Here is a 133,500-nt window from a genome sequence, read left to right as displayed (position 1 = left end):
GAAAATGGTACCTGTGATTATTTTGTATGATTTTGCGGATGTACCAATACAAAAATAACACGATTGCTACCCAAACGTCCACATTTTCTTAAATTCAAGTGAATGACTTTTATGTCAACAGACTTTGTAAAATAATGCGTGTTCTTGAATCGTAGTAAAGGGAAAGTTGTGTGAATGGTTTTAAAGCATGGCTAAGAGACACTGAACACAGTTTTGAACATTTTTGAACATAAATTGTTTGTACAAAATTGTAGATATGTGTTTACTCCTCCCTATTTTCCAACAATGTCTCTTCCTAACAAAGACGAACATCCATGTACATGTGCACTAGTGTGAAAAATAGAACACTCTTTTTCTTGAGGTTTGCCAAATGACTACACCCCTAGCTTTTGCAGTTTATTCTGCAGTTAAACATGTATACAATTTTGATAAACCTAACTAACGGTTACTTAGGATAGCGTCTCTAATTTAACCTTTGAATGAAAAATATGCTGAAAGATATCCACAATTCAGACTGATACTGCCAGAAAACTAGCTGTTGGCCCATGGCTCTTCTTGTGTCTGTCTTCAGTCTTTGTGGTGGTATTTTAGTAATTTATGATAAATTTTGATTCATTAAATTTGTTATCTCAGATATCAGGATTGTTATCGAATCAGAAGAGCTATGGTGTCTCCCATAACGTGCGACACCAAATGGTATCGCAAATAAAAGTCGATTAAAAGTACACTATTTCCATATATCACGCAACCGAAAATATCCCCCAATTGATAGTATTATATTAAACATTTACCAGCGCGAAAACTGTGACAAAAATGATTAGTTTGAAGTTGGTTTGCCTTAGTTCGCTAAACCGTGCGTAATTTGTTGACAGCCATTTTCTTGAGGTCGAAGGAGGACAAAATAACTTGGTTAAATGACTTCAATGTATTAGAACGACCCTCGGCTAAAACTTCAGGAAATGATCGTCTGCCGCATAATTTCTTTATTTCGTAGCTCACATTGACCACGCGATGTTTGACGCCACTACGACTCTATGACCTTTGTTTGTCCTGTTTTTACGTTCGATTTCACGTATGACGCGTGATTCTCGCAGTGAACGGAAAATGGTCAATTAGACGGCATGTTCGCTTTTAAATTATGAATGTATCCAACAAGTTATTAGGAATTCCCCCACCAGTCGAACTGAAGTTACGTGTGACCCGAAGCACTAAATCTCTGGAAAAAGAAAATCAAACTAATGTTTTTTTGTCAGGGATTTTGCTTTGGGATAGTTTAACAATCATACTATCTATCGGCAATAGCTTCGATGGTGTGAAAATGTTCTGCTTTTGTCGGTAGCCTTTCTGTGTAAATAAAATCCTAATATCTGAAAATAGCAAATTTAATGACACAAAATATATCAGAAATGACTAAAATGCAATCACAATGACTAAGGACCGACACATGAAGAGCTGTGGACATCTACCAGAAAACTAGGTATACCCAAAAACAGTACACTACTTACCACATGTGCCGTGAGGATCACAAGTCCAAAATAAAAAAGAAACACACTAAGTTGGATTAGAAGAAACTGTCTGTTCTTCCACAAATCGAAACAATAAATGATATTGAGAAATCTATAAACATATTTTGATATCTGAATACATTTCCGATTTATTGTTTTGTTTGCACATTCGTTTCGCTGAGACTGTGCCTCGGTATTGGAAGGTACGCTGCGGGCACTCTCCGTTTGACTCTCTGAATGTATGTTTTCCAAAGGCGATCCCTCCGGCATAAATTCATGCTTTTCATTTGTTGCTTTTAAGGGACGAAATAATGTACCAGAAACGCAAATATTTAATGTTAATCCGCTAAGTATCATTATAGTGCCCCTCCATCCATATCTATTCAGCAAGCTCTGTGTCACTAGAGAGAAAACAAACATGCCAACACCATTGCCAGCACTGCCAATCCCAACAACAGTTGGTAGCCTCTTCTTGAAATATATGCTAACCATGACAACTGACGTCAGATGAGCGAACCCGTATCCAATGCCTGCAAATTAGTCGCCAATAACAGAATAATTAATAACAATCAGGCGTCATTGACTGGGTTGAGTTTTTTGAGGTTGCAGTTTCGGTATGTCATCGAACACATAAATATGGCCAGGTATGATTCACCTTTTTCCATATTACATACACACTCGAATTTATATAAACTATTTTGATTTAATACTTGCCTGTCATGATGCCGAACGTGACGTACATCTGGGACAAGCTGGTGGAGAAAGAACTCAACAGAAGTGACAAGGATGAAAAGACACCACCACAAATAACGACGGGTCGATGACCAAAACGAGAAGTGAGCGGAACACTATAAAGATTCGTAGACACCATCACTATATATGTTATACTACCAACAAGAGCTGAAAAAGATGGATGTTTTTTTTTCTAATGAACATACAATTATGCACCGACTGTATAACTGATCGGTGTGGCTATTTCTATTAACTGACTTCTTCCACAGCATACATTTTGTAAAAATATAACGTTTTAGAGAAATGTACTATACTCTGAACAAATAACTATAGAACCAAGTACAGTTGTCGTTTTGAACAAAATTGACTTGGAAGCTGGAAGCCGTCTAAAGTGGTCTATCTGTGATTTCTCCAAGTGTGTATATTTTTGTTTCTACAGTCACTGTGTTATTGTTATTTGCCAAGGGAGTAGATTGAAGGTCCCCACACTCTACGTTTCATATCCATTATTATTATACATCTGTCACCGTAACGCCATTTACAGCTTGCCGTAATTTTGCGGCATTTTACGGGGTGTTTTCATCCTACCATATTAGGAAACGTGAATTCCAAATATGGAATGATTACGCCCGTAAGCGTCCTCTAATAATAAAAACAAACATGGCTGCCACCAGCGTTTGACCGGACTCTACACAAATAAGTTCGCTGATTCTGTTCTAAACATTTTGGATTTCGACATTCCCATGGTATATCATTGGAAGGAAAAGATAACGTTTTTTAACAATGGGTGGCACCACCATAGGCGTTAACACATTCACTGTTATGTTTGCTACATTAAGTTGAGAAGCACCAGGAAGAAAGACATAATAATGATGTAATGATGAAATAATTATAAAAAATAATGACATAACTTACATTGGTGAAATGATATATAGATATTCATATAATGAAAAAAAATGTAATTTTGGCACCAATCACACCCGATAGGATGGAAATACAAAAGCTAATGTTTTCGTTTTTAATATAACAATTGGACGTACGTGGAGACATGTCACCTTTAAAACATGTTCTCAATCACGTGAGTCATCATATACCATTGCTATGCTATCAAGATCACCTGTTTTGGCACCCGATTCTCCAAATGCGTCCAGTAATGCTACGTATATCACCCCAAACGCCATGGTAACACCAGCAGTAAGAGAATGCACTATAAAAGTGCCAGCTACAACCATCCATCCCCATCCACAATCTGGTGGAGAGGGGGAGTTGTCTGTTTCCGACATGTGCACGCGTTTGCTGTAGAACAAGATGAGAGAAAACAAAGAGATACAATAACATCTGATTCATAGATATTACTAGTTATCTGTCATTGAGAATCAAGACTTAGAAACTACGTAGTTCGTCAATGGCGTGCAGCTACAACACATAACATACTTTCCGTGCATACGCACGTTTAAATATTTCTGAGGTGTAAGCAATTGTAATTGGAGTTAGGGAATTGGAGTTGAATTGGAAGCTGGAAGCCGGGAACCTTGGTCTATCTGTGATTTCTCCGAATGTGTATTATTTTGTTTCTACAGTGTTAATGTTATCTGCCAAGGGAGTAGAAGGTCCTCCACTATACGTTTCACAACCATTATTCTATCACGGCTGGGAGAGACGGAGGTTATTGTTAACGTCCTTTAACAATGGTTGGCACCTCCATAGGTGTTAAAACATTTACCAGGAAGATGGGAGGATAAAGCGATTGTATGAAATTGCCTGGTTATATAAGTCTCTACTATAAAACAGACAATTCGATTTCCAAACGATGAAAAACGCAAGACTGCTAATCTTCGAAATAGATTAGTGCCAGTCCATGACAGTACCATAATACACTTGATATATTCAGTGCATTATTCATTACATTCATAATCTCTTGTATATGTATTTGACCTGATTTTTTTCAAACAACAACCACTTTTAAAGCGGAAGGGTTGTCACCTGCGCACGCGCGGGAATTGAGTCCCAAGCGACGATAACAGCGCACGTTAAAGACGCAAAGGCTCATGGGTAGACGCGTGTTTGTATACAACGATACGCTATGGCCGTCTGCCGCATGCGACGACCTCCCCCCGCTTTAAATTAATAGATCTATCTATCTATCTATAACATTCTAAAATTATTTAACAATCGTTGTATCTGGCCACAATTGTGCATTTTAAACCAATATCCGAAATGACTTAATCGTTGATGTTCAGTATACATGGCTGCAACAGTACACTAGAATATAACATAGTTTAATTAATATGCACTTTCAGAGGTAATCCATATTTTAAAATCCTCTCTATGACGAGTTTTAAATATAACATTAGCTACCCTTATATTTGCAAATTCTGTTTTGCGCAGCTCGATTCCGCAAAACTACTGACAGTGTGAACACAAGGCAACAATATAGATCAATGTAGAATAGTTGAAATAGGGAGTTAATGTGAGTATAAGTTACTTTATTGTAGGTGTTGTGATCTAACACCACCTGTTTAATACACCTGTCGTATGCCCATTGCTGGAGTGGTCGGACTGTTGAGTGAATAGCATCTGTATCGGTCATTGAAATTAGTCTTCTCATTCGTGCATAAATCTCTGTATTTTTGTAGACAGAATAGCTTACATAATCATTCGACGAAGCGATTCTTGACAATTCAATCTACATGTACTCAAAACAAAATGACGGATTGGTTTCACTCAATGACGAGTGTGATTGACATGGTAGTATAAAATCACATAACAATATTATTAAATATATATTATAAAAATGTAGCATGTGCACAATAATGTGAATGTGCACATAATATCTCTCTGTAATATATATGCACCACATAACGGCGTGCATGCACCACGAAATTGCATTTTTGCATCACATCACAAAGTATAGTGGCGTGCCAGCACTACATATTTGCACATGTGTATGCCAATCGAAGGATTAATATATAGAACAGCCAACGCCCAAAATGGAATTTGGTTTAATATAACACAGTGACAAGTGATTATTTCACCAAACGACAATCAACTAGTCAACTGTTGGCATGTTGAAGGTGACTTGTGTGTTCTAGTATATATCAAACAAATACTGTGCATTCTATGCATGCAGCTAGCTACAAAACTCTTGGTATAACAGTTTCGACAATGTATTTTTTTAAAGCCTGTGTGCTACAGACCTAGCGAATGAGCTGGTAAATATATACCTAAATAAGTAGGAAGGGGTGAGATATTGCTGTGAAAGTGTGGAAAACGTGTGGATAGTAACATTCAAATATTCTCTCTCTTGTCATAGTGTGAGTATGACATTTCGCTGCCTAGTAACCACGATAAAAGAGCAGCCTTAAATCACTTGACCACCGTGACTATTATATTATATTCAGTTAGTTAGTCTGATTTTACTTGTCTGATTTGTGTTACTTATATATTTCACATTTCTTCCTTGTGGGACCTGTTTGTTTTTCGTTTGACAATATACAATGTACAATTCTGTTTTAAGTATGTTTTCACTGTCGCACATGAAATGAACCAATCGTCTGAAAGCTGGCCATGTATACTATCATCCCTCCCTCAAATGGAAGTCATCATAAATTACGTCAATGTGTTAAATCCATGCACATTAACATGTTTTCTGTCCATTCAGGCACTACAAACGGCCAACATACCCATTTACAATCGACAACAGCCGCGCCGTTAAAAGCAAGAATAAGTAAAATGACCGACACTGATATGGTGGTTGCTGAAAAGGTAGCAGAACTAGCGAGTCCATTTGCAGAGGCACGTATACAACATATTGAGGCCTGGATTTCTAACAGAAAGAAGGTAATTGAAAAATTAAAGGCACTTGCAGATGAGTTAGACGCTGTGCAAAAACGAGTAAATATTTCCAAAACAGCTGGTTATGGGGTTGCAATTGGCGGCGGTCTTCTTGCGTTTGGAGGATTAATAGCAACAATTCTAACTGCTGGTGTTGGAACCCCATTACTTATCGCGGGAGTTGCTATCGGAGCTTCTGGTTCAATTACTACAGTTGGGTCAGAAATCGCCAAAAAAATTATCAATTCAAAAACTGCCAAAGAAGCCGATGCACTGGTGAAACAAGACAAGGCAATTATGGATGAAATTGTCAAAAATGGCGAACGATTGGAAGAAATCATTTCTCAGTTAATGTCAACATATAAGCTTAGTTCAGATACCAAAGGCATATTGACTCTTATGGCATATACCGCAAGTCCAATTGCTACTGGCATAACAGCCAAAGGTGTCGTGAAGGCTGGATCTTCTACATTAACGGTAGCAGAGGGTTTCGTCAAAATAAATATCAATGTCGCACGCCTATTTACTCAAATGGCGATTGTGTTAAATGCAGCGTTTATTGGGTGGGATGTGTTTCAACTGGTGAAGACCGCAACACACCTGGCTAAGGGAAGTAACTCAGACATGGGAGATAGTATCAGAAATGTCATTGCCGAGCTGCAGAACCAACTCAATGATATCGAAGGTGTAATTGATGTATTACAGTTCGACCCACAGTCGGACTCGGAAACTGACTCAGATGAAAAACATCTTTGTGCACCATACCGAAGGAAGAAATTTCAAATAAACACTAAATTATAAGTTGGCAAAGTGTAGAATTCGTTGTGTGGCAACATTTAATTTTTTTCTACTATTTTCCCTTATATATCTACCAATCATAATTATGTGAACAGGTCGTTATCAGTAAAGTCCACCTTATAGGATATGCTGTCTATAAAGTTATTGCTAATTAGAGTTCTTGCAGAATAGCCGCTATGTTTCACACTGCAGATTTAATATATTTATATTGACTGTGTTCAAGTCTGTAAATTAAAACCATGGACGTAAAATATTACCTTTGGGTGCAATCTTTTGTTTTAAAAAAAAATGGTCACCGATAGAAGTCGCTTCATTAAATTCATGTTTTAGACGTCCATTGTCTCTTACTGTGTTTTCTTTTAGATCTTATCATCTACAAATTTGACAGATTCGTCATTTTTGCGACTCGTTGCTTTTAACTGAAAATTGCGTCTACTGTAAAATCTCTAATACAACATTTTCATGTTGCTGTATTCCCATATTGAAATACTGACCAATCAAAACGTGCAATTTGAGTCACGTGAAACGTCGTTTGATTGTGTTTATAAAAAGCTTGTTTCAGGAAGACATGAGAGGTATATACTGATACGAGACTCATAGCAGGCACATAACGACACTAGACTGATAGAGAGGCTTTCTGTGGTTGGCCGTTTTAGCCAAGCCTAGACACAATCATCGTCCACTATACCTCGTATATCAGGTATATCGGTATTCACTCCGAGTCGAGTTGAAATCTACCCTTAATTAGTAATAGTGGTTTGCAATACGGAAAAATCGTGTAGCGCGCCCTACTGTAGGAGCTGGAAATAGTTACATTATAATCACAGCGGTGTATTTATACCGCACTCTGAGGGTGCATCCACGCGACTCAATGGCGTATATGCGCCGACTGGAGTTGTATCTTTGCGATACCACAGAATGTTATTTCAGGCCGAATAGGAAAACTGATTGCAAATCGAATTTCATCCCTGTAAATGTCACAATGTTTGTTGTAAATATATTAATCACATATAGTTTCACAAATTCTCAGACAAAACACGTGACCTCAGAAGTATATGTTATCAATGTTTATATTTTAAAATCTGCATCTAAAAATAATTATCCCATTTTAAATCTATGTCCTATGAATTATGTGAATTATATTTTAATACATATTCTGTATCAAGTATACAGAGAAATCAATCATGAACTCCATGTTTGGAAGTTCGCCGAGAAAACCATGGATTACGATTAATTACGTGGGAAAAAAACCTATTATTTCTAGTTATTAAACTTGATGGGTATATTAAACAATCAACTGGTTGTATGATAAGATGAAAATATCATATTAATCGACGGGTAAAACAGCAAGGCTTGTAGCGCCCATAATAAATCACTGGGTTCGGGGTAAATGTAATTCAGTTCAAAATGCATTGAGCATCTTAATGTTTATTCATGAATAATAATAGAATGCTGCGGTGAATTTCTTAATACTACAGTGAAGCTTAGATGTCGATTTACATTTTGTTAAAACTGTATAACCTATTTCCAAATGTGAAAAATGAAATATTAAATCTGCATTGAAAGAGAGGCCATCGCGTACGTATTTAATACGCGCATGCGTGTTAATGAGTATGTCGAAATGTAGGTGATCCGCTCGACTGTCGGGTCACATAAAACTCACAATTAGGTCCATTCGGAGAATTTGTTCGAAAATAAAGTTGGGAACGTATGTAACATTGAACAGCGGAATACGGAAGGAAACTATTAGATGGTCCACTCATAAGAAAGCGACCATCATCGCAAGCTAAATTCAAAATTGCCATAAATAATCACACATAGTGGATATCGTACTATATATGTAAATTCTGTTCATCAGAAATCGAAGACCAGATATACTTTTTTTTGTTCAAATGTAATAATTGTTTTAATGAAATGCTTCTCCGTCATGTATTGACAGAAGACGGAAGAAGCGTATAAGAAGGTAACTTTGTATGTTGCCATTTTGTTGTGTATTCATTTGAATCTTTGAGAGTCTTGTAAAACCAAATGAATAGGTGTAATTACAATGATGAATTAAACAAACAAACAAACAAACAAACAGAAACTAACTAGTGTACTATATACAAACTACTGAAAAGGTATTTGCCGAAAACACATCCGCCATAGACTCCGAAAGAAACATAGAAAAGATTTGGCTGGAAATGCTACAAAATAATAAAAGTCAGATATTCAATATTCCATGTTTTTTATTAAAATTGCCAGTTATTTGTTTTTGCAATGTATTCTTTATGTGTCACGTTGATCTTGACAGTGTTGATTGTTGGGAGATCATTTTCAAGTTTACTATATAATAGTTTCTTCCGCAAAGACTGTACTGTACTAATCGGGGTGTTGTCATGTGATATAGTGTGAAATTAGTATCTAATATGTTATGGGAGAGTTTCCACTGAAATTCTTAACATATGCTATCTAGACATGCAGCAAAGGGGAGATTAACGAAAAAATCCATTCCAACTCATTAATTTTAAATAGCTGATGAAAATAGATTTTACTGACCGGTGGAACAGAGTTGAGTTTTGAGATTAATTTTGGAATTATTACAGACATCTAGATTTCGGGCGTGCAATTAAGGGCTGCTCACGTTACCATTTTGGCGAAATAACTTCTCTCCATTCAGGAATGCTCTTTAAAGAATATCCACGACAGATAGACACAATCTCTGCAGTAATTTAAGTCAAAGCTGTATCATAAATTATCACGTAATCTTATACTTACTGTGGCAGTTCAGCTGATTGTCTAGTGCGTGTACCTCATCAGTTCACATCCTACTTGAACCCCATGATGTTGTTAGGATCATAGAAGGTTAGCGTTCGACGAAGTAATATTGAACACTGGTTGAATATTTCGTGCTCATGTTAGTGAAAGCAGCGGATGTACATCATGTAATGTAATTCAAATATAATTATATAAACAGTCAATAAACTGATATGATTATGACAGATATGGCTATATCTGGCATATGGAATTTATGCAGATATCACAATGGAATGTGCAACGCGAACAATATTTTAATACAAACGCCATAACAATAATTATTATTAGCCCAATGTTTTAAAGTGTGGGAGTCGTCACCTGTGCATGCGGCAGGCGGCCATAGCGTGTTATTGTTTACAAACAAGCGTCTACCTATGAACCTTTGCGTTTTTAGCGTGTGTTGTTATCGTCGCTTGGGACTCGATTCCCGCGCGTGCGCAGGTGACGACCCTTCCGATTTAAGTATACGTTTGCTAGACTTCTGTCGCAGATTATGCTTATGCATACATGTATAGTATGCAACTGTCACGATTTTTTTTGAAATTATCATTCAACATAGACGCTTTAAGTATACACGCAACATAGAGACAACTCAATTCGAAAATTTTGTGTTCACCTTTTTTCGTAGACGTCGCGCCTTGAATAATAATGAGTGTCAACATTGATACCACATATTACGTCAACGTTCAGACAGACGAATCGGAGCGGAAAAGCCTATTGTTTATGCAAATACTGCCAGTGAGGTCTAGCACAACACTGTCTATAGTATGTAGTGAATGAACAAACACTGATATGGTAGAAAAACGTTTCAGCGGTGAACCACGTCAACCCAGTAAAAGAAATATTTAAAAAAGAGACAATGAGAAAAAACAAAATCGAAATCTGAATATTATAGTGAGAATGTCTGTGCTTGGAATGCGATCACTTAACGGTCAGATTACAAAGGACATTGTAAAGCTGAATGGTCATCACAATAGTATGCAAATTAAATCCTTTTGTTTTCAGTCTGTCACTCAAACTGGTACGTAAATGTATGGAGGACGTGTTTACCATAGCTGGGTTCATGAAATTACACCGAAATTACGCATCAAAAGTAACAGTACAGTAAATGTTGACAAACGATTTAGAAAGTGTACAATATAATGTTTAATATTTTGAATTTTTTCGGAATTTTTTTTCTCCGTCTCTCGCTAGCCCTTGCATAAATTTGCGGCTTTCTAGTATCAGGCCTTCCACAGCACATGCCTGATTTATTGCAAAAATATGCAAAACTGCATAACAAAGTAAGCGTCATGTTGTATTATTTCTTGCCAAAGTTTGGGTACCTCCCGTTTAAAAGGAGAACTTTGAAACTAAAGTTGGTAGATAAATAAGACAACAAAAAGAAGTCAATATCAGTGGCGGCGGTACTGGGGTTGGCAGAGGGGGCGGCCCAAAAAATGTTAGGGGGAGCTGAAACCCTTTGTGTCAGCAAAATTTGCCCGCAAAATGCAGGAAATAGAGTTTCAGAGGGTCTAGATTTCAAAATGTGTCCGGGGGCATGCCTTACTGTCGTCATCTAAGCTAGCGTTGTGTGTTTGTCCTAAAATAAGAAAAAGTGTAAAATACAGAAGTAAGCTACCACAACAACAACAACGAGCTGAAGAAAATCTCCACCAATGCCGAAACAACCATTCTGAGAATGCTTCATACTGTTGTGCGTTACATACCGGCCGATAGAGGGCACAATTATACATCAAACTGGCCTGCCTTCGCGTTCTCTATGGCAAAACAAGTCGTCACGTACGCAAACTCTTCGAGTTTGGAAGATTGTTTACAGTGAATCAATGACATTTATGTAAACCAAATGAAACGCATGTTATGCTGTATTTGTCATTAATTTAGGTAAATCTCTCAATTATTAGAAAAATGGGAAAGTGTTGTATTGGAATTAATCTTGGGAAGGTATTAGCTTCTATGAACTTCATTGCAAATCGGATTTTGTCAAGACGGAATTGACTTACTAGTATGATTGGATGTGATCAGATTTTAATCTATAAAGTTAAACGTTGGTGATCATTTATAATTTGGGAAGACGAGAGTAAGTAAGTCTCTTGATTGCAACGATCCTAAATGTGAGTACGGAGAAAACCTTCAAAATCGGTTGATAATCATTTTTAGAGCTAAAAAGTATCTATCTATCCATCTTGAATTTTCAAGGTGAAGGTTCCGGCAAAGCACTCCACTATCACCTTGAAGTATTTCATTAGGAATATGTGTATATGACAATGCCCTCACAGTTTAGAATCAGTTTACCAACAGCCAATCATATTGCTTCTTTCATCAACGCGCTTGGCCAAGCTATCAACATTGTCGGGGCGGAGCTAAATCACAAGACGCTATTAAAGACGCGCACCACTCTACCATGTATTTCTATAGGCTCTGCGCGAGCTGCTGTGGAACGCCGGTCGTAAAGCCGTTGAAAATAGCTAAAATCGAACAAACAGCACAAACTTAACTTTAAAGAAATCCTAGACAACCAAATTTAAATATGTTGCATATGCAGGGTAATCTTGTTACACGGTTCAGGGGGTGTCAACAACCATCCTAAAGTACAGTTTTCTGAGAGTTTTTGACCTTTGTTTTCACCATGATGTTTGCAAGGCGGTGAAAATGCTCGCACAGTGGAAGCTGTGTTGGATTGGATGTCGAGGCAATACAATATTCGGACAAAAGCCGTTATGGGTACTTAGTTCCGAGTCTGATGTGTTCGTTTTTAGTCGCACTGGAAATGGTAAATCATTATGTTATTATGCTTTACCAGCCTTGCGACCATCGAGCGTGGTAATAGTGTTGAGCCACTGTTGATGAGTATTATAGAAGAGTAGGTGTTATACCTCAAAGCTCATGGTGTCACTGCAACATATATTGGCAGAAATGAAGCCGAAGATGAAGACATCAGCCCTAAGCGCTTTTTGGTAGTCATTGTAACAAAGCTTTCTATTGGTCGGTAAACTTTCTATCGCGCAACCACGTGACGTACACGGTTATGAATAAAATTACCGCACGGTGTTGTGGAGGGAGGAATGTTCGAACGGAGCAACACCGTGCAGGCGGACGATGCTATCTACCTTAAGTCTCATATTTTATAAAATCGTAGAGTTGTTTACACTACACATAGTGGTTAAAAACTAAAATACCAAGAATATGTCTACATGTTACGTAGCTGTGATCATTTTTATAATGATATGCAATACGCCGTTTGAAATGTACAAATGAAATACTAGTACATATCAGGTGACTGATGTTTGCACCCGGCGACTGCACTGAATATATACACATTTACGCACATGTGAATTGTTTGGATTGGTAGTCGAAGTTTGAGTCTAGCAGAGGCTATTGTCGGTAAGTATATTTACTTTTGACATTGTGCAATGCCATCATATTTTATTGCGTGGACATTATCATGTATAATAGGTATTTCAGTTGGTTGTGAACTAGGCTCTAATTCACATACTTCAAATGGTTCACGAGTTTACCTCGATTCGAAAAAAAAATCTTCGGGGTATTTAACCTTCTTTGAAATCACAGTGGAATAAAACTACTCTGACCGGTAGATATTTTCATTATGAAATTAATAATTTCCTGGTTTAAGCATGTATATTGAGGTTGAAATATGAGTTACGGTGGGAGTATGTAATTTGTGTTGATTGAGCTAACCGCCGACAATCCCGGGTTACGATGACTCTTGGGTGAAATCTTATTTCTCGTAATTCTGTTTTGATGAATCGGATGGGAATCCTCATGTTTTCAGTACGTAGCATCATTCAGCGGTTACGCGTCAGAAGCAAAACTGGAATGAGGGATGCCAAAAACGTGAGCATTTTTATTCTTATGTATTGAAAAAAAATTTACCCATATTTACATCATCACATTCTCGTTAAAGGTGTTGCGCCCTCTATCGTACTGTATATATACTGCTTGGACTACATGCAAGTCGCGGCTGGGGGGTGATAGAAACAATTTAACAATATCGACGCGGTATTTCAACTCTTGCATATTTAAATCCATATTTATTCAAAAACAGCTACCCCTGGCAGCTACAGACTGCCAAATATAGTTATATCCTGAATTTATACATATTAAAGTGAATAAGACTCGTATTTATACATAGAATCTTGAAAAACAGAACGACCCTAATGGTAATTTCCATATACTAGTAGTCAGAATGTACACACATCAAACTTAATGCCCGGACTGTTGTATGATCGAGTAGTATGACACAATGTCACTAGAAAAACTATGGCCTCTACGAACTCTGTCTCTCCACATTACTCTGTTTATTGTTAACTATTGATCCCTTTTGAAATAACTACCGATCAATCTGATCTGACTGATTAGATAGAACGTCTTTTATAGTTCTCGTTGTCATTTTAATTTGTCTGGCGTTTTTTTAAAGATGTTGTTATACTAAGTAATTTTACAGAAGCTATGTAGAAACTTTATATTTAAATAATAACACATGTTTGTGAGAGCAATATTACCATTTGTTGTATGCCTGACGGACGGTGATCATAAAATTGATGATGTCAGAGTCGAAGGCGAAACCGTTTGTTATTTATTTTATCACATCGAACAGACATGTTACACATAACATACACCTTTCATACCCGCTCTGCCACAAAATAACAATACTTATATTTGCAATATTTTATTTCATGTATTATAACAATATGGTACATACATACGTTGTACATACACTGTTTGTTGAAGATACATAGTGAACGTTACTTTCAGTATTTTGAATCAATCAATTTATCGAGCAAAACATTATTAGAATGAATTGAAAAACTCTCAAACGCAAGTTATTTCACCACGTGGAAGTGACTGCTATGACTTTCTCATGTTCGTACCACACCTTCTATCTGCATTCAGAGTTTAGAGCATTCTCGGTGAGCATTAGGCTGGCATGCATACAACCCCCACACAGCGTAGAACGCGCCGCAGCGATCTTGGATACGACGTTTTAGTGGCGGCGTCGCTGTACATATTTGCTTCAAATAGAGAATATCATGAAAAAACATAGTATCTAACTTAATATCCATTCTGATACGGTCGCGGAATAGTCAAAGGGTTAATATAATAATAAAGCTACCTCAAGGGTCAACCAGAAACGTGCGTGGAATCACGTATGTACCGTACACCTTAAATAAGTATAACAGATAATAATTACGGATAGCAAAATAAAATCAGACCAAGACATAACAACACATTTATTATTCGACCGCTGTGCTGATTGTGACGTAGAAACATGTATCTCACGTGTGTTGACACAGGACGAAAGGTTGAACTTACAATACAAATACGCGACACTGACTTTTGTACCCATCGATTTCAATGCATATGTACGCCATTAAACACGCACCAAGGTCAGTAGGGCTTAGTACAGTGTACATCATGAAAGCATATATTGTGAAATATATTGTATACAAACCAATGTAACTACGAAGTCGCACTACACGATCGCAGTTTACCAGAGGCCGTTGCCGGTATGTATATTCACTGAATGATGCACGTACAAAGATAATTTGAGCAGTATTGCAGATAATCATACATATGTTTACAATATCTGTCTTCAGTACAAGTTCTACGTAAGTAGCACAATATGAATAGTTTTCACTCTCCCAATTCAATGACTTGTTCGGAGGGAGCTTCGCAACCTTGCGAACCCCTGGGGACCACACCCTCTTAGCCCACATGCTCCCTTTTACTCTGACCAGCCAAGTAATATACGATACGAAATGCATACATATATAGAAATATAACATGCTGGAGACTCAGTGGGTGGGTTTAATTACTCGTATTACAGTGGTGTGCATTAAATATCCCTTATATAATAAGCAGTTTTTGCATCTGATAATCACTAAAATTAAAATTCGTTATTAGTAAATTTGTGTCAGCCAAGTTTTGAAAAAGTGGAAATAACATATCCAACCGTATATCTATGTAGAAAAGTCACCGGCACTGTACACTGTTTCACTGTTCAATGTAATCACGGTATTTAAACCAGTGGACGTATCTGTCTCGCTAGCTATAAACGAGATATCGGCGCCCATTTGCGTCGATTGTATATTCTTTGTTCTATACCTTTTGTTCTCCGATTATATTGGAATGTACGATGGCACACCATACTATTTCCATATAATAACGCAACTAATGTTAATTCTAAGAGTGGCCGCATCACCTTAACAAAATATTTCAGCACTCTGTCTTTTCAACAATGATTTTCCTCTTGCTAAATGAGTACTAGTAATTTTTGGATGAAAACACAAATTTTACAACGAATTATAGAGAAATCAAGTACTTACGCGCATTAATGACGAAACCATTCTATTTGGACAATGAACTAAAGAAAGTGAACTAAACAATGTATTTGCAGTGTAGACATTTACGTAAACCATCATCCAAGGTTATAATATTAGGTATATATTGTTTCATTAGCTATCTAGTTGTATATAACACCATAACATAGGCGTAATAAATATCGTGTAGAATGCTTACATGTCAGTGCTGTTAAGATATGGCGGATTATCTTCATGACAACATGATGAATTGTCAAATTATTTTCACTGTGTCCACGTATAACCAGAAAATACATTTGTCCCGTGCCTCCAGTCGTATTTTTATGGGACATTGGCTAGATGGTTTCTTTGTAACATCGGTTGCGTTCATGTTTCAGTCGTCGTGTTGACCAGAAAACACAAAACCGGGAATACTGCCTGATAAATTCAAACTATTCTGATGTATACTACTAGTATATATACATTGAATAACAACCCCCTTTTCCATTAGTTTGATCTCCAGATACGGAGTTTTGTACGTACGGGAAGGGTATGTACACGTCTGCAAAACCCCCAGACGGAGGATGGGGATGGCTAGTAGTAGCAGGAACATTCATTGTATACACACTAGTCTCTGGTTTCATAATGTCATTTGGTGTCATTTATGTGGCGTTATTGGACGCTTTCGGAGAATCTAGGGCTAAAACAGGTGAGTGAGTTCTCGTTATGCAAGTTGTATTATTCTATTGTCAGAATTACCAAAATTTATAAATTTATAAACTAAGTCATACAAAGTTAATACATTGTCAACATTATTTGTAGTTTTAAAGTTATACTGATTTATTTCATGTTGCGAGGCAGTTCTTTGATGCGGGTCAACTTATCAATGCACCTTTCAATCAATTGCGCCCTCTGGTGACGTAATGCACAGCAACGTTTTTGTTTTTATAGTCAATCGTTATATAAAATAACGCAGTATAGCTCTGTAAATCAGTATTCGGTAATATCGATGGAAGAGCACGGTTCAAAACGATAACCACACTGTAAACAAGCTTTTTTTCACATAATGGATTCTTTGCAAAAGAGAATGTGTAATGCGAATCGGGGAATCAACTTACATTCCAAATATATTGTACTTTCAAATTAGCTCTAGTTGGATCATTGACGTATATTGTATTGGTTCTTGTGAATCCCTATACTGGTGCACTCTCAGATCGTGTTGGTCATCGCCCTGTAGTTGTATGTGGTGGCGTCTTTGCGTCAATATCGTTGATATTAAGTTCGTTTTCTACAAGTCTAAATCAGATGTATATTACTTTCGGCGTAATGGCTGGTAAGATCAAATTTCAATACATAAACCAATCACATTTGTAATATGTTTACATAAATTATGTTGTGTGTTCATTACTGCTGTTCATTACTGCTGTAACACGGTACTGCTGTCATGACACAACATAGCTGTGACAATTCCAAAAAGTGTTAACTGCTGGTATTTCCTATGTTGTAGATAAAAGAAAAATTTTATCTAAATTTAATTATAATTATAAATGTAATTATTTTGTGTTGTGTGTTCCAGCACGGTCACGAGACAAATATTAAAAGTGTGATATTTGATAGGTTGTATATTTCTTGGTGCTCCAATTTGCTGTAGTTTAATCAGTAGTCAGGACTAGGAACAGTACTATTTTACTACTATAGTATTAATAAAATATTCATAATTAAAATTCATTGCTGTCACATGTCAGGTGTATTCTATATATATATTTATGGTTTCATTTATTTAGGACTTGGTTATGGCTGCGCCCATTTACCTTCAATGCACATGGTCAGTAAATATTTCAACAAGAAATTACCCATAGCCACTGGTATAGCTTTATCTGGCAGTGGCTTTGGAATGTTTTTATTTTCTGTTGTGACACAATCACTGTTAGACACGTACGGATGGAGGGGTACGTTGATAGTACTGAGTGGGATGGCGCTGAACCTCTGTGTTGCGGGAGTGACGTTTAGACCGTTGAATGGATGCAAAACCGCGGAGAATATTACAATGCTAGGAGAACGGCAACAATGCAGAAATAGTGAGGACAAGCTAAATTGCAATACAGACACATCATCGCCGTCAAGTGAGCGGACAACCGAGGTTGTATCAAAGCGGTGTACGGCAAATAAAATCTACACTTTCTTCGACGGAATATATTGTTTTTCACTGTGGAAATTATACCAATTCTGTTTACTTCAACTAAGTATTTTTCTATCGTGGGTTGGGTTCATGATTATGAAAGGTCACGTGGTAGGTAGATTGTTTTTATAAAATCTAAATCAAGTTGTAATATAGTTTGTTTTCTAAGAATATAATAGTAGAATATTTTTTTTTTAACCAATGTGTTGAATGATTTGAAATTGAAATATATTTTCAGGTAAAACGAGCAAGGGAGTTTGGGATTGCTCCCATGCCGGCTGCGTCATTAATTGCTGTAATGGGTATCAGTCAGACTATTGGCCGCCTACTCGCTGGAGTTATTGCCAATCAGAAAGGAGTAAACCGACTATTGTTTTATCAGAGTTCCATTGCTTTAAGTGGTGTGTGTATGATAGCGAGCATATATGCCGATAACTACCCCGGTATGTGCAATATAATACACATTATTATACATCTGTCACCGTAACGCCATAAGTTACAGCGTGCCGTAATTTTGCGGTATTTTACGGGGTATTTTCATCCTATCATATTAGAATATGCGAATTCCAAATATAAAATGATTACGCGCGTAAACGTCCTCTAATAATAAAAACAAACATCATGGCTGCAACCAGAGCTTGCCCGGACTCCACACAAAGCGGTTAGCTGATTCTGTTCTAAACATTTTGAATTTCGGCATTCCCAAGGTGTATCCTTGGAGAGAAAAATGTATAATTAATAATAAGGTTATTACGAGAATACCTCAAAGTATGCACTCAGACAGTATACCGCGCATCGGCCTCCGCTGAGCGTCGGTCGATTCTCCAGCTGTACTGTCTTCGTGCATACTTTGAGGTATTCTCGTAATAACCTCATATTATACACCTGCTAAATAATTAACAGTGCGAGTAGCCAATGAGCTGTCGCGTTTCAGCCAAACATTTCCTGATTTAATAAGAGACAAACCCTTGTGTTACTGGCCATAATTGATGGAGGAATAATGTCAGACTTGCCCATAGTACTTAAAATTAAAAAGAGCAACCAGTATATAAGTAGCGAACATCACGACAGTTCCTCTGTCTCTTTCTGTCCTTTGACGTTCCCTGCACTTAACTCTTGTTTAAATTTTTTACTTAACTTTTGTTTTCAACCTGCATTCACATTATATCCTAACATTATATTACGATTAATTAATTAATGAATATTATTATGTAATTTTGAATTTGTTATTCGATGACGCAAATGTTATTTTATTTACATGTTCCAAGATGTAGACGTGGATGGTCAACAAGAATGAAATGGTGCTGAATGCACTCGCAATGACATATTAAAATTAACACGCAATATCCGAAGTGGTACACACGAAATTTTTTCAGTCACCAACCATACAGTATATATGCAAAACAACTCTACAACGCATAAAATGCGTACACATGATATGCTGTTTTAACTAACCAAATATTTAGGATATATTAAATGTGGATATCCTTCCCTAAAACCTAAAGAAAATATTTTGAGATAACTGGTGGGACGTGTCTCTAGCACAAACAATGCAAATGTCTCTCAAGGACAAACAAGGCCACTTAACTCGGTGCATGTTGTTTCGAAATCGCTTGATTTAGAAGAATCTCGTAAATATATATCCAGAATTAAGCTCTGCTTGTTTTCAGGTCAATTTGCTCTCGTTGCTGCTACCATGGAACTATAATAGTTCCATGCTGCTACTGATATATGCAATGGTGTTATGGTAATTACAATGAACGTGCTCTGCATACAGTATTTTAGTGTTGAGAAATTTAAGTACACCTTCACTGTATCACATGTTACAATTGGAATGGCAATGCTAGTTGGTCCGTCCACGGGAGGTGAGTCACATCTTTAGTACTTTTGTTTTGACTTTGATCATTTCCACAGATTCATCAACGCATATTTTGAAATGAAATGTGGCAAAGTGAAAGTGTCGATCCGTTAGGCGAATTGAGAGGAATGTGTCATTTTTTCTCACGTTACACAAACATGTTGGCCAAGCTTGCTTGGAAACTTTATTTTAATGGACCTTACTTGCGACCTATAATTATAACATTAAATGTGTGTAAAATCAACGCGCGACATTTTGTTGACAGTCCGATTCTTTTGAATAATTATTTCGCTAAATAAGTCTGCATTAAGTTATCCAAATATCTTCGAGACAACACGAAAGACATTATGTTTTATCGTCTCTTCTAATATAAGGTATTTCTGAAAGAAGGAAATTACAACGTTTAACAGGACGTTAATCACACCTACTTACATAATTACGTCTGAAATTTTGTTTTTGTCAAAATGCTATGATGATCTTAAATGTTGACTGCTTTCCAAATTTAGTAGAACCAATAAGATTTAAGTAACGATACATTCGACGAATGACGATTCAACGATAGGGATGTTCGTGTCGTGGACGGAAATTCAAACTTGTGGTCTTCAGTTTACAGAGTAAACCTTATTGTGTAGGTGGCAAAGTAAACAATTAGGCGTATTCTGCCAGAGTCAATGTTCACGGGACGAATGTATTAAAATAATACATTAATAAAGCATTGTATTCTTACCAATTTAAGGTATGATACGAAATTCGACTGGTGCGTATGTGTGGACTTTCTACTATGGCGGCTTTTGTTGTTTATTTGCGGCATCTATCATGTGTTTGATGCCGTTAGCCGGCAGATGTCAATCAGTTAACAAAGACAATGATGTCATCCGAAAAACTACTTCAGACGACCAAAGACCATCTACTGTTATTGTTGGAAATGAGACATCCGTGTAACTCAACACAGATACTGTTTCCATCCAGTCAGTATAACACAGTGTGCGTGTATTGTTCCCCATTGATTGGTGTTTATTCTGGTTAAACTGACGTTTGAAGAACATATTTAAGAACAAATGTATTGTAATAAGATGCTGCTGTTCTGTGGGTATTTTTTACCAGGGAGGGGATGATATGCATTATAATCAGATGTAATCGAAGTACTAGTTAACGCGTTTGACTAATGATGATGATATAGAACATTATTAAGTAAGTTGTAAAGGAATAAATTTCCATGTAAGGGGAGACAACTAATGTATATTGCTGTAAAAACATTCGCAGTGAACAGTATATGGTTGATAAATTTAGTCTTTATTCGATGACTTGGTATTCCCATTGTGAGAAGCAGTCTGCTTCGTGACATTTTCGTGGTCCGCAAATTAACCAAATTCACCTTCAGTGATTGTTCCAAGTAGTTGCCATAGACAGCAAAATAACCTACAACAAAAGTTAGTTTATTTTGAGAAAATAAAACAAACATATGAGATTATCGTTTTTTTTTAATGACAGAAACATGCACCACACGTAACATTGACACAGCGCGAACAGTTAAACATATAATACAAATATAAGAAACTGACCTTTGTACCCAGCGACGTTAGGGCATGCATGCGCCATTATAACTCGCACCAGCGATAATTGGTATGTTGGGCTCGACAGAGAACTGTCAAGTTAACCAGAAATGCGAGACGTGGGAAATACATAAAACGTGTAACTCGTTTAGAAGTTGTTGTTACGGTATGTATAATTAATTATGTATGTATGTATTATAGAATTAAGGACACAGTGCTCTATTTTGCGTGATATGGGACTGGACGTTAATTACTAGGGGATAGGACCGGGCGATTAGAGGGAAGGGTCATTTCTATTCCGGCGCAAGTTTGGGTGCATCGCACTTGCATGTCTTCCCCCTTACTACCATTCGGTGGCACAGTTTCACTTCGGGAGAAGTTGAAAATCCGGAAACAGTCGACTGCAGCAGGAAGGGGCATAGCTACAATTCGGAACCTTTTTTTTTCAATTTTACTCGAAAAAGATTTAGCATATGTTTTTTTTACAAAAATATATTTCAGGGCAGCAGAAACCAATCGGTATATTGGGCTCGACACAGAAATGTCAAGTTAACCCGAAATTCACATTTTGTGCAAGTTATCGATCATGATGGCAAATATAAAAAAAAAACTTGTAACTAATTGTTGTTACGGTATGTATATTTATAGAATTAAGAACGACGCAATGCTCATTATTGCCGCGTGATAAGGAACTGGATTAGGGGGAAGGTCACTTCTTTTCTGGTGCAAGTTTGGGATGGGTAACATGTTTTACAACAGTCATTGCGGGGGGGGGTCATGTATTTTCGGTCCACTAACTGTAACGTATTGTTTATGTATGTTGCTTGTAGTTACACTGTGTTCATGAACTTCTATTTTCCCTATGGGATTTTGGTTGAATGATCTACAGATATGTATTTTATTGTATTTATACCAATTTAAGTGCATCTAAACCTCACATAAACGCATTGGGGATTACTACAGATTATTAGCCTATATATAGGTACATTTCGAGATGAAAATTACCATGATTTACCAACCTGAATACATAATGGCGAGATTGTTGTTTATACTATTCAATGTGGGCGAAGATATCGAATATTAATGTTGACAAGTCGCCTACAATGTATTGACTTCAAGCACTGCCCCGTTATTGTCTGACAACATGGCTGAACGTGGTACTGATCGACTGATTAGAATGTGATGGTTCAATAACCGCCACCACACGGCAATTTAATCACTTTTGACGTTGTGAGTTGAGCTAAGAATTAATCCATAACAACTTTAGTTTACTTTGTTCCCGCCCCGTGAAGGCAAAGCTTTATTCATGTGTATACGAGCATCCTGGACAAATGTAATCACACTAGGCATACACCAAATGCACAGAAAATATACGCGCTATACTGTTTAAGTTTTATAGAAACTGCTTGTTTCATAAAAATAAAACATATTCACTGCGTCAAAACTACAGCGGAAACTTAGAATTTGCATAACACAAGATAACATGCATGACCTTCACATGTAGGTCGGCGCCATTCTAAACACGGAACCATGTTCGCCGCGTGAATTTAGATCTAAACATTGAATTTGCGTGTTATTGTATAATTTGTAATTGTTCAATGGAAATCACAGCTATGGGATAAACCTGTCTGACGTGTCATATATGTAACTGTGGGCACTTGGCGTTTTTGAATCGATATTTGAGTTGACCGCACTTTGAGTCATCATGATGGCCAGCCACAGTGGTGTACACCATGAACGACATCCAACACAATGATCTCAGGGATCCGACACATGGAGGTATTATAATTACTATACCCTAGGATTTCTCGAGGTTGTTCTAAGGTAAGTCTGTTGGTATGAGATCGGACAGTCGTCTCGCTTGAGTAACAGGAAACGCAATATATGAGCGAATAGTCTGAACTCCCAACCACCGTCCCAACGAAGGACTGCCGTTATCGCATCTCTCTGAATTTATTTGCCCTGACTGAGAATTGTAATACCACATGTTAACGTCAAATTATCGCATGGGTTTTAAAACGCGTAGGAATATGGCAAAGTTTCCAAGCTGTTTACCTGTAGTTACCATGAACGCAAAAGGAGGTCATTTGTGACCTTCATTCACTTCCGGTGCAGTTTCAATCAGATATTTTATTATGATCAGCGTCCGTGTTGTACTTATCATGTTGATTCTGTGTTACTGGTTACCTTTGAAAGTTTACCAAATTTCGTAAAATGTCTTTCATTCATACTTGCATAATGATGTTGGGCATAGCTATTATCCGTACTTATCTGTGCGTAGTGTGAATACTCTGTGAAATAAACTGACAAACGGGGTCACATGAAAGACTGTTGACTCCGGCGGGCGCTTAGTATAACGAGCAACCACGTTCCCTCAGCCAAGATATCCAATTTGAGGTTTGGAAATTTATTATTATACGGAAATACATTAGTCCTTGTATAAGTAACAATATATTTGAATATTTTGCTTTTTGATAGTGGATCACATGATTTTCAAAATCCTGAAAATGAACGATTAACACATTATTTCATATTGACCACTAGCTATCGTTCAACGTTTAGCAAACCGCATATGTTATAATGCATTTTAAGTATGTAGACGCCAAGCGTCGTTTGCTATGAGGACCTATCGGGGCTATACAGCGTATGAAACATCGTTTGTTTACCGCGCGACGATCTCCAACCTCTGAAGTAACCGTACCTATTATATTGCCTATTCTATTATGTTATAGCATTTATCAATGCCAGTACATTTTATGACGTCATTGCTGCAGAGCACCTAGGTCCCGTATTATGGATATAAATATAATGTTGTTTTCGGTAACGAATAAAGAATAATGTGTTTAAAAAAAATACGAGGTAACAAGTATGTAACACTAAACTCGGCATCAAATAAAATGGTCCGTTGCCAATAACAACGGATTTCAATATTGAAACGTAGAACGCGCGCTTCTAGATTCCGTAAAAAATGCCGCTGACATGGTGGCCGCCTGATTGGGTTGCCCGATCGTGTCGATGAATGAAGGTTTGTACAAGCAAATACGACAAGTGAAGTGAAATTATGTCTACCTGTATTACCTGAATCCACGGTAAATGTCACAGTCCGAGGTCACAGTTTGCATAAACTAATGAAAGTATGCCTCCCGGTATCCCTGCTCTCAAGTGGGGGGGGGGGGGGTGCATGACACGATTGGTTGAAATAATCGTCTCATTTGCATAAATTAATATTCATGAGCAATGTAAAACTCGTCTTTTCAGTAAAATTGTGTCTAAAGGCTTCTCGATATGTAGTATTCTGTATTGTAGAGGTCGTAACCTTTGCTGACCTTTGCCCTCTCTACCCAAGATGCATTGTACCTTTAGAGTTAGCAACCAGTAATGACTGTCCACTGAATAAATATCTGAAGTTCATCTGTCTTTATCATTTACATCTCTAACCATCCATCATTATAATACGATAGCATACATGATAGTTCTAAATTGACTGATTGAATCGTTACGAGCTGAAAAAGTGATGTAAAGACGTTTTATTGAGATACGTTTTTGATCAGACTCCAGCAAAAGTCACACCACATATTGTTTCTTTACCCTGATCATAGCAAGTTACGAAATTCATGGAGAATGCAAAGGCACGTTTATATTTCACTCTAGTACTATTGCTCAAACTTGCTCAAAATGTTTTCAGTGACTCTTATCAGTGACAAGTTACCTATTTAGTATGCATTTCGAGAAATAATTTTGAACGCAATGAAATCACATGTACTGAATTCTGGCTCCAGCAAGAAATTGTGGCGTCAAACTGGCTGTCGGTTTTGCAATAGACATAATTTTTAGAGGTGTATTTTTACTATGAAATGTTGCTAAGTTTTGTTGAGGTTTTGCTGAAATTATTTCATCTGTTCGTAAACGACTGACTTCGATACGTTCCATTCAGATCGGATGGCGCCCTCTCGTGTCAATCCAATGTCAATTGTGTAAGTCGTGGTTGTTGTTTTTGTCCTCTGCAATAGCTTACAGCCATGTGCGATCCGAAGCCTCGCTACGCAGCGGCGTCCCGGGGTAGCACACTAGCGTAGTGTAGTGTTGTGCCAGGCCACAGGCGGGCACCTGAGACGGCGTACCCATGCACCGTCACTCAGGTGGTTACGACAATGCTACTCCCCATCACACATAAGTGATTCGTACACTTGCAATGTAAATTAAAATCGAAAAGTAGAACTAATTACTTTCTTATTTTATTTTATTTTGTCATATGAGATCACCGTCCGCCTACATGGTGTTGTTCCGCTCGTACTTTCCTTCCTCCTCAACCCATTGCGGTAACTCCATCCATAACCTTGTATGTCACACGGTTGCGCGATAGAAAGTTTACCGACCAATAAACAGCTTTGTTACAAATGACCAAAAAGCACTTGGGATTTTACTTTTTTAATAATTTACTCCTTCCAGTGCGACTAACAACGAACAAATCAGACTCAGAACTAAATACAGCTTGAATAGCTTTGGTCTTAGTATCTGTGAGTTGTATGATGTCTCGATATCGTCACTGTATTGCCCCGAAATCCCAGCCAACACATTCTCCACTATGCGCTGCCGTGATTGTTTTGATTGCTTGGCCAAGAGCGTTGATGAAAAAAACACACAATCTGATTGGATGTAGACAAACTGATATTAAACTGTGAGGGCACTGTCACGTAGACATAGTCCTATCACGGGGATAAATTCTTCTCCTCTGGGTTTTCCACACGTGTCAGGGGGGAATCTCGTCTCGTCTCTTTATCGCGTCCCCTTGAGGTACGGGATCAGGAAAGTCACTTAAGCTTTACAGTCAAATAAGACACACACAGCGAAATACGTTTCAGCTCTCGTCTTAGTCGGTCTGTGGAGCACTCTATAAGACACGGCGCCCTGGGGAAAAAATCCCCAAGACTATCGCAAGGCTGACCCAAGACTAGCCCTTAGACTGGACTGTCTCAAGGCTCGCCCCAGGACTGGACTCGACTGCGTCTATCGTGCTGTGCTCCCCAAGACCAACTAAAACAACTTTATTCATTTTCAAAACTCTAACCAATTACAAAACAGTGAAAAGACTCTAGGGCGTAACCTTCAATCATAAAGCCAATCACACTAAGTACTGAATACGTCATATATTTTGATTAATCGTTCACTACATTAATAACTACGAATACCAACTGTCTCGTAATTAGTTCCAAATCACTGAGCCAAGTTCCGTCCAAAACTTCAAATAGGTCTAAACGATGACAGACATAACACAGCAATTCAGCTAATAATCAACTAATTAAGTCGTTCGACAGATACGCGAAAACAAATTCATGACACATCTTTTCACCCAAACTGAGATATGCCTCCCGGCAATGCACGTTTACAAATCAAAGATACCGTCAGCCACTCATCGTCATAGGGTTAAATACAATACTAATAAAAGGTATAAATCAAAAACAGTAAAACACACTAATTAAGTACAATGATTATAAAGTCTAAATACAATGGTTATAAAGTCTCAAATATCAACGGTTATAAATCAAAAACAAGGGAAAGGCTACCAATCGACTCACTTTTCTCAAATAGTTCGATGAGGTAACCCTTCGCTGCACTGTCTCTCGTTACTAAGGTTACAAACTCTATATCAAAAGGTCAAAAAACTAAGGCGTGGCGGTGTAACCAAGCGATCAGCCAATCGCTGCAGTCGACAGCATGATCACGTGATTACCAGGGATGCGTCTCTCGGTTAAAGCAAAGACATTAGAAAGAGATTGTCTTTGGTTAAAGCATTGCAAAGCGGTAACTAATAAACAATGAATAAACAAGCTATCAATCAAACTCCTTTCATATACGCTTATAAACTTTAACTGAACTCACAAGTCATTAATCTAAACAAAAGTCATACGGCGTGGAAACAAAATGCAAAGACAAAGCTATCATAACACATTACTCCTCTGGCAAAAAGACGGAAAAAGGCTAAAACGATATACACTACTGAGTTACATATAAGCCTTTCCCCATCATTATCCTTACTCATAAACTCATTAAGGTAGAGATGCAGTTTATTTGTGAATTTCAATCAAAAATAGTTTTTTTCGTTTTTTATATAGATTTTTATCTAAAGAACATTCTGTGAAAATATGACCAATGAATTCTTATTGGAACACCGTTAAAATTGCTGTTTATTTTCTGGTTAAAAATAAAAAACACTCACACGTGGCAATGTTTATGTCCAATTGCCTAATTTGCATGAGTAACCAAATAACCGGACCTTTGATTGACAATATGCAAATCGAGATTGTACGGGTCATAGTTCATTCAATTCACGCGCATGTGCAATTATTCTCAAATCAGTTCTCGCTCGCTAGCAAAACAAACATTATATTTCCTCAGCGTTTTTTCCTAATGTTTATCATTACATTATGCGTGGTGTGAAAAGAAAGAGAGGTAGAAAGAAGATTCAGATGATTTCTATGTCGGAAGAGGCAAAAGCTACACTGAAGGCATCAGCCCACCGAACGAAAAACAAAATCGATGTGAGCGTCCAAAAATGACTTTCCCTGAAGGCATGAATCCGAGTTTCTGATTGACTGAGAGATTTTATTTTTAAATAATTGTTCTCAAAAAATAAATTGAGCATGTGAAGAATAATTTAACATTGTTTACAGTAATAACAGCTCATTGTCGAAACGAAGCTTACCCATTCACGCTAGTCACAATAAACATCATACTCTTCATATAGGCGTCAATGACTACGGTAAAACTTAGACTATATTTTAGGCATCAGGAATGATTGAAATGTCCGAAAATGACGCCAAAATACACCTTAAAAGTCCCATTTTAAGGCAGAATCTGGTCCCTCAAATAAGGGACACGTGAGCTTTGATTCTAACCGGATATATTGCACTGGGTCGGGGAGATACAAACTTTTGTGTATCTTTTGTCCAATGGGTACCTGTACTTCGATCATTCGCAAGTTTTGCTAGGTGGTGCGAGACAGCTTTATTTGCAACCGGACGAACTCCGTTTAATTCAATGAAGCAAACAGCTGACAATGCTAAAATAAATTGCAAAGGTACGCTAAAATTAATTGAAAACAACCAAATAATTTCAATGAAAAATAAATCACAGAGAGAGGTAACTTGATACATTACGGTAACAACTCTTTTGATGCGCTGACCGCTTCTCCGCGTCTGATGTTTTGTTTTCCTTGTCATAATACTTACTGATTGATGATTTTGTTTTGATTTTTGAGTTGTTTAGCGTACAACTCGGCCACGACCTTTGCTTTTTCCGTGAAAAATGGGGAAGTTTACATCAATTTGACGGACATTCCATATTTTTTAAACTAACGAACACACTGTTTAGCACTCCTATTTTTTTCATTTGCCGATTTCTATTCAGAAAAATTCGACCGCTCGAAAATGTACCTTAATTTTGCACTCTTAAAACATGTCAGATTTCCAACACTAATTATTTAAAACCGGTCGAAATTTTAAAACTTTTACGTTAGGAGCTGGAGCTCTCTTCTTGCAGGCGACCGTCGCCGGTAGTACAACAACATGTTTTGTACGTACATCCGTGCGCTGATTGTCTGCGACTGTCTTAGAAAATCCCTGAATAAGGCGTTGCCAAAATCGGAAAAAATAAAAAAATGCCTCCTTAAAAAACGAACATAATTCAAATATTTCTTTTAACAAATATGTTGCAGTGGGAAAAATGGGATTGGAAACGACGAACAAAACTTCTGTGCCTCGCGTTTCGATTCTAGGATTACGCGATTATTCATTATTGTGCGTTCGCTTCCTGGAGTTGGTTCTCGATACTACATAAAAATCATCAAGGATAAATAATTTAATATCCCACTTTGTACTCTTCACGGTAAACCATAGGCTCTGAAATACTCGTAGATTTGTTATTGAAAATACACCGAAGAGAAGCCATGATGTTTTGATGTGATAAAAGGTCACCTTCCTAGGACCGTCCCCTGTTTAATAATTCATGAGATGACGTCATATTTACTGGGCATTGCCACGTGTTTTTACCGACCCCATCAAAACACTGGTATGAATGACGTGTTTCTGAATTGTATATTCAAGAGCAGTTGTTCTGGTCCAACGATTTTACATAAAATGTCTATGTCTATACGTTAACTTTCAATTTCAATAGTCTAGAAAGTATGACAAAGCAGTAATTCCCGGTTTAACGCGCAAATATGCAAATTAGCCTTTTTCTCGTCTTCTATTTTGGGTGAATTCTTGGGTTTTAAATTAAAATAGCTGATAGACGCTTTGACCATTTGCCTCGAAATTTTCACACATTATGGACAAGGTGTTCCCCCTTCAAAATGCGTCCGGGCAGTTTATTACGGCGAGTGGAACAAAAATAACAAGTCCGCAGTTAAAATGGATATATAAATTATGCAAAAATAGAAAAGAGTGAACTTTGAGGTCATGCTGTGCGACTTTGAAAGCCGTTAGAGAGATGAGTGGACGCATTTGAATTAGTAGTATACCAAGGTATCCAGTGATGTAATTTTACCCACAAACAGACTTGAAGTTTTTAAGCTAATTTTTTTTAAACCACTTTTGTCCAAAAAAGCATATTTTTGACCCAAAATCAAAAACGCATTCTGGATATTTAAAATAAAGACAAGTTTTACAAAGTTTGTATAATAAGCTTTCAGAAAATATATAACATGTTGGATATATAATACCATCTTCATTGTCTAATTACTCAATTAAAAAGCAAGCCAAATAAACTGCATCTCTGCCTTAAAACACCATAAAACTTCACAAAACTCAAAATACTGTGTTGCAAATACTTGTCCACTGAGGCGCGCTTAAATCGTTATAAAGGACCTCGCACGTCACTAAATATCAGTTCAAAACAAAGATCTGGGCGCTTACATAACATACAATTCAACATCACAAAAAAAACAACGGTAAGAACAATAGAAAAAACCAGCTATACATTACATTACTGAGCAATAGTGTTGTGATGTGAAAAAGAGTTCAACGTCTTAAGTTACAGTGTCCATTACAGTGTCCAACGAGCGGTTCTCTAAGCAATACACAGATAGCTAAAGTTCTAATCAAAGTCTATATAGCGTCTTCTTCTTTCGTCGCATTAGCCCGGGTCGTTCTTTATCGTCTTCAATGTCGCTCAATTCTTAATTATACAGTCCTATTCGGTACTCGTCCTTCATAAGGGGTTCAGAAGTCTTCATCTCTTCAACGTCTTTCATCGGTGCCATACTGTTAACGGTGTTAGTCGTCAAGCGCGGTTTCTTAGTCATCTCTGCCATGGAGCTGTTAGTTCGGTTCACAAGAAAGACACACCTTCACCATTTCACTATTCTTCACAGGATGTCAATGTGTGTTAAACACCTGCCCGGGTTCATCCAAAACGTATCACGGGGATAAATTCTTCTCCTCTGGGTTCTCCACACGTGTCAGGGGGGAATCTCGTCTCGTCTCTTTATCGCGTCCCCTTGAGGTACGGGATCAGGAAAGTCACTTAAGCTTTACAGTCAAATAAGACACACACAGCGAAATACGTTTCAGCTCTCGTCTTAGTCGGTCTGTGGAGCACTCTATAAGACACGGCGCCCTGGGGAAAAAATCCCCAAGACTATCGCAAGGCTGACCCAAGACTAGCCCAAGACTGGACTGCCTCAAGGCTCTCCCCAGGACTGGACTCGACTGCGTCTATCGTGCTGTGCCCCCCAAGACCAACTAAAACAACTTTATTCATTTTCAAAACTCTAACCAATTACAAAACAGTGAAAAGACTCTAGGGCGTAACCTTCAATCATAAAGCCAATCACACTAAGTACTGAATACGTCATATATTTTGATTAATCGTTCACTACATTAATAACTACGAATACCAACTGTCAGAATCAATAGTCAGAATAGCAACGGTTATCTGGTAATTAGTTCCAAATCACTGAGCCAAGTTCCGTCCAAAACTTCAAATAGGCCTAAACGATGACAGACATAACACAGCAATTCAGCTAATAATCAACTAATTAAGTCGTTCGACAGATACGCGAAAACAAATTCATGACAGTCCTAATGAAATACTTCAATGTGACAGTGAAGTGCTTTGCCGGAACATTCACCTTGAAAATTCAAGATGTATGAGATTGTGAAAACTTCAAAATTTCAAAAATGAGCCAGTGACTGTGAAACTAGTGTGTTCACTGTTAATTTTTCTCCACGTTTTCTGCTTTATAGTGGCAGCAAATCCACTGATATTGACAACACTACAAAATGTTGAAAATAATAATGAACTCCCACCAACACATGATGGACTCAAGTATACTAGTTCGTCCATTATTGTTTAATCAATGACTATTATATGACTTGTATAAGTGCAGCTGTTTATTTCTATAAATAGCGTAATTTATCACGTTGTAACCACTGTATAACTAGTTAATTAATTTACTGGGTATTAATACACAATTTAATTCGGAGTTGGAGTATAAAGTAAATGTAAATAACAATTATCTAATTGACTGCCCCAATACGAGGTAAACTAATTTCAACATATTTACATACACATATGTGTACATCAAGTCGTACTTTGTAGAGTAGCAATCAAAAAACTTGGAGTCTGTTTACAGTCTACTGGCAAGGACCTACATATAAAGACAACAACTGTCGGTTGTGAGCCATGGCTATAGTCTATATGCGATAGATGTACTTTAATATTCTTTTGAAAATGATTACCCAGTGCGCGCGCGATGTGAAGTGTGCTAAAGCGAGGTCCTGTATTGAAAAGCTACATGTGATGTAACTTTTTGCTCTCGCCTGTCATGTTCCCAGTGTTGCTGTCACTGTATTGTGGCATTGATATTTACTGAGAATATGGCACTAAATACACCAATACGATATAATTTAATATGAATAGGAAACTAAGTTCGGAGCACGTGTACACATTTGCACAACACAGTTGGCAGGTGCGATTGACGTTGGCTCATAAAGTTAATTATATCGCTATTGAACGTCACTATATGGACTGCTGAACTAATATATTATTAATGTAAATATTGATGCCCTTGTGGTAGTTGTGGATAAATGTATTTCAATTTCTATGACATCTCTTGAAATTGTTAATAAAACAAATATCATAATGTTGTAAATCCAGATATTATGTTGTACAAACAAACACCGATTGTGTGTTCCTGTCATGGTGCATGCTTTAATTAATTTATTTCAGTATTTGTTCGATGTTTCATTTCAATCTAACATTGTGATTATGGAATCGCAATCTGTGTACCATAGGAAAATATTGGAATAACATTTCAGTTTTTGTTTGTTTGATCTGTAGATACGAATAGTTTACGTATAGATGGGAGTGTACACTACAAAACCACCAGACGGAGGATGGGGATGGCTAGTAGTAGCAGGAACATTCATTGTTTACGCACTTTCCTCTGGTTCCATAATGTCCTTCGGTGTCATTTATGTGGCGTTATTGGACGCTTTCGGAGAATCTAGGGCTAAAACAGGTGAGTGGGTTCATAATATGAATTATATAAACATGTTGCTAAGACTCCTAGACCCGAATCATAATCATCGATTCAATTACAACATATTTTTATCATTTTAAAAGTAGGAATGATATGGGGTTTTTTAAAGGCGTGACCTTATTTTGATGATTCGTGGAGTGCTTCTGTGACGTATGCTGCTTTTCCTTGTTTAAGTTATTGTTCGTAATTTTAAAATATAGTATTCTAAAAACACAGATCAAAACATCCAAGATGATGTGAACAGACTTTCTGATCTTGTTAGATGACACGTTGTGAATTAGGAAACGTCATAAAATCCAAGTATATTCTACTTTCAAATTAGCTCTTGTTGGAACTTTGACGTATATGGTAATGGCTCTTGTGAATCCCTATACTGGTGCACTCTCAGATCGTTTTGGTCATCGCCCTGTAGTGGTATGTGGTGGCGTCATTGCATCAGTATCATTGATGCTGAGTTCCTTTTCTACAAGTTTAACTCAGATGTATATTACTTTCGGTGTAATGACAGGTGAGTTTCAACTCCAAGATGTTAACCAATCGGATTTGTAGTGCGTGTACACGTGTGATATTAAAACTGATAGAACGCATTTTCCAATTGGCAAAATTGTTTGATAGAATATCAGCAAATTAAGCAAATGCTGGGATACAGTTTTCGTATTTTGTTATTTCTGCATTCATAGTAAATACAATTGCATTGTTGTCACGTAACCTTACTGGTTTGCTCTAACATTTGGTATTTACTTTACCACTCTAGGTCTTGGTTATGGCTGTGCTCATTTAGTATCTCTTCATATAGTGAGCAAGTACTTCACAACTAAATTACCCACAGCCACAGGAATCGCTTTATCTGGCAGTGGCTTTGGAATATTTTTATTTTCCATGGTGACACAGAAACTGTTGGACATTTATGGATGGCGAGGTACATTGATGGTTCTGAGTGGGATGGCTCTGAACATCTGTGTTGCAGGAATGTTATTCAGACCCTTAATTGTACGCAACACGGAAGAGGATGTTGCAATGCTTACCGAAAAACGGCAAGAAGACAGAACTGAAGTGGAACAGCGAAATTTCACTACAATCACACCAATCTCATCATCAGTTTGGACTACTAAGTTTGCATCGATCAGGCGTACGGCATCACAGATCTACTATTTTTTTGACGAGGTTTATTGTTTTTCACTGTTGAAATTGTTCCAAATGTACCTCCTTCAGCTAAGCGTTTTCCTATCATGGGTTGCAATCATGATTATGAAAGGTCACGTGGTAGGTTATTTTTATACTGCAATATACATTTTGCTCCCATTTGGTTTTTCTTCAAAAAAAAAAAAAAACTGTACGGATTTGCATTGAATTATTATTCTACTACGTTTAGCCCTACTAGCGCTATCGATTGAAAATGTTAGGCATTACTCGATCATGAAATAAAGCACTTATACTTTGTTGGCCATAGTCCAGCGTACTAACGGTGTGGTTGAACGTTAGATGCTTTTATAATTCCAGGTAAAACGAGCTAGAGAGTTTGGAATTGGAGCCTTTCCCGCTGCATCACTAGTTGCTGTAATGGGTATCAGTCAGACTATTGGTCGCCCACTAGCTGGTATCATTGCCAATCAGAAAGGAGTAAACCGATTATTATTTTACCAGTCTTCCATGGCATTAAGTGGAGGATGTATGATCGCTAGCATCTATGCCGACAGCTACCCCGGTATGTGCAAATACACTGTGTGTCCATGAGTATTTAACTAGTACTTGTTTGAAAATACCTAATATCTATTGACATAACATTACAGTTGAAGTACGGCATATTCAAAAACGTTTTTTTACAAATTTGAAAGTTGTTACTCAAGGCAGGGGGCAATTATCATGAGGGGGAGGGGTTAAAAATAAATACTACTGACGAGGATTAAATATAGTATATAATAGTTGTTAATAGGAAGCCTCGTGCCAGTTCTTTATAACTTAGGGGTAATTCTTAAAATAGTGAAATTAACACGCAATATCCAATGAAACCCTTCATATACTGTTTCCAGTGGGGGAAAAATATATGTCAAAACTATATAGCATAATTAAAAGTTTTAAAGTTGCATTCCTACTTCGTATTGTATGTAGAACACCTCCCATTAGAAATGGTGTGATCAGTTGCTTCGACAACAAAACCTGAAATGTTGGTGCAATGAAGTTATCCTGCACTTGCCAGAAATTGTCACGGTGTCTAATATTGTCATAGTGTCTAATATTCAAATCAAACATAATTTCATTCTTGTCTTAACTCGGGGTCATTTGGATGTTTGAATTTGCATGACGTACTTGATTATGAAGGGGGCTTCTGAAATCAAATGGAGGACTCAAATTTCTCATGACCTATACATAATCTAAACCCTTATAAACTTATGGGTGAATGTAAATAAACTCAACAATAAAACATGACACATGTTTTACATTCGAATCATTCACAATTTGTCGTTCTTTCTTTTCAGGTCAATTTGTTCTCGTTATTTTTAATGATATATTTAATGGATTCACAACTACTTTGATGAGTGTTCTCTGCATACAGTATTTCGGTGTGGAGAAATTTAAGTACACGTATTCTTTATCGCATACAAGTATTGGGCTTGCAATGCTTGTTGGTCCGGCCTTGGGAGGTGAGTTAACGCGATCGATGACGCATTCTATTTTCTTCACTTTGATAATGTTATTGTATCACGCATCTAACAAAGTATCTCTCATGGTGTCATATGAGGAACACATACTGATTAACATGCAGATTGTATGGGGAAAAGGATTGTAAGCATTTCGTTGTTGTGAAATTGCCACGTCGTCGGGAGAAAAACAGGATTCGTGGGAGCAAATTGCTAGATCTGGTATGAAGATTAAAACATGAACGTTACATAATTTCGAAGTTCTATTAATGAACTTCAACTTGTGTAACCCTTATACATACTATGTGGGTTTTTTGTGGGCTGCCAACGCACACGTGAGAAGAAAACAATCACCATCAAGTTATATTTATTCATTTTTACGAACTAGTGATAACATATTCAACACAATATGTTCTGTAATGTTTTTGTTTGTATCGGTTTGCCGACAATGCGACAATATAACATATTGGAATAGAAAACGTTTTCTGTCAGCTAAACATGTCATATGTAAGTGTCTAGTACAGTCTATTTTGTTTACCCCTTTAAGGTGCAATACGAGATTCTACTGGTGCGTATGTGTGGACTTTCTACCTTGGAGGTTTTTGTTTTCTATTTGCCGCATTTATCATGTGCTTTATGCCAATAGCCGGTCGATGCCAAGCGCTTAATACGGACAATGACGCCATGCGAACAACAACTTCTGTCGATCACAAACCAACCTTGGTTATTGTAGAAAATGAGACATCCGTATAATTCAAAACTGCTTACAGAATGAAAGTGTAGACATTAAAATAATGTATTTACAGTAACGGGCAATTGAAGAATATAGTAATGAAGAGCGAATGTATCGGCAGTACACAAACGCACGTTATATGTATCCCGGTAGAGAGAGAGAATTATCCGTTGTATTTGTTACCACAGAAGGCCATTGCCCTCAACGTAGGACAACGATTACCAAATACCACTGATTTATCGATGTGTTCTCAGCGTAATACTCGTAATACAGCAATATTTCATCTATATCGTGGAAAACTTAAGTTACAAGAATACAGGTGTTGTGGCGAATCTTATGTAAACACAGTTATCACTTTATAATAATGATAGCCGAGTGCTGCCTCATTATATGGGTACCGGTAGTCCGGGTAGATTCGGACCATTATCCTAATTTGAGGACCCTAATCAACTATAAGTAAATTTCTACGCTGTGTTCGTCAGTACATTAATTGTAGTGGTGTTTATACATTTTCTAATTTGTTTATCTCCAAAGACGCAATTGACATAAATGTGTTTTTTTTTATGATTTGTTGGCGCAGTTTGAATTGCATGTTGGATGTCTGTTTTTTAACACAGTATCGTGTGCTTGTGTTATTGAACCAACCAAGACAAGTCGGACGGAGAATGCGACATCTTCCAGTAGATACTGCCGTGTGCGTATGAACCGATGGGAGAAGGCTTTTGAAAGAAATATTGGCAATAAATTCAGAGCCATAGTTTGTTGAGCGATTTTCCTAAAATCGTCACTTTTGAGTGAACATTCTTCAAATTGATACAACTTAATATTTTATGAGGAGAATAGTTTATAAGGTACTTGGAGCGCTGATCCGGCTCAATAAAGAAATTGTCGTATTATATTGTATTAAATTACATTGTGTTCCAGGCGGATTTGTTTGCTTGACACTGCAAGATGGTAGGTGTAATAGGAACATAGAACCGTAGCGTAATATGTGAAAACTGCAGCAATTATACCAATCGCCGCAAGGCATATCTAACTAGGTAGTCAGTGATGGAAGGTGAGGAAAGTCGTGGTATGACACGGGGCACGGAGAAATGCAAATCATGCATCTTAATAATGACAGTTGCAGACCGGAGATGGATGTCTAATTATTAGTGGTAAAATTGTAAAACCATTATGGTTCAGTGTGAGCTATTTGTATGAATATACTGGTGTATATATTCATAATACGGATTCATTTATTGAATGGTCTTGATCCCAATGACCCTGCCCTAGGGGATAATAGAAAAAAAACGAGTACTCAGAAAGTGTGGTTAAAGTAATTCTGCGGTATTTTACGGGGTATTCGTTTTCATCATGCCATATTAGGAAATGCTAATTCCAAATATGGAATGATTAAGCACGTAAGCGTCCTCTAATAATAAAAAACAAACATGACTGCCACCGGGGTTTGACCGGACCGGAAATTCGCTGATTCTGCTCCAAACTGAGCTTGGAATGCAATTTGATGCGTTCCCCGTGCAATTAACATAGATGACTATTAAACCTTTATATATTTTTGTTTTAGATTTGGTTATTTATCTTCCTTTTTTTGCATGCAAACAACACAACACAATGCAATGAACACGCATTGACTGTTTAGTCTGATAACCGGGGCTGCACGTGGTACCGATCAGCCAATTGGCAGCACACTGTATTATAAATATACAATACTACAAATACAACCAATCGACCTATTATTACGAATGCAACAACTTTATATACACTGCAATATAAAAATAACACAACAATCTGCAATTATACTGGTTCTGTATCTGGTTACAAGACACCAGTATATGATTATATATACGATAAAGGAGCATACCATTTCTGTAAAAGATAAATGTACAATTATTATTAGTTTAGTGTACAATCTCAAAATTTGGTAATTGTTTTGTTTGATAATCGCAGTGCTATGAAACCAGTATATTGTTTCCTATCACGTTTATTCGTAGACTTACTTTAGTATTCACAGATAAAATAACCCAAATTGGAACAGTCACCAGCCACCCATTTATAGCCTTGGGATGTTCTGTGATTTGAAAGAAACCAACAAGTTTTAGTAAAGTTTGAAGTTAATACAGTGAATTGCCACCACGTGTGATTGGTTATTTGACTCCGGTAAACGCTCATTTAAATATTTATGCATATATCACCAATAGAACTTACTGCAGTCTTGCGCAGTTTCCGTTCATCGCACTGCTGTAGTCGTCCCAGTTACTGTATCGCATCCGTGATTGGTCTGGATATACGAATTCTCCTTCCGTTTCGTCTACGTGTGCACCAAACCACCACACATCTGAATACGTGTAAGATAAGAGAGATAGATAGAGATTCAACAATTCAAGCTGTATGTTTCTATCTAAATTGAATATTAATAATTGAGGCGTGGTATACCAGATAGTATTTGAAGTATTTTTTTTATCTATTTAATCAATCAATCATTCTTGCGTTAGGTTGCTTACTCATCCATTCATTCATTCATTCGACTCTATACATAGAAAATCAAAATAACGTTTGAAAGCGTCAGTTATATTTCTATATTACCAGTTTCATCTGCATGTCTAGACTGCACAATCAAATCAACCAAGTAATCGTGGTGATCTAGACTTCGTATGTTTGCTAAGTGAGCTTGATTATTCTCGCAGTGAATATTTGCATCAGCCCACGTTTTCTGTTCATAGATGAGCTCAAATCTTCCATTTGCTGAATCGAAAAGAATTGTGAATTTGTGTGTTAACCTGCATTTAACTAGTTATCAAAAAGAGAAGCCTAGTATCAATACCAATGTTTGATGGGCAAGATATCCTTTGCCAATGAAAAACACTAATACGCATGCGTACACTGACTGTTGTAGTACGTACTATTACTGTCAATGCGCATGCGTTATTTATGGTTTCATCAAACCGAATCGAGTAATACAAAATGTAGCTTTCAGCATGCACCATCAAACAAATACCCCTCGCAAGCATATTGTACATTTGTGTGAATTATTCTAAGAAAGACAATGTAAATAACGGATGTACGTACGAACTGCCATGACTTCAACTTCACACAACGACAGCTGATCCTGGTTGTATACACGAACAGTAACGAAACGTCCAATTGTTCCGGCATTGCAGTTGAAATCTAGCCGGCTCTGGTACGTCATGGAATACGATACGGTTGGCCCACACTGTTCAGCATCTTCAATGTTCATACTTCGGCCTATGAAAACCTTAGCACCATTTAAACGCTCCCCTGAAATGACACAAATGACGTGACTCAATACGTACATGCGAGTGTCTGAGTGAATCAGTATTTAAGCTGAAACTTGCAGTAGCAAGACGCATGTGTTTGCCAATGCAGATAAAACAAATGCGTCTACTGAGAACAAAGCTCGCAATAGTCTAATAAGATAATCTTTCCGAATATCCCAATCCATACACATGATTATGCAAATTAAAAATAGTCTACAAATAAATTTCAAATGCACAAAATTATCGCATGATCAATAAAGATAATAGCAATTAATAATAATAATGTACTATGCAATATATACCGAACGCGCTGTACACATGTCCATGAATTCACCAATGGGGACACTATTGAAGACTAGTTCGTTGTATTCAAACTTTCAAAAGATCTCGAAATGCATTTATAGTGTAGTTGACAGCATTTACCAAGGTATAACACTGAAACGTAATGGCGTTATAAATGTAGCAATATCATACATGCATATTGACATAAATAAACCAATAAATATAATATGAGCTACCACATCCATACTTACCACAACAATCCAGTCTGTTGTAAATTTTTACCATCTTGACGCAATGTAAAAAGGCGAGGTCAACACGCCACCACGAATCCCAATCATGGAATGCTGTATGTGAGCAGCTTCCGGAAAAATAGTAGCCATTTGTATTTCCGTCATTGGCCTTCCAGGTGGGTCCGTGGCTACTACTTTGTTCCGAATATCTAAGTAGGGCTACATTTTCAAGTACACCACCTAGAACAATTTATAGTCTTTAAAAATTGGGACAAAGAAGACTGAAACTAATTTTGTACCTCGAAATAATATTAAGCGGAATACGTATGTTAGCGCATGTGAAAATACTCAATGCCTACCATCATCGCAGTCGCAAGTGTAGCTATCGTCGTCGAGTGTGTCACATGTGCCTCCGTGGCAGACGTTTGAATCTTCACAGGGGTGTCCAACTAACAAAAAAAATCAACAACACATTCAGTGGGGGAATGCATTAACAATATCACATTAACTTACACACAAGTACCTGATTTCGTTTTCAGACGTTTTTCCCATATAATAAGCGAAGGTCTGATTCCCATTGGTTGCCTGGATCGCAGGTCACATTGTACCCACCCTACAAACTATGTTCATTATATTATTTTGCATCTATGTCTTATGAGAAAGAATATTATTTTGGTGTGCTCAAAAAAATCATTGCGGTCACCTTCAAATTCAAGATGGCGTCCATTATGGTTACTGAATGGTAAATGTACACATATCTGGTTAAATACTTATGCTAGAATGTTAGTTTAAATGGCTATACGTCAGACCAGGTGCACGTGAAGGGTAAGCATCTGCTGCGGGCATGTCGAACCCGCCCTGATGTTCCTCCAGTCATGTCAGCGAAAAACAATGTCAGACAAACAACCACACCAAACCACAAGGACAAACAGTTATTTTATATGATATTAGATAGTGGATCTGTTTTAATGATTCATGTATAATATTGCTCACTTCAAATTGACAAATATATACCAAATTGTTTACAAACAATTTGCGCAATGAGCAGTCCATAACTATATGCCGGGCCATGTTTTCCATGACTGTTATTTGATCCTATACATACAATGTAGGGTATTATATACTGTATATTTATAAACTGCTGAATTTATTTGCCAGATAGAAAAAACAATTTGCAATTGAAAGTGTGGGTGACTTTTATTTTGAAATGCACAATATAAAGTACACAATGGGCAATTAAAGCTATCATTACTAGTTATGAATATTTATAATAATTGTGTGTGGCACACACACTAACATGTCAAAGTAACACACACGTTTTAATATTACGATATGAACAGTAACTACTAGTATATAATAATTGGAAATCTGTAATCAGCGAAACAAGGGTCTTACACGTACACGTACACACTGTTGGACGGAACTTGACCTGTATATTTACCTTTCAGTAGTGTATTTAAGGACATAAAACATTTGCCGAAAATAACAATATTTTATTTAGTTAATCATTCGTTTCGCTAATTACAGATAATCGGAAATCTGTAATCAGCGAAACAAATGTCCTACATGTGTGTTATTATGTAAACTGTTGGCTTTAGTAGTCCAGTGTATACAACGGCATGGAACATTTGTCAAAAATAAAGGTGATTACACCGGAAGAAAGGTCCGTAAAAGAGAGCAGCCCCCATCTTTTGACCTTGGTTGAACCAGAGAGCCCTCCATACTGATGGTCATATGCAAATTAATACCCCTTTTGGCACGCTTCGGAGCGCTGCACGTTGCGTAGCTGGTCGCAATATTACTGTTAATTTAAAAATCATCTCCTTTATTTTTTGACAATTGTTTAATGCCGTTGTATACACTACTGAAAGGTGAATGTACTGGTCGAGTTTCGTCCAACAGTTGTAAATAATATACGAGGAGTACCCTTGTTTCGCTGACTACAGATTTCTGATTTCTGTAATTAGCGAAACGAACCATTTATGTATTAAATATTGTTATTTTCGGCAAATTTTCGTAAATACTGTACGTATAAAACCCATTTCCACTGATTACAGTTTAATTTTTATTATGCGTGTTATCCCCGTTTTGTATCGTTTTTTTTTTCGATTACAATAAGCCAATGACTCTTTAAATCTCGAAGGGCCTTTTTAAACTGTTTGCCCACTTTTTGGTGTGCATTGCTAATTACGGTGACAACGCTGCTTTCTGCTGATCACAGTCCCTTGGATTTTTCTGGATATGTACATATGCTGTACATCTCGTGGAAACCTGTTTCATTATCAACCTCAGTATAGTTCCTGCCAAGTCACCAAATGTGGAATTGCTATTTACTTCCAGTTGCTGAATAAGTGCCATTGTACAAACAAATGGATCATCAGTTATATACATAAAACGTGGTTTGCAACAAATGTTTTTGAATATCTTAAAGTTTGAAAAGACAATACTTTTATCATCATGAATGTTATTTCGTGAACTTTTTCGTTCACGAAAACATATATTTAGCCACTTTCACAAATATTCTATCACAAATGGAACCAGCTATATTAGGTTGTACAGGCTTGGTCGCCATCTTGGACGTTAACCTTAGATTTGAAGGTCACCGCAATAACTGTTTTCGAGCACACCATACCATAGAGGTGCAAATAAACACAGTGAACTTAGTTTGTAGGCCGGGTACAATGGGAGTGCCTAGTATGTGAGATCAGACCTTCGCTTATAAATATATCTTTCTATTTTGACTGAGGGCCTCTATAGTTGAGATAATTTTCCTTTTACCTTTGACGTAGAGGACGCTATTACGAAAGTCATGGTTACTTATTGGCCTCTTCGATATTCAAATGAAGTCTATTGACAGCTTACTGATATATTATGCAACATGAAAATAGTCATATGACTTGTGGCGCACACTTTGATATTTTTGGCGGAACAGCCACTGTTTAGTTTTGAGTAACGATTTGTGCCATTTTGTGCAAACAAATGTGGTTTGATTATTCTTGGGTGTGAATATGCGAATTGAACTCTAGCCACTGTTGTATGGTGAAAATGGATCCACGTCGTGACTGACGAGATGTACAATAATAAAAGTATTTCATGGATTTCGGTAAAAGCTTTTACATATGTGACTTTTTAAACTTCATTTTTAGAATGACCTGGATTTCAGTCTCAATGGGAAAAACTGATGTTTTGAAATCTGATAGACCTTTTGTAATATACAGTGTTGACTGCATTGAACACCATCAAGTACTTTCGAGTGTCAATTTCAATCATTTGGGCCACATTACATTAATTGGTTGCAGTCATTGACACTTCGTAATTTCCTAAGCTATTATGCAAATATATAGTGTAACCATATCATTTGCAATGGCGCAGGGAAACGGCTGAAGTATTGGCAATTTTAAATAATGACAGATATTTATTGGTTTCGAATATAATACTTTTTGAAAATTTTCATTTGAAAATATATCTCATGAGTGGTCTGACAATATCATATTTATTAAACTGGTGTAGTGAGTCTCGAAACAAACGGAAATTACTACATGAGTTTAATACTTCTGATATTCGATATTCAGAGTCACTCTTGAGACATCTTCCAAACATCTTCTTCAGGTTTGTCAACTTTTTACATAGTAAACAAAAAGAAGTACAAGAACGCAAACAACGGACGAAAATTCAAAAGCACAAAATAAACGAATGACAGGCCACAATGAAAAAAATAACAACTGACAAGTACATGGTCAAATCAGCGAAGGGAATGACTTTACAAAGCCAAGGAACAAAGTCAAGGTGTTATGTAACCGTGGCTTCGCTCACCAAACCTGATAACGGTAGACGATTACGCCATGGTGTATGAAATGTTAATGCTCAAAATAATATTAATTTAAACTATTTTCCAAACATTGGAATATATGCTGAAAAGTATTAATGAAGTGTAGTTATTAAGTTCAAACTTATATCGAGTGATTGTTAGGATTCACCGTTTTGAGTTACGAATAATAATAATCTACCAGTCATGTACCTTTCTTCTAATCAGTCAATCATGCGGTGTATTGACTCGGTCTATTAATCCGATCGTCATGTATGAGTCTGAAGCCATACAACCACGACAACAACAAAATGTGTTCTTACCTGGGACCATGACCTGAACCTCACATAAACTGAGATTATATCCTGGTATGGTCGACGCGATTTCAACAAAGCGACCAGTTAAATGGCATTCAATTATAATTGTGTCGTGATCAGGATCCTCCACACTGCCACATATCTGAGGCGTTGAATCGTAAGTGGCAGAAACAGCTACCTGTGCCCCAAGCATCCAATCAGCTATTCAAGTAATTAAAAGAATTAACAGTTGTTATGTGTCACCTAATCTCTGTTAGTACTGAACACTTGGACGAACATCAGTGTCAACTTACAGCAACAGTCTTGCCTGTTCAAAATGACCACCTCGGCGATGCAGTACATCTCTCCTAGATCGACTTTCCAATAACTCGGTGCATCATCCTCAGTTTCCGTATAAGAGCATGACATACCAGCCAGCATATCACTATTGAAAACGCCATCCACTGCTCTGCCGGCGTAGTTGGTGTCGACGGTACTTGACTGGATCGCCCATTTATCAAAAGCAACGTTCCTCAACGATGCGCCTGGATAAAATAATTGTTTTGTTGCGCATTACAGTTTACATCAAAATTATGTTCATTCTGTTACATCTACTACTAGGTTTGTAGTGTGACTTTGATTATTATACCAGCACAGGCAAATTACCGGTGCGTTTACTTTTCTTTGGCGAACACCAGTGCACACAGGGCCCTGGAAATATTGCTCTAGAGTTGCGTTATATTCAATTTTGGCAGAAATCTGTATAACCTATTTCATGGCAAGTGAAGATAAATTATGGGAGTATACACCATACATCATTATTTGTCTAAAATCCATTGAAACTTGCTCGCTTATTCTGTCTCTGCCATCGCCCACGATGTAGTCAATAATTGCCATATGTCGACCAAAAGTGTCATGGTACCTCTTCTCGAAACGTAACGGTAAGAAACTCGCAATGATTTTTTTTTAAATATTTACATCGTTGCAACTTTGCGGAACTCTAGTCATTAGGTGTGTTGAAAGCACTCCCTCGATTAATTCAATAATGGGAACGCACCGACCAACTGTCCGCGGCTGTGTGTACATAAATAACTACAGAACACGAAATTAACCCCTCTATGACCATGTCTGCCACTGGGGCGTTACTCTCATATATAATATAAATAAATTTTAAAACCATTTGATAATCAAATAATCAATTAAAATATGAAAACAACCATAATAATATATGTATGGTGGTCTGACAGTGATAAAGATTTTATGTGATTATTGAACACATTTGTGAATATTTACTGTAGAATATGGTAACATTTAAAAGTTCGTTCATTAATGTGACATAACAGTTTGTCATAGGTGTTCTTAGATTGCCAGATTCCCTGACAACTGAGTTGGATGAAAGCTGCAGAACTGTAAACATTGAAGGGTCACATGTACGTTGGTGACACCCTTGGTGCCAACCAACATTATTACCATGGTTACTGCGCGAACAAGGCCACACTGACATAACCGAAATCGGCTTGTCGATTCAAACACAGCATTATTTGTTAAGCTGGTTTGTGTATGAGAGTGGTCAAGGCCACGAGTGCCCAGGGATGTTTAGTCACACCGATGTTTCGACTAGTATATTTGCCTATTATCAATGAATAATGTTCATATGACGTTATCATGCCCTTGACATTAAAGCCTCGATGGCATTCTTTACTTTTCTTCAAAGATTATTTACAGAGAATAGTTTCCATGGGTACAATACATATTGCTGCTCCCGCACAAATGCCATTATGTGAGTTGCACTATAACCTTTGTAACGATTGCGAGTCTTTACCATAGAACACGTAAAGTTGTTTATTGCCCGAACGAGGCCTTGAGAAATTATTGTAAACACCATAACAGTTGTAAATATCTGTGGCCATATTAGTGTTTGATGGTTTCAGCAGGTGTGGTAGCTTATATTCCTGTGTGAGCACTTGGCCGGGAGAATTTAACCCACTGCCTATCTGATGCAAAGCGAGTGTAAGCGGAACAATTCGCCATACCGTGGTATTGGTACTACATCAGCCCTACGTTATGTGCGTACAACCTCACGAAACATAACGAGGTCGTATTTCTCCATTGTTCATTGTACTTTGCTACTTTCTAAGTGGGGAGTTACAGTGAATGACTGTTCAATCGAAACAACCAATAATCCATAACCCATTCATGACACACGGTCATAATTATTTTACTTGTGAGACGGAGAGTTCTTCAAGCTCAGTTGGACTAAATATGTGTACACTATTTACTTTAAACATTGTAACAGTCAATTTATTGCATATACGCAATAGTCTAAAACTTACATACGGAACTTTGTTATCTATTCTTTACATTCAACACTGTCTTGTTTGGAGTCCTGTAGACTTGAAAGGCACATAATGCTAGCTCCCGTAAACTGCCATCTCAACCGACTACAGTAACTACCACATCACTAAACTCTCCAATCAAAATGAATTTTCCGTCAAAGTAGGTCAACAAGTGTGTATTCCAGATTGTCAATTCATCAACATACGAAATAAGAACTATATCCTTCAGATATTAATTTTAAAATGTTGATATGAAAGACGTTAAACTTACCTGCGGCTGCGCAATCACAAGAGAATGTGCCGATACCATCAATGCAAAGTCCACCATAGCAAGCACCTGGATAGCAGTCATCTACGTTCAAATCTATAAAATGATAATTCAAGTCTGACATGAAAAGTGTACGCAGATGACACATTGTGTGTTGAAAGCGCACACATAGCGTGGTGGTGGTGTGGTAGAGGCGATAGTAGACGGTAAAAGAAGTGTGCTTAATAAGGGGTTGTTTATTCAGAAACTGTCATAATTCGGGTACCATTTTGGCAATTGGAGTGATAATTCGAATAATTTAAAAACAACCTAGAGACACATAGATAAATGAGTCTGAAATATCTGAAATATGGTATGCTGACTTGACGTTGTCCTTCGCAATGACGTGAGTGCGAACGATGTTCATGTGATATGGTGATTTTTTTTCTGCCTTTGAAAGGATGACATTTCCCAACCCTCATCAACGGTTTGGTGTTGTTGTAAGCCTGGCAATGTTATTTGAGTGTATCATCATCAAAGTTATATGAGCCACGTTTTTAAATGCATGTCGAAAACATCCCGTGACGTACAATTACTTGTAACGCAACTGGTTAGGTCATGGTTACCCACATAATTTTCATGAGAGCTGTATTGTGTTATAGTCACTAAATCAGTCGAGTGATTGGTCGGCAAACCTGGAGTGAAATATATATCTACACAAGAAGACCATTTTATATAAAGTGCTTGAAGCTCGTATTTAATTACCATTTTGAGTATAATCCAATAATAATAAGGTATTTAATTGTAAAACTACATATGACAACAGGTTTTAAAATAGCCTTAGCTGGGATTTATTCCAAAACATATTATGGCTCACAGATGATTCTGGCAAAAATTATATACACTAAGCACACAATTGGGAATGCACGTCGTGAATAACTTGTCCGCTAGCTTGAATGTAATAACACACCAGGATTGTAGTGCACTTAAAGCACATAGTAAATAACTCTGTAGCAGTCATGAAATCTGCCTTTAAATGCACATACAAGGTACATTTCTGACTAGCTGGAATATGTCCAACTACACGTTTTAATTTGTAAATGCTTTCAGAATTACCAATAATTATATCACGATTGTTTAATAGCTATTATATGATGTAGGAACTCTCAATTGTATGTACATTTGGGAATAAAATACCAGAATTTCGAAAACCGGCTCACTGCTACCGATTTATGTAAGGTATATGATTTTTTCCTTGCCGTCGTGTTTTTTTTTATTCTCTCCACGATGCGCACCTGCAACCAATCGTCAGTTCGATCGCGACATTCACGATAATCTGTATTCTTTTATTACCTTGGCATATACACAAACTACACACTAGGACAGGGCAGTGAACTTGGAATGGCAAAGGAGAAGCAAGACACGAAACCGACTGTATAGTGGTGAACAAAAAACATGAACAAATATGAATAACAACGTTTGGATTTATAAGACATAGAAACTATGCCCACGAGGAAGTACTAATCCCAGTACTTGGCTTGGTGCCTTGGCTAATGACTTGAGTTGACGCAAATGAACTTACCGATTTCACAATTTATGCCTACGAAATCTGGAAAGCATTCACATGTGTAGCCCACGGCTTCGATTGTGCACGTCCCACCATTTAGACAAGGGTTGTCAATAATACATATACTATTTGCTGAAAAATTTTAAATGTACATATTGAACATACTTTGATGTTGACAGTCAGTGATATGATTCAAAATTATATTATTATAGATGGGTTAGGTGGTGGTTGTTGTGCCACGCATGTGTGCGATTTTTGTTGAGTTGTTGTATTTTTAGCACAAGCGAATACAAGCAAGCATTAATATGAGTTTTCGTTTGATCGCACTGTGCACTAAATGCGTTTCAACCATACAATAAAATTACTTAGTTAATTTTTGTTATAGACACTTCTTTGTACAGGGTTGATCTGCGCACTGATCAATTCGCCATCTTTTTTCAACATGGAATCCATAACTCGCTCATGCGTGGTGCATCGTTCACCGCTGTTTATAACGACCCTGCTCTCAAAACAACGCATGTGTTTTATCTGTGCTTAGTGAAATGCATGTATTGTATGTATTCTGGGAACATAGGGGCAATATTGGAACCGTAGCGTACGCAGTTCTGACGGCAGGGCCATTTTAGGCATGACACGCCTTACAGAAAGTAATTATTCAAACATGATCGTACGTATTTCACAGTGGATTCCTTCATATCCGACTTGACAATCGCAAAGGTAACTGTTGATAAGGTCGTCACATGTGCCACCATTTTGACAAGGCCCGTCTTCACATTCGTTAATATCTATTGCAATAAAAACAGAAAGACTTACTTTGCTGAACGATTATAATACAATACATCAAAAACAAATCCGAAAATCATGTTTTTTCAACACACATACACATGTGAAATAAATGACAAAAATTAGAACACCAATAACTCGAAATAAATGCATTTTTCTAATTCAACCAATAAGGTTTTGTACCCTCGGTCCCATGGCTACAACCGCTGTACAACCTCGGGTCGCAAATTCGTACCCGTTCCACAAAGAGTATAACTAAAACAGGATATCTTAATGTGTTAGCCAGCATAAAGAAAACTTCAAGCAAATTCTCGAAAGTAAGCAATGTTTGGTGTCATTGCATGTTATTAGGAAATTGTATACAATAGAGTGCATAGGCCAACTAGTATGACGTATTCAATAGAATTACATTCTGACATGTTATAGTACGTGTGTGCGCAGAACGAGGTCCAAATGCGTTTGTTAGCCAATCAAAACCACTTTAGACAACTGACAAATGTCATACTACGTCTCATAGTCTCTTGGTACCACACTTTAATAAATAGGTAACTGTATTCGCCAACACCAGCTACAGATTGTTGAAACGAAGTTTGCTTTTTGCAAATCTGGAATTTAATATGTAATTTGGCCACCATGTATAATTAATGTACAAGGACTGGTGTTGGGGAAGTAGAGTGAGTATTCATCATCAACTATTCAATTTGGCTGGAGCGGCATCTCAAACTTAATCCTGTAATATTAGGTGACACATGCCGGTAAATTATTGTAACTTCAGCACCATTCTTCAAAAAACATATATTGTTATATTATCAAACGGGTTATATATATTTAATATATAGATAATATGTATTGATCTATGTAGACATATTTGAACGATCTTCAAACTTACCGATTTCGCAGTTGATGCCACTGAATCCCGCCATGCAATCACAGGTGTAAAGCTCAAGGGTGCCGTTGCACGTCCCACCATTCAGACAGGTTTCTGCACCACATGGTGAAACAACTGAAATAAAATCACGTATGAAGTAACGTCAGACAAATGGTGCGGCGTGGAATTAATATGGGGCCCCTAAAATGTAGTCCGAAAAAGATTTTCTGTCCGTTCTTTAAACGTCATTTCTCGGACATGCATTGACCGATTTTGTTCATATTGGCGCTGACACGAATCATAAGAGCATACGTTCATTAACTTTTTGTTTCGTTGTCTTGTGACCGACTGACAAAACTTATTCGAGGATGTCAATTTCTCAGGCATGTGTAGGCAAATTTTATTCAGAATTGAATGATGGATTTATTTGAATGATTTTAGCAGTTATTTTGAGATTTCAAATATAGCCGACAGGCGGCCATCTTCTTAAATCGCACAATTTTAACATGTGACCAGCCGTTTCGCGTGAATGCATATTTCATTCTAACTAGTGATTGTTACGTATAATGCGTTACTGAGGAATATCGATTTGTTTTGTGATTTAAATCAAAACGGAGAACTGGCGACATTGTTGTATATATTCTCTTATGTTCATAACTTTTTCCTGACAATTGTTCCAAGCCAAATTATAATGTTCGGTCCTCTAATGTCTCCTCAGCCTAGCGCTATGAGACATGGACTATGTTCACTATTTGTAGTGGTAGTTAGTTTTTTATCGGTAAATTGTCGGTGACAGTTTTTTTGGCAGGCTACCTTCACATAAATTAACTCAATGTTTCTCAGTTGTTATATTACATAAAACCAAAGTAGCACCGAATGTTAGCCAATGACAACTAGTGTAAATACTTATACCTCGATTTCCAATCTGTGACCCCGTCTCTGATTCCGACGTGATGTTAGTTGATTTCCCTGGTCCCACCACACCAATCACAGTACCAGCAATCCCAAGGGCAGTGATGGTCGTAGTAATTCCAACTGCAATTCGCGCTGCTCTACCCCCAATGTTTCCCACGCTCGGCTGGAATAAAAGTTTAACATAAATCAGATATTGTCCGCAGATTGTGTATACTTAAAAAAAACATCATTTACTAACCCGATGAAGAGATACTGGTGCGTTTCAAACGTATATACAAAACCCTTCTGAATAAATACATTATTCGAGTGTTGTCGCGAATACGTACTTTCAAAATGAAAAATGAAGAATATTTACCGTGGATGATGGATGAATTCTGTTCATAATTGAAACATAATATCAGTGAGCAGTAAATAAAACCAGTCCCTGGACTTGTATGATCATGGATCACCAAACGTTTATAATATATCTCGGATGAGTATTAGCATATTAACAATGCATTAACGATATGTTGTCATAAATGGTAAGCAATTGCTAAGCAACAACATTAATACCAATATGTCCCTGGATTTGGAAATGTACAAATGAACGGTCCAGAGGGTTTGAGACTAGTCTTTTTTGCTAATCTGTAATGTTTTGTACATAACCCGCCTTTAGGAACGATTATCGCAAATCTGACATCAAATAACCAACCGCAGAATATCTCACTATCGAGTCTGAATGATCACAAATGTGTCGTAAACTAAATGACCACGATCAAAAAAAATAGAACCACTCGTTATATGTGTTCACAGATGATAACCAGATAGTGATTAATGGATTCCCTAGTTTTTTTTTATCTGATTTATAAATCCAGCAATTGTGTAAAATTGTGCACAGTTTATGCAATTCAAGAATGAATACTAAAAAAATATAACTAATTGTTATATTAATCTCAAAGGTATATATATATATTACATCTAAACTTTCTGCATGTTGACGTGGATGTAAGCGGTATATGAACACAGTATTGGTTCAAGCGGTCACACTCTTTTATTTACTGAAAACAAAAACACTTGTCCTATTATATGGAGGGCAAGGTGTATCCAAAGATTAACTGTTCTTATATTTGAACTGGAATTTTGCATAATAAAACTCGATTTCGCAGTAATATTTTTTCGAAGAATGCAGTTTCAGTTACTAAAAGTGAAGACGTTAGCAGGATTAAGACTTATTGCGAACCAAAGTGCGTGTTTCAATAGAAGGAGGGGGGAGGGGTGATTTTGTTAAATCTTATCCGCTGAATAGTTACTGTTTATAAGGCTAGACTGGCCCAGCTGTGGCGATTTTTTTTTCAGTTAAAAAAAGTTGGAAAAATAGTTTTGCGAAAGGTGGGGTGAACGCGAAACCACCACAGACTGGTCGTATTTGCAGCTAATCTGTTGCTATTATTTATTCATGATATGCAGTGACATCACTGAACGGATACAGTGGGGCGTGCGCGCTGTGTACTGAGGTAAACATTGTGGATCTTCCTGTGCAGATCGCGCTTCACTGTAACCATAGAGCTCCATGCTTAACCCAAGATAACCCGAGATAACCCGAGATAAAGCTACACGCAGGCTACTTCTCTCCATTAGAATAATTTGTATGAAACGTTATAAATAGTAATTCGTTTGTTATGATTGACGATCGAGAAACTTGAAGTGAAGTCTTCAGGTACAAAGATTAACTAAATATAGTTTAAAGGTCAAATTACTCTGATTGGATAACGTTCTTGCCTGTCATTTTGTTCATTAACATAAAAACTAGTACGAAAACACACTAGTTCCTGCTTTCACCACAGAGGGCGAGGCAAAAACGTCCAGTCTGGGTGATTTCGCGCTTACAGGGGATTTCGCATTAACACCTCTATTTCGCTATTTTTTTTTATTTAATTTTAAATTTAAAAAGAGATAAATCGCCCAGACTGTGCCGGTCTAGGTTAGGGCGAGCACAATGTGATGTTTTCTTACGCCATATAATATATATTACGTTATTCACTAGATACAGATTATTAAGAATCTCACTAAATCAGTGTAATTTACCTTGAATCAATGTTTAAATAAGATATTGAGAATCAAAAATAGACAGAATAATGGCAATGTCACAAAACTCGAAACTTGAACCAATAAGTCATCATGGAAGAACATGTTAGTGCTGGTTCGAAACAGACGATACAACAATTGGAATTCATTGTTAGCCCCCGACTCGCCGGTGGTGAATTGTTTGGCTGTTGATGATTCAACTAGCAACAATGAACAACTTAATAGGATAAAACTTAGTCTAACCATCAGTATTAAAAATATTATATAAATGGGACTTTTAATCTAAAAGAGAAAACACTTTCTACTGTCCTGGTTTTAACAATAATTTGCACTATAATAACAGAATGTTACCCATATGAAGAGTATATATTATATTGTAATTGTGTTCCTTTCTTTCTATTATTGCAAATTATAATAAATCACACGTAAATCATATTGGAATCTGATCTAAACCAAATCGTTTCCTAAAGTATTAATTTAATAATGGGAAGTTGTTGGGAAGTTGTTGCCTGCCCAAGTAATGGTGGTCATGACCATAATATTGATGATGCCAGAGCCGAAGGCGCACTAGCGCACAGTGCATTTTCTGTTACATATTCGCAAAGTGCAGCTGTTTTAGTTAAAAGGCCGAAGCGTTACAATTCTTGCACGCCATTGACTGAATGGTGGCGCTATCCATGGCTTTGTGTATCTAAAACAGAACGTGAAAGTATCACTCAAAATATTTATGCACCAATCAAAGCCTACCGTACACTCAATAAGTCGCGACGCTCATCGACTCATCTAAATTTTTCTAATCGCTAGGAGTCGCAGTGCGCATGGATCTACGACTAGAATAAACACATTTATTAGACGCGAAGATTCGATATTTGAACCGTTTGAGTTATGAATATAATGAAAATAATAAAATGCGATATCCGCCGACCTTGTTCGATTGGTCGTGGCACTTTTGTTCAACGAGTAGCGAGGTTCGAGCACTTGACATACACAACAAAAGATTATATATTATAATAAGTTATAAAGAGAAACTACTTTAATAAATGTTGAGAGGTAACCATTTATGATTGTTGTACAAGTCCAAAAAAAAAAAAAAAAAAAAAAAAAAAAAAGAATATTGCAGATCAGCCACCACTGCTGAGGGCATAATTGATTACTAGTCATTCAGATTGACACTCGACATTATTTCACCGTGCCGATTCTAATGATCTATATTTTAAAATACGCTTCATCAAAATTAGTGAAAATCAACCACGGGAAAATAGTATACTCTTTAAGCCATTCCATAATATTCAACCTCACGGTAGTGATTAGTTTATAATGCCAGTGACGTAGATAATAACATTCAAAGGCATTAATCTTCAGATAACAACCATGGCCCATTAACGATAATCTCACAACAATTGAAAACCATTCATACCTAGGGGGCCTTTCGAAAAACATTCTAAGTGGCCGTCAAAGTTGACTCACTCTACCATCCTTTAATAAGTTTCCTGCAAACTAAAATTATATTTGATGATTGTTACTCAAAAAATGTATGCATATGTAAAAACGAAGATCAGAGTGACGAAAGGTTACACTATAGAGTGAATGAATCTCTCAATTAAAATATATCACTAAATGTATTAGACTTGTTACTTCAATGTGCGCTGCACAGTGAAACGTCTAGCTCGATTACTGGGAGAGACAGAGTGCGAAGTTTACGTGTTTAATGCGCTCTCTTCATAGCTGTCATCATGAACAACTACATACTATTGTATATCCTATATGGGTGTTATTTTCAAATGTGCTTTCGGCAGGATTTAACATATATTTACAAATCTGAGAACAATTCATTCGCAACCATGGGGTTATTTTTAACTGTTCACCTACACGTTCACTTTCTTCTCCATAATAAGTACAGCTAAGTGTGTGGTTTTGTCTTCTAGTTACGATGTGCGATAACGCAATGCCAGGAACTGACCATTTTGAACCCAAGGTCAGTACATTATTGTCACCTGTTTCAACATAGTCGTTGAAATGTACCATTTTCTAGCTAGCCCCGCTGTCGACTTTGTCGAGCAGAGGTTGTCATATGAGTGATTGTCCCTCTTCGTCCGTCGGTGTCCAACTTTTTACTTTTTCAAATTCTTCTTGAAAACTACAAGCCTGATTGTTTTGATACTTAGTGTACTTTGGTAGACCTTTCTTAGATTTGTTCATTTTGTTATGATATCTTCTTTCTTGAATTCTTGTTAAAACGATTACTTTAGTATCATACATATGACTACATCAGATGGGCCAGCTTACATAATTCATTTTGTGATGATATCTTCAATTGTCAGTCTCATTACTCATCTGTTGATGTGCCCGACGTGATAAAGGAATGTCGTATAATAAAGAGCTAATAATATTATAAAACGTTCGTTTGTTTACCGTATAGGATGAATATATACAAGAACGACAGCGGAGAATAGTTATATTTAAAATTTCTATGACCACTACTGTGATAGGAACGGTATGTATTCTACTTGGCTTGTGGCTGCTGGAACCAGAATCGAGTGTGCAAGCTGATGTTCCAGGTAAACGCAATATCAGTCTGTAAAAGTGTCATTCAGATCACCAATATATGGTCGTAGTGGGCAGCGCAAAAGCTTCCTAAAGCTTCTTTAAATTGTCGTTTGAAATCTTGACTTATGTGTTGTGATATACTAATAGGTATATAATATGGTAAATAGGCTTGATATCAACATATTTTGTGTTGTCTTTGTGTTGTATTTCAGTTGTTTCCCCATGTGGAGCAGATACCTGTCTGAATGGTGGAACGTGTAGCGGAACCTATGAGGTTTACACGTGTTATTGTGTAGCAGGATTCACCGGAATTCACTGCGAGATCGGTAAGTTATTGATGCATGACCATTTCCAAAAATCTGAATATGAGATAATACAATACGATATTATAATATGTTTAATATTACCTTGTTGGCTGAAGCAAGGCATTTTATCCAACACAAGTATTTCTCGTTCCTAACTTTAAACTGGATATATTTACTCAAATATTTAACTACATGAAGATTGCAAAACTGTAATTGCAGAGTAAGTTCAACTTATTATTCCGCAATGTGATTATTATATGCCACATATTTTAAGCCAACCCAGGATAGACATATTATACTGTGAAATGCATTGGCATTTACTGGTACTAGTGGGAATGAAAGAGAAATGTATAACACGCATATAGTGTGTATTACTTGTAAGCGTTTTCAGTTTGAAAGAGTTCATAACAAATATAACACATTATACTGACAATTCCGTAACGCCCACGTGATAAAACGGTAATAAATGATAATTGAAATTCGTTTGACTTAAAAGGTAAACATTTATTATTGCTAAACGGAGTGAAATTATATTTTCCGATAAGATTTTTATTTGGCAATTTTGCTTATCGCCGAGCAATCCACAGTAGAAATAATAATGACCATTTTATTTTTGTTTCTCGTTTCAGAAATTGACGAATGTGAGTCTGGGCCTTGTGAAAATGGCGGAACGTGTGATGACCTTATCAACGGCTATCTCTGTAACTGTCAAACGGGATATGAAGGGATACATTGTGAAATACGTAAGAAAATGGGAATGTTTGAGTTTGTCACCTCTTTTCATATGAATCGACAAGTAAATTAAATTGGTTCTTTGAACTGGACTCCAGCACAATTGTTTAACGGACTGTGTATTTGTTTCTTTAACAGCCAATGTTTGTATTCTTGGAAATCCTTGCCTGAACGGAGGGACGTGCATGTTTATACCGTTAAATTACACTTGCACGTGTACACTAGGATTTACCGGCATTCACTGCGAAATCAGTAAGTTTATTATGAGAATTTTTTTTTATGAAAACGAATAAATAGTTTTCCCTACCTGGTGAAATTTGATAAATGTACTGTGCGAATTCAGGTTTCTCTTGCATTATATGTTGGATTGGTTACGCAAAGGCCATCGGTGGTATTCGACGATCTCCTTAGGCGATTGTTAACACGGCGATTATGTTACGTTTGAACCCGATAGACTCCAATTTATATCTCTATTCATGAACATGAAATAACGTTTCTTGTTCTGCATCGTATCTCAAGGCAGAATATACAATTTTGTAATTGAATAAATTTGCATAATTTAGCACCACTATATTATCACAACGACTTTATAATCTGCTACGTAGACATATTCAAAACGAAAAAGTAGTTGATTTATTTAACATTTCATAATAACACTACAATAAAGTCTTTCCGTTCTCGACATTGTGAAATTCTGAAAACAGCTAATTGTGACAAGAAAATTCAGAGATATATTATGAATAATTCATTACGACATGTATTCTATAAGCACGCCAATAATGTTCGATTTCACAAGAATATTACAAAAAAAGGAATAATTTGCTACATTCTTTATCTTTTTGCATTTCATTAGTCGTGATTTTTGACTGAAAGAAGCTGAATGAATGTACAATCTATATAGTGTGTACAACAACCCATGTATGGACAATAACATTAATAGATATAATCAAAAACGAAAGAATTTCACGATGTCGACAGTGGAGAGTTTATCATAGTGTTCATAGTCGCATAGAGTTCATAAACAAATATTTGCGTTGTTATTTCACAGATATAGATGACTGCTATCCAGGTGCTTGCTATGGTGGACTTTGTATCGACGGTATTGGTACATTCTCTTGTAATTGCACAGCTGGTAGGTGCTTATTGGCCACTTTTTGCACTTCGTATGCATGCGTAATAAAATAGGGAAGCTCCTTGTATTCTGTTAACTAAGACGATGGCTGTTGTTTTTGTTCTTGTGCCATTGTAACCTCTTTTTATTTCACACCACTCCCCTCATCGACACGAGTAACTTCGTATAATTACCAAAGATGAGTATTAGTAACTCAATATTATGATTAGCAATCATATTGGGTGATCGATATGCACATGTGATTCCGTTCCGTTCCGTTGTTTGCATGTCGCGTGTATGCATTATTTAAGTGCTTACTGACAGAGGCAGAATAGCTTACTATATTAAAGGACGATGGTCAATGGCGGCGCGTGCTGTTCGATATAAGACTCATAGCGACGTACGCAACGCGTGTGAAATACATTTGTTTACGTGAAATAAGAACACGCGCTGCGCGACGTTGCTCTGCTGTAAACATTAGAAAATATCGCATTTTCTCGCGTTCTCGCGTTTATGAAAAGATACAAATACTACTCACCCAGTCGGAAAGTTGTAAAACAACAGCTTCTATTTATCAAAATGTGTTTTTATTGATAGGACCTCCGATAATGAACGTAGCTGAGAAGAAATGGACGATTCAGTCAAGTACAGTCGGCACCAACTACGCTGACAGAGCGGTGGATGGTGTACTCAACAGTGATTTGGTAACTGGTATGTCATGCTCCTACACGGAAACTGAGGATGATGCACCGAGTTATTGGAAAGTCGATCTGGGGGAGATGCACTGTATCGCCGAGGTGGTCATTTTTAACAGGCAAGACTGCTGCTGTAAGTGCTATACTTGATCCAATAACATGATGTAATCAGGTGACAAACATAAAACAGCTAAATCATAGTCAATTGCATCCTTGACGTAAAATAATCATGATAAATATTCTCAACTATTATAGCTGAATGGATTATTGGTGCGCAGGTAATTGCTGCCGCCACGTACAACATGTCAGAACAACAAATATGTGGAAGTGTTGACCAGACAGATGTAGGTCACGACAGAATTGGTATTAGATGTCATCTGAGTGGTCGATATGTTCAGATTTCGTCGACCATACCGGGATATAACATTAGCCTCTGTGAAGTTCAAATCATGGCCCCAGATAAGAGCAGAGTTACAGTTTCAGTAACAATATAATTGTCTCTGTAGTTTTTGAGAACGCGAAACTAGGTGCAAAATAGTGGAAATGTGGTGTAAAACGCGAAACTAGGTGCAAAATAGTGGAAAAGTGGTGTAAAACGCAAAACTAGATGCAAAATAGTGGAAATGTGGTGCAAAGTGGTGCAAAACGCGAAACTATGTGCAAATCAGTGGACAAGTGGTGCAAAACGCGGAACTACGTGCAAAGTAGTAGAAAAGTGGTTCAAAACGCAAAACTAGGTGCAAAGTAGTAGAAAAGTGGTGCAAAAATGCGAAACAAGGTACAAAATATTGGAAGAGTGGTGCAACATGGTACAAAACGTGAAACTAGGTGCAAAGCAGTGGACAAGTGGTACAAAACGCAAAACTAGGTGAAAAGTAGTAGAAAAGTGGTGCAAAAATGCGAAACAAGGTACAAAATATTGGAAGAGTGGTGCAACGTGGTGCAAAACGCAAAACTAGCTACAAAATGCGAAACTAGGTGCAAATCAGTGGATAAGTGGTGCAAAACGCAAAACTATGTGCAAATCAGTGGACAAGTGGTGCAAAACGCGGAACTAGGTGCAAAATAGTGGAAAAGTGGTGCAAAACGCGAGACTAGGTGCAAAGTAGTGGAAAAGTGGTCCAAAACACAGAACTAGGTGCAAAGTAGTAGAAAAGTGGTCCAAAACACAAAACTAGGTGCAAAGTAGTAGAAAAGTGGTGCAAAAATGCGAAACAAGGTACAAAATATTGGAAGAGTGGTGCAACGTGGTACAAAACGTGAAACTAGGTGCAAAGCAGTGGACAAGTGGTACAAAACGCAAAACTAGGTGCAAAGTAGTAGAAAAGTGGTCCAAAACACAAAACTAGGTGCAAAGTAGTAGAAAAGTGGTGCAAAAATGCGAAACAAGGTACAAAATATTGGAAGAGTGGTGCAACGTGGTACAAAACGCGAAACTAGGTGCAAAACAGTGGACAAGTGGTACAAAACGCAAAACTAGGTGCAAAATCCAGCTTTGAGATTTGGGACTAAACTTATATGTAGATTATAATTGTTTTTGTAGTGGATTAACAAGCCTAAATTATATGTTTTCGTTCTCGTTCAGCAACTCATGTGTTGCATTCAACTGCAATATTATTTTGAATGACAAATATTTCATCAAATACTATATTTTATTTTATTATTTTCAGTTGAACGTCGGTGCAACGAGTCTAATCTATGCCATGGAGCCACTTGCAACCAACACGAAGACAGCAGTTATACGTGTGATTGTAATAGTGGTATGATTTCATTAAAGGGCGGTGGTCGTCACGCCGCGTCCTGTTCGATATGGGACTCATAGCGACGTATATAACGCGTGAAAAATACATTGTTTATTTACATGAAATTCGAACACGCGCTGCGCGACAACCACCGCGCTATAATTTATGTCTCACAACACAAAATAATTTGAGTTTTCAATAATTATTAAGTGTGAACTCAAATAGACATATTGACAAGCAAAAAAAAACTACAAACAAAATGATAGTGTGACGAATAATTGATAACATTCTTATCATGTTGATCTAAGGTGGTTTTATAGAAAATGTGGCTATTGGAAGGCTCGTGCGGCAAAGTAGTACCAGTCACGGTGGACTTGCTCCAAGAGCCGTTGATGGGAACACCAACCCGATTTATTATAGTGATACTTGCTCACATGCTGGTTTTGGAGACATGTTTCCATGGTGGCGTGTTGACCTGGCATTTCCACATTGCATTCAAAAAGTAAGAATCTACAACCGACTAGACTGTTGTGGTGAGTAAGAATTAATACATTATTATAAAAGTGTCTCTAAACAGTGATTCATTTGGTAATGTATGTCGATACGTATTCAGCTTTGTGCTATTACATACAAATCCACATTCAGCAAAGTTAATGAAATACTCGCTCCTACCCATCCCAGGTTCTTAGTTATGGACGTCACGTATCATCCACCTTGTTTTGTAATGTTTTCTCCATAACTCTTGTCACCGTAACTGTGAAATGTGACATTACAGTTACACTGTATTGGAGTTACTTACATAGTACATTGATTTTGAAATATACGCTACATAAAAGATGGCAGTATAAGCAGTAATTATGGCAATTTCGTCATTACATATACAAGTTTTTGTTCATGCTGTTTACATCATCAATAGTGTTTCAATCTCTAAACGTCTGCCGATAATACAGTTTTTTGAGATATTAGTTGTTCAAAATAACAAATGATTACCCAACCAATCACAGTTATTTCTATGAACAACATTTCATTCACCCATTTACATAACTAGTACGTCACAGAAGCATGCCGTCGCTAGAGGACGCTTATTATAGGAAAAGTGTGTTGTATTCTCGGGGCGACATCCGGGCATTTTAACCGCATGGCAACCATCACGGTGAAAACAAAGGTCGAAAACTCTCAGAAAACGGTACTTTGGGATGGTTGTTGAGACTCCCCTGAACAGTGTACAACAACTCAAAGTTGAGTTCCTGTTGTTTTCTCTAATTTTCACTGGCTCTTCTCCTGGCGTTCTCCGTCCCTCAGCATCTCGCGCAAAGCCCATAGAAATACGTGGTGCAGTGGTGCGCGTCTTAGCAACGTGGAACGTCTTGTGATGTAGCTCCGCCCCCGAGGATTGGACATAATAAATTACGTAATAGGAAAACACACTTTTACAGGGATGCGATACATGTATTTATTCACTTACTTGACTACTAGGTTTTCGATTAACTAACGGAAAAGTGTTTATAGGCAGTAGTTTGAACACTGATGACTCTGAACAGTGCGGGTCAACTATTACGCCATCAATGACGAACCAAGCTCAGTTAAATTTCATCTGCAATGCCGGAACAATTGGTCGATTTGTCACCATACAAGCATACAACTAGGAACATATGGCTCTATGTGAAGTGTTTGTCATGGCAGTCGGTAAGCAACTGATATTTGTTTATGCAAATTGATGTACACCATGAGTAAGCAATAGTTGAGGCATATGCCCCATTCTCCTTAGCTGCATATGCGTTTGCAGTTCAGAAATGTCAAGGCTGTAAATTATTATTTTTCTTCTTCTTCTTCTTCCACTGTGAGGACGTGTCTAAGAAGAGCTCCGTCATATTGACTTTTTTCTCAACTCTGCAAAGAGTTTGCCATACAAACTTTCTACTGAGTGTTCAGTAAGTGTTTTTCTCTGTTCGTACTTGGTTTTTATTGTATATTGTCATTTCTTTGGTGGTAATTGTTGAATTTATTTTTTCTGGTGGGTTCAGTGCAGCGGCGTGCCAAGATGGCCGCCCCCACAAACAAAACACCTGTGGCACTTTCACAAAAACATGCTGTGAGATGCCCGTCTTTTGAAGACTATTCAGTCGAACATTACGTTGTTGCTTTGGGTGAGGTGGTCGGAGATGGAAATATTATTGCTGCCTCACGTATGAATCATTCTGTCGTTGTTTATTTGTCCTCAGTGTCATTAGTTGAACAGGCAGTGGCGACTGGCATTGTTATTGAAAGTCAATTGATTAATGTGGAACAAATGGTCAAACCTGCAACAAAGGTTATAATTTCGAATGTTCCACCCTTTATTGGGAATAACAGTATTGCGAATGAGTTGTCAAAATACGGACGGGTTGTTGGTGGTTTCCGAACTATCCCACTTGGATGTAAATCGCAATCGCTAAAACATGTACAGTCTTTCAGGAGACAGGTTTTTGTGTTACTGAAAAAAGAATATGAACATCTTAATGGGCTAATACATGTTATGTTTGAAGGTCGTCCATTTTCTGTTTACATCTCCACTGATGAAATGCGCTGCTTTCATTGTAAAAAAACCGGGCATGTTAAAAGAAATTGCCCCAATCGCAATACTGAAATCACTGAACAAACCATAGAAAGTGTTACAGAAACTGTCATGGATAAAACTAATGAAAACAGTAAAAATAACGATTCCGAAGGCGGTAGAAAAAATCAAACTAAACAAAAAAAACATGCAGTGTGTGTCGCTGATGATGCAACAGGTGACTCAGAAATACTGCAGTCATCAATGAACAATGAAACGGTTGCTATAAACAATGAAACTACTGACAGCACTAAACAAATAAACGACATTGAAACTATTGAACACATGGATGAAACTGAAACTCAAAAAGAAAATAACGAAACTGTTACTATAAACAATGAATCTACTGACAACACTAAGCAAATTAACGACATTGAAACCATTGAACACATGGATGAAACTGAAACTCAAAACGAAAGCTATAATGCGACATTAAATACAGTAACTGCAAACAACGACAATATCTCTATTGATCCCTTTGATAGTAATACGAATCTTGGTGAAGACACGGTACTACCCCGTGATTCAACCCCCTCTCTTTTCCCCCCACCCTCAACGCCCGACCGTCCGCCCCTTTTGCCCCCAAAATCAAAGTTACTTAATGAAAGTGATGATATTGATACGTCTGATAACGAATCAATCTCATCGGAAGTATCCGACGATCACCATGACATCCCAGATGATAAACTGATACAATTCAGCAAGCTCATAGAGTTACTGGATAACATAAAAGGTTCAAAGAAAATGCTTGACCGATGCCTGGAGTTTTGCTCAAATGCGCGTTTACTGGGTAAATCATTCAGAAAACTCCGCGAAAATGGTCCTGTATCACTACAGGAAAAAGCGAGAATACATAAAATTGAAATTAAACTGTTGAGACACAGAATGTCAATCCAGAATCAAAAGAAATTATAATGATTGACACAGCTCTTATTTTTTTCTTGATGAGTAGCATAACTATCTCCACCTGGAATGTTAATGGCTGTCGGGACGCTTTGAAGCGTCACGATGTCTTCAACTATCTCAAGATTAATCACAATGCCGATATTTACTTTTTGCAAGAGACTCATTCTCTCCTTGGTGATGAGGCCAGATGGCAAGTTGTCTGGCGTGGACAGGTATTATTTTCACATGGCACTTCAACATCTGCGGGTGTTGCTATTTTAGTACCACCCAATAAGAATATTTGCATAAATTCATCACAATGTATTGTTCCAGGTCGACTACTGTGTGTTAATGCGTCCGTTAATGGGCAAAGGTACAATTTTCTTAATGTTTACGCTCCAACCAATGGTGTTGAGCGGCTTGTCTTTTTTAATAAATTAAAGAAAACCATTGATGAGCTAACTGGGAATGACCCGATCATACTAGGCGGCGATTTCAATTGTACACTGAACGCCGCTCTTGATAGAAACACGGTGTTTGAGCCACACCCCCCATCATCACAATGTTTGCGCAGTATTTTAAGCAGGTTTAAACTTGTTGACGCGTGGCGCCGCTTCCATGGCAACGCAATTAATTATACCTGGATCCGAGGGAGCAGCCACTCACGGTTAGACACGTTCTTTGTCAATAAATCACTCTCTTCAAAAATCACAAATGCTTCTATTGATTCAACATCCTCACTTTCTGATCATAAACCAGTCAAACTTGTTATGTCTCAAAAACAAGCATGCAACCGTTCTCCACATTGGTGTCTTAACACGAGTCTTCTGGAGGACGAAGACTACTGTGATATCATAAGTGATTTCTGGGTAAAATGGCAAGAACAAAAAGAAAAATATGCGAACATACAGTTATGGTGGGATATCGGTAAATATAAAATTAAAACACTAAGTAAACAGTACAGTATGAACAAAACGAAAAACTACAAACACGAAAAAGACAAACTACAAAATGAAATAAAAGATATTGAAAAACAGCTTTCCAATAATGTACACCTCACTAAAATGTATCATAGTAAAAAAATGCACTAAGTGAACTTAAGAAGATCGAAACACGTGGTGCAAGTATTCGATCTCGTCATCAACTTCTAAATGAATCTGATGAGTGTGCAAGTTTTTTTCTTGAACTTGAAAAACAAAAAGGTCATCATAGGTCACTCACACAGTTGCGTGACAATCACAACAACCTCATTGAAACCAAAAGTGGCATTTGTCATATGGTGAGGCAGTTTTATTCTGAGTTGTTCTCTCCAGACCCAGTCAATATAGAGGCCCAAAATGAACTTTACCAGGGACTCCCTCAACTTGACCACGACTCTGTATCTCACTGTGATCAGCCAATCTCGTTTGAGGAACTGTCTTTTGCAGTAAAAAAGGTTTCTGATGGTAGGACCCCTGGTATCGATGGGCTACCAGGGGAATTCTATAAACAATTTTGGTCCCTTATAGGACATGATTTGCACTCTGTATTGTTAACATCTATAAGTGATGGAATACTACCTTTGTCTTGTCGACGAGCAGTTGTGGCCTTGTTGCCTAAAAAAGGAGATAACACACTAATAAACAACTGGAGACCAGTCAGTCTGCTTTGTGCAGATTATAAAATATATACAAAATGTCTATCATTACGGATCAAAACGATACTTGGTGAAATTATTGATGTTGACCAAACTTACACAATACCCAACAGACAGATCTATGACAATATACATCTCATCCGTGACATTGTTATTTATGCAAATGAATCTCATATACCTCTTGGAATTGTGGCCCTGGATCAAACCAAGGCCTTCGATCGTGTAAACCACGATTATCTGCTTAAAACGTTGAATGCCTTTGGCTTTGGGCAACAATTTATTGACTACATCCAATTAATATATACTGGTACTCAAAGTATTTTCAAAATCAATGACTCTCTTACTGCACCTGTGTCCTTCCTACGAGGCATCCGACAGGGATGCGCCCTCTCTGGCCAGTTATATACCATCGCCACTGAACCCTTACTGTGTAAAGTGCGAAAAGAGAGTGGCATACAGGGCTTATGTATTCCACGATCAAATAAGCGTAAGTGTAAATTATCTGCTTATGCAGACGATATCAGCTTTTTTATTAACAATGAAAATGATTTTGAGAAATTGTCACACTGTATAAATCTGTATGAAAACGCTAGCAATGCCAGTGTAAATAAGGTTAAATCTCAAGGGCTTTGGGTCGGATCATGGAAACACAGAAGTGTTTCCCCCATGGGAATCAGTTGGAATAATGATGGCTTAAAAGTACTGGGAACGTACATTGGTAATAATGATGACTACACAAATAAAAACTGGGTGGAGTCTATTCAGAAAATAAAATCCAAACTGGACTGGTGGGGGCGCTATGCCTCTGCTATCTCATATAGAGGGCGTGTCATCGTCTTAAACCAACTTGCAGCTACAAAAGTTTTCCACCGTTTTATGTGTCTTTTACCCCCGGTATCTTTCATAAAAGAAATTGAAACGCTTTTTCTTGATTTTCTGTGGCAAGGACGCCATTGGATCCCAGCCAGTGTTCTCTACCTCCCATTAAAGAATGGTGGGCATGGTCTTGTACATATGTCTAGCCGTCTTAAGGCCTTCCGAATCCAATATTTGCAGCGATATTTGTATTCCGGAGTTGACCATCCATGCTTTTCATTCACAGATTACTTTCTTAAACAAATTTATAATTTTAACTACGGCAAACAGCTGTTCATTATTAATCTCCCCGATCTACCTCACACTGAAAATAGGTCATTTTATCATAACTTGTTGTCAGCATGGCTTGGTCAAAAACATGTACGTAAAGATGGACCAGTTCATATTAATGATATCTGTGATGAACCAATCATACTTAATGATAAAATAAATTATTTTACTGGAGACGAAACACTGTTCATGCAGAAATTTGTTGATGCTGGCATAACAACAATTAGGGATCTGATCCACAATAGAGAATGTCGGTGGTTAACAGTAACTGATATAAAAGACAGTGTCACAATCCACTCAACACGTCTCCTAGAAAAAATATTGTTTGACCTAAAACGGTCAATTCCAGATGACATCATAGCCCTAATTAATGCATACTTGGACAGCGGATGCATGCCCTCCGAACTAACAGCTCCATATGCTCTTGACCTAGTATTTGATAATGGTGTTACAGCTTTTAATATCCCATTACACAAACAAAATAAAGGTGAAGTATATAAATTCATAACAAGATCACAACTTCACAGTAAAATGCCCAATTATATTGACACCATATGGAGGGACCTCCTCTCACTTTCTGACATAATAAAGCCCAACTTTAAACTGTGTTATCTACCACCCATAACAAAACGGGAAGGTGACCTTTATTGGCGTATCATTCATGGTTCCTATACAACTGGTCACTATTTGCAGTCATGTAATTATCGTAACACAAATAACTGCTTCTTCTGCCAAAACCATGATGACTTGCTTCATATTTTTTTCCAGTGCCCTAGTTTAAATACACTGTTCAAACTTGTGAATGATCTCTGTAGATCTCTCTTTAATGATGACTTTCGAATACCCTACTGGTGGTACATACTTGGACCACCATTTCCAAAGAAAACCTCCTCAGGCATGGAAAAGCGACTCCATGCATTGACCAATTATATCTTTGCAATGGCTAAAATGGCAACACATTTATCACGTTGCAACGCATTAACTGGAGATAGCATAACAGATCCAACTGCCATATTTAAGCAGAGAATAAGATACAGACTAAATGGAGAACATCTATATTATAGTTTGACAAACAACGTGGATGGTTTCAACGAGAAATGGTGCCTGAAAGAAGCATTAGCCCATGTGGAGGATGGTGAATTGGTGTACACCGAACTAATTCGCGAGTAATTTGAGAGTGATAATGTGAACTTTTTAAAATATTTTTTATGCCTTATATCGCAAATTATCGTTAATACTATTCTCGTTAATTCACGCTTTTTTTAAACATGCTAATGTAATTTAGATTTTTAATGATATTAAATGGCACTTTGAAAAATCAAAAAAATCTTCTTCTTCTTCTTCTTCTTCTTCTTCTTATTCTTCTTCTTCTTCTTCTTCTTCTTCTTCTTCTTCTTCTTCTTCTTCTTCTTCTTCTTCTTCTTCTTCTTCTTCTTCTTCTTCTTCTTCTTCTTATTCTTATTCTTATTCTTATTCTTATTCTTATTCTTATTCTTATTCTTATTCTTATTCTTATTCTTATTCTTATTCTTATTCTTATTCTTATTCTTATTCTTACGTCCGTACAGCGAATGGAAGATTTGAGCTCATCTATCAAAAAAAGACGTGGGATGATGCAAATATTCACTGCGAGAATAATCAAGCTCACTTAGCAAACATACGAAGTCTAGATCACCACGATTACTTGGTTGATTTGATTGTGCAGTATAAGCGTGCAGATGAAACTGGTAATTAAACAAACATTCAAATGTATAGTGATACCTGAAATCACTTTCTATGATTGTGTCAAAATGTTATGCTAACAGCAAATTATGGCTAAGTGACATACAGAATATATTGATAAATTTCCGATTATACATATTATTTCATATTTTAGTTAGATACCAAGAAAAAGTAGCGTCAAATAATACGTATACTAATATCAATCAATAAATACTATGACAGAACCCCACACCCTCCCCATAGCTTTCGTTGCGTATGGAAGTTATTTTCACGAGTGATGTGGTGTATTCTGCGGCAAAATACACCACGAGTAACGCCGCAAAGTCGCCAGCAGAAACCTCCTGGTATCTCGATGTTGATGATTGCGGCTCCATAGTAATCCCTGATTTTACTGTGGGTGGATCTTCCGAGAGCCCTTAAGGTTTATAAAACTCAGTTTTCAGGTGGTCAATATACATTAAGTTCTCCAAATCCTAGTATTCTATGTGATGTACATCTAACATGCCAAAAATGTTGCTTAACGATTTGGACCGGACACAAATAGGAGACGAAAATGTGTTTACAAAATAAAAATAGTTCGGTAGCCAATGGAAATACCATGTTCATTTGCATATCGACCGTGAAAATACCGAAAACATTATTGCATGAATGATATGCAGTTTTAGCATTAGTTTTAGGCGGAATAAGTCACTGCCTAAAAGTACCATTGCTACTGTTCAAATTTCATTTCACTCGGCAAGTATATTCATGTACCCCAAGGGAAATATATAGTACTTCTAAATATTGTTTATTTCTGCTATGTTTCGAAAAACGGTACTCCTGAAGGGACTACTTTGTTTGCTCTCATACCTCATTTGCATATGAGGTGTGGAAATGCCGATTTTGATCTCAGGCCGGGGACGAATCAAAATAAATTGCAGTATATATGTAATAAATAGTATTATACATCTGTCACCGTAACGCCATTTTTACGGGGTAATTTACGGGATATTTTCATCCTACCATATTAGGAAATGCGAATTCCAAATATAGAATGATTACGCGCGTAAGCGTCCTCTAATAGTAAAAACAACATGGCTGTATCAGACAGTACACCGTCACAACGACCTCCGCTGCGCGTCGGTCGATACGTCCGCTGTACTGTCTTCGTGCAAAATTCAGATATATCCTCGTAATAACCACATAATATAAATATACAGGTACATTAAACTGCTTAAACAATGTCATTTCAGCCATAAAAATTAAACCCAATACTTATCTGCTGCCTTGTAAATAAAGTATTTGGTTAAACCCTGACTGAATCAAACAGTTCAATCATTTTACCGTTAATCGACAAAAATAAAGCGTTATTGATAATAGTTTTGAATTTGTATCTACTTAACAGATATTTATGTCACGTGTTATACCGAATTGTCTCATTCTATTCAGTATACTTTGGTTTATAAACTCGTTCCACGTCGTTATATATTGCAATGCAGTTACTCGAAGTTAGTTCTCAGAGACGCAAAGCAACGCTTATAAAATGTATTTGCACCAAACAAAAAGTCATATATTCCTCTAGCAGAGCGTCAAACAAATGCAAAAAAATTACATAATACCATGACGAACTGAATTGTCAAACAAATGTATACGTGCTTTTATGAGAAATAGTCAACACTCAAAAATGTGTTCTATACTCGCGATTAGACCAGTATGCGTGGTGATACCTTCAAAACGACCCAAACACTCTCATCAATCCGACCGCATTTAATTCTTGAACGAAATCACAACACCACCTACAATTCCACTAAACTGATAAAACAATCTTACCAAATCCGGTCACATGTCACATACTGTACCATTTACCGACACAAGGTTATATTCTGTTTAAATATTAACATATATTATTATTCACTTCACGTAGATTTTTGGTGGTTTGGTGGCTATAAAGAACCTTCACAAATGAAGTTTGTTTACACGGACTGGACACCAATGAAATATACTAACTGGGATAACGATGTCAGTGCAACAGATGGAAATTGTTCTAGGCTACAGTAAGTGTATTTTTTTTGTAGAAAAGATAGTTGTAAAAATCAATGGTGGTCTTGATTGAAAAAACGTAAACGGTATGTAGTTAGACGATTAACGCATTTAAATAATGTCCTTCTTTAAATAGGACCGTACATTTTCATTAGATTGGTTTGGAAAATTAACTCAGTAGTTTTTGTTGTCGTTGAATAGAAACAATATGAAATTGTTAAACAATGTTCACTAACACTTGTTACGATCTCCAGAACATCCCTTGAATACAAATGGGTTGCCGCTGACTGTATGGACCTGGGATATTTCATTTGTGAATACGAAGGTTAGTTCACACATAATTCGGTGTTGAGAACATGCAATCGAACACTTATGAATAAGAAGAACTTGCAGTACCGGACAAAAAACAACGTAGCAAGAAATGTTAGAAATAACTCTGCTATGTTCAACTATTTGTTTATTGTAGTAAAGTATATATGTTTATTAAATGATAATTGTAGTTATTTTTTTTATTTTTTAGGAAATGGTATTCCTGTATAATGAGCATTTTGTGACGATAACAATGATCTGTTAAATAACACTAGAATAACAAGTATTTGACAGTATGAGTAAATATATAATAAAGTAAATTTGTGAATGTATATCGAATTTGTCTTCATTGCGGTTTGCATTGTTTAATATAGATAATTATACACCGACCAAGCGATTGTCAGCGGGCAACCAATTAGAGACCACGTTTCAGGTGGTGATTAAAGAGAGACAGACCACGCTATTCTACTGGCGATAATTCCTCACTGCAAACTACAAACACAGCTGGCCTGAAACTTTCAATTTGTTGTTGAGAGGGTGAAGTTATTTTAAGCGCTAAAGCAGGCTGCGTGCTTGAGTAGTCAGTGTCAACAGATGGTGGGAATTAGAGAATGATTTGTTGATGCGGGAAATGATGTTGACTTGGCCTAATAAATTAAAGCAGCCAGTGTATAAGTAGCTAACACCACGTGACATTGACGAGTTATTTCCTGATACGTCTTCATAACACCCGTCTTTCACGTGGTGTTTTCTACACTCATTCCATTCCTTCAATCAAGAAATTAATAACACACAGCAAGTGGTTTAGATTTTTTGATGACATTATGGAGGTTGTTTCTGCTCTATATAATAAATTACAATGGATTGGGGACATTATGTGATCTAGGATAATTTGGAGAATCCGTGCATAAGTGCGTAATCATTAGCCGCGTTTTAAATTTATTTATGATATATTTCAATTCATTAGATAACATTCAAATTTGTGGCGTATTTATGTTTGGGGTTAACCCACGTGCATATGTATTTTTGTTTCAAATCTCTTCATGGTAATTACTCAATGGTGATGGTAGTATTGTCCTTGATGTAATGATGTAATACACTTTATGCAAACACATTGTGTGTCGTGTCACGTGGTTGGGTCTGGCCTCTGACACCGATGGTCATTGCATTAATTCCAGCAATAAATCATATAGTGTATTTAATTTGCTATACTGTTGTTTCAACTGAAGACTGGTTCATATCGTAATATCAAACCTTGTGCTTCTTTCGATTCGTCCCACTGCTATAAAAAAGGTTAATTTTTTTTAAGTTCTTTTGTGCCAGGCGACAGTTCCGGTCATTGAATGTCACTGTTGTCTTTCCTGACTTTTTTGTATGTGCAAATTGCAAGTGCTCGTTGACAAATAGTGCATTTTTGCCACAGAAGCCATATTCAAGTCTACATGTCAGGGCTGTGTGGCCATCCTCCTATCAAATGGCAATGTAATGCATTATCCTGGCGTCAACCAGGCTCGGTAGAACACAAGCACCTGCTAACCTTAACAAAGGTTCCCCCAAAGTCACACCAGTGCGAAAACCGTGACAAGAACGATTGGTCAATGTTAACTTTTTCCGAGATTTTTGTTGCTAAACTTTATGTCACTCCGATGGCAGTCATTTTCTTAGAGGCAAACGAGGATAAAATTAAATAAGGTCACTGTAGTAGGACTTCCTCGGAATGCATAACAGCGAAAACGCCGGAAAACGGTTGTCTGCTAATATTAGAAGTTTGCTATGGTATCTTGGTTGGACGTGCGGTTCGGAGAACTCACCCGGTAAAAACAACATCAAATCAGTGAAAATACAGCTATAGAAACTTCAAAAGTGGGCTATATATTAACCGACAGGTTTGTCGTTCAGTAAATTGTAACTATTTGTTTTAATTCAATCGTTCTCTCTAAGCTTTGTTTTAGTTCGTTTTCGATTTAAAATAAAACACAGTATACACAACCATACATACAGTATAGTATTGTATTTATTTGTAGTTCTAACAAACAAAATCATATGTTCAACATATCTAAGAAACATTACTGAGAATAATACATGTGCTGAAATGAGTAAGACTAAGAGCGTTTAATATATACATATACTCCACTGGAAGATTAGGACAAAATAAACACGTGTCGTTGTGCCGGATACCTTTATTAGAGTCCAGTCATTAATCATTTACTTTGCATCTGTGAATACTAGAGAATAAGTCATGTTATTAAGATAGCGAGAAGGGAAATTTCAATATTTTTCTGGATTTTTAAAAAAATTGATAAAACGGTTACTACAGACATTGATACATCATCCCAGCTTTTTCAAAAGGTCGAAATTTCGAAAAGACGCTGTTCAAATTAGTGTTTTAAACGCTAACACAACTAACTACAAATATTTGCATATTTTGAGAACGGTTTAATTGGTAACATGTTATCTCTATACTGTAGATTCTGATATAACGGATGACAAGCTTCCTGTCGCAAACAATCCGTATTCATCTAACGTCCATTGTCAGCATTAGTGTCAATTAGTGTCGATTGACCCGTTATATGCTTTGTGTGGAGTTCAAGTTCCAGTTCCAATCGGCGTTTGTTAAAGGCAGATATATTGGAGATCGGCGTAACTATACACAATATAATAACGTCTCGAACATCTTACTCGAAATTGATTTTGAAAAGTTCTTCGACCCCTTAGAATGGAATTACATATTTGGCATCTGAACCAAAATAATACAGTTTAAGAAAATTTTCAAATTGGTGTTAATTTCGATTAAACAAAATAGGAATATTCAGGATACTAATGTGGAAATAACATGAAATACTGTGCATAGGAGGCCGATTTAGCAACTACACGTAAATGAGAGGAAGACAGCGGCAATGTGGTTTGGTTGTTGGCGTTTTTGAAGAGAATATAGTTGAAATGGTGTTCGCCATATATTAAAATTGTTGTGATTTATTTTTCTTATAACACTGAATTACGTGTGATCTAATTGAAAAATAAGTAGTGCGGCAAAACATTTTTTGGATTTTTGGAGCTCCCGTAAATTGACAATCTCCAAGGTCATTTAGTAATTTCCAAATGTATATATACTTTCAAGTTTATTGTTGTACCTAACTTCTCACTACTGCAAATTTACTTTTTAAATTATCTTGATATGGTTTAGTATATATTATCTATATATTATCAGGCCAGTTCTCCAGTTAATGTTGGCAAAAATAACACAATAATTACTATTGACAATTGCTCCACTGAATCCTTATCTCAAGAAAGTTTATTTCACCATTAAGCGAAATATTCATCATTCAAAATATTTAGTTCCCAATGTACTTCTTTTAACAACTATTGAGTCAAGGAATCTGTTTCACACCAAATGATTCTCCTTTAATAAAGGCTTTATGTATTTTTTTTTGTAAAAGGAAAGATGAAACAATCATACATCTGTTTATACATTGTCAATTTACAGTAGACATTTGGACACAGGTATTGCTTATGGGTTTCCGCAAAATTACGATCCACATTTGTCTACTTAATAAGCATTGTATAAACCACGTTAGGAACGTTGGGACGCCTTCAACTCCATTTTTTTTTAAGTTAGCAAAAAAATATTGCAATTAGTGGAAACTATATTGAAAAACCGTTTTGTGAAATGGAAAGATTTTCCATTGGAATGAATCGTAAGTGCGATAATTATCTGTTTTATAATTGTAAACCGATTTATGTACTCTCACTCTAATTTGATTGTACTTCATTATTCTTTTTGTTAAACATATCCTTGTTTTGATTTACTTAATAACACAATATTTAAAAAATAATAATAGTCAGATGACTGATATTTATATAATGAATATATTAATTACATAGAAACATAGTCTCCAAAAATATACTTTATGTTTCAATATACTTACAGTCATATTCACAAATATATCCAACTACCTCATGATCACAGCCTATATCATTCCAATCAAAACCCCAATTGGATCTGAAATGAATATAATAAAATTATCATAAGTAGAAAGAATGACATTCGTGTCACACGTGTATAAGCTGTGTAGCAAATCCTAACGGCTATCTGAAACAAAAATTCGAATTACTATGATTACATGCGAGACTCCTAACATATTGAAAAGCGACAACACTACAATTAACCATATTCGTGTGATATTTTTTCTAAATCTAAATGTAATTTGTATTACTATTAAACAATTTTTACATGTCAATGTGACCCTTTTCTTTGGTTTGTTTATGATATCATTTCGAAAGATGTACAATTATTTCGGGTACATATCGGTGAAATACAAATACAAAGTCTAAATTAATGATATTTCTGAAGAGACATATTAAGCTTACTTCAGTATTACGCAATTATCATTTGCGCCATTAGTGGGCTGGTTGTTATGCCAATGAGAATAAGTCATTGCTTCACCATCAGCATATACAAATGACCCAACAGTTTCTAAAGCATTGAGTCCAAACCAACGATCTCCTGTCATATAATACAAAGACAATATTAGTGTTATTTAAATTCATTAAAAAAATCCACATTGAAAAACACGGAGTCAGTGACAGTATGTAGTCCTACAATGCACAAGTAAGGAGCATTACCGGATGTGTTCACGTCGTATAACGACGTTTAGTTTGCATAGTTATGACATGGCTCTTAGTAATCTCGTTCAATCAAGAAATGATTCAGGAGGTTTTATTATTCAAATATTCACAACTATAATATTAAACAATTTACAGTGTCGAAATGCAACATCGCAATAAAGTTGTGCATCAACTTCCAGGAAAATTCAACTTTAGAAAGGAGCTATTTCATCTCATTCGCGTATTTTTCAGGTCAATACCAATGTCACTGAGCTAGGTTATAACCGCAGTACTTAGGTAAACGATATGATACACGATGAATAGAGTTACTAGATGCTCATGTGCATAATGTCAATAGTCATCCACAGTGCTAACTTACCGATGATCCCTGTTAGTTCCCTGCTTTCTCGGAGAAAATTACAAATATCACAATGTTGTTTTGCAGAATGAACTTTTGCCAAGTGAGCTGAAATGCTGATACAACCATCTCTTGCGTCCGTCCAAGAAACTCCCGCTTCATCAATTGCGATGTACCGTGGTCTATCTGTAAATGAACACAAGGATTCCAACACAATACCTTGCAGTAAACTATAATATATTGGTGTAAATGTAGCATGACATGGTCTACTCGCAAAAACAAATTATCGCCAAGGTATCACGGTATATAGAGATTCCAACGTGAAGGTCGGGTATACTAATAACATGCCGGTAGTCTGGTTGGCGATCCGCTCCGCTCAAATAACAAACAACATATTTTCGGCTGTTGCCATGGTAGGACATGAACGTGAAGATAACGTCTATAACGTTTATAACTAAAGTCGGCCCCGTATACGAAGTTCGCAAAATGCATTCAGTCTTCAGAAGTCACTTCATTTTATTACTAGCACGTATTCTGTTGTTATAATCATTATTTCCGACTGTTTTGCGATTGTATTTTTCAGATTCTTTGATTGAACGCAGCATTTACAGTTATTTCAAAATTCACTTGCGTTGTTTATGCTTTTTTAAACACAGCTATTGCAAGACTGATAGGAGGTAATAAATTTCGGGCGAAATATTCAAAAATCCGTTTTTTGGCCGTTGCCATGGCAGCGGGGGGGGGCAGGATTTTTTCCAATTAGTGACGGTAGGATCTGCTTGTCAAGTATGAACAAAATCGCCCAAGCCACAAAAATCACGGATGAGTTTAAAAGTCGTTACTGGTGAAAAGTTACTTCAAATTTTGGGTAAAATTTCTCGGTTTAAAAAAGGACATAAAAACAAATAGTATTTTTTTTTTCAGATTTTACCTACTAACTAGAGTGCCAAGCTCTAGCGAAATCGGCCAAACCAAAAACAATTACAAAAAGAATTAATACGTGAAGACACTGGAAATCACACACACAAACGTGATTTTAAGGGCAATCCTAGAGGAGCGGGTCGCCAATTATATTGCAGCAATACATTATTCCAACTTATTGTAATCTCCAATTTATCAATACTTTAATGGATTTCCATTGGCATCGTAATGGTTATTGTTCGGATTTAAACTCTTACCTATTTCACAATTAACTCCTTCAAATAACTCGCCGCAGTTACATGTGTACGAGGCCAACCCATCCACACATGTTCCACCATTCTGACAAGGGTTGGGGTCACAGTCATCAATGGCTATAAAGTAAATACAAATATGAATATATGAATGTCTTCTATGTTTCTTGTTCATTACAGATTTGACTGAATATTCGTTTGTCATGGAATAGCAAAACAATGTAACATATTGCAGCTGTACGTGTTTTGTCTAGATTGCATCTTAATTAGATAGCTAAACAGCTGCATAGTATAGTCTTTGCTACCACTTCATTACTTAATATATGTTTTGTGTTTTTTTTGTCATAGATCAAGCTACAGTACAACATGATCTTATACCACAACAGAAATATTCAGGAGTGATAATAATTGTATAATATGAGGTTATTACGAGGATACCTAAAATCACACACACACGAAGACAGTAAAACGGGAGTATTGACCTCCGATGCAACGACGTATTGTCTGAGTTCATATTTTATCGATATCCTCATAATAACCTTATTATTATACATCTTTTACTCCCAAGAATACATCATGGAAATTCCGAAATCAAAAAATTTAGAACAGAACTTTTCTGTGTGGAGTCCGGTCAAATCCTGGGGGCTGCCATGTTTGTTTTTATTATTAGAGGACGCTCACGCGTGTAATCATTCCATAATTGGAATTCGCATTTCCTAATATGCTGGGATGATTATAATAAATAATAATATAACATTTAATAATCGTTTGGATTGAGCATTGTCAGCAAAACCAGTTAATCTTATTTGAGAGGATTCATACATCATTGTCTGAAGCATATAATTGTAAAAAAAAAATAGTATGAGACATTTCACTTACGAATCTGGCAGTACTCTCCCTCAAACCCAGCAATACAACTGCAGGTGAAGCTGTTTAGACCATCTACACAGAGAGCACCATTTAAACATAGATTAGGCCTGCAGTCGTCAATGCCTGCAAATTAACATTAATAGCAATGTAAATCAACTTGCCTAGGTTGTGTTAGTAGAGTCAAGGCAATGCATACGACTAATGGCAGTAAATCACAAAAATATTCTAATAATCGGAGAATTCCAATAGCGATTTGCTAATTTCTGATCAGACTCAAACATACTGAGGCAGTACTTATACTTGTGGTTACTGAAAAATATCTCAAGTCATGTTTCCTCCTATATTTATTCATGTTCGAAATGTCATTTTTGTTTTCTTCAAATCCATATGCCTTACACATCGCTTCCAGACTTAAAGGGCGGTGGTCGTGGCGCTGTGCATGTGCGACGTTTGTGTTGATAAACATTGATTTTCCCACAATTCAATGCGATCTTCTACTGAAAATCACGAGTATGAGGTTTGACCTGGGCGCAACTTGTCACCGGTGACGCCCTCGATACCTTCCAATCACCCAAAAATACCTAATTAAAGCTAGGTAACGTCTCGGTTTGTACTCGTTGATTTGCGCAACAGTCAAAGTCGCCATCTTTGTTTTCTATCTCGCACATGCGTGGCGCGATGACTACCGACCGTTAACTAAATAACGTGGTTCCCTAAATAATTGTACTTTTGACCATTTACACTACTTAAAAGCGTTATCTGTTTCACAATGGTCATTTCATATTAATCCAAATAACCATGTACATCTAATTTATATTGGAAATTAGAAATTTGAAAACAGAGACACATATCTATGGTTCAGCAAGAATATATACACTATTACACATATATGTTAGTTATGTATTTATCGATATATTTCTTGCCATGTTGTGTTGATACCAATGTCAAATGCATGCTGTACAAACTGGTTAGGCATGGCCTAAAATATGCAAATAACATACTTCTTTCACAGTTATTTCCTTCAAATCCTGATATGCAATCACACGTATAGGAGTTGACGCCATCTTGACACTCTCCTCCATTTCGACATGGGTTGTCTTTACATTCATCTATGTCTATTTCAAAAAAAACGAAGTAAACTAGTAAGATGGTACTACAACACAGCTTCTTACATTATTGACAAAACACATGACTTTATCTCAGTGGAAATAAAAGTCGTTCTGAATTATTATTTCAATGACTGTAGAAACTACTCGAGTTTGTGGACGATATATAATAACCTCTTGAAAGTGTCCTTAGGGGATAGCTCACTGTGGGGTCATTGACCAAATTGAGCGTGTATACACTAAGGACAAACAGCGATATAATGTAATTGAAGATATATCTAACCTGTTTCACATTGGTTTCCTGTATACCCACTCATACAAATACATGTATCGTAGAGGCATGTCCCACCATTGATGCACTCTTCACAAACTGTTGCGTTTGTCACTGAAAATAATTTGAATGTATTTAAGTTGATGCTTCGTAACATCGCCCTCTATTGACTGCAGTGCTGGTTTTTGATATTTTGATATAATATACACCATTTACAGTTGAAGATTATTCATGATAGTTGCCGCCAAAAAACACACAATGTCAGTTTTCTAGGCTACAGGTTGTACGTTGGTGCATTCACATGCATTCTGGAAACGTTCATTCACAGCTGTACTTACGTACATAGTTTCTATATCTTTATGACGTAAGTGTGAGATATAGCACGACTACCGAGGCGATAACGGAAGGTGGAGGTCGATAGTATGGCTATAGCCGAGGTAGTCATGTTATATATAACATACACACCAAGCGAGGAGTTGCAGGGAAGCATCTTTTATTTATAATGAAATAACCCCAAATCAATTGTATTCTCATTTGAGGTCAATATCAGACCAAATAGTTCCTATCGTTTGCAATTTCCATAGAATCGTTATATACATCTGGAACAAATAATTCAGATTTCAACCAATCAGATTGAATAAAATATAACCCAGGTGATTCTAAAAGTGATGTGATTCGCCAATCACGCTATCGAGGGGTATAAATAAGGATCCCAGGAAGCATTTCTCTCTTTTTGGCATTGTTGAAACAATAAGTTACCCTGTATTTTCAGACGTTTTCGAGGACGAGTTGATCGCGGCTACCCAGGCTGCCGAGTAACTGAATGAACTCGGCTTGGAAAGCGATAATTAATAATAACAACATTGTTTACTGTTTTACGAAACATATAAAAAATACTGAATGACATGTCATTTATTTATATTGTTTCAGGGACATCCACTTGGACGTTTTGCTGACCCTGTGACCGACTCAACAGTACGAGCAGTTGCTAAAGATGCAATTCCTATGAATACACAGCGACGCAACATGTAGACAATTCGTGCATTTAACGAATGAGCCGTGGTCTGCAATAACGCGTGCATGGAACTCAATTCTGACGAGCACGTGAAATCCTGCAAAGTCTCGATGCAATGGATATAAAAGATATGGCTTATTGGTTGAAAAAAAATTAGTTTAGAGGTGAGGAAGGTAGACGGAAATTTCTACCCTCCCAAAACATTACTCCCGCTGGTTATGGTATCACACGTGTTATGAACGCCAACAACGTATTAATTTCCTAACTGATGTCACATTTGAAGGTTTCCGACAAGTGTTAAATTCCGAAATGAAACTATTATCACGAGCAGGACTGGGAACAAGAGGAAACAATTTCGAGAGGGCAAATAGATGTCCAATGGAAAATGTACTACTACGAACAATTTTATTTTCAAATGGAGCATCGCTCATTGAGTTTTAACAATCCTCAAATAACAATGCTTGAACCACCTGGTGAAATAGCGTTTTTTAAAGTATGTAGAATACGTTTCTAAATCTAACCAAGGTGAGCTCAAACATCGCAGTATTACGCAAACGTTACTGATCCGGTGCGCTGCCACGTTAGATACATTCGTATTTTAAAAATTAAATTGTCAAATGCCTCGGCAAAGATTCTATTTTGATGAAGTTTTGATACTGGGCCACATGGACAGAATAAAAAAACAATTGTATTGTATTGTCTTGTAGTGGAGGGGGCAGCAACTCAATCTTGTACGTTAACTACCTTTGTCCTTTTTTTCTCAGAGTTCGTAGCTATAAACGATCGTCCCAGAACTTGGAGAAGATAGTCATCAATATTTTAAATGGTGTCAGCTGGTCTTGTTCAGATAAGGTTTCAGTTTCCAAGAAGATGAAGCATCGAACGTTTACAACTGTGTTTTCAATATTACTATATAAAAATCAATTGATTTCATTGTCCGCTTCAAATCTATGTAATAATTATGATCAGCCATGATGTAATAAATATTCATGAAGGTTTTTGTTTGCATGTTTATTCGGAGGTAGGTCTGCGATATAATTCCTAGGCTTCCCCGCGAAAAGAGATCACGACCGTATCGACGGAGTGATAAATTCGTGGCAGGATATCAGAAATTACACTAGAAGTGGAGTGTAATTTCTGATACCCTGTAGAGAACGTTGGGGGTCGATATCCTTGCCATGCAAGATATCAATCCCCTTCAAAATATCGCCCCAATACGTGGTCATTTTCGAAAATATCGCCCACTTTTTCTAGTGTTTAAATCACTGCGAGGTATGTATATTCTGTAAAGAGACGATAATAGCACTGTACTTAGATGGAAGCCGATTTATTCAACCACGTTGCTGATGAGTAATCTATAATACATTACCTTTGACCTACACTACACATAACAATTGGTTTAAATCTGAGAGTATACAACCATTTATTCATGGCTGTAGGGTCATACAATTGAAATTACAGGCACAAATGTGAACAAAGTACTGGACAATTCCCACTAAGACGTTGCGCGTTCCTACACACCAGAACGCACTGTCCCGAAAAGATTACAGCCTGGAATTATAACTTGTAGTGAATGTGTATACAACGTACACGTGCAATTCGATAGATTCACAATCTCTGCCGTAATAAAAGAATAGACCATACCAATAAAGCCTAGTATAACCATGGTCAGAATAATCTACTGGGTCTAAGATCGACCTCGGGGGAGGGGGGAATCACCAGCAGTGACAAATAATCATGTTTCAACATTGTGTTTTTAAAATGAAATTTCAAACTATAGCATATTTTGTTGCACAAGGAGAATGTTTGTCATAGATCCAATCCTTCAATTTGTATGACATTAAAACTTGTGTTTCAATCTTGACCAATAAAATGATTTTTAAATCACATTCATATACCTTCTTTTATTTTTAGAAATTGTGTTCTGAATGGGTTTCATAAGCGGCAGAGCTCTAAAATTTTAACAATGTCACGACTGTCAGAATGTGAACAACGACATCTTAGTACAAACGAATGTCATTTAATACCTTAGGATTAGAATTATCACGTTGCCTAGTTACAAGTATAAGCTTGAGACGCAAGTATGCACGTAGACTCTGTTCAGCAATCTATATAAATCGTCCTTTAGGATATATTTAAACTAAGATGTTGTTAAATAAAAAACAGTTGGATGATCTACGACGTTTTTTAAATGCTTAGTACAAAATGGTCGTTTTGTTAATTTACACAACTGATGCGCGGTGATTTCACAGCTCTATAACAGCCATTTAGTTTGGGCAGAGAGGAAATATGTAAATTAGCTATTGATAAGCAAATAAGTCTATCTCACCCGTTTTTTTATAAGTGGTTGGCTTCAAGTTTGAAAACGTATCTACAAACATCTCCTCATCAGGTCTGGATTTGTAATTTAAAGGCTCTGGCAATTTTTCACACGATCAGTAATTTAGGTTTGAGAATGATGTTTTTTTCCTCACATTATTATATGCACATTGGCATCTGTAGGATTATTGGCGATCCGGTCCGCTAGGATTGCCCTTAAAATCACTTGTGTGTGTGTGTGTGTGTGTGTATCATTTTCAGTGTCTTCACGTCATAATTCTTATGTGATATTTTGTTCTTGGCTCAAACGTGGCAGGCAGATCACACCTACATTTGGTTGGTTAGTAAGTAAAATCTGAAAAAAAAATCTGACTGATTTTTGAACAGTTTTGCGCCAAATGTATCTACTCCTACAAGTTTAGGATTGAATATTTCGAACATGTATTGATCAATATGCTCATTCTACTCGGCTTAAGTGTGAGCTCAAAGTTACTGTTTGCTATTTTTTCATTACTGAGAAATTTGAACCCAAAGTTTGGGTAACTGTTCACTATTAACGGCTTTTTAACATTTCTGTGATTTGTTTTGGCTGGGCAGATTTTGTTCAAACTTGGCAGGCAAGTCACTTTCACTCTACTTAGGTAGTAAAATCTGAAAAATTTCTTGGCCCACCGTTTCCATGGCAACAGCCAAAAAACTGATTCTTAAAATATTTTCGCACCAAATGTATCTCACCCTATAATTCTAGGATTAAAAAGTAGCTTGAGTGCGGAGACAAAGTTTTTTATGTTTTGTTGTTTATGTCTTTTTTCATTACCGAGAAATTTGACTTTTGAGTGGAGCGAATTGCCAACTAGCCTACCGGCTTGTATTCAATTTCTAAATATTTGCATTGTAAAACACTATCAGTATCATAGAGTGGTGGTTGTCGTGCAGCGAGTCTCTAATTGCGTTTAAATAAAATGTATTTTACACGGGATCTGTACAATAAAGGGATAGTTAGAAAAGTTGATGCACATGCATTTTCAATATATATGTTATACTACGAGAATTACAGCAACTACCTATCTGTTGGCACACTGGCTCGCCACTACTGGACATCACTGACGCAGTCACAATAACGGATACTACTGAAGCCATTGCAGTAGATCCCGCGACGCCAGCCGCAGCATGACTTATCTGCAAAAAAAGTGAAAATAGTGATTATGTTCTCATGAATTCCGAAAGCCGGAAATGTGTGATGAAGGTGCATATACAAAATCATACTCACCTCAACCATGACTTACTCTAAACGTACTATGACATATATGTTTCAGAGTATCAATTTAACACGTGGAGATCAGGTTTCAATATTGTTTGTGTCTGCACCATGACAACAGACACTAATCGTTACGCCTTAGGCAATATGTTTTCAATCCAACGATACAATATATACTGTGTGTGAGTGCAAATAATATACCTTTACATCTGCATTGTCCTTGTATAATTCAATATTGAATTGAAATTGCGGCCTTCTAGGTCTATACTAGCTTTCGTGTATCCCCCAGGGTGAATTTAGCACACATTATACTTATTGTGAACGCCATGAGTCTACCTTTGAGCAGCAATAGTTCAGCAACATTATTGTCATATTGAAGGACAATAAGCGAAATAAACCATCGACTAATCAACAAGCCGATGATGTTGGGCACCTATCGAATATGATTGGTTCACCATAAATCTAGATTCTGTGTACTGTAACATGTCTAAACAGAGAGATATAAATAGATTGTATTGGTTTGTCCTAATTCGAACTCATGTTGCTAATAAGATGTTCTAATCCAGCAGGTGTTCACCAAACATTGGAACAAGAAAAAAACTTTGTCATAAACGTTGATTATATTAATTAATTAATCAATTAATTACTTAGGATTATGATCACTTACTACCATTTTCTAAATATTATTTTCACCAAACACAGTTTGTTGTGCTACTCGATTTAAACCTTTTACCAAGCTGTTATAGACATCGCCCTCTACCTACTTGAAGTTTCTTTATCCTTTAAAACGCGCTCATTTTCCTGCATGGTGAACTAGAAAAACGTGACTGGAACATCCTGAAACATAATATTAATAATAATATTAATTATAGTATCAGTTCATTAGCTCACCATTCATATCAAACAGTTACTGAAAGAATATTGACGTAGCAGACTAGATTAATCGGATCAATTATAAATAATAAGATCATGATCAAATGAAAAATTATAATACTGTGGTTGTTGATTCATTGTAATTGGCTGATAAGATTATCTCTATGATTAATTGCTTTAAGAAAAATGATTGTGTTGGTTGTTCTCCCTAGAATATTGCGTAATGTTCTGTAAAATAGACAAATTAGAAAGAAACGATATTCATCCGCAACAATAGAAATGTTCATGTATTTAAAATAATACCACACCCAGTATAGTATAGCAACACATTCATGCCTACAAATTCCGAGTCCATGACTCGAATATCGAAAATGTGCAAAAGCTTGTTTGTAGAATAAAAAGAAAATACTAGATCGATATTTTTCTGGTTGAAAAATAGATTTAAATTCACAGTATGTGCGTAGCTTTTCTGATATCTAATTCTCGATTATTTATTTATCTATCCGCATTTCTAGTTTTTTACACATATAACAATCTCTGGGATATCGATTATTATACATTAAAAGAAGTTTTAGCCAATGGGAAGGCAATATTTTGTAATAAGCATAGTACAAAGAGAATCTCTCACACTCGCCAAGGAGGGCGTCCTTGTTTACATTATTGCACACAGAGAGCAGCAATCTATAGAATTTGTACTGAATTGCTTAAATTTATTCCCAGATGACATAACAATATAAAAACATTATAAGTGTTAATTTTATTGCTAGTGTGATATTAAAACTCGTAGCTTTATCCTGATATGTTCTGTGTGTGAGTGTTCCTGTTTAGTTTGAACCATTCTGCAGAGCAGAGTTGGTACAGTGATAATTAGACTTGACCAATCTATTCGGAAATAGAGCAATTCATTGTAAAACATTTAACAATTCTGTTACGTGTAATTTAATTTGTACCCATAAATTATGGCCCCCTGCTGTTGGGACGAGTCATCATTATTGATGTGTTTACAGGTCCAATAAGATAATTATTTGGCCGACAATAAAACTGCAATAAAAACACCATACAATCTCACTGAATGGTATAGATACATATATATCGATATAAGTGTGTGAATATTGTATATTGACACTGTGTGTAACACTGGTTTTGGTGAGTTGTGGAATATATCATCGGCAGCACTATGTTCGGCCATGATCAGACGAGATCAGAGACATCAGACATTAAATGAATAAAACGCGGTCGGAGAACCTCAACTAACATGGTCCCCATTAACAAAACTCAGTCAATCATGGTCATAAGAAATGGTCGACTATTGTAATTAATGAATAAAAAACAGGCAACAAATGTTGTTTTGGACCAGAATTGGAATACAAAATCATATTTCATTTTCTTCATCGATTATGCCAACATGATAAAGAACAACAGTTTGTATACACAGCAAAGTTATGTTTCATTCATGAAATATTTATATTTCTCTCACCTCATCCTAAATTATGCTTTAGTGGAAGTTAGCATGTGAAGTAAATCATATCTATACAAACAATGGCAGACGCAGATCAATTAGAGGAGAATTAATTCCAAATATTATACAATGCAAGTCAAAGGTCTCATGCCACTAATTAACCAATGGCTGCTCAATTTAAATGCCCAGCAAGAACCAATGAAATTTTTTAAATATTATTTTTCTCAGGTGCTCCCTGTTTGAGGGCGTAATCACCTGGGTCAGAGGTGAGACCAACATGTGGTATTTTGTTTACTACTTAGCGGCTGTGTACCTGTGGGTTTATTCTGTGTGTTAATGGATGTTCTAATCTTGGTGTTTTTCCAGTGATTTCTCTTGGTGCAATCCAAATACAGTAGGTGTGTCTTGTTTACCTGAGATTTGCAAGAGTTTGAGCTGGCCAACATGTTAGTTTTTTTCATATGGTTGATTACTGGCATGTTGATTTCCCATTTTTGAGCCATATTTTCAACTTTCTTCGTCATTTTCATATAGCAATCTCGTCATATGTTAACATTGTCGTCTATGGAAATTCAATTAGTGGTATGAGCCCTCAAATGGTAAAATGAACCAGAGAAACTAATATGACAGATCTACGGCCATCAACTACCACAGTCACGGAATATGGTAAAGTCTCATTTAACAAACCCCTATGTTATCGACATGGTCTCTGAACATCAATAACCAGGACCATTGACCATGGTCAAGACTCATTTAACATAAACGCGCTCGACCTTGGTAGTTTATCATCGGCCATGGTCGCATTTGCTTTGGAATGTATTTTGTATTTTCTACAGCTATCTGGGGTGTAATGATTTATTGGGGCTTGACACATCGCTGAATGAGTCGTCACAGTTGAAACTACGATCAGAATGCAGCTTCGGAATAAATGTGTACCCCGCGCACTCGTCTGGGTAACTCCGATTCGTGGTCACTATGGTCACGTCTCCCAGGATGGGTCATACCTAGGCCTATTATCAAAAAAATATTTCGGATAGTTTCATTTTAAATACTTTTGTCAATAACCATGTATGAAGATAATGAACTTGACTACTACGTACAATATATCAAGATAATTACAAAGAGGTTTAAATTTTCGTTTAAGTTCAAATCTCAAAGGAACTGTATTCATTACAGGTCTGCTGTCCTGAAAATGTAGCGAATACATGCGAGGGCGCTGTTACCATAACTAAATTATTAAAATAGGGCGTGGATTTGTCTGAAGACATGGCTGGCCAGGGCGGAACGAGAGACGTACAGAAAATTTGAAAGGATTTGTTGACTTGTAGCCTATGTCTTGACTACTATAAGAACGCCAAGACACTACCATGCCTACATTCGTACTGTGAGAAATGTCTGGATAAACTGGTGGAAAAACAGGTGAATTGGTCTGTCCAGAAAGCCGGAAAAAATTCGACTGTGACAAGAACGACAAAGTGGGTCAGCTTGGTACAAATCACATGATCAACGGTCCTGTGGAATTTGTAAAAGTACGTGAAAATCAGTCAGATTCCGCAACGGAGGAAGTCAAATGTGACGGATGTGACGTCACGTCGGCTACCACTAGATGTATGGACTGTTTGGTCAATTTCTGTGGTGATTGCATTAGAGGTCACTCAATTCTGAGGCTATCTAGGGGCCACAATGTAGTATCTATTCGATAATACATGAAAAGTACACCTCGTGAAGTTTCATCTCACTGGCCATCATCGTTCTGTAGTGTCAAAGGTCACGAAATGAATAAAATACAGTTCTATTGTGACACTTGACATGTTCCTAATCATCTTGCCTGTACGATAGTTGACCACAGAGTTCCAGAACTCATACACCGAGACGTAACTGACGCTGCCAAAGAGTTTGCCACTAAACTGAAAAACTGGAACGAGAAATTAAGATCAAAAGAAAACGAGTCCAACATATCCATCACACAAGCCACACAAGAAATGATTACCATACGAGGACTGTACGAACAACAAGTAACTAAAGTGAAGCAACACGTCGAAGACCTTATCAAGAAAGCAAGAAGTGACGAAGAAAAGATTCTCAACGTCTTGAAGAAAGAGCACGATGAGCGAAAGAAGTTTCTAGAATGTGAAATTGACAGATATGAAATGTCTGAGAAGAATATCGGAAGTACTCGTAGTTTTATTGATGCCTTGGTAAACTACGGTGCTGATGGCGAGATAGCAGCAGAATACAAGAAAACTTCAGATCGAGTTGATGAGCTAACTGTTACTACGACACAGCACCGACTTCCAGAAATGTTTGTCATATTTAAACCAGACGCTTCTCTCTTAAGTCAGGGCTATAATATGGTTGGTAAGACACCTGTTGTGGATTTGACGAGAACAAAACGTACTGGAATACCGAAAATAATTCGCGTCAACGAAACTGTCGAAATCACTATGACGGCAGTTGACAACGAGAACGAAATCGCGGAATTGCCTTCGAATATCGACGTCTCTGCAGTGTTGCTCTCGCGTGATGGCGCGTCATCTTAAAAGCTACCGGTCACTGATCATCGAGATGGGAACTACACGGCTAAGTTCAAATTTCAACAAGAAGGGAGTTACAGTTTAAAAATGACGCTCTGAGATTTCCAGATACCCGATCACCTTTCGCAAGTGTTGCTGTGCCAAGTAAGTATGACTAGCTGTATTATCTGCGCATGCATCGACCAAGTATGCAAGTGGCCAATCCCGCGTTTCTCGTCAAGTTGTTACCATCTATCAAAGAAGAAACTTACAATAATTGGGTAAATTTATCATTTTGTTTTGTAAAACTAATCGTCACAACCCGGCTGTACAAACGAAGCCCTCTTAAAATTAGTTATAATAAAATTATTGAAAATGATAGTATCTGCTAATTTTGGAAAATCGCGATGTTTAAAGTCATGCGACGATTCCAAAATGTGTAACGTTTGAATTTGTTCTATAAAATGTGGTCATGCTGTTTGTATTGCTGCGCGAATATATGGAATACATCACTGTACGTCGTATTGTTGCCTTGCATAAATAATAGGTTAAAAGTAGTGACGTGTGCAAACCAACATTTACGCCTGAGAATCGGTTATGGAGATGCTCGCCAAGGTCATTAATAAATCATACAAGTGATAAAAGCGACACAATGAAACCTTGCTGAACCTTGCATAAGCATTTAAACACATTTGAGATACCATTTGTCGTACGTACGCGAGATTGTATATTTCTGTACATGCATTGTAAAATAACAAATAAATACCATGGAGATCACTCTTCAACAGCATGTTTATTAACAAATAATAGTTAATGCGGTTGAATGCCTTTTCAAAACCCACAAAATTGCAATATAATCTTGACCGGAGCGATAAATATTTATTGACATTTGTATCTGATATAAAAAATATTGTCAGCTATAATGTATGATTTGTGACACCCTGCTTGATTTTCATTTAAATGACATTTTTTCTGAACCCAGGTGTTCAATTATTGTAAATAACGAATATTTTACCCAACAATGGATAAAATCGATATGCGAATTCCAATACACCATTGACTTCAGATAAAAATCACGTGAATTGCAATGTAATGATAAAAATGCAAACATACATGTCTATAACCATTGCCAATAGGTGAGTATGTGTTAAAAGTCGGTTATACCCAAGCTTTGTTTGTCTAATATTTGTATAATAATAAAAATCGATTACGTAATGAAACTTGTATTATTTTGTTGATACTTGTGTTGATGGCATGAAATTGACGTAACTAATGTTAATGTTAAATTCTTACGTTATGATTTAAACAAATATCAATTTACTGAGTTTGTGTTAAACCGCTCCATGTCTTTCACTTGAAGTATCCACGATGTAACAATGAAATTTTGCAATTATCGTAGTGCGAATTGTACTTATTTCCAAATCGAAGAATATCATTCCATCCATGATTCTAAATTACATAGTTACTATATTATCCTTGCTATCCAACACTATGAACAGTGGGCTATCATCCTGAAATTAACAAGAATTAAATAATAATTCACTCAAAAAAGGACAAAACGCATGTAGGCGAGAAGAGAGCAAAATAACAGGTATCCCCAAATGAATGTCAAATATACTGCGTCAATACCCGGTATTGTCAAATCAAGGTGGAATAAATTCCCCGCATGCCTAGCGCCCTCAAATCAAGATCAAATACACTTATATTCATATCTAGTTATAGCACAAATATTTCATACATACCTTGCATCCCAAAATCAAGGTCAAACATACTGTACGTATACTTGATCTGATCTCCAATCGTTTCCTTTCACTACCTTCGTACCTTTCTTGGTCTGTTTACCCATATCCTGTCCTGAGGAACATGAAACAGTAAATATCAACTGTTTACTATACCATGGTAATTTACACAGAACATTACGCAATACATAGCATAATCTTAAACACTGTGTTCCCATTTCACAACGAGATAATTATACTTCAATGATTCCATTTTGCTGATTAAATTCCAAATATGGGAATAATATATACACCGGAAGGTTTGTAATGTCATAGCATTGTACACGTCACAACCTTTAACCTATAAATTATGCAAGGCAACAATACGACGTACAGTAATGTATTCCATATATTCGCGCAGCAATACAAATAGCATGTCCACGTTTTATAGAACAAACCTAACGTTGCACTCTTTGAAATTGTCGCATGACTTTAAAAAGCAGCCAAGGTGACTGGAACGACATCAAGAACCATGATAAACATCGCGATTTTCCAAAATTAGCAGTTACTATCATTTTCAATAATTTTAATATTACTAATTTTAAGAGGGCTTCGTTTGTACGGCCGGGTTGTGACGATTAGTTTTACAAAACGAAATGATAAATTTACACTATTATTATAAAGTTTCTTCTTTGATAGACGGTTACAACTTGACGAGGAACGCAGGATTGGCCACTGGCATACTTGGTCGTTACATGAACAGATAATACAACTAGTCATACTTACTTGGTACAGCAACAATTGCGAAAGGTGATCCGGGTATCTGGAAATCTCCGAGTGTCATTTTTAAACTGTAACATCCTTCTTGTTGAACTTTGAACTTAGCCGTGTAGTTCCCGTCTCGATGATCAGTGACGGATAGCTGTTCAAATGACGCGTCATCACGTGATAGCAACACTGCAGAGACGTCAATATTCGAAGGCAATTCCGCGATTTCGTTCTCGTTGTCAACTGCCGTCATAGTGATTTCGACAGTTTCGTTGACGCGAATCATTTTCGGTATTCCAGTACGTTTCGCTCTCGTCAAATCCACAACAGGTGTCTTACCAACCATATTATAGCCCTGACTTAAGAGAGAAGCGTCTGGTTTAAATACGACAAACATTTCTGGAAGTCGGTGCTGTGTCTTGGTAGCAGTTAGCTCGTCAACTCGATCGGATGTTTTCTTGTATTCTGCTACTATCTCGCCATCAGCACCGTAGTTTACCAAGGCATCAATAAAACTACGAGTACTTCCGATATTCTTCTCAGACATCACATATCTGGCAATTTCACATTCTAGAAACTTCTTTCGCTCGTCGTGCTCTTTCTTCAAGACGTTGAGAATCTTTTCTTCGTCACTTCTTGCCTTCTTGATAAGGTCTTCGACGTGTTGCTTCACTTTAGTTACTTGTTGTTCGTACAGTTCTCGTATGGTAATCATTTCCTGTGTGGCTTGTGTGATGGATATGTTGGACTCGTTTTCTTTTGATCTTAATTTCTCGTTCCAGTTTTTCAGCTTAGTGGCAAACTCTTTGGCAGCGTCAGTTACGTCTCTGTGTCTGTGTTTTGGAACTCTGTGGTCAACTATCGTACAGGCAAGACAATTAGGAACATGACAAGTGTCACAATAGAACTGTATTTTGTTCATTTCGTGACCTTTGACACTACAGAACGATGATGTCCAGTCAGATGAAACTTCACGAGGTGTACTTTTCATGTATTGTCGAATAGATACTACATTGTGGCCCCTAGATAGCCTCAGAATTGAGTGACCTCTAATGCAATCACCACAGAAATTGACCAAACAGTCCATGCATCTAGTGGTAGCCGACGTGACGTCACATCCGTCACATTTCACTTCCTCCGTTGCGGAATCTGACTGATTTTCACGTACTTTAACGAATTTTACAAGACCGTTGATCATGTGATTTGTACCAAGCTGACCCACTTTGTCGTTCTTGTCACAGTCGAATTTTTTCCGGCATTCTGGACAGACCAATTCACCTGTTTTTTCCACCAGTTTATCCAGACATTTCTCACAGTACGAATGTAGGCATGGTAGTGTCTTGGCGTTCTTATAGTAGTCAAGACATAGGCTACAAGTCAAAAAATCCTTTCCAATTTTCTGTACGTCTCTCGTTCCGCCCTGGGCAGCCATGTCTTCAGACAAATCCACGCCCTATTTGAATAATTTCGTCATGGTAACAGCGCCCTCTCATGTATTTGCTACATTTTAAAGACAGCAGACCTGTAATGAATACAGTTCCTCTGAGATTCGAACTTATACGAAAATCTAAATCTCTTTGTAATTATCTTGATATATTGTACGTGGTAGTCAACTTCATTATCATTAGACATGGTTATTGAGAAAAGTACTTGTATTTAAAATCAAATTGTCCGAAAAATTTGTTTTTGGCAATAGGCCTAGGTATGACCCATCCTGGAAGACTCGTACAGCGTAGATGATAGTTACGATATTTTTATTCGAGTGACCATAGTGACAACTACTCGGAGTTACCGAGACGAGTGCGCGGGGTACACATTTATCCCGAAGCTGCATTTTGATCGTAGTTTCAACTGTGACGACTCGTTCAGCGATGTGTCAAGCCCCAATAAATCATTACACCCCAGATACCTGTAGAAAATACACAAAGGCAATACATACCAAGGCAAACGCAACCATGGCCGATCATAAACTAACAGGGTCGAGCGCGATTATGTTAAATGAGTCTTGACCATGGTCAATGGGCCTGGTTGTTGATGTTCAGAGACCATGTCGATAAACGTAGGGTTTTGTTAAATAAGACTTTACAATATTCCGTGACTGTGGTAGTTGATGGTCGTACACCTGTCATATTAGTTTCTCTGGTTCATTTTACTATTTGACTTGCATTGTATAATATCTGGAATTAATTCTCCTCTAATTGATCTGCGTCTGCCATTGTTAGTATATATATGATTTACTTCATATGCTAACTTCCACTAAAGCATAATTTAGAATGAGGTGAGAGAAATATAAATATTTCATGAATGAAACATAACTTTGTTGTGTATACAAAATGTTGTTCTTTATCATCTTGGCATAACTGATGAAGAAAATGAAATATGATTTAGTATCGCAATTCTGGTCCAAAACAATATTTGTTGCCTGTTTTTCATCCACTAACTACAATAGTCGACGATTTCATATGACCATGATTGACCGCGTTTTGTTAATGGGGACCATTAGTTGAGGTTCTCCGACCGCGTTTTATTGATTTAATGTCTGATGTCTCTGATCTCTTCTGACCATGGCCGAACATAGTGCTGCCGATGATATATTTCACAAATCACCAAATGCCAGTGTTACACACAGTGTCAATATCCAATATTCACACACTTATATCGATATATATGTATTGATACCATTCAGTGAGATTTTATGGTGTTTCTATTGCAGTTTTATTGTCGGCCAAATAATTATCTTATTGGACCTGTAAACACATCAATAATGTTGACTCGTTCCAATTAAATTACATGTAACAGAAACTGGAATTGTAAAATGTTTTACAATGAATTCATTTATTCCCGAATAGATTGGTCAAGTCTGATTATCACAGTACGAACTCTGCTCTGCAGAATGGTTTAAACTAGGGCATCACCAGAACTCACTTCTAAACAGGAACACTCACACACAGAACATATCAGGATAAAGCTACGAGTTTTTATATCACACTAGAAATAAAATCTACACTTATGTTTTTATATTGTTATGTCATCTGGGAATAAATTTAAGCAATTCAATACAAATTCTATAGATTGCTTCTCTCTATGAGCAATAATGTGAACAAGAACGCCCTCCTCGGCGAGTGTGAGAGATTCTCTTTGTACTATGCTTATCACAAAATATTGCCTTCCCATTGGCTGAAACTACTTTTAATGTATAATAATCGATATCCCAGAGCTTGTTATATGTGTAAAAAACTAGAAATGCGGGTAGAGTAACTGGGACAACCAGCGTAAAACGTGTAGTTTCAAATATACAGCAAGTGGAAAATTCTGAATTATTTAGAAAAAAAATAATCAAAAATTAGATATCAGAAAAGCTACGCACATACTGTGAATTTAAATCTATTTTTCAAGCAGAAAAATATCGATCTAGTATTTTATTTCTATCCTACAAACAAGTTTTTTCACATTTTCGATGTTCGAGTCATGGACTCGGAATTTGTAGGCATGAAGGTGTTGCTATACTGGATTGGGTCTGTTATTATTAAAAACATGACAATTTCTGTTGTTGCGGATGAATAATGTTTCTTTTTAATTTGTCCATTTTACAGAAAATTACGCAATATTCAACAAAAGAAAAAATATTTTTTAAAAAGCAATTAAACATAGAGATAAACTTGTCAACCAATTACAATGATTCGGTAACTACAATATTATAAATTTATTTGTAATTCATCGATTTATCTAGTCGGCTACGTCAATATTCTCATAGTAACTGTTTGGTATGAATGGTTGGCTAATGAATTTAAACTAGAATTAATATTATTATCATATTATGTATCAGTCACGTTTTTCTAGTTCACCATGGAGGAAAATGAGCGCGTTTTAACTGGACAAAAAGAAATTCGAGTTGTAGAGGGCGATGTCTATAACAGCTTGGTAAAAGGTTTAAATCGATTAGCATAACGAACTGTGTTTGGTGAAAATAATATTTAGCAAATGAGGGTAGGTAATCGTAATCCTTAGTAATTAATTAATATAACCCTAGTTTAGGACAAAGTTTTCTTGTTCCAATGTTTGGTGAACACCTGCTGGATTAGAACATCTTATTAGCAACAGGAGTTCGAATTAGGGCAAACCAATACAATCTATTTATATTTCTCTGTTTAGACATGTTACAGTACACACCATCTAGATTTATGGTGAACCAATCATATTCGATAGGTGCCCAACATCATCGGCTTGTTGATTAGACAATAACATGGGTTATTTCGCTTAATGTCCTCCAATATGACAATAATGTTGCTGAACTATTGCTGCTCAAAGGTAGACTCATGGCGCTCACAATAAGTATAATGTGTGCTAAATTCACCCTGGGGGTTACACGAAAGTTAGTATAGACCTAGAAGGCCGCAAGGACAATGCAGATGTAAAGGTAAATTTCTTACACTCACACACAGTATATATTGTATCGTTGGATTGAAAACAGACACATATTGCCTAAGGCGTAACGATTAGTGTCTGTTGTCATGGCGCAGACACAAACAATATTGAAACTTGATCTTCACATGTTACCCTGAAACATACATGTCATAGTACGTTTAGAGTAAGTCATGGTTGAGGTGCGTATGATTTTGTATATCCACCTTCATCACACATTTCCGGCTTTCGGAATTCAAGAGAACAAAATAATAACTATTTTCACTTTCTTTTTTCTTTGCAGATAACTCATGCTGCGGCTGGCGTCGCTGGATCTACAGCAATGGCCTCGGTAGTATCTGTTATTGTGACTGCGTCGGTGATGTCCAGTAGTGGCGAGGCACCGTGCCAACAGATAGGCAGTTCCTGTAATTCTCGTAGTATTATTAAGTTAACATAATATTGAACACGCATGTGCATCAACTTTTCTAACTATCACTTTATTGTACAGATTGCGTGTAAAATACATTTTATTTACACGAAATTGGAGACTTTCTGCACGACGACCACCGCTCTATGATACTGATAATGTTTTACAATATTTTGAAATTGAGTACCACTATGTAAACACAAATAAGATATTTTACTTAAAACCGTATTAACCTCTTGGAAAAAAGTTGGTTTATAGATGCACTGGCTATATACAACTCATATACCCTACAAGCTGGTAGGCTATTTGGCGATCCGCTCCGCTCAAAAGACAAACTGGTGAACTGCTGGTTACTGGTGAACAGATTTTGAGGTCAAATTTCTCAGTAATGAAAAAAGACATAAACAACAAAACATAAAAAACTTTGTGTCTGCACTCAAGCTGAGTAGAATGAGCTATGTCCGTACTTTTTAATCCTAGAATTATAGTGCGAGATACATTTGGTACGAGAGTATTTTAAGAATCAGTTTTTTGGCTGTTGCCATGAAAACGGTGGGCCAGGACATTTTTCAGATTTGGACCACCTAACTGGAATGAAATGGCGACTTGAACAAAAGTTTGAACAAAATCGGCTCAGCCAAAACAAATCACAGAAAAGTTAAAAAGCAGTTAATAGTGAACAGTAATCGGTAATGACAAAAATATAAAACAGTAATAACTTTGAGCCCACACTTAAGCTGAGTAGAAAGAGCATATTGATCAATATATGTTCGAGGTATTCAACCTCAAACTTGTAGGAGTTGATAAATTTGGCGCAAAGCTATTCAAAAATCAGTCAGAATATTTTTGTCAGATTTTACTTACTAACCAAGTGTAGATGTGATCTGTCTGCCACGTTTGAGCAAAGAAAAACAATCACAGAAGAATTAATACGTGAAGACACACACACAAATGAAATGATACACACACACAAACGTGTTTAAGGGCAATCCTAGCGGACCGGATCGCTAATAATCCTACAGATGCAAATGTACATATGATAATGTGAGATAAATTCATTTTCAAACCTAAATTACTGATCGTGTACAAAATGTCCAAAGCCTTTAAGTTACTAATCCAGGGCCGATGAGGAGATGTTTGTAGCTACAGTTTCAAATTTGAAGACAACCACTTATAATTAGCGAGCCTCTAGATCAATTCATTAAAAGATCGCATTTGAGAAGAGATATAGACTTATTTGATTATCAATAGCTAATTTACATATTTCCTCTCTCTTTCTAAACAAAATGGATTTTATAGAGCTGTGAAATCATCGCGCCTGAGTTGTGTACATCTACAGACTAAAATGCACAAAAAAACATTTTGTACAAAGCATTTAACGAACGTCGTAGATCTTCCAGCCTTGAAAAAGTTTTTTTTTTTATTGAACAACATATTAGTTTAAATATTTCCTAAAGGACGATGCTTCCCTTCCTTACGACGAACGCCGCGATGTTTGAGCCCACCTTGGTTAGTTTTAGAGACATCTTCTACACACTTTTAAAAACGCTGTTTCTGCCAGGTGGTTTAAGCAATGGTATTTGGGGATTGTTGAAACGCAATGAGCAATGCTCCATTTAAAAATAAAATTGTTCGTAGTATTACGTTTTCCATTAGACATATATTTGCCCTCTCGAAATTGTTCCCAGTCCTGCACGTGATAATCGTTTCATTTCGGAATTTAACACTTGTCGGAAACCATCAAATGCGACATCGGTTAGGAAATTAATACGTTGTTGGCGTTTATAGCACGTGTAACTTTGTATACCCATAGCCAGTGAGAGTAATGTTTTGGGAGGGTAATAATTTCCGTCTACATTTCTCACCTCTAAAATAAAATTGTTCAACCTATAAGCCATATCTTTTATATCCATTACATCGAGACTTTGCAGGATTTCACGTGCTCGTCAGAATTGAGTTCCATACACGCGTTGTTGCAGACCATGGCCCATTCGTTAAATGCACGAATTGCCTACATGTTGCGTCGCTGTGTATTCATAGGAATTGCATCTTTAGCAACTGCTCGTACTGTCGAATCGGTCACAGAGTCACCAAAACGTCCAAGTGGATGTCCCTGAAACAATATAAATAAATGACATGTCATTCAGTTTTTTTTATATGTTTCATAAAAACAGTAAACTATGTTGTTATTGTTAATTAACGCTTTCCAAACCGAGTTCACTCAGATACTCGGCAGCCTGGGTAGCCGCGATCAACTCGTCCTCGAACACGTCTGAAAATACAGGGTAACTTATTGTCTCAACAATGCCAAAAAGAGATAAATGCTTCCTGGGCTCCTTATTTATACTCCTCGATAGCGTGATTGGCGAATCACATCACTTTTAGAATCACCAGGGTTATATTATATTCAATCTGATTGGTTGAAATCTGAATTATATGTCCCAGATGTATATAACGATTCTATGGAAATTGCTAACAATAGGGTGAAAACATTTGGTCTGATATTGACCTCAAATGAGAATTGATTTGGGGTTATTTCATTATACAATAAGGGGTGTGTCCCTGCAACCTCTCGCTCGGTGTGTATGTTATATATAACACGACTACCTCGGCTATAGCCTTAATATCGACCTCCGCCTTCGGTTGTCGCCTCGGTAGTCGTGCTATATCTCACTCTTACGTCATAAAGATATAGCAACTATGTACGTAAGCACAGTTGTGAATGAACGTTTCCAAAATGCATGTGAATGCTGACATTGTGTTTTTTGGCGGCAACTATTATTAATATTCTTCAACTGTAAATAGTGTATATTCTGATAGAATGGACATGACAAAATATCAAATACCAGCACTGCAGTCAATAGAGGGCGATGTTACGCAGCATCAACTCAAATACATTCAAATTATTTTCAGTGACTAACGCAACAGTATGCGAAGAGTGTTTTAATGGTGGGACATGTCTCTACGATACATGTATTTGTATGAGTGGGTATACAGGAAACCAATGTGGAACAGGTTAGATATATCTTCAATTACATTATATGCTGTTTATATCAATGACCCCACAGTGAGCTCTCCCCTAGGGACATTTTAAAGAAAGAGGTTATTGTATATCGTCCACAAACTCAAGTAGTTTGTACAGTAATTGAAATAATAATTCAGAACTACTTTTATTCCCACTGAGATAAAGTGTGCTTTGTCAATAATATAGGAAGCTGTGTTGTAGTACCATCTAACTAGTTTACTTCATCTTTTTTGAAATAGACATAGATGAATGTAAAGACAATCCATGTCGCAATGGAGGAGAGTGTCAAGATGGCGTCAACTCCTATACGTGTGATTGCATATCAAGATTTGAAGAAAATAACTGTGAAAGAAGTATGTTATTTGCATACTTTATGCCACCATTTCTCAATCAATTTATCGTTCTACGCCTAACCAGTTTGTACAGCATGCATTTGACATTGGTATCAACACAACATGGCAAGAAATATATCGATAAATACATAACTAACATATATGTGTAATAGTGTATATATTCTTGCTGAACCATAGATATGTGTCTCTGTTTTCAAATTTCCAAATTTCTAATATAAAAAATGCTGGATCCAAATTATTGTTTAGCTGATAATGAATTGCTAGATTATCATCTAAAATGTGTGACTCCATTGAATGTACATGGTTATTGGGATTAATATGAAATGACCATTGTGAAACAGATAACGCTTTTAAGTAGTGTAAATGGTCAAAAGTACAATTATTTAGGGAACCACGTTATTTAGTTAAAGGACGGGAGTCATCGAGTCACGCATGTGTGAGATAGAAAACAAAGATAGCGACTTTGACTGTTGCGCAGATCAACGAGTACAAACCGAGACGTTACCTAGCTTTAATTATGTATTTTTAAGTGATTGGATGGTATCGAAGGAGTCACCGGTGGTAATTAGTGCAAGTCGCGCCCAGGTCAAACCTCATACTCGTGATTTCCATTACAAGAGCAAATTGGATTGTGAGAAAATCAATGTTTACCAACACAAACGTCGCACATGCACAGCGCGACGACCACCGCCCTTTAAGTCTGGAAGCGATGTGTAAGGCATATGAATTTGAAGACAACAAAAATGACATGAATAAATATGAATAAATATAGGAGGAAACATAACTTGACATACTTAACTGATAACTCTAGGATCATGTATCAAAAGGTTATTTACTGACAAAATATAACAAATGAATTTGTGGCGCAATATTTTTCATTAACCACAAGTTCGAGCACTCCCTTGATATGTTTGAATCTGTTCTGAAATTAACAAATCGCTATTAGAATCCTCCGGATATTAGAATATTTTTTTTTTGATTAACTGACATAAGTCATATACATTGCCTTGACTCTACTAACACTATCTAAGCAAGTTGATTTACATTGCTATTAATGTTACTCATATTTGCAGGCATTGACGACTGCAGGCCTAATCTATGTTTAAATGATGGTTTATGTGTAGATGGTTTAAATAGCCTGCAGTTGTATTGCTGGGTTTGAGGGGGAGTATTGCCAGATTCGTAAGTGAAATGTCTCTGATGTATGAACCCTGTGAAATAAAATTAACTGGTTTTGCTGACAATGCTCAATCCAAACGATTATTAAATGTTATATTGATTTTTATTATTATCACCTTACCATATTAGGAAATGCGAATTCCAAATATGGAGCGATTACTTGCATGAGCGTCCTCTAATAATAAAAACAAACATGGCAGCCCCCAGGGTTTGATTGGACTCCACACAAAAAAGTACGCTGAATCTGTTCTAATTTTTTTGGATTTCGGCATTCCCATGATGTATCTTTGGGAGGAAAAGATGTATAATAATAAGGTTATAATAATGAGGATATCGACAAATATGCACTCAGACAGTATGTCATTGCATCGACTGACGCGCAACGGTGGTCGATACTCCCGCTGTACTGTATTCGTGTGCATAATTTTAGGTATCCTCGTAATAACCTCATATTATACATCTTTTATTATCATTTGCGGGATACACTGGAGAGACCCACTCCTGAATATTTAAGATCATGTTGTACTGTAGCTTGATCAATGACAAAAGAGACACACAACATATATTAAGTAATGAAGTGGTAGCAAAGACTATATTATGCAGCTGTTTAGCTATCTAATTAAGATACAATCTAGACAAAACACGTACAGCTGCAATATTTTACATTGTTTTGCTTTTCCTTGACAACGAATATTCAGTTAAATCTTTAATGAACAAAAAACATAGAAGACATTCATATATTCATATTTGTATTTACTTTATAGCCATTGATGACTGTGACCCCAACCCTTGTCAGAATGGTGGAACATGTGTGGATGGGTTGGCCTCGTACACGTGTAACTGTGGCGAGTTATTTGATGGAGTTAATTGTGAAATAGGTAAGAGTTTAAATCCGAACAATAACCATTACGATGCCAATGAAAATCCATTAAGGTGATGATAAATTGTATATTACAATAAGTTGGAATAATGTATTGCTGCTTTAATATAATTGGCGACCCGCTCCTCTAGGATTGCCCTTAGAATCACGTTTGTGTGTGTGATTTCCAGTGTCTTCACGTAATAACTCTTCTGTGATTTTTTTGGCTTGGCCGATTTCGCTAAAACTTGGCATGTAGGTCACACCTTCACTCTAGTTAGTAGGTAAAATCTAAAAACAATGTGGCCCACTGTTGCCCACAAATGTATCTCTACCTACAAATTTAGGATTAAACACCTCGGACATAGCTCATTCTACTCAGCTTGAGTGTGGACACAAAGTTTACTATTTGTTTTTTATGTCTTTTTTCATTACCGAGAAATTTGACCCACAATTTGGGGTAACTTTTCACTCTTCCGTGATTTTTTTGGCTTGGCCGATTTTTTTCATACTTGGCAGGCAGATCCAACCGTCACTAATTGTAAAAAATCCTGCCAGCGCTGCCATGGCAACGGCCAAACAACGAAATGTATTACCTCCTACCAGTCTTGTAATAGCAGTGTTCAAATAAGCTTTTTATTTTGGATAGGTTGAGCATAGACAAGAGATCACTAGCGCCGACATTGTTACACTGTATCAACGTAATCCCAACGCAACTGAATTTTGTATGAACTGTAAATGCTGCGTTGAATCAAATAATCAGAAAAACACAATCGCTAAACGCTCGGAAATAATAATTATAACAGCAGAATACGTGCTAGTAATAAAGTGAAGTGACTTCTGAAGACTGAATGCCTTTTGCGAACTTCGTATAGGGGGCCCGGTTTTAGTTATAAGCCGACGTTAGCTTTACGCTCAACTGAAGTCCTACCATGGCAACAGCCGAAAATATGTTTTTTGAGCGGAGTGGATCGACAACCAGCCTACCGGCTTGTTATCAGTATACCCGACCTTCACGTTGGAATCACTATATACCGTGATACATTGGCGATAATTTGTTTTTGTGAGTAGATCATGTCATGCTACATTTACACCAATATATTATAGTTTACTGCAAGGTATTGTGTTGGAATCCTTGTGTTCATTTACAGATAGACCACGGTATATCGCAATTGGTGAAGCGGGAGTTTCTTGGACGGACGCAAGAGATGATTGTATCAGCATTTCAGCTTACTTAGCAAAAGTTCATTCTGCAAAACAACATTGTGATATTTGTAATTTTCTCCGAGAAAGCAGAAAACAAAGAGGGGTCAGCGGTAAGTTAGCACTGAACATGACAATTGACATTATGCACATGAACATCTAGTTACACCATTCAACGTGAATCATATCTTTTACCTAAGTACTGCGGTATTCAAAGTTATAACCTAGTTAATTGGTATTGACAAGAAAAATATGCAAATGAGATGAAATAGTTTCTTTCTAAAGTTGAATTTCCCTGGAAGTTGATGCACAACTTTATTGCCATGCTGCATTTCGATACTGTAAATTGTTTAATATTATAGTTGTGAATATTTGAATAATAAAACCTCCTGAATCATTCCTTGATTAAACGAGATTACTAAGAGCCATGTCATAACTATGCAAACTAAACTTCGGTATACGACGTGAATACATCCGGTAATGCTCCTTACTTGTGCATTGTAGGACTACATACTGTCACTCATGACACCGTGTTTTTCAATGAATAACACAAACTGACGACATTTACATTAAGATCATAATTACACTATTTGAAATAAGCAGTCTCACCAACACGTGAAATCAAAAGGAAATACTGTAATACAAATTACAATTATATTTAGTAAAAAGATCAGTGATTTATTTCTAAATCTAATTGTAATTCGAGTATGGATAATTGTAGTGTGTCGCATCTCAATGTGTCTGTGGCTCGCATGTAATTATAGTAATTCGAAGTTTTGTTTCAGATACCCGTGCTACAAAGCTTATACACGTGTGACACGAATGTCATTTTTTCTAATTATGATAATTTCATTATAATAATTTCAGATCCAATTGGGTTTTGACTGGAATGATATAGGCTGTGGTCATGAGGTAGTTGGATATATTTGTGAATATGACTGTAAGTATATTGAAACATAAAATACATTTTTTTGAGACCAACTTTGATTGTTTCTATGGAATTAATATATTCATTATGTAAATATCAGTCATCCAACTATTATAATATTTTAAATATTGTGTTATTCAGTAAATCAAACAAAGATATATTTAACAACAAAAAGAATGTACAAACAAATCAGAGTGAGAGTACATAAATCGGTTTAAAATTCTAAAACAGATTATTATAAATTATCGCACTTACGATTCATTCAAATGGAAAATCGTTCCATTTCTCAAAAGGTTTTTTAGTATAGTTTCCACGAATTACAATATTTTTTTTCTAACTTAAAAACATTCTGTACTACATTTATTAAATTAAGTTGAAATCGTTTCAACGTGCCTAGCGCGGTATATACATTGCTTACTAAGTAGACAAATATGGCTCGTAATTTTGCTAAAACCAGCGACACACAAAAGCATTACCTGTGTCTAAATGTCGACTGTAAATTGACAATGCATAAACAAGTGTATTGAAATTTTAATCTTCCTTTTACAGAAAAGTACTTAACAATGAATTGGTGTAAAACAGATTTTATGAATCAATGGTTTTAAAAGAAGTACATTGGAACTAATTTTTTTGAAAGATGTATATTTCGCTTAATGGTGAAATAAATTTTCTTGAGATAAGGATTCAGTGGAGCAATTGTCAATAGTAATTATTGTGTTATTTTTGCCAACATTAACTGAGAGAACTGGTCTGATAATATATCGATTGTTTAATGTTCCATTCTTTTAGGATGGCGTGCAAAATACTAAACCATATCAAAAAATTCAACTTTTTTTTCGATAATTTGAAAAGTTAATGTGCGGTAGTGTAGAGTTAGGTACACCTTGAAAGTATATATAAATTTAGAAATTACTAAATGACCCAACAACTTGGAGATTGTCAATTTACAAGAGCTTCAAAAATTCAAAAGTTGTTTCACCGCACTACTTATTTGTCAAATTTCATAGATCACACCTAATTCGGTGTTATGAGAAAAATAAATCACAACAATTTTAATATATTGCGAACACCATTTCAATTGAAATCTCTTCAAAAACGCCAACAACCAAACCATTGCCCCTATCTTCCTCTCATTTACGTGAAGTTGCTAAATCGGCCTCCTATGCATTTCATGTTATTTCCACATTAGTATCCCGAATACTCCTATTGTGTTTAATCGAAATTAACACCAATTTAAAAAGGGCGATCACAGAAGCCAACACCCCGAGTAATTATAAATACCCCGTGGAATAACAGTTGTTATCTGAGTGCAGCTGGAAATGTTAAAATAAAAGGTACGCACTCGAATTCTCTAAAGTGTATTATTTTGGTTCAGGTGCCAAGTATGTAATTCCATTCTAAGGGGTCAAAGAACTTCAAGTTTTGAAAATCAATTTCGAGTTAGATGTCCGAGACGTTATTATATTGTGTATTGTTACGCCGATCTTTAACAAACGCCGATTGGAACGCGGAAATAATGCCCGGCCGGGTAGAACTTTTCTACCTGCAAAGCATTACAATTTACTTCAAACTCATAATTTACGTTTACCAGTGAGATACGACTAGCCATTATCAAGTACTTAGTATAATGTACGTTTCATTACCTTGAACTCCAAACAAAGCATATAACGGGATTCGACACTAATTGACACTAATGCTGACAATGGACGTTAGATAAACACGGATTGTTTGCGACAGGAAGATTATCATCCGTTATATCAGAATCTACAGTATAGAGATAACATGTTACCATTTAAACCGTTCTAAAAATATGCAAACATTTGTAGTTAGTTGTGTTAGCGTTTAAATACTAATTTGAACAGCGTCTTTTCGAAATTTCGATCTTTTGAAAAAGCTGGGATGATGTATCAATGTCTGAAGTAACCGTTTTATCAATTTTTGAAAAATCCAGAAAAATATTGAAATTTCCCTTCTCGCTACCTTAATAACATGACTTATTCTCTAGTATTCACAGATGCAAAGTAAATGATGGATGGCTTGACTCTAATTAAGGTATCCGGCACAACGACACGTGTTTATGTTGTCCTAATGTTCCAGTGGAGTATATGTATATATTAAACGCTCTTAGTCTTACTCATTTCAGCACATGTATTATTCTGAGTAATGTATCTTAGATATGTTGAACATATGGTTTTGTTTGTTAAAATTACAAATAATACAATACTATACTGTATGTGTGTTTTTGTGTTTTATTTTAAGTCGAAAACGAACTAAAACAAAGCTTAAAGAGAACGATTGAATTAAAACAAATATTTACAATTTACTGAACAAGAAACCTGTTGGTTAATATATAGCCCACTTTTGAAGTTTCTATAGCTGTATTTTCACTGATTTGATGTTGTTTTTACCGGGTGAGTTCTCCGAACCGCACGTCCAACCAAGATACCATAGCGAACTTCTAATATTAGCAGACAACCGTTTTCCGGCGTTTTCGCTGTTATGCATTCCGAGGAAGTCCCACTACAGTGACCTTATTTAATTTTATCCTCGTTTGACCCTAAGAAAATGACTGCCATCGGAGTGACATAAAGTTTAGCAATACAAATCTCGGAAAAAGGCAACATTGACCAATCTTTCTTGTCACGGTTTTCGCACTGGTGGTAGTTTCGACGGTGCGATATTATTCTTCATGGACGGGATACCACTTTTGCAGCCTAAGGTCATGCGGCGGAACGGCAAGTGAGCGTGAGTCATACGACCAAGGACAGCTAAAGCTGTACCCAGTCCATGAATGTTTTATCATATACTTTATACCGTTAGGTGTAATTATAATTTTACCATAGCGTGACATTTCGTATGATGCGTTTTGTTTTGATTGATGAAAGCATGGCGTGCTGGGCCAAGCGTGATACGTTGGAAATTATTGCCATGATGTGATGGCGCACTTCCAAAGCGTTACGAGGTCGGGAAATGCGAGGTATATGATAAGAGAAAATAATGGAAAACTTTCAAGCAATGCAATGACTGACACATGGTAATACCACAGTGACCGCTACTATTGGCGTAAAGGTTAAATTAACCGGTCACTGGTAGCATAGTGCACGTGGTTGTCGCATCAGATTCATCATCGGTAGACCCAAGTTCAAATCCTACCTTAGGCTGAACATCAAAAGGGTCGATCCATACCTTGGGTGGAGTGCCAGAGACTCAATGGGATGGCCAATTTCACAGGCCGAGATTCAATCACTAACGAATGCGACTTTGGGGGAACCTTGGTTAAGGTCCGCAGGTGATTGTGTTTTACCGAGCCTGGTTGACGCCAAGATAGCGCATTACATTGCCATTTGATTGGAAGATGGCCACACAGCCCATGTAGACCCAAATATGGCTTCTGTGGCAAAAAATCACTATGTGTCAGCACTAGCATTTGCAATTTGCACATACAAAAAAGTCAGGAACTGTCGCCTGGCACAAAAAACATTTAAAAAAAATTAACCTTTTTTATAGCAGTGGGACGAATCGAAAGAAGCACAAGGTTTGATATTACGACATCAACCAGTCTTCAGTTGAAACAACAGTATAACAAATTAAATACACTATATGATTTATTGCTGGAATTAATGCAATGACCATCGGTGTCAGAGGCCAGACCCAACCACGTGACACGACACACAATGTGTTTGCATAAAGTGTATTACATCATTACATCAAGGACAATACTATCATCACCATTGAGTAATTACCATGAAGAGATTTGAAACAAAAATACATATGCACGTGGGTTAACCCCAAACATAAATACGCCACAAATTTGAATGTTATCTAATGAATTGAAATATATCATAAATAAATTAAAAACGCGGCTAATGATTACACACTTATGCACGGGTTCTCCAAATTATCCTAGATCACATGATATTGTCCCCAATCCATTGCAATATGATATTATATAGAGCAGAAACAACTTCCATAATGTCATCAAAAAATCTAAACCACTTGTTGTGTGTTATTAATTTATTGATTGAAGGAATGGAATGAGTGTAGAAAACACCACGTGAAAGACGGGTGTTATGAAGACGTATCAGGAAATAACTCGCCAATGTCACGTGGTGTTAGCTACTTATACACTGGCTGCTTTAATTTATTAGGCCAAGTCAGCATCATATCCCGCATCAACAAATCATCCTATAATTCCCACCATCTGTTGGCACTGACTACTACAGCACCCAGCCTGCTTTAGCGCTTAAAATAACTTCACCCTCTCAACAACAAATTGAAAGTTTCAGGCCAGCTGTGTTTGTAGTTTGCAGTGAGGAATTATCGCCAGTAGAATAGCGTGGTCTGTCTCTCTTTAATCACCACCTGAAACGTGGTCTCTAATTGGTTGCCCGCTGACAATCGCTTGGTCGGTGTATAATTATCTGTATTAAACAATGCAAACTGCAATTAAGGCAAATTCGGCATACATTCACAAATTTACTTTATTATTTACTCATACTGACAAATACTTGTTATTCTAGTGTTATTTAACAGATCATTGTTATCGTCACAAAATGCTCATTATACAGGAATACCATTTCCTAAAAAATAAAAAAAGTAACTACAATTATCATTTAATAAATATATATATTGTATTACAATAAACAAATAGTTGTACATAGCAGAGTTATTTCTAACATTTCTTGCTACGTTGTTTGTTGTCCGGTACTGCAAGTTTTTCTTATTCATAAGTGTTCGATTGCATGTTCTCAACACCGAATTATGTGTGAACTAACCTTCGTATTCACAAATGAAATATCCCAGGTCCATACAGTCAGCGGCAACCCATTTGTATCCAAGGGATGTTCTGGAGATCGTAACAAGGATTAGTGAACATTGTTTAACAATTTCATATTGTTTCTATTCAACGACAACAAAAACTACTAAGTTAATTATCCAAACCAATCTAATGAAAATTAACGGTCCTATTTAAAGAAGGACATTATTTAAATGCGTTAATCGTCTAACTACATACCGTTTACGTTTTTTCAATCAAGACCACCATTGATTTGTCCATGTTCTACAACTATCTTTTCTACAAAAAAATACACTTACTGTAGCCTAGAACAGTTTCCATTTGTTGCACTGACATCGTTATCCCAGTTAGTATATCTCATTGGTGTCCAGTCCGTGTAAACAAACTTCATTTGGGAAGGTTCTTTATAGCCACCAAACCACCAAAAATCTACGTGAAGTGAATAATAATATAATTAATATTTAACAGAATAGTAACATTGTGTCGGATTTCGTTTATGAATTAAATGCGGTCGGATTGATGGGAGTGTTTTGGTCGTTTTGAAGGTATCACCACGCATACTGCTCTAATCGCGAGTTTTAGGACACATTTTTGAGTGTTGACTATTTCTCATAAAATCACGTGTATACATTTGTTTGACAATTCAGTTGGTCATGGTATTATGTATTTGTTTGCATTTGTTCGACGCTCTGCTAGAGGAATATGTGACTTTTTGTTTGGTGCAAATACATTTTATAAGCGTTGCTTTGCGTCTCTAAGAACTAACTTCGAGTAACTGCATTGCAATATATAACGACGTGGAACGAGTTCATAAACCAAAGTATACTGAATAGAATCGAATAGAATGAGACAATTCGGTATAACACGTGACATAAATATCTGTTAAGTAGATGTATATTCAAAACAATTTCACTAACGCTTTATTTGTGTCGAGTAACGGTAAAATGATTGAATGATATTAATACACGTATTATTTGACGCTACTTTTTCTTGGTATCAAACTAAAATATGAAATAATATGTATAATCGGAAATTTATAAATGTATTCTGTATGTCACTTAGCAATAGTTTGCTGTTAGTGATTTCAGGTATCACTTTACATTATCATTTGAATGTTTGTTTAATTACCAGTTTCATCTGCACGCTTATACTGCACAATCAAATCAACCAAGTAATCGTGGTGATCTAGACTTCGTATGTTTGCTAAGTGAGCTTGATTATTCTCGCAGTGAATATTTGCATCATTCCACGTCTTTTTTTGATAGATGAGCTCAAATCTTCCATTCGCTGAAATAATAATGATAATAATAATAATAATAATAATAATAATAATAATAATAATAATAATAATAATAATAATAATAATAATAATAATAATAATAATAATAATAATAATAATAATAATAATGATAATAATTTACAGCCTTGACATTTCTGAACTGCAAACGCATATGCAGCTAAGGAGAATGGGGGCATATGCCTCAACTACTGCTTACTCATGGTGTACATCAATTAGCATAAACACATATCAGTTGCTTACCGACTGCCATGACAAACACTTCACATAGAGCCATTTGTTCGTAGTTGTATGCTTGTACGGTGACAAATCGACCAATTGTTCCGGCATTGCAGATGAAATTTAACTGAGCTTGGTTCGTCATTGATGGCGTAATAGTTGACCCGCACTGTTCAGAGTCATCAGTGTTCAAACTACTGCCTATAAACACTTTTCCGTTAGTTAATCGAAAACCTAGTAGTCAAGTAAGTGAATAAATACATGTATCGCATCCCTGTAAAAGTGTGTTTTCCTATTACGTAATTTATTATGTTCAATCCTCGGGGGCGGAGCTACGTTACAAGACGTTCCACGTTGCTAAGACGCGCACCACTGTAGCACGTATTTCTATAGGTTCTGCGCGAGATGTTGAGGGACGGAGAACGCCGGGAGAAGAGCCAGTGAAAATTCGAGAAAACAACAGAAACTCAACTTTGAAATAATCCTGAACAATCAAATTTATATACGTTACACACGCAAGGGTAATCTTGTTACACTGTTCAGGGGAATCTCAACAACCATCCCAAAGTACCGTTTCCTGAGAGTTTTCGACCTTTGTTTTCACCGTGATGGTTGTCATGCGGTGAAAATGCCCGGATGTCCGCCCCCCGAGAATAGAACACCCTTTTCCTATAATAAGCGTCCTCTAGCGACGGCATGCTTCTGTGACGTACTAGTTACGTAAATGGGTGAATGAAATGTTGTTCATAGAAATAACTGTGATTGGTTGGGTAATCATTTGTTATTTTGAACAACTAATATCTCAAAAAACTGTATTTATTATCGGCAGACGTTTAGAGATTGAAACACTATTGATGATGTAAACAGCATGAACAAAAACTTGTATATGTAATGACGAAATTGCCATAATTACTGCTTATACTGCCATCTTTTATGTAGCGTATATTTCAAAATCAATGTACTATGTAAGTAACTCCAATACAGTCTAACTGTAATGTCACATTTCACAGTTACGGTGACAAGAGTTATGGAGAAAACATTACAAAACAAGGTGGGATGGATAGGAGCGCCGAGTATTTCATTTACGTTGCCGAATGTGGATTTGCATGTAATAGCACAAAGGTGCATATGTGTCAACATACATTACCAAATGAATCACTGTCTAGTGACAGTTTTATAATAATGTATTAATTCTTACTCACCACAACAGTCTAGTCGGTTGTAGATTCTTACTTTTTGAATGCAATGTGGAAATGCCAGGTCAACACGCCACCATGGGAACATGTCTCCAAAACCAGCATGTGAGCAACTACTACTAAAATAATACGGGTTGGTGTTCCCATCAACGGCTCTTAGAGCAGGTCCATGGGTACTACTTTGCCGCACGAGCCTTCCAATAGCCACATTTTCTATAACACCACCTTAGATCCACATGATACATATGTATTATTTTCTATACGTAAGAATGTTATCAATTATTCGTCACACTATCATTTCGATTGTAGTTCTTTTTGCTTGTCAATATGTCTATTTGAGTTCACACCTAATAATTATTGAAAACTCAAATTATTTTGTGTTGTAACACATAAATTAAAGCGCGGTGGTCGTCGCGCAGCGCGTGTTCGAATTTCATGTAAATAAACAATATGTATTTTACACGCGTTATATACGTCGCTATGAGTCCCATATCGAACAGAACGCGGCGTGACGACCACCGCCCTTTAATGAAATCATACCACTATTACAATCACACGTATAACTGCTGTCTTCGTGTTGGTTGCAAGTGGCTCCATGGCATAGATCAGACTCGTTGCACCGACGTTCAACTAAAAATAATAAAATAAAATATAGTATTTGATGAAATATTTGTCATTCAAAATAATATTGCAGTTGAATGCAACACATGAGTTGCTGAACGAGAACGAAAACATATAATTTAGGCTTGTTAATCCACTACAAAAACAATTATAATCTACATATAAGTTTAGTCTCAAATCTCCAAGCTGGAATTTGCACCTGGCTTCGCGTTTTGCACCACTTGTCCACTGTTTTGCACCTAGTTTCGCGTTTTGCACTATTTTGCACCTAGTTTTGCGTTTTGCACTACTTTTCCACTATTTTGCACCTAGTTTCGCGTTTTGCACTATTTTGCACTTAGTTTTGCATTTTGCACTATTTTGCACCTAGTTTAGGGTTTTGCACTATTTTGCACCTAGTTTTGCGTTTTGCACCACTTGTCCACTGTTTTGCACCTAGTTTCGCGCTTTGCACTATTTTGCACCTAGTTTCGCGTTTTGCACTATTTTGCACCTAGTTTTGCGTTTTGCACCACTTGTCCACTGTTTTGCACCTTGTTTCGCATTTTGTACCTAGTTTTGCGTTTTGCACCACTTTTCCACTGTTTTGTACCTAGTTTCGCGTTTTGCACTATTTTGCACCTAGTTTCGCGTTTTGCACAATTTTGCACCTAGTTTTGCGTTTTGCACCACTTGTCCACTGTTTTGCACCTTGTTTCGCATTTTGTACCTAGTTTTGCGTTTTGCACCACTTTTCCACTGTTTTGCACCTAGTTTCGCGTTTTCCACTATTTTGTACCTAGTTTTGCGTTTTGCACTATTTTGCACCTAGTTTTGCGTTTTGCACCACTTGTCCACTGTTTTGCACCTAGTTTCGCGTTTGTACCACGTTGCACCACTTTTCCAATATTTTGTACCTTGTTTCGCGTTTTGCACCACTTTTCTACTACTTTGCGCCTAGTTTTGCGTTTTGCACCACGTTTCCACTATGTTGCACCTAGTTTTGCGTTTTGCACCACTTTTCCAGTACTTTGAACCTAGTTTTGCGTTTTGAACCACTTGTCCACAATTTTGCACCTAGTTCCGCGTGCTGCACCACTTGTCCACTGATTTGCACCTAGTTTCGCGTTTTGCATCACTTTGCACCTCTTTTCCAATTCTTTGCATCTAGTTTTGCGTTTTGCACCACCTTTCCACTACTTTGCACATAGTTTCGCGTTCTCAAAACTGCTCTTACCTGGGGCCATGATCTGAACTTCACAGAGGCTAATGTTATATCCCGGTATGGTCGACGAAATCTGAACATATCGACCAGTTATTCCACTCAGCTGACATCTAATACCAATTGTGTCGTGACCTACATCTGTCTGGTCTACACTTCCACATATTTGTTGTTCTGACATGTTGTACGTGGCGGCAGCAATTACCTGCGCACCAATAATCCATTCAGCTATAATAGTTAAGAATATTTATCATGATTATTTTACTTGACATTATTATAAATACATCACACAGCTAGCCACGTGGCACGCAAGATATATTATAGGCAACTGAATCTGCAAGGATGCAATTGGCTATGATTTAGGTGTTTTATGTTTGTCACCTGATTACATCATGTTTAAAATATTGGATCAAGTATAGCACTTACAGCAGCAGTCTTGCCTGTTAAAAATGACCACCTCGGCGATGCAGTGCATCTCCCCCAGATCGACTTTCCAATAACTCGGTGCATCATCCTCAATTTCCGTGTAGGAGCATGACATACCAGTTACCAAATCACTTTTGAGTATACCATCCACCGCTCTGTCAGCGTAGTTGGTGCCGACTGTACTTGACTGAATCGTCCATTTCTTCTCAGCTACGTTCATTATCGGAGGTCCTGTCAATAAAAACACATTTTGATAAATAGAAGCTGTTGTTTTACAACTTTCCGACTGGACGTGTAGTATTTGTATCTTTTCATAAACGCGAGAAAATGCGATACTTATAATGTTTACAGCAGAGCAACGTCACGCAGCGCCTGTTCTTATTTCACGTAAACAAATGTATTTCACACGCGTAGCGTACGTCGCTATGAGTCTTATATCGAACAGCACGCGCCGCCATTGACCTTCGCCCTTTAATATAGTAAGCTATTCTGCGTCTGTCAGTAAGCACTTAAATAATGCATACACGCGACATGCAAAAAAAAATAAACATTGAACGGAATCACATGTGCATATCGATCACCCAATATGATTGCTAATCATTTTACTAGTACTAGTACTCATCTTTGGTTATTGTACGAAGTTACTCGTGTCGATGAGGGGGGGGGGGAAATAAAAGGAGGTTACAATGGCACAAGAACAAAAACAACATCCATCATCTTAGTTAACAGAATACAAGGAGCTTCCCAATTTTATTACGCTTGCATACGAAGTGCAAAAAGTGGCCAATAAGTTAGATTAGGTCTTACACTATCACTGGAATTTACAGCATAACACGTATACCTACAAGTACTACGTAATAGTACATTAATTTCAAACTATAAAACATATAGCACCTACCAGCTGTGCAATTACAAGAGAATGTACCAATACCGTCGATACAAAGTCCACCATAGCAAGCACCTGGATAGCAGTCATCTATATCTGTGAAATAACAACGCAAATATTTGTTTATGAACTCTATGCGATTAACACTATGATAAACTCTCCACTGTCGACATCGTGAAATTCTTTCGTTTTTGATTATATTTATTAGTGTTATTGTCCATACATGGGTTGTTGTACACACTATATAGATTGTACATTCATTCAGCTTCTTTCAGTCAAAATTCACGTCTAATGAAATGCAAAAAGATAGAGAATGTAGCAAATTATTCCTTTTTTTGTAATATTCTTGTGAAATCGAACATTATTGGCGTGCTTATAGAATACATGTCGTAACGAATTATTCATAATATATCTCTGAATTTTCTTGTCACAATTAGCTGTTTTCAGAATTTCACAATGTCGAGAACGGAAAGACTTTATTGTAGTGTTATTGTGAAATGTTAAAAAGATCAACTACTTTTTCGTTTGAATGTGTCTACGTAGCAGATTATAAAGTCGTCGTGATAATATAGTGGTGCTAAATTATGCAAATTTATTCTATTACAAAATTGTATATTCTGCCTTGAGATACGATGCAGAACAAGAACCGTTATTTCATGTTAGGAATAAAGATATAAATTGGAGTCAATCGGGCTCAAAAGTAACATAATCGCCGCGTTAATAATCCCCTAAGGAGATCGCCGAATATCACCGATGGCATTTGTATAATTAATCCAACATATAATCCAATAACGGTCTGCTTATTGATGCACAGTTCATTTATTAAATTTCACCAGATAGGGAAAACAATTTATTCGTTTTCATAAAAAGATTCTCATAATAAACTTACTGATTTCGCAGTGAATGCCGGTAAATCCTAGTGTACACGTGCAAGTGTAATTTAACGGTATAAACGTGCACGTCCCTCCGTTCAGGCAAGGGTTTTCAAGAATACAAACATTGGCTGTTAAAGAAACAAATACACAATCCGTTAAACAATTGTGCTGGAGTCCAGTTCAAAGAACCAATTTAATTTACTTGTCGATTCATATGAAAAGAGGTGACAAACTCAAACATTCCCATTTTCTTACGTATTTCACAATGTATCCCTTCATATCCCGTTTGACAGTTACAGAGATAGCCGTTGATAAGGTCATCACACGTTCCGCCATTTTCACAAGGGTCAGACTCACATTCGTCAATTTCTGAAACGGGAAACAAAAATAAAATGGTCATTATTATTTCTACTGTGGATTGCTCGGCGATAAGCAAAATTGCCAAATAAAAATCTTATCGGAAAATATAACTTCACTCCGTCTAGCAATAATAAATGTTTAACCTTTAAGTCAAACGAATTTCAATTATCATTTATTACCGTTTTATCACGTGGGCGTTACGGAATTGTCAGTATAATGTGTTATATTTTTATGAACTCTTTCAAACTGAAAACGCTTAAAAGTAATACATACTGCATGCGTGTTATAAATTTAGCTTTCATGTCCTCTAGTACAAGTAAATGCCAATGCATTTCACAGTATAATATGTCCATCCTGGGTTGGCTTAAAATATGTGGCATATAATAATCACATTGTGGAATAATAAGTTGAACTTACTCTGCAATTACAGTCTTGCAATCTTCATGTAATTAAATATTTGAGTAAATTTATCCAGTTTAAAGTTAGGAACGAAAACTACTGGTGTTGGATAAAATGCCTTGCTTCAGCCAATAAGGTAATATTATACATATTATAATATCGTATTGTATTATCCCATATTTGGATTTTTGGAAATGGCTCATGCATGAATAACTTACCGATCTCGCAGTGAATTCCGGTGAATCCCGCTACGCAATAACACGTGTAAAGCTCAAAGGTTCCGCTACACGTTCCACCATTCAGACAAGTATCCGCTCCACATGGGGAAACAACTAAAATACAACGCAAAAACAAGACAAAAATATGTTGATATCAAGCCTATTTACCATATTATATACCTATTAGTATATCACAACACATAAGTCAAGATTTCAAACGACAATTTAGAGAAGCTTTAGGAGGCTTTTGCACTGCCCACTACGACCATATATTGGTGATCTGAATGGCAATTTTACAGACTGATATTGCGTTTACCTGGGACATCAGCCTGCACACTCGATTCTGGTTGCAGCAGCCACAAGCCAAGTAGAATACATACCGTTCCTATCACAGTAGTGGTCATAGAAATTTTAAATGCAACTATTCTCCGTTGTCGTTCTTGTATATATTCATCCTATACGGTAAACAAAGAACGTTTCATAATATTTTTAGCTCTTTATTATATGACATTCTTTTATCACGTCGGGTACATCGACAGATAGGTAATATCACAATCAGCTTTTCGACTGAGATAGTCCCGCAATGCAAATTTTAAATAGAGAATTGAAGATATCATCACAAAATGAATTATGTGAGCGGCCCATCTGAGAAAATGGTACATTTCAACGACTATATTGAAACAGGTGACAATAATGTACTGACCTTGGATTCAAAATGGTCAGTTCCTTGCACTGCGTTATCGCACATCGTAACTAGAAGACAAAACCACACACTTAGCTGTACTTATTATGGAGAAGAAAGTGAACGTGTAGGTGAACAGGTAAAAATAACACCATGGTTGCGAATGAATCGTTCTCAGATTTGTAAATAAATGTTAAATCCTGCCGAAAGCACATTTGAAAATAACACCCATATAGAATATGCAATAATTTGTAATTGTTACGATGACAAGAGTATCAGCTATGAAGAGAGCGCATCGAAAACGTGTACCTCGCACTCTATCTCTCCCCGGGGCACTCTATATTAAAACCTTACACCATGTGTATTCTTGCTAAAAAATAATAAGCCCCTAAGGCTGATAGAACATTGGCAAACCATACCCCTTATTGTGGAAGCAATGTAAATTTAGCATCCCCTGGAGCAGACATATTGAAGAAAAAACACTCCCTATTGCATACATATATTGAAAACATCCTACCCCCCAATTGCGAGCATTCTCTGTCGTTTTTTTTGCATTCAAGTGGGGTGTGATCAACTCAAACAAGCTACTTATGGTTGATGTGTAGGCAACTCCTGTTGGTGTCATTCGTTGTTTGATGAAGAAAGATGAGAAATATTGTCATGATTGCGTATATGATCATTTATTCGATAGTTTAATACACAATGTACACAACTTTGGCAGGATTATTATTCCATCATATACCAGTACGCATATGTTCAGCTCCGAGTGACTGGCATGAATACAGAGCAGAAAACCCAGTAAACTGAACTTAAGAAAGCAGGAGCTGAAAGACCCAGCCCTCTCACTCAGGAACGTTAGGGGTACCTAAGCTTGTGTTGGAAGTGGCGGGAAAGTCCCGGTGGGAAAGTTTGGGGCCTGGTCAGGACGAGGAAGTGGTTGTTGCAAGAGGAGGCCTACAGCAGGCGCAGCAACCCCGTGAGTTTATTCCTGTTAAAAAAACACCCCCCTCCCGCTAAATTTGGAATGCACATGGGGTAATAACGGCATATAGAGTGATCCCCCGGGATCTCTCCCCGTAATCGAGCTAGACGTTTCATTGCGCAGTGCACATTAGAGTAACAAGTCTATGCGGTTTCACAATCATCAAATATAATTTTAGATTGCAGGATACTTATTAAAGGATGGTAGAGTGAGTCAATTTTGACGGCCACTTAGAATGTTTTTCAAAAGGCCCCCTAGGTATGAATGGTTTTCAATTGTAGTGAGATTATCGTTAATGGGCTATGGTTGTTATCTGAAGATTAATGCCTTTGGATGTTATTATCTACGTCACTGGCATTATAAACTAATCACTACCGTGAGGTTGAATAGTATGGAATGGCTTAATGTGTATACTATTTTTCCGTGGTTGATTTTCACTAATTTTGATGAAGCGTATTTTAAAATATAGTTCATTTGAATCGGCACGGAGAAATAATGTCGAGTGTCAGTAGTTAAGGTTACATTATAGGGACGACCGTGAGGGCGCTGTTCATATTGGGATGCGATGACGTCATACGGGAATGGATGACGTCACAATGGGAGGCCGTGCATGGATGAGCATAAATAATGACGTCACAATGGGAATAGCGATCCATTTAAATTGTGCCAGGTAACATCCAACTTCATGAATATTCATGATCTAAATATATCCACGTGTTCTAAGAATGATCGGATGATATTCCTTCACATTGTTCACATGGATCGCTATGTGAGAATAACGATATTCCTACACATTGTTCACATAGATCGCTATGTGGGAATAACGATATTCCTACACGTTGTTCACATGGATCGCTATGCGAGAATAACGATATTCCTACACATTGTTCACATGGATCGCTATGTGGGAATAACGATATTCCTACACATTGTTCACATGGATCGCTATGTGGGAATAACGATATTCCTACACATTGTTCACATGGATCGCTATGTGGGAATAACGATATTCTTACACATTGTTCACATGGATCGCCATGTGAGAATAACGATATTCCTACACATTGTTCACATGGATCGCTATGTGGGAATAACGATATTCCTACACATTGTTCACATGGATCGCTATGTGGGAATAACGATATTCCTACACATTGTTCACATGGATCAGCTATGTGAGAATAACGATATTCCTACACATTGTTCACATGGATCGCTATGTGAGAATAACGATATTACTACACATTGTTCTGGCGATCAGCTATGTGAAAATAACGATATTCTTACACATTGTTCACATGGATCGCTATGTGAGAATAACGATATTCCTACACATTGTTCACATGGATCGCTATGTGGGAATAACGATATTCCTACACATTGTTCACATGGATCGCTATGTGGGAATAACGATATTCTTACACATTGTTCACATGGATCGCTATGTGGGAATAACGATATTCCTACACATTGTTCACATGGATCAGCTATGTGAGAATAACGATATTCCTTCACATTGTTCACATGGATCGCTATGTGAGAATAACGATATTCCTACACATTGTTCACATGGATCGCTATGTGTGAATAACGATATTCCTACACATTGTTCACATGGATCAGCTATGTGAGAATAACGATATTCCTACACATTGTTCACATGGATCGCTATGTGGGAATAACGATATTCCTACACGTTGTTCACGCGGATCAGCTATGTGAGAATGACGATATTCCTTCACATTGTTCACATGGATCGCTAACTGAGAATAACGATATTCCTACACGTTGTTCACATGGATCCCTATGTGAGAATAACGATATTCCTACACTTTGTTCACGCGAATCGCTATGCGAGAATGACGATATTCTACACGTTGTTCACGCGGATCGCTATGTGGGAATAACGATATTCCTACACATTGTTCACATGGATCGCTATGTGGGAATAACGATATTCCTACACTTTGTTCACATGGATCGCTATGTGTGAATAACGATATTCCTACACTTTGTTCACATGGATCGCTATGTGTGAATAACGATATTCCTACACTTTGTTCACATGGATCGCTATGTGTGAAATACGATATTCCTACACTTTGTTCACATGGATCGCTATGTGTGAATAACGATAATCATACACATTGTTCACATGGATCGCTATGTGTGAATAACGATATTCCTACACATTGTTCACATGGATCGCTATGTGGGAATAACGATATTCCTACACATTGTTACATGGATCGCTATGTGGGAATAACGATATTCCTACACATTGTTCACATGGATCCGCTAATGCGGGAATAACGATATTCCCACCGATTATTTACATACATCCGCTAAACAGTGAAGTGTCAAGTGTTATTCTGTATTATCTTACTTCCTGTGGCCAACACCATTCTCATAGTCACCACTGAGGGCAGGATCAGAGTGAAACTGTTAACAGCGACTAGTACTTTACGTGTGAGAAAAATTGATGTTTATTTGTAAGTTATGGAAGCACAGATAAGTCGCGTTTGAAATATGGACCATCAGGGCCTGACTACTTGTGAATATTTTATTAATTGTATAATGGCCTCCGGCCCATTACAATAAGATGTATGTAAACATTCCAAATGTTCATATTGGCCATATGCCCAGATTTCAGACCCATATGTAAGTACAGGTTGAATTAAGGTGTCAACAATCTTAAAATACAAGTCTGCTTTAAAACATTACATATTGCTTAGGTATCTTTTGATGGCAATTAATTTCTGTTTGGCCTTTTATAGCTAACTTTTCTGTGGTAATATTAAAACCAACCAAACCAAAACCAACCCAAGGTATTCGTATGAACTAACAATACTAATTTGCTTGTCCTCGAAATACCACTTTTCATATTTACTGTGATATCCCCCATTTCTGTATACTACAATTTTAGTTTTATTTAAGTTGATATTTATATCCCACTTGTTTGTAAACTCATACAATACATTTATTAATCTTTTCAAGCTCAATACAGAATTTGAAAATAAAGCAACGTCGTCAGCATACAATAATGAAAACAACTCTAACATGTCGTTCGTGATCAATTGTATTCCTCTATACCCATCATCCAACATGCTTTGTAGCTCATTAATGTAAAATGAGAATAAAATAGGGCTGATCATGCACCCTTGCCAAACCCCTTTCTTCAATTCAAAGGACCTCGAAGTAACCCCTCCTTCCGGAACACGTGATTTGATATCTTTATAAATACTTTATACATACATTTTTCCGTTGATACCATTATTGGCCAGTCTAAACAATAAAAAATCTCTGTTAACTGAAGCGAATGCCTTCTGGAAATCTATATATAGAGGCAATACAATTTCCCCCTTTCCTGGCTAACTGTTTCTGAATTATGGCATATAATGTAAATATTTGATCAATAGTTGAATAGCCCTCCCTAAATCCAGCCTGTGTCTCTGGGATTATATCAAAAACCCTTGCCCATTTTGATAGTCGTGCTTCAATGATACTGGTGTAGATTTTTCCAAATATACTCATGAGTGATATAGCTCTATAGTTACCGGGATTATTTCGACTGTTTTCCTTGTGGATAGGAATAATAATACATTTTGCCCAACCTTCTGGGAACATATCAGTATTGAAAATTAAGTCAAAAAGGGCATTCAAAATGTTATCGACACTACACATGAAAATTTACAAAAATTCAGCAATTAAAAGGGCAGAGCCTGCAAATTTGCCATTTCTAAGATTATTTATTGACTGAATAATTTCGTCGTTCGTTATTGGCACATTCAATATCGTATCAGTTTCGTCAAATTCCGGAGAATGCGGATCAAAATTATACAGAACGCTTTTAACTTCAGCAGGATGCCCTCGATCTATTTTGTTGTTACATGAATCCTGGTTATACAGTTTTTCAAAGTACATGACCCAATCTTGTAATGGGATTATAGATGTTTGATTTTTACTGTTTAGACATATGAACCACTCTGGGCCTGACTAAACTCTTCACATAGTCTAGTTCCGATTCATACTGAGATACTCTGCACTCCTGCCAGAATCGGATACACGGCTACTACCAAGCGGAGTCGTTTCTGCTCTCTCTATTTATTGATATTTTTTCCACCATGCCGTTACAGCCGAGATCGTCGATCCCAGAAAGACAAGGCAACCCCCAAGTATGGAATATATATTCGGAACTTCACCAAGAATGAATTCCTGTAGCAGCAGTGCTGCAAATATTTGGAAATTTACCAGCAAAACAACAGTAGTAGCCTCTATCAACTGCAGTGCTCGAAATCGACATGCATCACCCAGTGTTTTATGTTAGTGACGACCATTCCAATCGTTTCTAATGCAATTTCCGTAGTCATTGCCCACTTTGCATTTTCGACAACTAAGAGTGAATAACAGAGATAGCACATAACCAATTATGCTAATATAACGTAATATTGTGAGTACATGAGTGCGCTCCCCGAGATACCTCACAGACACGCAAGAAAGAGAGAACTGGAAACCGGTACACAGTGACAAAGAGTATGCGTATATTTTCATGAGATTCCACTTGCTCAGAATGGTCGTCATCGCCAAAAATAACTGCTGGTTGTGCCAATAGCAAAATGGCCACAGTATTAATGACAATTGCTACACTATTGATGATATGAAAAGATTCTCTGATAATCACAAGGGCAATGATAGGAGTGAATATTGGCATGAATCCACGAACAACCCCTGTGACGTTACCCATAGGTGCTAACACTGCTGCGTAGTTCAGTGCTACTAAATACAGTGTTCCTATGACTGTTAAAACCACTCTTACTTCAATACTGTCTCCAAGTACATTGATCAATTTATAGATAACAAATGGGATGACACCGATACTCGCGCCAATATTCAAAAAAAAAGTCGCCTGGAATGGTGTAACCCCGTCTTCCTTTCGGATTGATACATTCAAATAGTAAGCTATAGCGAATAATATAGCGGCAAGTACACCCATAGCAACACTTTGCGCGGGATTGAGAACATCGCCACATCGTGAAAGGAACGCAGAAGTCGGATTATGTTCTATGTCACCAAATCCAGCCTGAGAGTCGCATACTGTGAGCGGCAACGTACGCATCCGTGATGACTATGAGGCTGAGCCCATTGTTCGCGGGAGCAAAATTGCGAGTTATTTGAAAAATAAATAAATAATCGGATTGAAAAAAAAAATGAAGGCAGTGCAATAACTGTAAATAGAGACATTTGAATACGTGCAAAAATGATTATTCTGCTAATGATTATATGTGCCATTTACGGTGTTTTAAGACAAAATTGTTGACTCCAAACATATCTCGAATGAGCTAATGTATTTATGTGCTAATGATTTCACTGTCTGATTTGGACGTTTGATAAACATAAATGGTTGTTTTTGGCCCGAAATCTACCATAACAAGTTAAAAACACTGGCTCAAAATGGCGGCTAATTTATGCAAAATGCCTGTCAATTAGAGATTCGGCAAACGAACATGTTAATCTCCTGGTAGATGTTTATTCGCAAAACACGCTTCGTCGCAGATTAAATCTATACCCTAATAGTTTTATAATAGATAAGAAGTTTGGAATTAGGACTTATGTGATTTTGTTGCGTTTTCTTACAAATAATGAAACTATTTGCAAAATTATTATCATGTTGGTGTTGTGTCTTCGGAACATGCGGTTGCATTCTCCGAGCCTCAGCTGATTCATGCCGCCTGTGGCGTCGTTGCAGGTCCAGAATCAGTCTCTGTCCCCTGCCCCAGACTAATATAGAAAAGACTAATACAAAAAAACGAGAATATAGATAATTGTAATTAATGCGCCATTAAAATATAGGCTTCCTACTGAATATTAAATGACTTTAATCGTTTTCAAACGCACTGTCCATGCACAAAAACTACGAAGCGTCCACACAAAGGAACACTACCGACGCCAACATCGCTATTTCGCTAAATTCTGGGAAAAGTCAAAATAATAAGAAATGTTACTATAAGCAGCTCATTTTGTATTCATAAGTATCGTAGACGAAAGTAGACAAATTAAAAATGCCGTAACTCATCCAAAAATTTACTGATTTGAACAGAAACGACGACGATCGAAGGTCAAAACTGACAGATTTCATTTACGCCTAGATCTGAAAGTATGTGCCTGTGCGTTCACCACTACAATGATGACGAAAACACACGAAGCAGGTAAATGAATGCGTTCGGAAATCTTCGGGAAAGGCTCTGAGGACAAACGTGTGTCAATAAACTACCAGCAAGGTCTGCCAAGGCACGCTGCTAATCACCAATTCACACCTACAACAATGGGCGATGCTAGTCTGTTCTATATTAGTTAATAGAGGAATTGTTTATACTAAGTACCTCCATGATTAATCCACGTTGGTAGGTCCATGATTAGTCAGAGCCTCTGCCGCAGGCGAGACAATTGCTATGTTCACACGGCAGCATTCTATCGGAGCCGAACTACTGCTCCTCCCACGGATTAACAGGAGATTATCTACAATGCGTTCATACGGTCGGGAGCCGACCGAGAGCCGAGATCTGCCAGAGTTAGATTCAGTTCGATCAGAGCCGAGCGGAACAGTGCCCTTGAATAATTAGTGACTGAAAACGATTTTAGTGTGTACTTGTGTTTTTTCTTTACATGGCATGATGCTGTTGAGCTAGGAGAAAAAGGAGCCTGAGCATGGAGGTAGAAAAGACAATGACTGGTATTATGATTTAGGTACGTGTACTAGTATCTCGAATAAACGGGAAACACGGCAGCTAAAATACGTTTAATCACAGTCCCTCTATGGACTGTGGTTTAATACAGCCTATTCGCTCAAGTTATTGTCATGCAAAATAACCATTTTGTAACTATTCAACTATAGGGATATCTAAAAAACTAAGAAGAATCACAGATTCTCTCTATCTATCATAGAGGGACTATGGAAAAATCTAAACCTACCAGGAACACGTCTCCGTACCGCGATCGCTTCTACGATTTTTATCTTTAGTGTCTTTAAAAAGTTTCCGTTCAGTCGTTCTTTCAAGTTTTTGTCGCATAATTTCGTACGCCATTTTTTGTTTCCCATTGAGCTATCAATTTATCGCAATGATTCGTTACTATACACTAGGACGCGTACCTTTTATTCAAGCGGGAAATTACGTGAAATTATGAAAGATGTTGTCTCCGCCACAATTGAAATGAGAGGTTACTCGAAGAAGACTATTGAGGACGTGATTTCGGCTCCGATAGTTGGGCCCCGATGCGTTTACACGATCGGAGCCATGTCGGGACTCAACCCTGTCGGAGTTCAACCCCGAGGGTTTAGTGGAGCCGAACTTGGCTCGAGCCGAACGCGTTCACACGGCCATTTTTGCTGGCTCGAGCCGGCTCGAGCCGTTGGGCTCCGATAAAATGCTGTCGTGTGAACGTAGCATATAATATCAATTCGAGGTATTACGCGTTTTTCTTTTTTCAAATACGCTATTACTCATAGGTTTTTTTTTTATATATTTTATATTAAAAATATTGTGATGGAAACGCTGCCAAACACAAACAAGCATAGATCCGCTCTTGAGCACAAGGGCGTGAGCAATACAGGCGCTTTATGTTGAATGTTTGGCGTGAGAATAGCGTGAATTGAATCAGCAATGTAATTATGTCGAAACGGTCTCAATAAATCTCAAAGTTAACATTAAAGTTAAGATTATTTTATATGTCTTTTTTTTCTTGGATATTTCTCCCATTTCTTGTGCGACCTTATTTGTTTGATGATACGTTTTGTTGGTAGTCGTACAATACAAAGTTGTTACTGTAATCACGGTTACTAAAAAGACCGTGCTAGAAAAACTTCTTACACGTGCACAGCTGAGTACCACGTCACTTCGTTTCGTCGTCGAGCTACCATGCTTCAAGTGTGGTGTTATTAAGGCGTGGTGCCATTATCCACGGTATACAGAACAGAGCAAGGCCCATATATCTGCCATACTCTCCCGTTTAGGTTCACTGCATTATGTTATCCAAATTGTGTGTACGGTAATTACTTACCCCTTTAAAAACTGACTGGAGGACATCTGTTTTCTGCAAATATCTTATCCAGTTATGCATGACGTCAATACTTTTCTTCCTTATTTAATATGACCCTATCGTTTTACCCTCTTCTTAGACTATTGCTTATTTTGACATGGATAGTATGTTATAGTATAGATGTTTTCTCACAGCACAGGGAATGAACGATTTGTTTGGCTCGAACACAACGCTGAAATTGTGGACCCCTTTTCAGACATTGATTTTTGATACACAAAGAGTGAAAATGCATGATTTTAACCCAAAATCCACATCACTTAATATGGTATCATAGTACATTATTGTATACCACAGAACTGGAAAATTTAAATAAAACTCTTTCAGTAAATGATATATAACTTGATGGGTAAAAATTATAGTTTACTCATGTAATTATAGTAATTAGAGTCAATTAAAATTATAGTCTCTCAACCTGCATCTCTGTCCTAAGACGATGTTACACTAAAAGAGACCCGGTTCCAGACAGCAGGTTGACTTATTAAAAAGATTGACCCCCTCGGAAATCATATAACAATTATCTAATTAAAATGCCCCTTTAGCTCATTTTCAAAAGTGTAACCATATAACCAAAATCAGTTAGTGTCACGGTTGCTAGAATGAATTTAAAGTCTTATTTGTGAGCGTATGTAGAGATAAAATGTCGTCAAAATTAGGATGACCAGTACCGATATGAAACGGCAACTCACATTCGGTATTCCAAGTAAAACTCTGCTAGAAATGTGACATGTCATGTGGTGTCACGGTGATATCGATTAAACAGTTCATCGGATTTCATAAAATTCGGTGTGTTTATACTTCCTATTTTGAAGCACGGATTACATGAAGGGTTAATGTACAATGAACAATTCTCAGTTTACAAATAGGAATTGCACTCCGAGTCGTGAGACTCGGGACTGCCCCTCGTGGATTGATTGATAGATTGGTTGATTGATTGATTGATTGATTGATTGATTGATAACCGAGAATAGGAAATAGGTATAACACATATCCCAATGCCTTAAGGAACACATATTCTAAGACTGGCGTCATTGACACAGTTTAATAATCCTAGACACTGCATTCAATCGCAACGAGAGCTGTGTTATGTGGGTTTGAACAACGAGTAGCCATGGTGACGGCGTATAATGAGCCTAGTGTCACATGCGCAGAGCCTGCACTCCCAGCCTGCTTTACCTAACAGCACATGATCGACAAATAACACGCAGTAGTTACGGATCTTGATACGTGACAGAAAAATTGTCATCGACGTATACTGTGGGCAGAAGTTGCTGATGATTAAAGCGGGAGGCTCGTCACCTGCGCACGCGCGGGAATTAAGTCCCACGCGCGTAACAAAGATTGTGATAAAGGAAAGAGTGGTATAAACAAAGATCAGTGATTACTTGAAATAGATACCAGGAAAGCGGGGGGGGGTAGTAAAAGAAAAGTTATATAACATTTTATTATTTAATAATTTATTAAAATACATAAGTTTGTTCAACTCCCTGTGGGTAGACGCTTGTTTGTAAACAATGACACGCTATGGCCTACTGGCGCATTCGTAAGTGACGACTCCCCCGCTTTAAGTTATGATCGTGGCTAATAGAATAATATAACATGAAGCATAATTTTGTATTTGGGGGATTACTGACCCAGGATTCTACTGCTCCTAGTAGTCTATTTTTTAGGCCTTTCGGTTTTTATCACGCAATTTATTGTGATATTGTGATTAGCTTTTCAACTTAGTATATTGGGGTGGGTGGTCTATTTAATTTGATTATCACAAAGTTGTGGTATAGACTGGTGCAACAGAATGTAAAGATATAAGAAATGACTGAAACTGTGTGTATTTCGATCGTATGTCGAGTGTGGGCAAAGCGCTGTCTTTGTCAAATTGTCAGTAGTTTGTATAAGACCGAAGGACACGTCTATCTGCTGGGGTAATTTCACTTCGGGTAAGGTAATGAGTTAATGACACTCCGGGGGCAATGACACTGCGCCAAAAACTGTCAACTAATTTTACAGACACATTTAAAAAACACAGTAGGCGATTGTTTACACTGTAACTCCAGGTCGCTGACCACAGTTTTTTTTGAAATGGTCATATAGCGAGCGAATGGTCCATTCAATCAGTGTGCCCCCAGGAAGTGTGACATGACCTGCATTTGCAAATGTATGTTTCTGTGTATGTTCATGCTTGATTGACTACTACGTTGTAACATAGACCACAAGACGATAATAACCTGGAGTCATTAAGCCATGCCAGGCTAGTGAACTTCCGAGCCTGGGCTTACGCGGAGTCATTTACACGACAATGCCACGATAAGCTGGGTTAACGATCGCAGAGACATACGGTAAACAACTACTCCCGGTATCAGGTTTGGTAAATAGCGTGAATTATTTGAAATATTATAAATAATGACAGGTAATAATATAAAATAATCCAAGTGAGCAATTACTACTGTGTAGGAATACATTGAAGTATCCGCATCGACATGGTTATTACGTTTAACATAAAAAATTGACTTGAAAAATTCTTGTGGAAATAATCGACCAAATAATAATGACAACTTTGTGATTTATTGTACATGTATTTTTGTAAGTTTGAAATCGACGAGTATGTTGCGATAAGTCATTGAGGGTGACACACGACGTATTTATTTATTTATTTATTTATTTATTTATTTATTTATTTATTTATTTATTTATTTATTTATTTATTTATAATACCTAGCGTATAGACTCTAGTTCAGTGTACTAATACAGTCGTTGCAGTGCTATATGCAGATATAGCAATCGTTCACACATAAAACCATAGCTGCATTTGATATGGTAAGCAGAAACTGATTTACCAGTACCCGCTTTATCTCCCCCCCCCCCCCACCGCATATCAAACGGCACACACCTTAGTTTGAAACGCGATAATTGAACAATGAAATGATGCACGGCCGCGAGGTTCAAACCCGAGGTCAAGTGAAGCCGTCCGACATACACCCATTTGAAACTATTACTGCTTGTTCCCTTCATGATGCCCGGCAGAATGTAGGTCGTTGTGGCCTTTGCGATACGAGATGGGACAATGATTGATGGGTGATCTCGGTGAAACTACTACACCTATAGCTTCTGTTGGCAGTTGTGAATACAAACGTAGCTACTGATTATTGGACGTTTATTTCCTTCGGTTGTCGTCACCACCATACGACCCTCCCTTTTGAAATCATCATATGGCGTTTGTAACTATGCGTAACTAGGTTATATCACATGGTGTCATCATCTTAACGGGAGCACGAGTGTATATTGCGAGTATATCTTATCACCTGATAACACGGTTTCGTACCTCATCGGAAATATGGCCTCTCCACAGGCATTAATTAGTTCTCTGGGCATCATAACATGATCCATCTTTCAAAATGTTTTTTTTTTACATTGCTTATCACAGTGTGAGCGACTTCGTATATGTAGGTCCCGGACATTTGGGTTAATCATGCAGGATGACGTGGCGATTTTTAACACGGTACTTTTGTGGGTTCAGGGGTCAAACAGACTCTACTCTTCATGACGTCACGTTAATGGAACTCCGCGATAAAGCACACTCGTGACTATGAAGGCCAGTCTTCAATTGAACACACGGAATAAAAAGGTCACCCTTTCATGCGTTTGACAAACAAATCATTTTTGTCTTGTTTTAAATGCAGTTTTTCGAGAAAAAAACATAACATTTTAAAGATTTTTCGCGAACAGTTTGCTCGAGTATGAAATAGTTAATTTTTTTCAGAAAAAAAGCCTAAACGAACAATTTTTATAGGAAATCATGCAAAAATATGATTTGTGGAAAAATAGTTATCTGATAATTAGCGACGATCGCCACTTTTCGGTGGCCATACTTTTTATAAAATAAAGGAAATCTACGTTCTACAATGCAAGCAAAGACAACAGAAACAGATTATCGTCAATATTATGTAATCACGTCTCCAATGAATTAGTATATACGTGCACAGTACAAAGAGTGTCACGTCATGTCGTTCCCGCTGTTACCTGCGCACGCGCGGTAATTGAGTCCCAAGCAACGATAACAACACACGCTAAAAACGCAAAGGGTAGACGCTTGAAAATATCACAATATCACAGCACCTATTAAAAATATCACAATATCACAGCGCCTATTGAAATTATCACAATATCACAGCGCCCACTGAAACCCGTACTGTAGGACTGAGGTCATTGGCACGTGTTATGGAGTTTGAACTCGTAAACACACGCAACAAGATTTGGGTGTAAAAAAACGGTGGCCATGGTGACTAGTTATCGTCATCTTGATGACGTACGGGGGTATGATTGCGGGAACAGTGTTGTCATAATGGGTGTCACATGAACAGCGCCTGCACCCGCCATCATAACTTATGGTAATTGGGACAATTTATCAACCATGCTGACAAGTAGAACAGAGTAACACTGGTACGCTGCAAAGAAACTGCCATTGGCACATATAGCGAGCAGGAGTTACTCCCCACTGAGTCCATTGTGACGTAATAAAGTAATATAACGTGGAACGTAGAAATTTGGTCACGCTTTTGGTGGTTTACTGATTCGGGATTTTATCTCCCCCCGTGTGCCGAAATTTCAGACACTTCAATCGCTCAGTTTAGTATATTTGGCAGGATAGACATTTTTCACACATTTTGGTACATTTGATGGGCGGGGCAAACTTTACAATTTATTTCCATGAGGATTAAAACAAAACTGAGTATAGCGTAGATAAGTAAGGCGTGCGAACACGCGTCCTAGATCGATGACACTCACTCACTGTACAGTTGGTGATTGTTTGCCCTTATAACTCTAGGCATGTTACCACAGATAGTTGAATTGAATACTGGCGAACCATGGGATCATTCGGTCTATTTGTCCCCGGGAAGTGTGACATGACATGTTTCTGTGTATAATCCCGCCTGGTTAACTGCTACGTTGACGCATATGCTGCAAGACGGTAACAATATACTAGGCTAGTAAACTTCCGAGCCTGGGCAAATGACAATGCCAAGATATGCTGGGTCAACGACCGTAGGAGCACACATCATCTGCTCCCGGCATCAGCGTTAACACGAAGCGTAAATTATCGGAAATATCAATATTGACAGTTAATTATATCATATTATGTCAAAGTGAAAGTGAGCAATGACATTTAGATGCTCTTATCAGACAAGGTCAACACGTTTTGCATTTTTTTTTTGTGCTCGTGCGTGTACCGTGAGAGGTTGGATAATGTATCTCTGTCGCAAGATGCTGAATTATTCGAGTTACGAACATATTTCAGAAACCATGCCCACTTCTACGAAACCACGCCCAAATTGTAACTCGATGTTCAATAAAAAATTAACAGAACTAGGGGCAACATAAATTTTCATTTTTGTTAAACGTCAAAATTTAGAAATTCGAATTTCAATTTTCAGTTAAACGAACTTCTAATTACGGGAATTAGGGGACAACGTTAAACAAAAAAGAACTCTATCTTGCCCGTAAGTCGAAGTACTGTGAACTGTTAATTAAACATCGAGTTATAATTTGGGCGTGGTTTCGCAGAAGTGGGTGTGGTTTCTGATATATGGGCGTGGTCATTTTTGGGACTCGATGTTTTCGTAACTCAATGTTCAGTAGAATTCAGCATCTCCTCTATCGTAAACGATGAGTACAATTTTCGTTTGACCGTTTGATATCGCGGGGGAATCCTTTCATATATCACGTGTGTTAAGCCACTATTTTGGTATTTGCCACTATTTTGGTACCGTGTCAATAATGAGCGACCTAGGAGGTGGCAGTAAAGCCTATTGAATACTACTAATGAGCAAGCGGACAATAACTACTGCGACAATAAAGACCGCCACTAGTAACCAAAATACTTGCAGCTTGTTTGGACATTGATGGATTGTAAAAGTATCAACGTTTAGCATGAAAATAAAATAAATTGAAGGTGTGTTCCAAATTAAATGTTTCTTGAAAATGGATTTGATGACAAAAATTCTTTAACAGTAAAATTGCACACAAATTATACTTTACTACAGGGATGGTACCAAAATAGTAGCAAATATAATTTAATTGGCGGGAACTGCTATACTTCACTATAGGGATGGTACCAAAATAGTGGCACATATAATTTAATTGGCGGGAACTGCTATACTTCACTATAGGGATGGTACCAAAATAGTGGCAAATATAATTTAATTGGCGGGAACTGCTATACTTCACTATAGGGATGGTACCAAAATAGTGGCAAATATAATTTAATTGGCGGGAACTGCTATACTTCACTATAGGGATGGTACCAAAATAGTGGCAAATATAATTTAATTGGCGGGAACTGCTATACTTCACTATAGGGATGGTAACAAAATAGTGGCAAATATAATTTAGTTGTCAGGGACTGCTATACTTCACTATAGGGATGGTACCAAAATAGTAGCACATAAAATTTTGTTGTCGGGGACTGCTATACTTCACTATATGGATGGTACCAAAATAGTGGCAAATATAATTTAGTTGGCAGGAACTGCTATACTTCACTATAGGGATGGTACCAAAATAGTAGCACATATAATTTAATTGGCGGGAACTGCTATACATTACTATAGGGATGGTACCAAAATAGTAGCACATATAACTTAGTTGGCAGGAACTGCTATACTTCACTATAGGGATGGTACCAAAATAGTAGCACATATAATTTAATTGGTGGGAACTGCTATACATTACTATAGGGATGGTACCAAAATAGTAGCACATATAATTTAGTTGTCGGGACTGTTATACTTCACTATAGGGATGGTGCCAAAATAGTAGCACATATAATTTAATTGGCGGGAACTGCTATACTTTACTATAGGGATGGTACCAAAATAGTAGCACATATAATTTAGTTGTCGGGACTGTTATACTTCACTATAGGGATGGTACCAAAATAGTAGCACATATAATTTAGTTGGCGGGAACTGCTATACATCACTATGGGGATGGTACCAAAACAGTGGCACATATAATTTTGTTGTCGGGGACTGTTATACTTCACTATAGGGGTGGTACCAAAATAATGGCACATATAATTTAGTTGGCGGGAACTGCTATACTTCACAATAGGGATGGTACCAAAATAGTAGCACATATAATTTTGTTGTCGGGGACTGTTATACTTCACTATAGGGATGGTACCAAAATAGTGGCACATAAAATTTTGTTGTCAGGAACTGCTATACTTCACTATAGTGATGGTACCAAAATAGTGGCACATATAATTTAGTTGTCGGGAACTGCTATACTTCACTATGGTGATGGTACCAAAATAGTAGCACATATAATTTAGTTGGCAGGAACTGCTATACTTTACTATAGGGATGGTACCAAAATAGTAGCACATATAATTTTGTTGTCGGGACTGTTATACTTCACTATAGGAATGGTACCAAAATAGTAGCACATATAATTTTGTTGTCAGGGACTGTTATACTTCACTATAGGGATGGTGCCAAAATAGTAGCACATATAATTTAATTGGCGGGAACTGCTATACTTTACTATAGGGATGGTACCAAAATAGTAGCACATATAATTTAGTTGTCGGGACTGTTATACTTCACTATAGGGATGGTACCAAAATAGTAGCACATATAATTTAGTTGGCGGGAACTGCTATACATCACTATGGGGATGGTACCAAAACAGTGGCACATATAATTTTGTTGTCGGGGACTGTTATACTTCACTATAGGGGTGGTACCAAAATAATGGCACATATAATTTAGTTGGCGGGAACTGCTATACTTCACAATAGGGATGGTACCAAAATAGTAGCACATATAATTTTGTTGTCGGGGACTGTTATATTTCACTATAGGGATGGTACCAAAATAGTGGCACATAAAATTTTTTTGTCAGGAACTGCTATTCTTCACTATAGTGATGGTACCAAAATAGTGGCACATATAATTTAGTTGTCGGGA

At 37.0% G+C, this 133,500-nt stretch overlaps 8 protein-coding genes and 2 long non-coding RNA genes across 10 annotated transcripts; 5 read left to right on the top strand and 5 right to left on the bottom strand.

The window, feature by feature from the left end:
- Positions 1-4,622: 4,622 nt before the first annotated feature.
- On the top strand, positions 4,623-7,004 carry LOC146739010 (apolipoprotein L3-like). Its single transcript, XM_085503790.1, has 2 exons — positions 4,623-4,707; positions 5,899-7,004. Exon 2 carries the CDS (start codon positions 5,970-5,972, stop codon positions 6,870-6,872), a length of 903 nt encoding a protein of 300 aa, XP_085359916.1. The 5' UTR covers positions 4,623-4,707; positions 5,899-5,969; the 3' UTR covers positions 6,873-7,004.
- Positions 7,005-16,537: 9,533 nt separating this feature from the next.
- On the top strand, positions 16,538-20,964 carry LOC102807059 (monocarboxylate transporter 13-like). Its single transcript, XM_006815721.3, has 5 exons — positions 16,538-16,694; positions 17,133-17,318; positions 17,770-18,146; positions 18,403-18,607; positions 20,759-20,964. The coding sequence occupies exons 1-5, from the start codon at positions 16,538-16,540 to the stop codon at positions 20,962-20,964; spliced, it is 1,131 nt and encodes a 376-aa protein (XP_006815784.3).
- A 2,108-nt stretch (positions 20,965-23,072) lies between these two features.
- On the top strand, positions 23,073-37,418 carry LOC102807175 (monocarboxylate transporter 12-like). Its single transcript, XM_006815722.3, has 7 exons — positions 23,073-23,399; positions 32,916-33,096; positions 33,440-33,625; positions 33,872-34,380; positions 34,618-34,822; positions 35,595-35,759; positions 36,304-37,418. Exons 2-7 carry the CDS (start codon positions 32,937-32,939, stop codon positions 36,507-36,509), a joined length of 1,431 nt encoding a protein of 476 aa, XP_006815785.2. The 5' UTR covers positions 23,073-23,399; positions 32,916-32,936; the 3' UTR covers positions 36,510-37,418.
- Positions 37,419-38,036: 618 nt separating this feature from the next.
- On the bottom strand, positions 38,037-51,587 carry LOC102807315 (uncharacterized). The gene is made up of 15 exons (XM_085503322.1): positions 51,452-51,587; positions 51,094-51,259; positions 50,203-50,316; positions 49,202-49,315; positions 48,546-48,662; positions 46,988-47,080; positions 44,695-44,925; positions 44,408-44,602; positions 40,639-40,728; positions 40,301-40,519; positions 39,559-39,768; positions 39,076-39,234; positions 38,698-38,827; positions 38,490-38,560; positions 38,037-38,358 (listed from the first exon to the last, which is right to left on the bottom strand). The coding sequence occupies exons 1-14, from the start codon at positions 51,476-51,478 to the stop codon at positions 38,491-38,493; spliced, it is 1,935 nt and encodes a 644-aa protein (XP_085359448.1). The 5' UTR covers positions 51,479-51,587; the 3' UTR covers positions 38,037-38,358; position 38,490.
- Positions 51,588-61,703: 10,116 nt separating this feature from the next.
- LOC144350644 (tetranectin-like protein) lies at positions 61,704-70,934 on the top strand. The gene is made up of 4 exons (XM_085503324.1): positions 61,704-61,978; positions 70,178-70,307; positions 70,548-70,618; positions 70,814-70,934. The coding sequence occupies exons 1-4, from the start codon at positions 61,945-61,947 to the stop codon at positions 70,831-70,833; spliced, it is 255 nt and encodes an 84-aa protein (XP_085359450.1). The 5' UTR covers positions 61,704-61,944; the 3' UTR covers positions 70,834-70,934.
- A 1,664-nt stretch (positions 70,935-72,598) lies between these two features.
- On the bottom strand, positions 72,599-83,626 carry LOC100367658 (uncharacterized). Its single transcript, XM_085503323.1, has 10 exons — positions 83,589-83,626; positions 83,383-83,497; positions 78,997-79,098; positions 78,609-78,722; positions 77,617-77,730; positions 76,744-76,857; positions 75,587-75,751; positions 74,971-75,106; positions 74,529-74,602; positions 72,599-72,827 (listed from the first exon to the last, which is right to left on the bottom strand). Exons 1-10 carry the CDS (start codon positions 83,595-83,597, stop codon positions 72,808-72,810), a joined length of 963 nt encoding a protein of 320 aa, XP_085359449.1. The 5' UTR covers positions 83,598-83,626; the 3' UTR covers positions 72,599-72,807.
- Positions 79,712-81,111, top strand: LOC144347823 (uncharacterized). Its single transcript, XR_013419736.2, has 3 exons — positions 79,712-79,799; positions 79,915-80,163; positions 80,764-81,111. It is a non-coding gene; the product is annotated as an uncharacterized LOC144347823 (long non-coding RNA).
- Positions 83,627-90,169: 6,543 nt separating the features above from the next.
- Positions 90,170-92,378, bottom strand: LOC146739009 (tripartite motif-containing protein 2-like). Its single transcript, XM_085504030.1, has 2 exons — positions 90,926-92,378; positions 90,170-90,275 (listed from the first exon to the last, which is right to left on the bottom strand). Exons 1-2 carry the CDS (start codon positions 92,337-92,339, stop codon positions 90,184-90,186), a joined length of 1,506 nt encoding a protein of 501 aa, XP_085360156.1. The 5' UTR covers positions 92,340-92,378; the 3' UTR covers positions 90,170-90,183.
- A 15,370-nt stretch (positions 92,379-107,748) lies between these two features.
- Positions 107,749-109,289, bottom strand: LOC146739008 (uncharacterized). Its single transcript, XR_014930591.1, has 4 exons — positions 109,209-109,289; positions 108,380-108,509; positions 108,061-108,131; positions 107,749-107,865 (listed from the first exon to the last, which is right to left on the bottom strand). It is a non-coding gene; the product is annotated as an uncharacterized LOC146739008 (long non-coding RNA).
- A 1,501-nt stretch (positions 109,290-110,790) lies between these two features.
- LOC146739007 (uncharacterized) lies at positions 110,791-116,526 on the bottom strand. Its single transcript, XM_085504029.1, has 10 exons — positions 116,482-116,526; positions 116,095-116,233; positions 115,779-115,892; positions 115,057-115,170; positions 114,816-114,929; positions 113,939-114,022; positions 113,041-113,271; positions 112,630-112,842; positions 111,333-111,422; positions 110,791-111,017 (listed from the first exon to the last, which is right to left on the bottom strand). Exons 1-10 carry the CDS (start codon positions 116,524-116,526, stop codon positions 110,791-110,793), a joined length of 1,371 nt encoding a protein of 456 aa, XP_085360155.1.
- Between the last annotated feature and the right edge of the window lie 16,974 nt (positions 116,527-133,500).

This window comes from Saccoglossus kowalevskii, chromosome 9, assembly GCF_978046115.1.
Source record: "Saccoglossus kowalevskii chromosome 9, keSacKowa6.1, whole genome shotgun sequence".
Classification (NCBI taxonomy): Eukaryota; Metazoa; Hemichordata; class Enteropneusta; family Harrimaniidae; genus Saccoglossus; species Saccoglossus kowalevskii.
This window is presented reverse-complemented; position numbering and strand designations above follow the sequence as displayed.

Coding starts and splice junctions, on each gene's coding strand:
- LOC146739010 (XM_085503790.1), top strand. CDS start 5,970: ATGACCGACACTGATATGGTGGTTGCTGAAAAGGTAGCAGAACTAGCG.
- LOC102807059 (XM_006815721.3), top strand. CDS start 16,538: ATGTACACGTCTGCAAAACCCCCAGACGGAGGATGGGGATGGCTAGTA. Junction 17,319..17,769: donor TACTTTCGGCGTAATGGCTG/GTAAGATCAAAT, acceptor TCATTTATTTAG/GACTTGGTTATGGCTGCGCC. Junction 18,147..18,402: donor TTGTATCAAAGCGGTGTACG/GCAAATAAAATC, acceptor ATATATTTTCAG/GTAAAACGAGCAAGGGAGTT.
- LOC102807175 (XM_006815722.3), top strand. CDS start 32,937: ATGGGAGTGTACACTACAAAACCACCAGACGGAGGATGGGGATGGCTA. Junction 33,097..33,439: donor AGAATCTAGGGCTAAAACAG/GTGAGTGGGTTC, acceptor CTTTCAAATTAG/CTCTTGTTGGAACTTTGACG. Junction 33,626..33,871: donor TACTTTCGGTGTAATGACAG/GTGAGTTTCAAC, acceptor TTACCACTCTAG/GTCTTGGTTATGGCTGTGCT.
- LOC102807315 (XM_085503322.1), bottom strand. CDS start 51,478: ATGAACAGAATTCATCCATCATCCACG. Junction 48,663..49,201: donor AGGAATCCACTGTGAAATAC/GTACGATCATGT, acceptor AAAATTTTTCAG/CAAATAGTATATGTATTATT. Junction 44,603..44,694: donor GAACAGGCAAGACTGTTGCT/GTAAGTTGACAC, acceptor TTACTTGAATAG/CTGATTGGATGCTTGGGGCA.
- LOC144350644 (XM_085503324.1), top strand. CDS start 61,945: ATGGCTCTATGTGAAGTGTTTGTCATGGCAGTCG. Junction 61,979..70,177: donor AGTGTTTGTCATGGCAGTCG/GTAAGCAACTGA, acceptor CACTTCACGTAG/ATTTTTGGTGGTTTGGTGGC. Junction 70,308..70,547: donor GGAAATTGTTCTAGGCTACA/GTAAGTGTATTT, acceptor TACGATCTCCAG/AACATCCCTTGAATACAAAT.
- LOC100367658 (XM_085503323.1), bottom strand. Junction 79,099..83,382: donor GCCAGTGTGCCAACAGATAG/GTAGTTGCTGTA, acceptor AATTATTTTCAG/TGACAAACGCAACAGTTTGT. Junction 75,107..75,586: donor GGAACTAACAGGGATCATCG/GTAAGTTAGCAC, acceptor ATTATATGACAG/GAGATCGTTGGTTTGGACTC.
- LOC146739009 (XM_085504030.1), bottom strand. CDS start 92,339: ATGGCTGCCCAGGGCGGAACGAGAGACGTACAGAAAATTGGAAAGGAT. Junction 90,276..90,925: donor CGCAATTGTTGCTGTACCAA/GTAAGTATGACT, acceptor CATGTTCCTCAG/GACAGGATATGGGTAAACAG.
- LOC146739007 (XM_085504029.1), bottom strand. CDS start 116,526: ATGTGCGATAACGCAGTGCAAGGAACTGACCATTTTGAATCCAAG. Junction 113,272..113,938: donor CTCTTGTAATTGCACAGCTG/GTAGGTGCTATA, acceptor TTTTATTGACAG/GACCTCCGATAATGAACGTA. Junction 111,018..111,332: donor TACGTGTGATTGTAATAGTG/GTATGATTTCAT, acceptor TGTGGATCTAAG/GTGGTGTTATAGAAAATGTG.